This window comes from Eretmochelys imbricata, chromosome 3, assembly GCF_965152235.1.
Source record: "Eretmochelys imbricata isolate rEreImb1 chromosome 3, rEreImb1.hap1, whole genome shotgun sequence".
Lineage (NCBI taxonomy): Eukaryota > Metazoa > Chordata > Testudines > Cheloniidae > Eretmochelys > Eretmochelys imbricata.
In genome coordinates, this window is record NC_135574.1 from 157,313,877 (window position 1) to 157,458,055 (window position 144,179).

The 144,179-nt window shown below is 45.5% G+C and overlaps 1 protein-coding gene across 1 annotated transcript; it reads right to left on the bottom strand.

Moving 5' to 3' along the window:
* Nucleotides 1-10,261: 10,261 nt before the first annotated feature.
* On the bottom strand, nucleotides 10,262-100,481 carry STUM (stum, mechanosensory transduction mediator homolog). The gene is made up of 4 exons (XM_077811919.1): nucleotides 100,280-100,481; nucleotides 43,097-43,276; nucleotides 30,989-30,997; nucleotides 10,262-10,353 (listed from the first exon to the last, which is right to left on the bottom strand). The coding sequence occupies exons 1-4, from the start codon at nucleotides 100,479-100,481 to the stop codon at nucleotides 10,262-10,264; spliced, it is 483 nt and encodes a 160-aa protein (XP_077668045.1).
* Nucleotides 100,482-144,179: the final 43,698 nt, after the last annotated feature.

The window sequence follows — 144,179 nt, forward strand, 5'->3', positions numbered from 1 at the left end:
CCCTGCGAGCCTGAGTCAGTTGACCTGAGCTCTGAGACTCCTGGCTGTGGGTTTCTTTTGGTTGGATGGCTGTACCCTTAGAAGTTTAATGCTAATGCTGACTCAGCCTGACATTAAACTTCTCAGCTCACAGCATAAGGTGATAGGGCTGCATAGCTATAATAAAATAATAATAATTAATTAATAATAAAGGAAGAAAGAAGAAGCTTTACTAACCAATGAAAAGCAGCCAATGGGGTGAAATGAAGCTGCTTTTTAACAGTGCACAGTAACTCTACATACCATCTGAGTTTAGGAAGTGCAGAAAAATCCCATAAATAGATTGATACAATGGTCCAAATTCTGCTCTTGGGAACACCATCGAAGCCCCTCCATATATAATTCTTCAGGTGAACTTTAGGTCGGAAGAGTGTGGTTACCTCTTAGGAGCGTTCAGACAATGGGTTTTTCTTCTGTGGAAAATTTTGACTTTTTGTGACCAAACATCCGAATCTGAAATTTTTTGGCTGAAAAATCAAAAACTTTTGGCTGAAACTCAGAAACGTTTATTTGAAAGTGCTGCTGCGGTGCCTCATGGGAACCATAGTAAAGGTGCCCCAAGGCCTTGTTCTCTCCTATGGGCCGCAGTCCCCTCTCTTGCAGAGTTGCTGCTGTGTACCTGGTCATAGTGACTCATGGAAGCTGAAATCTGGTCGGGGAACTTGGCCATAGAGAAGACTGGGGGCATGAGGCTGTTGAACTGCAGCTCCTACGAGGTGCCATGGCAGCATTGCCAAACTGGAAGATTTGGGGTTTGGTTTTTCAATGAAATGAACATTTCTTTGGCAAAAACCTATTTTGCTTGTGAAATGCAGGTTTGATGGAACATTTTCAATTAGCCCTTATACCTATATTGGAATTTGTCCAAGATACTGAAACCAACACCCCTAGTCCTGCAAAAAATACCTTAAGAGTTTTAATGACCACAAGCGATCAAGGCCTGGAGTTTACATCTCAGTTTTTCAGGAAAACCAGGTAGAATATATACCATTAGGAATTTCTCTTCCTTCCAGGAGAAAGGTCTTTCCCAGGCAGAAAGGCAAGCCAAACCACATAGCAAACATTCTATACGGTACTTACAGGCCCATGAGAAAGCAACAATATTTCCCATCAAATAGAGAGCAGACATTTTTCCAAACATTTCCACGTTCCATGAAATGAAAAGTGCATTTAGTCACAGGAAAGGGCAGAAAGTGTAACTTATGTTTTCAGCTTTTAGTTTCAATGTTCTTAATCTGAAAGCTCTTTGGAGTCCAACACTGTTTTCCTATATGTTTGTGCAGTGTCTAGCACACTGGGTCCCCATCCTGTTTAGGACCTCGGGGAGCAATAATAATAAGGGGCTAGATTCTGTCACTCCTACTCACATTTAAAACCTAAATCTATAAGCAGCCCCATTAGTTTCAATGGGGCTTCCTGCACAGTAGATTACTATTCAGCATGTCGAGGTAGAACAGTCTGGCAGTAAGGAAGCAAAGGTATAACGTACAGACAATTGACTACTGTGAGTGGAACAGGGAAAATGGGCCAAGAGGAATTCCTAAACCTAAGGACTTTCCCCACATTACTACAGACGCAGTAGTTATTGAATCACATAGCAGATTTGAATGCCAAGGAGAGCTTTCTTATTAAAATGTAATATATCCATCCCTAATTAATCCAAATTGCAGCATTCAAAGCCCATGCCAGACAAGTGAGGCTGTCCCTGTAAAGGCAGAGGCCAGCAGCGACAGGATAAATATCCATCATTTCAATAGGAAGGTGGATCACTAGGCTTCTGGGGACGACTCATTCCAAGAGGGCGTCTCTCAGTTTTAATCATTCTTCTAGCCTCTTAATCCATTTTCACAAGGCATTCCACTGCGGAAGTGCTGACCTTCAGATGAACTCCAGATGTGCCGTTTTGAGCTAGAGAAAAGAAACACTTAGGAGACAAACGGATGCAGTTATTTAAGCTCTGGTGATGACAAAGGCCCTTAGGCCCTGCTCTAATACAAATAATAAACTATAATAACACAGATGGGCCTGGGCTGCAAAGTTTGAATCTGGACCAGCCATACCCAAGATCGGCAGGGTGTCTGGCACAGTGGCTCAAGTTTGATCTGAAAAATTGCAATCTGCGACTCAGGTGCAGTGGAAATGTCATGCTAAACGTTGCACGTACAGAGGGCACCTTTCATCCAAGAATATCAAAGTGCTTTAGAAACAATCATTCAACAAATCCTCAAAACACTTTTGCAAGTAGTTTTGCTCTCCATGTTACAGAGGCGTAAACAGGGCCAGAAGTGTTCACTAAGTCAGTGGCAGAACTGTGGAGTCCTGCAGTTTCTGCCCCCCCCCCCCCCCCCAGCTCTAATCACTGAACTAAGCAATCTCCCTATAACACAGGATCACCCTGAATTTTTCCTTTTGGGATCAGATTACCGTTGTTGTTGTTGTTGTTATTTATTATTGCAGGAACATTTAGGAGCCCTAGGCTTGGACCTGGGCCCCGCTGTGCTATATGCTATATAAACACAAAACAAAGAGAGCTCATGGTGAGTTACTGAGAGCTTCCGCAGGGGCTGAAAACGAATGCGCTAAAGAACTCATGTACATCATCCAGTGTAACCAGCTGCTAGCAGCAGAACCTAGGACAGGCTGTAATGTGTCTCCGTTGTTTTGTTTTTTTTTAAATACAGAAAGATGAAAAACAAAGTGACTACACTTTGAAAGATGCTTTATTTGCAGCCCGGACACTGACACCCTCTAGCCCTAGAATAGGTACATGCAGCAGCAGTGAAAGCATCTGCTGTAACCTTCTTCTGTAATTGTGGCTTACCTCTAGCAGAGAGGGATCCCCTCTAGAACTGAGACATAATTGGCTCCATAACCATAAATATAGCCTCTTCTGGAATGGAGATAGGCAGCCACACCAGGGGCAGGAGGGGAAATTTCTGGCCACCAGAGTAAAAGCCTACTCCTGCAAAAAGAGGTATCAAGGCTTGATCTGAGATGACAGGTCCTCTGGTTTCAGGGTATTGCTGGAAAGGCACCTCATTAGTAACAGCATGAGATGCTAATGATCTGCCTCAGAAGGTTACAAGGTCCTGTAGTCTCTGAGCCTGTGACTCCAAGACATCTAGCTTTCGGAAACCTGAATTCTTAACTCTGTAGGCATTCACATGCCACTGTGATAAATGTGCATGGCCAGCCATGCTATACTGGTAGTGGTTTATGCTTGCGGCTAGAAGATTTCAAGCTCCAGTCCATTGGTAAGTAGCTAGACAGACAGTGTAGATGGAGCATCCATTTTCTCCAACTCATACCAGTTAGGCGTGTTTATGTTCTGAGTATTATTGGAACTCACGTTGCAGCTATTTAAAAGCTAGCACAACAAAACAGAATTTAATGTCAGTTTAGTGGAACTGGAGCCAAGACACAATTACTTTATAAATGTGCAACCAGTTTTAAATGGCTAATGATCAAATGTCCTTTCACATAAAGCTCCCGTGAGATTTTTTTTTGAATAAACGTCTTGTACTGGATTTCAAAACGGAGAAGGAAAGAAAACCAGCGAGTTTGAAACTTTCACAGGGCCTGCCCATGTGAGACTTACTGAATATGAGACAGCTGGAAGCCAGGACAAACATACTCTAAAATTAGACAGAGGGGAGGTTCTTTGCAGACAGCAAACATTTTCCATTCGGGGGAAGGAATAGAAAAGGTCTTGGTATTGGCCAGGAATGCAGAACTTTTAATTCCAGTTTCTTCTATTTAGTTTGAGTTTCCTGGCACGGGGCCGTGCTTGGAATAAGCGCAATAAAAGGAACAGACCCCCATTGTAGTGTCATGACTGTGATTACAGATGGTTTAAGGCTAAAAGTGTGACACTCTTCGGGCCTCAGTCCCAAGGGATGAGAAGAAGATTGTATGGTGTCTTCCAGAGAACCCTAGGTTCTATTTCTGTCAAAGCCAGGGACAGGGGAGGGTCCAGACTATTCCAAACCTGCCTTTCCAAAGTTAGGGGCTTTCTTTGCTGAGGGCCAAGTCCTCTCTTAGTCCACCAGTGCTTGTGGCAGTTGTGTTTTGACTGCTAAGGAAACATGAGGAGAAAAATGAGCATTAGCTCCTCATACAGCACAAACAACATGCCAATGGACGGGTCCTGCAGCCTAGACTGGGGGCCTGTGAACTTACAGCCATTTTAGTCTTCAGAAAATGGAGCTGTAGCGGCTCTGCCCATAGGCTGCCAGCAGTGTTTGAGCTGCAGGGATAAAGGCTACAGCAATAGGTTGTTACAGTATCTTTTAGTAGACCAGCTCTGAGAGGAGGGAGATGACATCCAGTCTGCCACTGGGGTTACATAGCCATCTGTGGGAAGGAACATGGCAGTTATTTAACAATGAACTACAGCAGTTTAGGTGAGAGAATGAAGAAGAATGCCCCATCCTATGGAACATGTAGAGGGAATTCAGGTAGGCAGAATATTATCGCCCAAAAGGATACAACAACTAACTCTCCTACTGTTGCAAAAAATGCCCTGGGATCTTTAATGATCCCAAGTGGTTGGGATCAGTGTTCTGCAACTCGGGATAAAGATCCTGGTCTGGTGTTGGTCGCTGAGGAAGCAGAGATGCCTAGCTCAGAAGAAAGGAAAGTTAAAATAAGGAACTGGGTCACAGAGGGACTAAAAAATAAAATCAACGAAGGCCTAGAGGAAGCCTCTGCTGTACACAATGCCCTGTGGTGAGGCGAAAAGGACCATGCACATGTATGCAGTGGTGAGCTGGAGCCGGTTCGCGCGAACCAGTCGTTAAATTTTGAAGCAAGTTTAGAACCGGTTGCTAAAGGGGTGGGCAAACGCCGGCTTGCGGGCCACATGCTGCCCCCGGGACTGTCCTGTCCGTCCCGCCTGAGCTCTCGGCTGGGGAGGCTCCCCTGTGAATTTTCACCTGGTGGCACTCCAAGCCTTCGGTGGCACTTCGGCAGCGGGTCCTTCACTCGCTCCGGGCCTTCGGCAGCACTTCGGCAGCGGGTCCTTCAGTGCTGCCGAAAACCCGGAGCGACTGAAAGAACCGGTTCTTCAGCTTCTGGCAGCTCATCACTGCATGTATGCATAGTGAGTCTGTGGTTAGGGCAATAAACTGGGACTCAGGACCACTGGGTCCAATTCACAGCTCTGCCACATTTCCCTATGGGAGCTTGGACAAGTCTCTGCATCTCAGTTCCTGTAAAATGGGGCTGTAATACCCCTTCCCCTGTCGACCTTGTCTATTTAGATTCTTTGGCGAAAAGGCTGTCTCCTGCTCTGTGTTTGTACAGTGTCCAGCTTCCTGGGGCCCTGATCGCAGACAGAGACTCTAGGTGCTGTTGTAATACACATAAACAAGTACCCTAGAGCTCCTTGCTCTGAGACATGCCTTTTGTAGAAGACTGGTGCATACGTCCTCACCCAAAAGGTGGTTAAGAGCCCAACTCTTTGTCTTGGTGAAAAGTAAAATCATAAATTGAAAAAAAAAAAAAAGTTAAAACAATAAATAAAGACCGGCTGGCAGTGAAAGAGAGGCAGGCCCTGAAAGAGAGGCAGGCCCTGTATGTGACTGCAGCGGAGGGAAATTAATAACATAATAAAACCAGGCAGTGCTCAATAAATGTAATTTGAACTGACAACCGTTCCATTTCAGTAAACAATAACCACCTCACATACTAAATGGTTGGAGCTAAAATTCGCCGTTACGAGGCCAGGCTGTGCGCTGTGACTGTAATGCCAGCACTAGGTCTATAAACTCAGCTCATAACTTTTGCACAACACCTTATTTAGAATTTAAATACATCTCTGCCCTCACTCCCCCAGGTATTCTGGCAACTGCTGTGATTTAGGCACACCATAATTCATCCATACCATATGCAGGCCTCATCCTCCAAACACGCAGTGTGCCGAGCTCCTAGAGTCTTCCACAGGAGGTCTCTGCAAGGAGACCTTGCAGGGTTGGGCCCTCAGTTTTTAAACATCCCTGTTGATTTGGGGAAGGAAACATTAATAGCTGCCACCTTTAGGATCCTAAGAATGTGAGACAAAAAATTGCAAGGTCCCAATTTAGCAATGCAACATCACAACACAGTGCTAGTTTGACCAATTTTTTGGTCACCGTTTTGTTGCCCGTGGGGAAAGTCTATGGTCCTGTAGCACACTTACACAGCATGTATGATGTCCCTCCTCTAGCGGCTGGTTCACATAGGACATGTCTGCACTATAGCTGGAAGGTGTAAATTTCAGCTTCAGGAAACGTACCTGCACTAGGTCTCACAAGCGAACATGCTGAAAATAGAAGTATAGCTGTGGCAGCACAAGCATGATCCTCTGAAACCCTAAGCACAGATTTTGGCAGCTGCCCCTCATGCAGCTGCAGCTACGCTTCTATTTTTAGCAAGCTAGCTTGATCACAGCTACTGTGGATAAATCTACCTAACCAGGAAATTACAACTTCCAGCTCCACTGTAGCTATAGTCTACCTCTGCTCTCTGATAATGGAGTTACTCCTTTAACTCACATGGTAGAAGTCTCTGCTGAGGGTCTTGGGTTCAAATTCTGATGATGACCCACCCATCCTAGGGTTGTCCCTTGTGTTTTCCTTTTTGAACTAAGGTTGTGATTTTTTCTGTCCTTCAAGCTGGGGAGTGTGGAACATGAAAACCAAATTGCAAAGGGCAGCCATTTTAGAAAACCATTAAGACGTCTGGTGCTTATTTAATGGCTTCTGCATCAATTTTTCTCAGTTTGTGTCAAATGATTAGTTTTCTAATTTCCAGTTCTGCAAACATACAACCTGGGATTTGCAAATCAAGCTATGTATTTTCCTACTTCTGCATTATCACCACTAATAGAGCTCTGCAATCAGAACGTAGTTGAACCACTTTGCAGATCAGAATAGAATCCAGCTCATTCCTCTAGAGATACACTGGCTCGACAGGGCTAACAGGAGTAGACAATTGTTTTTGTCAGTAAACAGGGAGTTTAACTATGAAATCACACAGGAAGCAGATGCCAAGATGCAAAGCAGAACTTGGTACATTCAATCATTACAGCTAATTTTTTGTTAGAAAATTATCCACAAACAAATCGTGATTTGTATAAGTTTGTTCAATGTTCATAATTGGTTGATGGATTATTAACATGAATGAATTTTAACTGAACATTGTTTGAAGTAATGGTCACTCTGTTCATTGGCTGTTCATTATCTGAGCCAGATGATTGATTACTGTAGTCACACAGCAATAGTTCTGTTCCCTGACTGGATGACTTCAGTTGTAGAAATAGTTGGGAATCCCTTCTTCTGTTTACAAAATATCCATGAGCATGGATAACTGTCTGAATCCACTGTGCAAAACAGAGATATGAGTAGAACTGGTCAGGAATTTTTTGACTAAACATTTTTTTCCCTCAGAAATGCTGATTCAATGGAAGCAAAGCTTTCGGTGGTAACGTACCAATGTTGATGAAACTCTCATTGGGAAAGGGTTCTCAGGTCCGGGATGGAATTTCTGATCAAAGCCAGAGTATAAGGGAAAGAGAATAGCCAATAGTTCAGTGCTAGACCAATTAGCTACGAGGTGAGAGACCTAGGTTCAGTCCCTACTCTAACTGATTCATAGCAGAGACTTGAACCTGGATCTCCCACATTTCAGGAGCGTGCCTGAGCTACTGAGCTGTGGGCTATTCTAGGACAGGGTTCCTCTCTGTTTTTTCACAAGAAACTATGAAAGGTTTGAAAGGTTGTCCTGATGCAGAATGTTTGAAATCTCAAAAGCGTTTGCAGGATGGGAAAACCATTCTCTGTCCCCACCTCCCAGCGCTACGTGTGAGTGCTTCTAGCACATATACTCTCGCAAGCATTCATTCTTGCAAGTGTGCATGATGCTTTTGTTTTTCCTGCCTATTCTGGCAAATAAAATCTGCACACCCGAGTGTTGGTGAATACATAAAGAAAATGGTCTCAAATGCCAACAAGGTGAATCAGCAGGTTTTATTTGCAAAAATATCCAGGGATACTCTTAATGCCTCATTGGATGCCCTGGGGTGAGGCACTTTCTTTTTTGCAGGTGTTAACCTTTTAAAATTAAGATGAAGGGCGCTGTTACGCTGGAAGGTGATTATTTCTGCCATAAACTGGTTCTTTGGTCTATAGAGAATTACAGAAGCTGTTGGCTTCTGCTTACCCAGTGCCAGGGGGTCTATATGCCCCCTCTTATATCATTTCATTCCTCCCTGGTGTCACCGGGTAGACTGGACCCTTTAAGAGGCAGCTGGTCTAGCTCAACTGTGTCTCATTAATAGCCTTGTAAGGGGGACAGATACAGGGCAGCTGTTCTCTTTTTGGGGACTGGGAGAGGAAGTCGTAGCAGAGGCTCCAGAGAAAATGAGATTTTTGGCTTGGTATATGGGTTTAGACTCAGAGGCCTACTTGGACGCTATGAGCGGGAGCGGGAATCACCAGGTAAGAAAGGCCCAGGAGTTCCTGCAGAGATAAGGAGCAGGGAAAGATTCCAGATAGGAAGGCCTAAGAGTGGGTACTCAGAAGAAAGCAGGGAGTGTTCAAAGGAACTCAGGGTGGGCTGAGGGGAGAGGCTGACCAGAGCCTGGAGAGGGCTGAAAAATTGTGCCTAGCTTGAAGATGGAGAGACCCCAGGGAGGAGGGGCTGTGCCAAGTGCAAGACTGGGGGAGAAGAGACTTTATTTTAAGTTTATGTTAATAAACCAGACTGCAAGAAGGGGTGTTGTTGTTGGACACACTCCTTTGTGGAGTTATTAAGGAGCTTGAGGGAAGGGGAAACTGCACTGCCACCCTAGGCCATGAGGGGATGTTTGGGAGGTGACTGACCCTGTTACATGTCATGTAGTCTCAAGATAATGAGAACCCCCTCCCATCAAGGAGGGATGAGGGTGCATTACAGACAGAAAACTACCATCAAGTTGATGTTCATGTTCTCTATGCATATAAATCTCCCCACTGTATTTTCCACTGAATGCATCCGATGAAGTGAGCTGTAGCTCACGAACGCTTATGCTCAAATAAATTGGTTAGTCTCTAAGGTGCCACAAGTACTCCTTTTCTTTTGCGAATACAGACTAACACAGCTGCTACTCTGAAACCTGTCATCAAGTTGAGTACAGCCTTGCAAGCTCAGCCACTAATTTCTTGCTAAAGTGGATCTTTTTTTCTTCAAAGAATTTTGTATAAGATTTTTTTCAAAGGCACATGGATGAAACTGACAGGATGGAGATATGTATCAACTTAACCACCATCATTGGGTTTTAGTTCGGGCATGTCATCTGCATGTTATGACTTCAGGGGGAAATAATCAACTGGTACTGCATTAAAAAATCTCTTTCAAGATAACCATTCCTATTCTTTTCAATGAATTCTGTTGTGTTTCTCTAGGGGTGTTTTAAAAGTACAATAATATTAATATAGCAAATTTGATCCCAAAGCGCTTTAGATACTAAAGGGCAATTACTGAATCCCTGTGCAAGGCCTGGGCGAAAGCCCTTTGTGGAGGGAACAGTCTATAGGAATCAAAGAACAGAAAACTCTCCTAAAGCAGTAGAGAGCCAGAGGACTGTTCTGGTGAAAGTGCATTCACTTACACCAGATCTGAACTGGGCACTTTGGGCTTTGTCAGAGGTTAGCTTGTGTTCTGGGGCTTCTGTCTAATGTGGGATTTGCTTTCACTTATAGCACTGCAAGGTCACACCATACCTTTTCTACTAAACACTTTGATCCCAGATGGGCAATTTGGCTTTCTGACTTGCTTGCTGGAATTGGTTCTGCCTCATAGGAACTCTTGGAGTTGCCTAAAGTCTGCACCTCCCTCTCCTCTGTTACTCTTCTTCACTAACTATCAGACTTGCTGTCGAAGGAGCCTTTTCCTAAGCAGCCCACTCTATGTGGTCTTTGAGCCTCTGTTGGTCTTCACACTGGTGCCTTGTCTTGATGACCAGCAATGCACAGCATTCTTTGAAAAGTCTGCATTCCAGCGCTGCTTGCAAGGTCTGATTTAAATGGGGTCTGCACCATAAAAAAACTCCAGAGCCTGCCAGATAATGTCTTACTTCCAGCCCATCCCAGGTGGACTCTTAGAGCTCACAGCTGGAAGAGTGGGACAGTCTTTCTCCTGTTTGATCTTCCTCTCAGCTGAGTCCATGCAAGCAGGTGGCTGGTGGGCAGCAAGCAGATGCACATCACAGTGCTGGCTGCTGCTCTACCTCTGACTCACTGCTGAGACTAGGCCATCTTCGATCTTTCAGCCTCACTTGCAGGATTCCTGTAGGACCTTAAGGATGAATATAGATATCCTCACTAAATTACATGGAGGTATCTAGGGTGAGCAAACTTCCTACATACCACCCACCAATCCTTCTCACATTGGCCCACACTAGCACAGCTCTTCCTTCTGCGGAATGAGCCCACCCCAAGCTCCCATCCTCTCTAGCCCCTCCCCCGACTGTGTTTGAAGAGCATTTCCACCAGAAATTTGAGCCAGCCTCCCGCGTCCCAATTGCCTGCCTGCAGCACCCAACCTGCTCTTCAGAAGGGACCTGCTCTGGGTCTCATGGCAGGAAGTTCCTGAACCCCTAGCCTGTGCCACAACCACATACTGCCTCTTGCCAGCAGCTTCCTGCCCTTATGGCAAATAAATAAAATCAATGACAATTTGAGAAGAAACAACCCAGCAGCTGACGACCCAAGAGCTCAGCATGGAAACTGTTACAGACTAAAGTGGGGGAAACAGCCAGCCCTGCAGGCAAGGCTGAGTCACCCCTGGAATTACAAAAGCAGGGCTGCCAACTCGATGGGATCTCCAGAGCCTCCTCAAGGCATGGGGCGGTAGGGATGCCTTCTCCTCTCCCCTGTCTCCTGGGGAAAGGCTGCCAATCAGAGCTGCTGCCTGAGCTGAGAGATGTCTTGCTCCTTCAGCTCATGGAGCAGGCAGAGCTCTCTTTCCTGGGTAAAGGGCTGGGATGGGAGCACTCCGGGAGTACTTGGTCTTATTCTCTCCTCTCCAACGCTCAGTGCCTGATGTAAGAAAGTCTGCAATGACCTCAGGCCTGGGGTGGGAGTGAAGAGCTGGGAATGGATGACTGAGGATGGATCACTTGGTGATTACCTGTTCTGTTCACTCCCTTTGAATTACGTGGTACTGGCCACTGTCGGAAGACAGGATACTGGGCTAGGCGGACCCTTGGTCTGGCCCAATATTGCCGTTCTTATGTTCTTCTGAGCTGCCACCCTCCTTGACCTCAGACAGAACTAAGAGGGGAGTCAGGGAAAAGAGCAACTGGAGAGGAACCTGAAGTTCAGGGAGCTGAAGCAGATGCTGAAGGTGGGGTTTTTTGAAGGGGTTGGGGGCCCCCCACAACTGGTCCCCCAGTATTAATGGGGGAATTGAGCACGGGTATTTGAATGGGAGGGACCCCAAGATTAACAGAGTGGGAGATACCCATATTAACTGAGAGGAGAGGGATCAGTGTGTATGTGGGAGGGACACCAGTATTGATGGAGACAGAGGATGTGTGTTTCTGGGGGGCCAGTGGGAGGGACTCTGTATGGGGAGGCCGTATCAGTAATTGAGGAGAGGATCAGTATGGTCCTTTTCGGAGGGAGTGGTGTGTCATCAGGGTGTTTGGTGGTGGGGGAAGAATTTGACTCGGGAGCAAAGAAGGGGGAGGGAGGGAGAAAGGAAATCCTCTAAAATCCAGTTGCCTTCCCCCCGAAATCCACTCTTTCCTCCCTATCCAGATTTTCCCTTTATTGCTTTACCCAGGCCACTTTTTCCACCCTACCCCCTGTTTAATAACATGAAGCAGAAGTTTGGAAGGGGATGAATGGAGATAGGGAGGCTATCGCCCTAGAGGAGCGGGGCCAGGATCCCTTGCAATGACCCCATCTTATTCGCACAAATCAGAACTAGAGTACTCTCCCTCCACTCTCACTGTGCTGAGCGGCCAGTCCAATCAGCAACTACTCTAATTCCAAATGTATGCAAATTTCTATTCATCTGTATGGCTTTGCCTGAGAACATTGACAGGTAGGTGGAAGAGAAGCTGCAGGTGAGATCAAGCTGAGGCACTTTCAAAGGAATAGATTTTTTTTTTTTTAAATAACCCACATCAGACACCCCTAGAAGGCTCATAAAACTGCCACAAACTGCTGCCCTGGCCAAAATGTCACATTAATGCTTGCTACGTATAAATGCGGAGAAGGCAAAGAGAAAGATATTGAAACATTCATGTTAAAAAAATACTCACCAATTCAGACCCCTCAGAGAAATGCTATGCATGTTACACAGGTATGTGTGTGCACACATGTAGCTCTGTAACAAATGACACTTGAGCAATGCCTATTGTTAAAGTTGCTTCTGGGCTTCCATTATGAAGGCTCACTTTGTGGCTTATAACTTTCTCAAAGTTTCACCTTTTTGGCCTGAACTTTGACACACTTTCTGTCAGTCAGGGAGTGAGCTTTTTCAGAGAGTTTTACTGAAAATGGTTGAACCATTTTCAAGCATATAAGGAGTGAAAATAATTTCTGCTAAGAAAATTTTTGTGGCCGTGTTTTGTAGTAACAGCTCTAACACGTTGGGATAATATAAACAGAAAACTTGGCAGGCACTTGGGGCCAGCTTTTTAAAGGTAATTAGCTACTAGCTCGATTTTTCAAAAGCATTTAGCATCTTCAGGAGCTATCTGCATCCTTAGGGGCCTAAATACCTTTTTAAAATCTAACATTTAGTCCCTACGTCCTAGGACAATAGATGGACCACAGGTCTGAGTCACTCCTTACCTGTCTCTGTCCGTAGCCAGCAGGGCTGGCCTTAGGGGTGGGTGCCATGGTCAGGGGGATGCCAGGTGCAGCACAGAGATATACAAACATGAGTGCCGCACATGAGCAGAGTTTGGGTGGGGGGGGAGTGGTGACTCAGAGCACCCAGCATTGCTGCTTGCTCCCGCCCCCCCGAACATTCCTCTGCCCCCACATGGGCATAGGAGGGCTTAAGGGGGAAGGGGGCACAGGAGAGGAGTGCAGGGGTTAGGGGAGTATTGTTATTGTGTATTTTACAAATAATTTCAGACATACATCTCAGATTTGATGCCTGAAATCACATTCAATTTTATCAGTGACTACCATCTCTCAGGTTCTCTGCACTGGCACAAGATGGGTCCATCTTCCCCTCTGTCTGCCTGGGTTTTCTCCTTCCCTTATTTTATTCTTGGGAGCATGCAGAAACCTATCAGCAGGAGCCAAAAATTTGATCCTGAAACCTTTACTCTGCAAGGAGTCCTTACTCATATGCTTAATCCCATTAAACTCATGAAAGTTGCAGGATCTGTCCCCAAATCCTGTTGTAGCTTAGCAGATCAGAGTTTTGGAGCGGCACTATATTTGTGTTGATTTGTCTGCAAACATTTTAATGTTCTGTTGCTGTCATGAGGAATAAAGAATGATTCTATGTTCTACCATACAGTCTTTGTATCCTGAAGTAACAATCACATATGGCAGACTCCTGTTGGCTATATATAGCATGTGTTGGGAGAGAGAAAGCATGTTTTCTTGCCGATTCTGACGCAGACATTGAAGATGTGTAATGTTGTTAAAGCTAGAATGTATGTATTTGCACAGGAAGAATTTCCCAACAAATTAATTTCTAATAAAGATAATTTCTTCAGAATAAGCACTGGAATCGATTTTTGCCATATTGATTAGCCTAATCGAATTATTATTTTTGTAAAGATTGTTTAATAGCAGACAATGTATGTCCAAGTCCAAAATTTATATCACTTATGCTATGGTTTTTGTACTTGTTTATATATTTATTGCTTTTTAATTTTTAGCCAACAGAGAGATTGCTCTGTGGTTGCTAAATTATACAATTATAACAACAGAACCCTGGCGAAGCAAGTGCTGTGTGTTCTGTATTCTGTTTGACTGGCTATTGTGAATGTGTTTTTTTAAACCTTAATTTCTTGAGACTCCAATTTCACAGCCCTGGATAGTGGACATTCCTGTGGTAGATGAAGCAGTGTTGTGCAGTAAATGAGGCATGGGACCACACATTCACCAATGAGGACAAAAGGAGCTATCAACTAGCTGCCTTGTTCCCTGAACACCAGCTATCCTACAAACCAAACAAGGCAGGGTTTCTTTGGGAAAAATAATACAGGATAGTATGATTAAAGAGGTTATCATAATGCATACACACAAGGGGGCTGAGTTAAGGTTGCAGGGGCCGCTTTGAGTGCTTTACTTGCAACCTTAGCATTCTTTTAATGTAGTATTGTTGAATGGGATATTGTATATGACAGTGTATGTGTCAGTCGCACGCTCTTTCCCATCACACAGACAAGAATCATTTCTGTGATTAGAAACCTAAGCCCTTGGAGAAATGCAAAACTGCCAGAAGAGACCCATCGATTCACAAAAGCACTCCAAACAACTGGAAGTGATGCAGCAACACTGTCGAGAGAGACGTTTCCGTAAGTTTTGGCGTGGGGGTATAAATGGGATGATACACTGAACTATAGCAATTCCTGCTCCCATGCAGGAATTGCGGCTAGGAGGTGGGGATACTTCTTGCAAAGTCAGTGCCTTCTTTGTTATGCAAACAGCTTGTTTAAACCCATGGTCACATGGCACCTATATCCAAGGGCAAGAGACAGCCAAAGTTATGAGCAGGCTCAAGGCCATCCAAACAGCCACATGAGAACTGTCAGCCAAGAGACATCGTGTGTGGGTATTTAAGAGCCAAAACATTTGCGAGGTCTTAGATCACTGCCAATATATCTTCTAGGTTTTTACTCCCTTTCCTCTATGCATTGAATAAGGATAATTCGTTAGTATAAACAGGGAGATCACACCTGACTGTTTTTCTGTGTGAGTGCAAGGCATTAGTGGACCTCGGCCCTTTCCATCTTCCATGTTTATATTTAGCCATAGAGGCCCTGATTCTCCACTGCCTTGTAGCCTGTGTAGTCATTTATAACCGTGCAAAAGGAGTGCCAGGTGGTACCAAATCAGCATTTTACATCCACTTTGCCCTCATTTTGCACACACGTAAGTGACTATGCAAGACACAAGTGAGTTGAGAGCTAGGCCCAAAGACACTACTCTTTGTCCATGACCATGAAAATCAGTTTCACAGATCAAAAGGTGAATTATGTATGAAAGGTCAATGTCAAACTATTTAGGCTCCTCGGTGGATTTTTCTTTAATGGAAGGTGAATTCCTTGCTGCCTCTCTGGAGCATGCCTAATAAACACTGTATGTTAATATGGACATTACTGAGGACAGGAATCTTTTATAAGGAGTTGTCATGGACAACTCCGATAGCTGAACATTCCCTATATACAGATTCATTAAACTGTGATAATCCCCAATCTAACAGCCCCCTGCCCGTGTCTTGTGTTTGCTGAGCAATTGTACACTTAGGTTGGCTAGTAGGAAAATTGTCCTACAGATGAGATGGCTCAATAAGACTGTGGACTGATCTCCCAAGGGAAGGGAGCCCTATTGCTGGAGTTATTTCAAAGTTGGACGAAACAACAAGGAAACCACAATAAGGAACAATTCTGCCTTTATTAAGGGGATAGATCACGTGAGCTAATGGGTCTTGCTCAATCTTTGATTTCTAGGCTGTGGACTCAGGTAATGTTAGATGGGAGGGAAACAGCAAAAATATCCCTGTGTGGCAGTTTTGGCCACTCATCATTCAAGTCTGCATTTGCCCAATGGCCTCAATTCATTAATCCTTGAGAACACTGGGCCATGTCCCCAGTCTCCCTTCAGACATCATGGGTGTGTGCTTATGTTTACTCAGAGCTACCACATATGCAACTGGTGCGTAGGAAGAGAGCGCACATGTTAACTTCCACCCAATAAGAATACACTGTCTCAAGGCTGTAGAGAGAATCTCTTCCACTCCACTCAAACTGTACAGCAAGAGAATATATTTAACTAAAAAAAAATCCACAGTATCAAAACACAGCAAGTCACAGTAACATACTTTGTGATATAAATAGGCATACAATTTTTTTTCAAACAGTTTGGCACTCTACGCAATCAGTTTGGACTCTTTTATATATATATATATATAAAGAGTATATGAGTGTGTGTGTGTGTGTGTGTGTGTATGTATATATATATGAGTTAAAATCAAGACTAACCATTGCATTGCAAACCTCTTAGCTTCCTTAGGGTGATAGGGAAGGGAAACCAGACATACAAAGCCATTGCCTTTTGGGATGTAACACATGATACAGCAGATGAAAAGAATATTTCCTGATGTTCCTTGAGCAGCATCCAACTTTTGTTTGGTAGCAAAGAATTTTAGCCTATCCTATGTAGCACTTGTGTAAATATTTGCTGAAGAAGTTCACTTCAGGAGCTGTTGCTAACTTTTCAGGAGACCCAGTATAGGCCATGTTCTGCAGCTTGTTATATTAGTGTAATTCCAGAACAACTCCCGTGAAGTCGATGGACAAAATCCTTCTCTGAGTTGCAAGCATACTATTCCCGATTAACTCAACGAGAATAGCATCCTTGTAACTGAGAGAAGAATTTGGTTCAGTGAATTACTTTGGATTTACCAGTGTTAAATGAAAGCACAATCTGCACCTGTGTGGAGACCTTCCTAATAGTTATTTGCTTGTCTTCACTGTAGATTCCCCCCACATTTTACTCTTTCATCCTGGGAAGAAATTAGGAAACATAGTTTTCCTTTGGCTTGTTCACTGATACACAGGACTACCGATCAGTTAATCCTAGCTTAGCCCTAGCAATAAATACAGATGATCAAGAGGAAAAGGTATGGGTCCTAGGTGTACAGTGGAGGTCATTAGAAATCATTTAAAACTGACTTGTGGGTATAATCTGATTTCACATCAGATCAGTTGCACATAAGGGGAGATAACACATAATGTGGTCCTGATTGGGACAATGAATTGCAGCATTACCTGGACATGTATAGGTGTCTGCTTGAACATGGAGGAAAGCTGGATGTACAAGTTTACTGAAATATTGTCAATACTGGCTGGTGGGGGCATGAGTAAGAAAGCACTGCTTTCTCCAGGATGGAATGTCGCACCTATTTGAGTCTTAAGGTTATGTCTTCTCGTGGCTGGATCCTAAGTGTCTCTAAGCTCTTATTGCTGCTGTACATCCAACAGATGCGTTCTTTTGGCTAAAATGGGAAAAGACCTGTGTTTGTGGCACAGAAGGTTCTGACTTCTACCCTCACTGTCGCTTGCTATGATATTCTATGTCACTACAATGGAGTGGCACAGTGTATTTTGATATGCAGCTGCAATGCCCAAAATAAATATGGTGGAAATGGAGTGGGGGTAAAACCTAGCTTTTTTGACTGGTTTGTGGTTCTCCAGCTTAAATACATGTGATCTGTGCAGTGCATTAAAACAGAAGTTCTCCCAAAAGATCTTGCATGCTTCATGCAGCAGAGAGAGATGAGCACAGGGACAATTTACATCAGCACCTAGAGGGTTTTTTATTCAGTTGTGCATTCCCTTTCACAAACTTAAGGCGCATGCGTTTTTTTTTAAAGAAAGTACAGGATGTAGCACAGACAAAAGGATCCTATACTTATAACCATTGATCTAATTTTCCTGTGTGCTTGAACAGCACTCCTCAACCTTTTCAGGCAAATGGATTGATTTGCCAGATGTCCAGATCAACCAAGTTCTTGTATTAGTCAGTGTCTGCCACCTCCCATTCAAATGTGAGAGCACTCTGAGATGGCAGCCTGGAACACCCCACTATCCATGTCCGGTCCGAGCACTCATCACTGAATGGGAGGTGGGCAGCGGTGACACTCTGATCCCTAGTAGACAGGACCATTGGGATAGGAAGAAAGAAACTGGAGTTACAAGCACGAAGGAACCACCGCAATAAAGCCCCTTTGAAAGCCCTTGTTTTTATGTTGAGAAATATCACAGGTAACATTTCGGTGCAGTCTCATGCCTTCAAGCAAATGGTGATGCAGAAGAGACAAGTACTGTCCCCCTTGTAAAACTTTTATCTCAAACACATTCATATTTATAAAGGGGAAAATGACATCTATCTACCCTGGCGCTGTGCACATTAGAAATGTAGATCAGATAAACAGTAGATTATACAGAGATCAACAGCAGACAAAGTCACAGGCTTTAGGGGTTTTCTTTACTGAGACTATGAAATTAGGAAATATTTGACTGGCAGCGTTTTGGTGGAAGCACTAAAAATTTGATGGAGGTTCCTGTTTCCTAGGTTTTCTCACAAGGAACTGGGCATTTTGCAGGTAACCTGAGTAACATGGTGTGGCAGGAGTTAGTGAAATGAAGCATTTGTATTTCTCCCACTGACAACAGGCGAATGATCAAACCCACATTGCCTGCTGGCATGTTGGGGGAGGCAGCCTTCCTCTGCTGCAGTTTTTTCAGAAGGAGGCATAAAAGCAACGGGTGATGAATCCAACCCTCTTCCCCCCCTCCCCCCTAAAAAAAAAAAAAAACCCCCACAACCAGCAAACCCTCTCCACTCATACGGAGGGAAAAAATCACCCTCCAAATGAGCACTTATGAGTTTTCCCTGTATGATTCTTTTCCTTACAGGAATTGAATCCAGGACTAATATTTAGCTTTCATTTATGAGTTGACACTAGCTTCCCTTCTGTAAGTACTTGAAATTCTCTCTGTTTATGAGCAACTTTAGGACTTTGATGAGAGCCGAATACTTAGAAGTTGTGGGGTCCAGTGAGGCCTCCTGGCCTACGGGAGGGTTTTGAGTGCCATCCAAAAAGGGAGTGGTATTCAGCTCTTTCCAATGACCTACATACAGTAGGGTTGGTTCTGCTAGGCTCTGTTCCTTGCTCAGATTCTTAGGAAGCAGTGTTTCTCCTTGTTCCAATAGTCCTATGCTGGAAGGGAAGGTTGTCCCTCCTGGTCTCACATTGGGTAAATATCAGTCGCAAACCAAAGCAGCCCAGTTCAGAAGGGAGTTGAAGGGATAGTGCTGTGATTACAAAGACCCTTGTTTATATGGCAGAACAAGCAGCCTAGTCCCTACCTCAGCTCAAATGGGAAAGTCACAATGCTGCAATTAGCTGGACAGGACAGGGAGGCCATTGGGGATCCTTCAGATCCTGTCTCCTGCTTCCAGATTTAAGGGAGAATTGTGCTACTTTGTCAGGTTCATTCTTCTCGTGTTTTATTTGTGGGGGAGGGCAGGGTGGGAGATGGGAATGAACAGAACCCTCAACTCTAAACACTGGGACATCTTGATCCAGACCCAAACTTCATGGCTGGCCCTGCCCTATACAGTGGCCCAGACTAAAACCTCAGATCTCAACTTTGGGAAAGTTCAGATCTGGAGGGTTAATGGTGCAATGGGAATTGGAACTGTATAACTGAGAGCAGGATTTGGCCCTACCTAGTCAATCTTCACAAGTGCTCAATGAGGTATTACCCCCACTTTACAGCTGAGGGAGACAATGAGACAGAGAAGTGAAGCAATTTTCCCAAGGCCACATAATTAATCGGTGGCAGAATTCAGGGTGTCCTCACTCCCAGTCCTGGCTGTATTTCTTCAGGTTGTACTGCCTCCAAAACCAGACAGACTCACTTTTTAGTCAGAGCAATTAGATGGGAATGAGGCGATTATTTATTTGAACGGTGGTACTTTGAGGAAAATCCAATTCTGTGCTTGTTCTCCAGTCGCCGTTGAGAATCGCTAGCCAATAAAGTGCATCAACAATAAACGGCACCAGCTGGAATGATCTTGTTTGTCACTAATTAAAATTGATTAAGCAAATATAAGGTGCCAGGCAAAAAAATTGCCTTTTGTGTGTCACAAGCAGGGCTCAACATCGCTTCATCTTAAATATTTCAGAACTTCTTGAATGGCAAGTTGGCTGCTTTTCTGCCTCAGTCAATCTGATAAAACAGCTCAATGGCTATGGAATTTTTAACAAAACACCAGAACTTGCATGTAAATTATACATCCTATAGCCTGTTTATGCAATGCATGATGCTGTCTATGCCAACATCACTAACGCAATAAAAGCAGCCAAGACACAGGCATAATTAAAACACTGCAGTCTCAGACGATACAAGGCAGCCCCTCCGAGTTCAACATTTCCATAGCAACTATCCCCTGATTAATCCCATTTTCCTGTCCTTGCTAGAATGCACGATAGAAAACACTGAACATTAGACAAAAAAGAGACCGGCAAAACCTCAGCAATGCAGACAAGCTGCTAAATCCTTTATCACCTTTTGGTACCAAGAGACTTTCTGAGGCGTCCTGAATTCCAGCATGTCAGACCCAACAGAGGCATCTGTTGGCTGGATCTAGAGTCTCGTATCTGGTGTCACAGGAGACATGTCTGTGGGCAATTTAGTGTCCTGTGGCAGCACTGGTCTGTTTACAACACTGAGGTTTTCCAAACTGATTTCCAAAGAAAGCATATGCAAATGTTCAGACTCCAAAGGTAAGAGCAGCATCTAGAGGGTTTGTACTATTGCCTCATCTCTGAGCTACTGAAACTATTGAGAATCAGAGGGCTCTAAGTTACACCCTCACCTCGGATGAATCACTGAGCCCTTTGAATTGGGTCAACCACTAGTTGCAATGAAGTTAGGTACCCAGACCAAGAGCAATTCCCAGTAGCCAGAGCACGACAGTGGAGTTGTTCTTGGGTGCACCATAGATTCACTCTCTGACCGTGGTGAGGTCTATGCCTCAGTTTCCCCTGCTGTAAAAGGGGGATCATATTCTATAGGACGGTAGGTGAGGACTAAGGCCAGGTTGACACTATACACCTATATCAATATAACTACAGTGCTCAGGGGTGTGAAAAATCCACACTCCTGGGCGACACAGTTATACTTCTCTACCCTCCGTGTAGACAGCGCTATGTCAATGGGAGAGCTTCTTCGGCCAACATAGCTACCACCTCTCAGGGACGTGGATTAAATAGCTCAGCGTAGCACTGTCTTTGTTGAAATATCACAGCGGTGCAGCTGCATTGCTGCAGCACTGTATGTGAAGACAAGCCCTAAATCCACAATGTTACACCTATCTGTCAGGGGGTTTTGAAGCTTAATTCTTTAATATTTGTAGAGTTCTTTGAGACTGAAGAAGCTAAGAAGTGCACGGGACTATTATAGTATTGATCAGTGAATAATGAGCAGCCATGCAGTAATGTATTCTAGTTGGTATAAATTACCAGAAAGACTTAAATTCTGAGGAGAATTCCTGTGGGTAATTCCTGTAGTAATAGTAATCCTGATGATTTTATCACTTGGCATTAATACAGGTGATTCACATGATACTTTGGTAACATTTCCAGTGTAATTCGCCAATGATTAACTGGGCCTTGATTTTTAACATGCTGCTGTTGTGGAACTTTCTAAGGGGCAAAGCGAAGTAACCATCTCTCCGCCTGAGTGTTGCGTAATGACAACGATAGCAGTTTTCTTTGTTAATCACTCCTAGCAGCACGTTAAGGAGAAGCAAAAACTGGCACCTATCACTCAAACAAACCCACTTTGCTGCTGTCTGTATTGTGTGATTTTTAAAAAAAACCTCTCCAGAGTTGGTGTTTTGTTTTTTAAAGCTACCTTCCTCCAAAATTTTAAGGGCAAATCTTTCCTCTCTGCTCCACTCTGCAGATCTCTTCTCTGCAGTGCAGAGCTGAGAGGCGAATTCTAGCCATGCACAGCAGCCACATTTTAATAAAGGATATTTATTTATCTTTAATAAAGAGTATAAAATACTAGGTATTTAGCTTAGCAATGTGGTCCAATGCATAGGGCATCAGGCCAAGGCCATGGGCTTGTTGTATAATCTTGGTCAACTCTTTTGACTTCCCTGTGCCTCAGTTTCTCATTGGTAAATTGGAGGTAATGATTCCTACATTCATAAAGTGCTCTGAGATCTACAGGCAAAAAGTGTTATTGTTAGCATTCAGCCAGGCCACATGAAGGGCTAACTCAGGGAGCTCCGTTATAGCAAGCAAAGCTAATCTGTTGGTTGATCTTCTGCCAATCTAGTGCTGTTTGATCTTATCCTGAGGGAGCTGTCCCCAATACCACTCCTTTTTATGAATTTGTGCCAGTTGTGCTTGAAGAACCAGATGAAACAGGCTTTCCACCCTCCCAAACTAATCAAATGCTGCGTCCCCCTTCCCCATGTGATACAGACAGGGGGACGCATTTTCAGCCAAACGTCTACATTTTCACATGTAAACCCTGCATTTGTGTGAGCACGTTGGCTGGTTAGAGGTCTTCCTAGCTTGGTGTTTACACACCAGGTAGTGTCTGTGTATGCCTAAAATACAGACCCAGCAAAAATTGGGCCTAATAAATATATAACTACATAAAATCCATTGTTTATATTAAGGATTTGGCTCCTGATAGATAGTCTCTTTTGCAGTCTCCATGTGTGATATCAAGGCAGTTGAGATCAGCTAAAGTACTTGAGCTAACAGCCTCCAGGTTTAAATGGAAGAGACTTACAAAATTTCAGAGAAGGTTCCTGGACTCTTGAACTCACTCTCCTTCCTTTCCATGTCTGACAGATCCTCAACCTATTGCCCACTGGTGCAGTTTGTTGTCTGAAATGCTGATCTATTTTCCATGCCTGGTCTCTGAGTACGTCTACACTGTCTACACTCACTGCAGCAAGTCTCAGAGGCCAGATCTAGGCGAGGTATTGCTAGCAGAGATAGAAAAGTCTTCTTACCATTACACAGCGCACTGGTGAGGCCTCATCTGGAATACTGTGTGCAATTTTTGTCTCCTATGTTTAAGAAAGATGAATTCAAACTGGAACAGGCACAGAGAGAGGCTCCTAGGATGATCAGAGGGATGGAGAACCTGCCTTATGAGAGGAGACTTAAGGAGCTTGGCTTGTTTAGCCTAACAAAACAAAGGCTGAGGGGAGATATGATTGCTTTCTATAAATACAGCAGAGGAATAAATAGCAGGGAGAGAGAACAGTTATTTAAGTTAAGGGCCAATGCTGGTACAAGAACAAATGGGTATAAACTGGCTATCAATAAGTTTAGGCTTGAAATTAAGCAAAGGTTACTAACCATCAAAGGAGTGAAGTGCTGACACAGCCTTCCAAGGGGAGCACTGGGGGGCAACGAAACCTAACTTGTTTCAAGACTGGGCTTCACATGTTTAGAGAGGGGGCGGTACAATGAGGTTACCTACAATGGCATATGGCCTACCTGCGACTGCTAGCAGCAAATATCTCCAGTGGCTGGAAATGGGACATTAGATGGGGAGGGCTCTGAGTTACTAGAGACAATTCTTTCCCAGGTGTTTGGCTGGTGGGTCAAACTGATCGCTATATTTGGAGTTGTGAAGGACTCAGGGAGGGCGGTCACCTTCCTCTGCAGCACGGGTCACTTGCTGGTTTGAATGAGAGTAAATGGGGCATGCGCTGTAACTTCAAGTCTTTACATCAAGATTTGAGGACTTCAGTGACTCAGCCAGAAGTTAGGGACCTATTACAGGAGTGGATGGGTAGGGGTTCTGTGGACTGTGCTGTGCAGGAGGTCAGACTAGATGATCATAATGCTTCCTTCTGGCCTTAAAGTCTATGATTTGGGCTCGTGCTATGGCACTAAGAACAGCCGTGTAGACATTGCCACTCAGGCTGGGAGGGAGATGGGCTTCAGATCTTAAGCTCCAGGCTGAGCCTGAATGTCTACACAGCTGTTTTTAGCACTGTAGTGTAAACATGAGTCTGTGGACCTGGGCTCTGAGAATGGCTGCTGTGGGTTTTAGAAACCAGTGTAGACCTGCCGTGAGAGGGTGGACTGAAGGAGAGTTGGATCAGCTCGGTGGGATAGGAAGGTTTTTATGTAGATGATGGGTAAGCCTGAATTATTTTGACTGGTACTAAAAGAATAATAATCTGGCTCCAGCTTCTGTTGAAGTCAATGGGAGCAGGACCTTAAATTATGCCTGCCCCATGACCATGACCATGGGAGAAGTGCTTTTTTCTGAGTATAGAGAAGTACAGCGAGTACACGGGTGTCTCCCCTCCTGAAAGCTTTCTGATGCATGCACTGAGGAGCTGTCTTCGTTATTTCTGAAATCTAGAAAAAGATGAATGAAATGCACTGGTGAAACCCTGATAGAAGCAGGAGGATGTGAGGGTGATGGGCAGGGGAGGGAGGAAACCCTGGCTTCTGAGAAGAAGAATGGACACAGCCTTCAGTGAAGACAAGCTGCCCAGTTACAGTTGGGAGAAGAGCATTTGAGATTAGAGATGGTCTGAGCTACTTGCTTTGTAGTGACAATAGTGTTGAAATTAGTTACTGTCCCATCCATGCTACCTGTGGTAGTTATTTACATACAGGTCTACAAAATGCAGGACACATCTCAGTCTGGAGAGGGGGGCTGTGGCTGTGGTGTATCTAACTATGTAACTGTTATTTCTTGGTTTTCTGAGCCCTACCACTTTAAATCTGGAAGGACTTGACTCTCTGCAGAGCCAGGCAGCCATTTTTGTGTTCAGTCCAGTGCAGACTTTTATAGAGGGCACCCACATCTGCCACAGGTGCTCCATCATAGAGACTTTACTTTTGTTCTTTTTTCTCTTTAAACTAGAACAAAGGTCATTCTAACTGAACGGATCTGTTGGCTCTGAAAAACCACAGCATGATCTAAAAGCAAACAGGGAGAGGGAGATCTGGATAGAAAGCTATGTGGAGGTGGGATTTCATGCCCTAGCCCCTCTCCCACTGGTTCTCTTAACTATGAAACAAAGAGGGGTGTGTATGAGAGAGAGAGTTACTGAAGAGTCTTGTACTTGGACATGTCTCTCTTTTGATGTGTCTCGATTAAGGCTGTGGGGATTTTTAACTAGTTTGCTGAAAGAATAGTTCCCAGAGGGTGAGAATGGCAGTATGATTTTGTTTCTGAATGGCTCCTCTCATCATCTTCTCATAGAGGGAAAGTGACTGGCAAACACGGTTCTGTCCATTGTTCACAGTGCACTATGAGCCTGATATTCAGAAGTACTGAGCACCCACACACCTCTGAATGTCAGGCCATCAATCTTCCCATGAATTTCATTGCGGTGTGCTGGATGGAGGGGCCTGGAGAATGAAGTCCTTTCTTTATGCTGCATCTATTTGAAGGCTAATCAGTGGCAGTGTTTCACAATATCAGTATGGCTCAACCCCGACCTGGAGGGACCACCACTCTAGGCTTGAAAGGGTAGTTAATTTTCCATGCTCCAGTGAGTGGCCAAGACTGCTAACATGGTGTCCAGTTAGTGCCATCTGTTGCAGTGGTCTTTGAAATATGGGCACTTGTCCCCTTGGAAGAGGATCAAGACCACTGTATCATGCAACACAGGCAACAAAACACACACAATAATTATATTAACTCCCACAGTATGGTGCTATTTATCCACAAGTCTCTTTCACTGGCATTTTAGTCTCTGTAAAATACCAGTTTAAACCGGAAGCATTAGACAGCACAAACCTCACTCCACCCCCCCACCCCCCCGCACAAAGCACACGTCACACCATGGCGACCCAGTTCTTTGTAAGAACCAGTTTGTTACTGGCTCGTGGCAGGTCAAGTCTTTTCTCTTCTTTCAGCAGGTAGAAGCAGGCAGGGCATATTCACAGCCTGGGTCACCAGTAAAGTATGATTTAGAGCAGCCACAAGCAAAACGTCAGAGCATCTGCAACGACAGAGGTTCAGTGAGCATCATAAACACACACAGCAGAAGAGGCTGAGCTGAACCCCTGTTATCACGAAGCAGTCAAGAAAGGACTCTCAGGAAACAAGGTATCACTCAGCTTTGGCTTTTACATACTGGACATATATCTATAAATATCTCCTTCATCTTGATGTTCACCGCTGGGCTCCTTTAATGGTCAGCTACAAGGAGGGCAAATGTCTCCAGCTGCTTCACACCCTGCAGCTGGAGAAAGCAGCATCCCCACTCTTCTCACCGCCAGCCCAAGTGCCATCTTCCACAGCAGCGTCTCATTCTACCAGTGTTTTCCTCCCTCTTCGGGATTGGCCGCCTATCACGACGTGCTGGCTGTGCCAGTCCTAACCCACGTCATGTTTGCCTCATCGCCGGTTCTAAAAGGGATCAGTGAAGGTCTCCATCTGCTGCTCTGCACCTCCGCTCCGCTGAACAGACGCACGCATTGGTTTAAAAAACAAAAAAAAAAACAAAAGAAAAGAAAAATGAAAGTGGAAAGGTCCTTGTGCCCACAGCTGACAGACACACCACGTTCCGTGGAACACCCTTGTCCCAGCCATTACAGCTGCTGTGGGATCCCCTGTTCCTTGTAGCCTGTGGGGTGGGGTGGGAAGGGAACATGATTAAAATGTTGTTTCATGGCCCACAGCCTCGGTGAGCTGCAAACAAGCAATCAGCAATGGGTCAGGTTTAACAGGACCCATCCCACTGGTCAGCCAAGAAGGGGGAGAGAGAGAATTTTCTCTTTCATTTATTTCCCCTGTGCAAGGGCATGTGTAGTGGGGGACTTGTTTTTGGGGTAATCATTGCTGACTTAGCCCATTTTGGGGTAGCTTGGTCATTGCCCTTTCTGATGCGCAGTTCTGACAGGAAATGGGCTCTGGGTTATAGCTTTTGCAGCCACACGTACATTGGGGCTGGCTGGCAGGCCTGGTTTGCAGGACGCAGAGCCAGCCGATTCAGAGTGCCTCTTAGGACATTGTGCAAAGTATACTGGGGAGCAGTGGCTGCAGCTCCCTCCCCTCGGGCTGGCCTCAGAGTGTTTGGGGGGCAGACAGGGCGAGGGCAACTGGCAATGCCCCCATCCTGCGCAGCCAGACTCCCCTTTGGGATGTGTTTTTATTATCCTTCAAATCTCCCCTTAAAACTCACCTCTGATGTGATGCCTACAAACACTTGACAGCAACCTGGGCAAGTGGCGTGCTGGGACTGCAGCTTATTGTTCTGACTGTAACCATCTCACGGTTACCTCATGCTCCCCCGTCTGCTTCTTGCATCCACCTGTTGCCTCAGCATAAACGTAGAGTGTACGCTCTTGGGGGGAGGGGCTGTCTTTTGTTAGCTGTGTGTACGGCACCTAGCACAGTGGGGTCCTGACTGGGGCCTGTAGGAGCTAGCACAGCACAGTAATAACAGAGCGCCTTTGCTTCCCTGGCCTTGCCCACGTGCCATTGCACTCAGGGAGCACAAATGTTAACGTTCTGGCTGCCTTCTGCATGTCCCGCCCCCCACAACCTGCCCTTGTAACAGCAACCACACTGGCCCACAGGGTCCCCGTGTCCCTAACACAGATTTCCTCAGCCCTTCTGGTTCACAGGGGGCTCCCAAACATTTTCCCCAGATTCAGAGCATGTGGGTTTATGTCGCCATGAGCCTTGCTTTGAAATTGGGGAATCAAACCCATCCTACAGCCCCCAGCAAAGCTTAAGCAAAATGGCCCCATTTTGACTGGTTTCCATCCAAAGCCATAAATCAGCCCAGGTCTTGGTTGAAATTTGGCTCCAAGCAGCTTGCTGAATGGTCTGTGACTCTCTGGAAGGGAAGCAGAGGGCCTGCATCAAAAATGAAAAGAGGTGACTTTCCCCTGCTTTCACAATGAAGGATTTCCACAGCACTAGTTTTAATACAGCAATTTTTTCGGCAGGTTTCCCCTGCGGTGACAAGCATCATCCTAGGTATGGCTGTCCTGCTCCATCTGGAGGCATGTGCCCTGGGTGTCACAGGGCACACAACTTCCTGGAGGCAACATTTCTTCTGGCAGATGACTGGCTTTTTTGGTCTTCCCCACTGCTGGCTCTGTCTAACTGCACCTGCTGTGTTAGTAACTGTAGAGTCTGTAGTGGCAGGTCTGCCTTGAGAGATCCTGGAGAGACGCAGAAGTGCATATGGGGCAGGGGTAATAATGGATGAGCCTATGGGGACAAAATTCAGTGATCCACACACCCCTTCCTGTAAATGTGAACTTTTCTGCCTACATTATTGAATGCATGTATATTATTTTTCAGGAGGAAGACAGAGTTAAGGGAATGAAAACGTCAATATTACTCCCAAGGCGTTTCAGCAGCTGCAGTATTCAGACACTGCTGACTGGCTTAATAACTTTTGTGATACTTTCATCTGAGATGCTAAAGGAAAGTTTGCATGTTCTTTTATTTAAACTTGTATTAAGCTAGTGCTCACTAGAGCCTGCTAACAAGAACCATACAGGAGCTGTGTGCAATCTCCCTTAGACAGCTGCTCTTCCAGGCTTAGCTGAAATACCCCTGGCTTTTTCCAGGCATGGCCCTCTCTCGTAGAGCTCCCCAGCAGTGCCAGTTTGGAGGGTGGTCTGGTGATGGGGACAAACATCCACTCGAGGTTAGGATGAGACCTAGGTTATGGGCTAATAGGCCAGGATTGGAACACAAATCTCAGGCCCCCACCAGCGAGCTCATCCTTTCATGCTCCCTTCCTCGACATCCATGTTTCCGTGCTCTTGCTGAACTAGCACATCAGAATCTCATGCATTATAATCAGGGCACAGCTGTGCTGATGGATTTGTAAGCGTGCAAGGTGTTGGAGTGGAAAAATCAGTTGCACTGGGTGGCTTCTGGATTCTGATATAAGACAGAGGAGTAGGAAAGGCTTCTCTCATTACGTCCCAGGCCTTGCCCACCCTACTCAGATAAAGGTAACCAGTCACTGTTTGCTCATGTCATCATCAAGGAAGCAATGCACTAGTGGCTTTTCCCTATTGTGCTCGCAAATGGTCTATAGAAATGTAGGGGTCCAAGCAGGGGACTTCAGTGCCCAGCTTTAGACACTCCAAGAGCTGGGACCCAATCCCCTATTCTTCCGTGCTTCTCGTCTTCTCTTCCACCTTTTTCCTGGGAACACAAGAACTGCCCTCCCAGATGGTGTCGTGGGTTCCTGTGTCTCATTCCCCTGGGAACACAGAATTTGCACTCCTGGATGATGCCATTGACACGTGCTCATGAACTTGGACCTTTGTAGCTATTTTTCAACACCTGGTGGTTGAGTTGGGCGTCTATTTGGGGCACAATTGCAGGTAGAACTCCATTCCCCGTGACTACTCCCCAGATGGTTACGGTCAGGGGAGAGGGGCAGGAAAACCTCTCTCTACCTGTTTCTCATGATGGCACGTGACCATGGCGGCATTCGTTCTTTTAACTTTATCCAGGTGGTCACAAAGTCTTTACCAGAATTACCACCTGGCTTTTCCAATTGAGCCAATGGTTATTATAATGGCATCAGTGTGGAGCTCATCTATTTAAGAAAATAATTGTCCTTATCTGTGTCACCAGTAACAATGGAAATGTTTAAAATGAAACAATTAAAAATGCCGTTTCCTTTTCACCTCCCCCCCAGCTTGGGCAGTGAAACTAGACTGGTCAATATAACTTCTTGAATCTCAAGCAATTTTTAAATGTCCAACATTGCAGAGGAATATTTAAATCCTAAAACAGCTTTCCACTCTCATTTTCTTTACTCCACTGTTCGTAAAACCCTTTGAATACAAATGTGAATGAAAACTACTGGAAAGTGTCCCAATCTGTATCTTTGAGGAACTTTTATGACAAGTACTAGCCAGAGAGAGATATTTAAAAAACGAAACCCAATAGAAACATCCCTGCACATCAGAAAAATTCAGATCCAGGTGCAAATCATGGAGCCTGGGTCTATCTCAGGTAATAAAGGGATGCAAAGAAAAGAGATTGGCACTCTTTACTATTTCTGCGTCCATTTTCAGTTTTGTTCTACATGTTGTGTGGATAAATAGACACCAGAAATACATTCTGCTTTTCCAAACAGCACTTTCAAAGTACATAAGGAAGGTTTCCTCTGCATTTCTTAGCTAGAACATGGGAATTAGGTTTGAAGGCAAGATTAAAAGACAAAAAATCCTAAAAACTAAGGGCCTCTCTATGCACAGAAATTGCACTGATTTAACTTAAATCAGTTTAAAAACCAACTTAGTTAGACTAATACAAACTCCTTTGTGGATACTCTTGGTTATATCAGTTTAGCTTACACTTCTAAATTTACAGGTGCAAGGTAAACCAATATAAGGCCTGGTCTACCCTAGTATAATTATTTTGGTTAGGGGTGTGATTTTTTTTTTTTAAGGAAGTAGTTATACCAGTAAAAACCCTAGGTTGTGTCTACATTCTGGAGACTATACTGGTATAGCTATGCTGCCATAGCCCAGTAGTGTACACACAGCCAGAGGTTCTTCTGTCAGTTCAGGAACACCACCTCCCTGAATGCAGTGATCTAGGTTAACAAAAACCCTCTTCTTTTTTTCAAACCCCTGCCTGATATAGCTATGCCAATACAGAAGTTTTCAGCATGGACCTAGTGTGGAAGCAGTTATACCTATATAAAGTTGCCTTATATTGATATAGCTATTCCCCTTCCCATACAGAACTAGCAATCCTCTTATAAAGCACCTTTATACCAATATAACTGCATCCACACTAGGGGGATTGTACCCCTTCACCATACCGGTATAGTTAAAGTGGAATAAGTTTCTAGTGTCGAGAGCTTTTAGGATTAAATTGAGTCACACACAAAACTGCACCGATTTAACTAAATCAATTTAACACCACACCTTTAAGTAAACTGAGACAGCTTTGTGTATAGACTGGGCCTATGAAAAAATGCACAGGGACAAACTCTCCCTCAGCTGTGCTTGTAGAGATCTCCTACTTAGGGGACTGGGAGCACATATGCAAAGTCAGATTTTGACTGAAAATGAGTAAAACACGCTGAACTGAATCCTAAGGTCTTTAACTGGGGCAAACATTCATTGATTTCAGTGGAAATTTGCCGGAGTAGGTAAAGCAGGATTTTAGTCACTGGAAGTTAAGAGAAGACTTAGAAGAAAAACTTACCTTGTGAAACTTTGAAGATGAACAAACGGAGGCAAAGGAAGCATAAAAGAAAGAGAGAAGAGAAAAATATAACAATACAGGTAACATCCAAAACATATAAAGAACTAGAAAAGAATAAATAAATTGAGGCTACATAGTAAACAGAGAACAGCTCCACTACAATTAAACATTCACACACAGCTAACCAGGCTTTCTTTATTAATATCCATCAATTTCAAGAAGCTGATTTCATTTTGTGAAGGGGAAATCCCTACTTGCTCTTACATAACTGGACCTAGGCCAATAACAAACTTTGACACTTCATGATCAAAATTATTATCCCACAAAACCTACATTAGCAATGTAGCCATTTCATGTGTGTTGGTTAAGGGGAACTGTTGAAATTAGGGTATATAGGAAGCAGGACATTATCACACAGGAAGAGGTGTATCCTATTAGTTAGCGTAGGGGACCGGAAACAAAAGTCCTGGGTTCTTTTGCTACTGATTTGATCTGTGCCCATGGATAAGTCACAGCAGCCACTCTCTGTCTGTTTCCCTGTTTATGAAATGGGGATAATGCCTACCTTTTGGTCAAGTGTTGCAATGGTTAGTTATAATGTTTGTAAAATGCTTTGAGATTCTTATCCTATTACAAAGTAGATCCGTATTGGGTCTGAAAGTGCAGAAAAGACTATTTTTACATACTTTTCTCTGGCAGAGGTGAAGTGCAGCTTTAGGGGGTAAAAAAAATAAATAGAGGTAAGCAATCACTTTCTCCTCCAAATTTCTTTCATCCCAGGAAGGCTTTCTCAGTCAAAGAATTGGTTCTGGCTTTGCTTTTATTGTGTGTTTTAGCAACACTTGCTACCCTCCCACCCAGCCACTGAAGTCTGGCTTGGCAGCTGCAGCATGAGGAAAAGAATGCTGGATATGCCTTTCTAAAGGCCCCTACAATCTAAAAGTACAGTAGCCACATTATCATTCTGTGCCGCTAGTAGGTTCTGAGCACTGTAATTAGCAAACGAGTGACAAGTGGACAGCATGATTACAGGTAATTTCTTATTACCAGTTGGTAATGAAGCCTTGACAGCCAGCATCGTGACCTGTTAACCTTCTGAGATGTGACTGTGAGAGTCTGCTGTAGCCCATGAAAACCAAGTGTTCCTTGAACCCAGAGTACTTATGGCTGCAGTTATTTGTGGGCACAGACACACACATTGCAAGTAGAAAACAAGAGGCTAAGCTAGGGACTCTTTAAAAACCATACCCCTATATCAGATGGCTTATTTAAAGGGGAAAAGGTGTGAATTGACCCCTTTGCTCTGATATAATTTAAGTGGCTTTTATGGTCAGAGTCTCTGGTACGTCAGAGAGCAGGATTTTTTTTTTTTGTAATGTGAATTCAGTGTTGTTGAGAGGCGCTAAATTGACAACCCTGTGGGCCAAAGGCTCAGGCAGGTAAAGCACAGTCAACAGGAGGGCAACCTTCTCCAGAAAATGCCTCATGTGTGACCTGAACAGACATCTCTGGCAGTGTGTGGCGAGCTTACTATCCAGGATCTGTCATTTTCTGTTGAGACCACTTACGTGGAGGGCCTTTCTGCTGCGGATACTTGTCTGCGGCCCTAGGACTTGGTCTAAGACTTAATCCCAGCTCATTTCACAGACAATGATGGTGAGGTGGTAAACAGTCTCAGGTAGGGTTCAACCTAGAGGTGAAAGGCTCCCCCACGACCATTACCAACCCCTGAGCCAGGCGGTCCCTTACTTCTACTATCCTCACTACCTAGATATGGTATTGATTATTTTGTAGATTGCTTTCAACAATTAGCATAATTTTTTTTACGATGAGGCACTGCCGAAGCAAATGGGTGAGCTTCTAAGAAGGGCAATTTTGTTCAAACTATCTGACACTCATTTGGCTAACATTTGGGATGGTGGGAACATACCCCAAGGACTGATTTATGTGGGAGTGGAGGGAGAACTCGCACAAAAACATGTGTCATTGGCCATGTAACAAAAAATTAGCTCCATTTCACTGTAGCTCTTCACAGCCTCCACATAGATGCAATCAAAGATTCACAGGCCTGGTCTACACTGGGGGTGGGGATCGATCTAAGATACGCAACTTCAGCTACGAGAATAGGGTAGCTGAAGTCGACGTATCTTAGATCGACTTAGAATCACTTACTTTGCGTCCTCGCGGTGCGGGATCGACGGCCACTGCTCCCCCATCGACTCCGCTTCCGCCTCTTGCAGTGGTGGAGTTCCGGAGTCGATGGCAGAGCGATCGAGGATCGATTTATCGCGTCTACACTAGACGCGATAAATCAATCCCCAATAGATTGATCACTACCCGCCAATCCGGCGGGTAGTGTAGACGTGGCTAGAGAGACTTTAGTCTCTAAACACTGCTCAGCAGCTAGCAGCTGGGGAGGGGCTGGGTGGTGATCATAGAGTCAGGAAGCTTTAGAGCAGAAGAGGGCTGCTGAGGGAGAGTCAGCAGTCACTCTCTGGGATTAGACATTAGGGAGGCCAAAGGGGAGAGCAAGTCCTGGGATCCTTGCCTAAGTGCAAGAGGCTGGCAAATGGCCACAGGTGACACAGAAGAGGAATTGGAGAGGAGCTGGCTCTGGTGGGAAGCCCTGACAAAAGGGCAGGAACTGGACTTTCAGGGAGAGGGATGCATCTAGTTGAGAGGGATGTACAGTCAAGCCCAAGGAGGGAGGAAGTGGGTTTTTGTTTATACTTTTATGTTGGGACTTTGTTAGGGGATTCGGGGTGGGAGGCGCACCTGAGAGTCCTGCCCCCTGAAACAAGGTTGAATCTAGAGAAGTTGCGGGAGGGGTGAGAAGGCCTGAGAAAGGCTGGGTAGGAAGAAGCCCCGGGAAACAGCAACAAGGAGTAGGATGGAGCAGCCCTTGGATGCTGGTTATAGGGTCCCTGGGCTGATACCTGGTGCAGAATGGAAGGCCTAGGTTCCCCTGCCAGCCAGCAGAGAAGATGGTGTGAAACCCCTGAGAAGGGCATAACGACCAACAAAGAGCTCTGCGAGGGTGTGATGACAAAAAGGTCTGGAGTTGGGGCCAAAGACCTTTGGGTGAGGATGTTTGGATCCTTTATTTGCTGGACATTCTGTTACCCTGGAAGGATTGAACTAAATTGTGCCCTGGCCAGGGGGCTGAATTACAGGAACAGAGATCACTGCAGTGCCAGAGTGACTGGCGGCAGGGAGCACTAGATCGGGAGAGAGCTACTCTGCCACACCTGACCACAAGGAGGCACTCTGGTGACGAGTCCCCCACCTCTACTGCCAGTGAGCTCTTTTTGCTTTCAGGCCCCAAATGAAACAAGAAGCTGTTTCAAAAGCCATATATAGTTGGTTAGAGAAGATATCTGTTTGGCAGCTAATGAGGCCAGCTGGCAATTCATTTACATTAGGAAAGAGATGGGAAATGTCCCTTAAAATTGGACAGTCAAAAACTAATTACCTGTGATAATAAAACTGAGTTCAATTATTGTTTTTCCTAAGGTGGATCCCTGACAAAAGGGCAACGTGCGAAATACTAGAGCATCCTCCAAGCCCTCTTCATTGAACTGTCTCAACCCATACCCTTTATCCTAGTGAGCTGAAGAGATCTGGGCAACAGGCAAACTCAGTAAAGATTCCAGCAACAATTCCCATACAAAATGTTAGAGTCTACCAGGCTCTTACAGCGAGAGACTTTGCAAAGTGACCTTAACCTAAGCAGATGACAGAACGAGGAGTAATGGCCTCAAGTTGCAGTGGGGGAGGTTTAGATTGGATATTAGGAAAAACTTTTTCACTAAGAGGGTGGTGAAACACTGGAATGCGTTGCCTAGGGAGGTGGTGGAATCTCCTTCCTTGGAAGTTTTTAAGGTCAGGCTTGACAAAGCCCTGGCTGGGATGATTTAACTGGGAATTGGTCCTGCTTCGAGCAGGGGGTTGGACTAGATGACCTTCAGGGGTCCCTTCCAACCCTGATATTCTATGATTCTATGATTCTAAGCTTCTCTCTCTAGGAGTTTACACACAGGATTTATAGTTTCACCCACACTCTCGGGGTTCTTGAGGAATCTTTGCAGGTATATAGAGAAGAGACATCAGCATCTCATTTTAAGTACATAGCTCTCATGAGAAAGGTAGCTGCTCTTCTGGCTCCTTTCCAGGGTCAGCTGTAAGCATAAACTGCCTAATCCGTCCCTCAAATAAGACTGGGACTGATGTAGTCAATAACTCACCAGACCACTTTCTAGTAATTAAGTTTAGCAGAGCTGTAGTGGGGTTCAGAGCTGGAATCTCAGAGCTATTGATCAGGACTGAGGTACATTGGCTATAGGGTGGCTCAGAAGTAAGTCTGGGTGAATAACTGATTTTTCAGTTCATTGACCATTCAGAAACATTGTGGGGGGGGGGGGAGAATGTGGTTGGAGTCAAACCAAATCTAAAAATTCCAAAGAGTTTTGGTGAGCCCAAAAAGTCCATTTTGCGTTGAACACAACATGGTATTTGATGCAAAATGTTTTGTTTCTGGGCATCTTTAAAGGGGCAAATTCACAAAATGGCCAGAGGAGGAGGTAGGGCTGTCACTGCCATCCTTATAATGTTTTGAACAGTGGTGTGGTTAGGACACTCAAATGGGATGTGGGAGATCCAAGTTGGAATCCCCTCTCTGGTGCAGCTCTCCCTGGTCAGGTAAGTACCCTAATCAGCAGCCTGTAGGCTAGTCTGTGATGGCCCTTCCTCGCTCAAACCACCTGGCTACAAGCCGGGCACTACCTCTTCCTCCAGCCATTTCGTAAGAGTAGCCTGAAAAAAGATGTATTGCCAAAACTATTTGGCAAATTCATGTCGAACTTGTAAAACGGGGACGGGTCAGCCAAAGCTGCTTTTTTTTGACCAATGAACTATTTGTCTGAAAAAATGTGCCCAGTTCTACTCAGGCCCAGAGCGGCAGGGGGAGTCACTGTTTAGCATACAACCGCAACTACAAAGCTACCATTAGGTGGCCAAAGCATTTTTCAGCACACAGTGCCCCACACCTGCATCTAGCCAGTAAAACTGGCTCTTGACCCTCACACACAAAAACCAAAAGCAAAATGGTGGCCCAAACCAAGGACCTAGGACTCTCCCTTTTCCTGGCCCCTTTTTTCATTGCTGGCCCCATTACCCTTAGATATGATGCACTTTCTGATGCCTTTGCCCCTTCCCCCCAAAAACTCGCTATGATCCATATAATGGCACATCTATAGGTCCTTATGCCAGCTTGGGGGCTAACCCAAGCTCCAGCTGCCAGATTGTCACTAGTTGTTGTCACGCGTATTTCCTTGGAGAATAAAATGTCCTTTTGACATTTCTCGCCCTCCCTGTGCAGAACAAACAGAGCAGCGCTCGCTAAATCCTGTTGTTATGTTCTGGCACCTCTTGGCCTGAACTTAATCACCCCCCATCCTTCTCCTTGGCAGATGTGTGTTGCTCTTGGAAATGGGATCTGCCAGCTTTCAAATTCATCAGTGGTAACTACACTGACAACAGGAGGCACTTGTGACAGATACTTCCCAGCTGCACCTTCCTTTCTAGCAACCAGGCTGGAAAATTACTCAGAGCCTTTCTGCCTGCTGCCCAGATGATTGGCATTGCATTATCCACTCACCAATAGGACTCAGGGCTCATCTTCACTACGGGGTTATAGCTCTACAGCTGCAGTGACAGAACTATGCCACTGTAACCCCGCAGTGCAGACGCGTCCTACAGCAATGGAAGGGGGTTTTCCATCGCTATAGGAACTCCACCTCCCTGAACAGCAGTAGATAGGTTGACAGAGGCATTCTTCCATTGACCTAGCTGTGTCTACCCCAGGGATTAGGCTGGCATAGCTACAGTAAATTAGAGAGGCATAGTTGAGCCGTGGCCAGATCCTAGACTATGGGAAAAGGTGCTTTTTTGATGAAGTTAGTTCAACTGATCTAGTTTAACTTGATTGAAAACTCCACTTAGCACCAGTATTAGACATAGTTTAACACCTTTAGCTTGATTTTTAGCAGGTCAAGTTATAGCCTAGGTTGAAAATAAAGAGATAATACAAGGTTAGCTAACTGGACGTTCTAATTCGTTTTCTTTGGGCTATGTCTACACTACAAACTTTGGTCAATGCAAGTGACATCATCATGCAGCTGCCAAAGTTTGTATATCACTCAGGTGCATGCATAATTTGCTTCTTGCATCGACACTGTGCCAACTCACCAGGAGTGCTTGCGTCAAGGCAAAGTGCAGTGCATCACCAGTAGGTATCGCAGTGTGCCATGCACTACCATCTGGTGCAATACCTTTAGGGAAATTTTCACAGTGTGTTGTAGGGTGGAAATGACTCATCCATGGATCTCTGGGAGATAGAGGTCAAGTTCCCAGCATTCAACTTCCTTCATCCCATGATGCCATATATATCCCATCATTTTTGTGCCTTTTAAAAAAAATCCTGCAAACCCATCAAGCAGTTTTTGGAGTCCGTCATCTCGGATGGAGCCTGCAGAGCTCTGCACTATTCTCACGAACATTGCAAGTGCAGGAGGCATGAACCTCCTGTATTTGCAGCCCTACAGTAAGTACCACAGCAGCAGAGGACATGATTTCTTCGAGGACAGTTTGCTAAGGGACATAGCAAAAACCAATAGAAGGTTGTTGGTGGCATTAATGGAGCAGCTGCTGATGGTGGAGCACCACTTCTGGGCCTGAGAAATGAGTACGGACTGGGGGGAATGCATTGTAATGCAGGTTTGGGTCGACAAGCAGTGGTTGCAGAACTTTCAGACATGAAAGGCCATTTTCCTAGATCTGGGTCGAGCTTGCTCCAGCCCTCCACCGCAGGGACACCAGAATGAGAGCTGCACTGACAGTGGAGAAGCAAGTGGCCATTTAACTCCAGAATCTTGCAATGTCAGATTGCTGCCAGTCAGTGAGAAATCATTTTCATTTTGAAGCTGGAAAATTCACAGTGGCGGCCGTCATCATGATTAATTATGGTGTAGGGCCATTAATCATATCCAGCTATGCAGGACCAGGACTCTCAGCAATGAGCAGGACATAATGGATGGATTTGCTGGAATGGGGTTCCTGAACTGGTGTGGGGCAGTAGACGGCACACATACCCCTATTTTGGCACCAGCCCACCTAGCCATAGAGTTCATCAACAGAAAAGGCTACTTTTCTATGGTTGTGCAAGCATTGGTGGATCACCAGAGATGCTTCTCCACAAGCACTGTGGGCTGGTCAGGGAAGGTGCATGATGCTCGCATCTTTAAGAAAACTGGACTGTTCAGAAAGCTCCAACCATGGTCATTCTTTCCTGACTGGTGGATTACCACTGACAATATCGAAATGCCTATAGTGATTGTGGGGAACCCACCCTGCCCCTGGCTCATGAAGCCGTACACCAGCCACTTGACAAGGAGAGATTCAACTCCCTGCTCAGCAAGTGCACAATGACAGTTGAATGTGCTTTTACTAGCCTGCAGTGTTTACTCACTTAGACTGGAGCTCATTGAGAACAACAGCCCAATGGTTATAGCTGCTTGTTGTGTCTTGCGTAATATCTGTGAGGCAAAGAGGGACAAGCTGCCACCAGGGTGGAGGGTGAGCGGCTGCCTGCGGCCTTTGAGAAGCCAGAGGCCATTACAAGAACCCAGCGGGGAGATATACGGTTGAGGGAGGCTTTGAAAGAGCAATTTAACCGTCAGCCACAGTAGTGTTCTCTGCAGGCATGCTCTCTTTGGGTGCCGCTAAGAATTGCTCTGCATTTATAACGAGGACCCAGTGTTTTCCTGACGCTCTGAATTACGTGGTACTTGCTGTACATTTACAAGTACCATTCCCTTTGAGTGCCGCTGTGCATTCTGCAGTATGCATTGCCAATGAATAAAGATAATTTTATTCTCCAAAAATAATATGTTATTGAGTAGGAGAAACAGTGCAGAAAATCAGTGTGAGCTGCCCGTTCCCCAGGCAATACAATACAACCTTTTGACAAATTAATGGCGTGGAACTTTAAAACTGGAGAGGCAGCAAATATTTCTCTCCATTTCAGGGCACGAACCGATGTAGACCGTGGTTCTTGCAGGTCCGTGTACGTGCAGCTGTAGTTTTCCTTGTTTCCTCCAGCATGGAGTGGTAGGGTAAGGATACGGCCTGTGATGCCACATAATATGTTGAGGGGTGCACAAAGCAGAGACCATGGAGTTCTCCAAGGACTGAAAAGGGTGGGGAGGACAGGATTTTGGACCTGTAGGCCAACCAGAGTCTACAGCATTTGGGTTTGCTGCCTGAGAAGACCCATTATGTCCTGGTGTATTTTCATCTACTTTTCATGCTGGGACTCCTGGGCCTTTCTCCTGATCTCTTTCCTTCTCTGTGCCGTCTGCCATGTTGGCCCTGCAGGTCCTTTGTTCAGTGCCTGATGCAGCACCAGCTTGCAGGATCTTGCTGAGTATGTCCTCCTGTGTCCTCTTCTGTCTCCTCCTCATCAGATCAGGCATTTTGCAGGTGTAGAGGGGGCACCCTGAAGGCCACCATGCCAGAAGCTGCTATTAAAAGCAGAGAGATGTACCTCTGGATTTACAGTCACAGCAGAAAGGGAAAGATAAGTTTCAAAACTCCCTTCCCTTATTCCCATAGACACTTCTAATGAGACATGCTTATTGACTCTTCAGCTTTGGAGTGCCCAGCACCACTCTCCAGGCCCAGCCATGGGGAGTTTGGCCTGCCGGGGCGAGGAGAGGGTGAAGGATTTTTTGTTGCATGAAGCAATAATATTTCGGTCCCTGTTCCACGGGGATGCGTCTAGGGCAATGACACTGAATGCTGGTGCCATTTTCCACAGGCAGAGGGGATTTTAGCTGCTATCTCATTCCTGAGGGTAACAAAGACACAGAGAGCACAGCTATCCCTGGCGTCCCGAAGCTGCCCAGGCCTGTATGCTGCTAGCCTGCGTACTGCCGCGGTGCCTGCTGAATTCATAGCAGAATGGCGTGGGAAACTGTCCTACCAAGGACGAAGAAATAAGGCAGCCATCCCTAGAAACCGTCATGAGATGACTGCAGAGTGTCTCCGTGAAAGTTTCATTGAGATCTCTCAGGAGGATACAAGGGACATCCCTGTGTACATAAACAAACTGCTCCACGTGGCCCTCCCACCTAACCTACAGGGAATGAAAAGCAGAGGCCAACTCTACCTCTGTTAGTTGTACCTCTATCTCATCTTGTAGGAGTACAACTATGAAAAGTCAATACCTGTGTCTTGTTAACTTGGGATGGGCCGGGTGCCATCTTTACATTTAAAAACTCGAAGGAAAAATGCATGCACACACTTACCCGAGTTCCCTTCCCCTCCATCAGGCTCATCTATGCTCACCTGTTGGAGTTGGCTAGACTGTGGTGGTGTCTAGATCAGGTCCTGGCTTGTTGCATGGTTGGAGCTCCTTCCTGTGTCCCCCTCCCACACCTTCTCGTCCTCGCTGGTCACTGCAGGGGGTCTCTGTCTTGGGGTCCTCCAAGCAATGTTCCCTCAAATTTTTTACATCCACGTGCGGAATGAATTTTGCTATGTGCACCAATATGGAGGTGATGTGTGGAGGGGGTGGGGCCAAGGGGTTCGGAGTGTGGGAGGCAGCTCAGGGCTGGGGCAGAGGGTTGGAGTGCAGGGGGACTTGAGCTGGGAGTGAGGGCTCTGGGGTGCAGCTGGAGATGAGGGGTTTGGGGTGCAGGAGGGGGCTTAGGGATGGGGCAGAGGGTTGGGGACTAGCGGGGTGAGGGCTCTGACTGGGGATGCAGGCTCTGGGGTGGGGCTGGAGATGAGGGGATTAGGGTGGAGGCTTCTCTGGAGCTGTGGTGGGGAGAAGGACTCCCCCCAGCCCTCTCTCTGCCGCAGCAGCCTGGGTCTGGGAGAGAGGTGCCTCTCACCGGCCGGGGAAGCTCCAGGGCTTGGGCTGGGGGAGAGGCACCTCTCCCAGCCGCAGCAGCTCCAGGTCCGAGACTGGGGGAGAGGTGCCTCTCCCCTCTGCATGCCTGCGTGGCCCTTGATAGCCTGCTGCGCAGCCATGTGCCTGCACAGCTTAGAGGGAACTTAGCCTCCAAGGTATCCTCAATGGTCTGCTGGGTCTGACATGTCTGACATGCGGCTCGTTGTAAAAGCAATAGATCTATGGGGTACCACCAGATCTATTGTTGGCCTTCCTGGTCTTGTGCTATGCTTGGCCAGGTTCCTTTGCTTGCACATGGTGCTGCTGCAGATCCCTGTCATACCCCTTTTCCTGCATCCCCTGTTCATAGATATCTATGTTCCTACCTGGTCCGTAGCTACGCTTGCACAGCCTCTTCTTCCCACAGGCCCAGGAGATCCAATACCTCCTTTCTGCTCCTGGCAAGAGCAAATTTAGCTCATGGAGCCAGCACGGTCGGTTGGGGAGTTGCATGCATCAAGGGTGAACTACTTGGTGTGCTCACAAAGGTGAGCGATGTGGAAAAGGCATTTCAAAAACATGCAGAGGTCTTCAAAGGGGGATGCTTCCAGGCTCCGTGACCCCTGGGAAGTGGAGGTTACAATGGTGACCAGAGTGGTCAGTACTGCAGGGCATGGGGCATTATGGAACAGCTGCTGGAAGACTGTTGAGGTTGGCACAGGCCACACAGTGTCTGTATTTGCACCGCACTGACCTCAGTAGCTTGACCATGGTTCCATGCTGTTCAGGGAGGTGGTTTGACTGCGTCGCTGTAAAGGGACACTTATGTCGGCTGGAGACAAATTTCAGTGTAGACGCATGCGCTTACGTCGACCTAACTTTGTAGTGTAGACCAGGCCTTTTAGAGATGCATTTGTCTCTTTCTTCCCCTAAGACTGAGGTCTTTCTTGGAGTTTCAAGGTCCCAAAAGGGGACTTTTACATTGGAGAAAGCTTTAAGATGCATTGATAACCTCGTTTGCCTACAAATTGATCTTAAGAAACCTTTGGATAAATGGGGTTTATGAGAAAGTGGGGAGCCAGCCACTCACAGAATGAGGAGGATTCAGGGCATCTGTGGAGGTAGCTACCTGAGGTTTTGTCTACACTATGAGCACAGTTGAGCTGTTCAGAATGTAGATGTAGTCTAAGAGTACATACGTACCCAGATTGGTGGGTAGTGATCAATCTATCGGGGATCGATTTATCGTGTTTAGTGTAGACACGATAAATCGATCCCCGATTGCTCTGCCCTCAACTCCTGGAAGCGGAGTTGACAGGGGGAGTGGCAGCAGTTGACCCCGTGTCATGAGGATGCGAGGTAAGTCGACCTAAGATACATCAACTTCAGCTATGCTATTCTCGTAGCTGAAGTTGCGTATCTTAGGTCGATCCCCCTCTAGTGTAGACCAAGCCTTAAAGTACAACACCAGAGAGTCTAACTAAACTTGGGTTCACCTCAGTTAGCTGGAGTACGGTTAAATGGGAGGATGCTGTGGGACTGCTGAGGGCGAGAGTGCTTATTCGAACACCGATTGATGCAACATCAGGAAATGGGGCCCTGTAAAGCAGGGGTTGGGCTGAAGTGGAAGGGGGCAGTATTTTGTGCCAGCACTTCTCTGGTGGCCCCATTCATTTCTACAGCTTTCATTCTAAAATGGAATATCACATTCCTAGACTTAATGGTTGTGGGGGGGAAAAAAGCTTTCCCAAAGTGAATCAACACTGTCCTGTCCTCTTGAGTCTGCAGAGAGACTGTGGAACAATCGCTCGGGGAAGTGGGGGCTACTCTGTTGAGTGGAACACTGTTCACTCTGAAGCATAATGATGCCAAGTGAAAGGTGAACTTTGTTAGGCATCTTACAGAAACATTCAGCTACTGGGAGCAGAGCTTGATATCACGGGAAGAAATCAAGCAAATGTCATCACTAACCTCCCCATAGTGCTGGGGCAGATCCACTCTTTATGTCTCTTTTCCCTCTGTTTCAGTGTGAATGTCCCCATTTAATGAAAGCTGCCTGGTACTGTTTCCACTTTCCTCATTTCTCGGCTGGGTTCCAGGACGCTAGCTGAGCCCTAACAACGTGGGGGTGGAGACAATGATTGCACTGTACTTACTAGCAAGAATGACCATGTCCATCCCCCAAAATATACTCATGATCCAGCCAACCATCACGATAGCCGTCAGAATCTGAATCAGCGCCGCAGCGATGTTCAGCCAGAAGACGCAGCACATGTGCCTGTCGGGGAGGTCAGTCCGGGCTCCGCACAGCACAGTGAAGGCAGACACGAATGTCCCTGTGGAAATAGCAACAGTGAACACTCAGTGGAGAGCCTGACATAGAAACAGCAGGAGCTGGGATGTTAGTGCCTCCCCAGAAAACAGCGAAGCTCCATCCAGACTGCCCCCCCCAAACTCTTGTTTTAGATCTGGTGTTCACAGCATCCCTCTTTTTATTGTTGCCGCTATAGAAATGCCACAAGCATGAAACTGTTCACAAAATGCATTACAGTATTTGCCCAGACATCTCAAGAGGTGCTGACTCCTTCCGAGAAACAAAGGCCCAATCAAACTGAGACTGCACCTTGATTTTAGAGATCAGCCAGCTCTCTAGGGGACACAGTCCAGCTGCTGGGCATACCCTGGGCTTCCCGAGCTCGTAAAGCCCCCACTTCTCTTCTTGCTGCTGCTCTGAACTGATTTCATACTCCCACCTCATTTCCTTTACAGCAGCTTGAAGATGGGAGTGGAGAAGCAGTTTAGAGGCAACACAGAGAAATGGAGTAGGTGGGAACGGCTGAAGCAGTGGGAGGCAGCCCCGCATTGGAATATTACAGGGAGGGGAGATGGGAGTTCTTCCCCCATGTGAGAAATCCCCTCAGGGTTTTAGCCTCCTACTGCTCAGGCTCTGATATCCAGGGTTTTATATTTGGAGCTGCTGAAGCCTGAAGTGTCACCTGTGTAATTAACCCCTTTATTGCTGCCTCGCGTCCACCAAGACAAAATGTACTTTCAGTGCCAGGTACACAGGGTGGGAAAACTCCCGTTGTCAGCCCAGGGCAACCAAAGCCTCATCTCGGTTTCCTGATAAACAGCAACTGTGCCCTGTGCTGGTCTTTGGAAACAGCACTTCCTCTATCAGCCATGTGTTCTCTTCCTGGGGGGGCAGCGTGCCATGTACCTGGCAGAGAGGGATCTGAGGAGTCCAGAGTAGTGGGGATGGACAGGCAAATCTTCCAGGTCTTCCCAGCGTTTTAAAGGTGGGGGCGTGCAGTTGTGAACATATATTACCCATGGCTCAGCTTGTGCTGGGTGCTCCTGTCTAGAGGCTGCTCCACTGCTGCCACCAGCTTTTGGGGTCCCCGGTTGAGTCCTCATTGGCAACCCAGGATGGCATAAAAGAGATGTGTGCAAATGTACGTGCACTCACATGTCAGATGTACATGCACGTATCAGGTACATTGCACACAGATGCACATCAGCTATATTGCCTCTATGCTTATCAGCTACACTGTTTTTTTCCAGTTAGATCTGTATGTAACGTGCACATGGTTTGCACATTCAGATCAGATGTTTGCATGCATGTTGGTGCAGCCCATGCAATGGCCTGTGACTACCACTGGTTATCTGGACTTGCTTTATTCATCCTGAGGGCTTTTTTGCAGAGGCTGGCGGAGAGGCAAGGAGTGTAATTACAGTAGTATGCCAAGAAAGCTGAGTTAATGTGAGAGGCGTCTAAGGCAGAGGACGGGGAGATGAGAAGGTAGGAATCTAGCTATGATGTCTTTTAAAAATCCCCATGGTGGAAAGGCCTTTTAAAAAACCCTTTGAGATGCAGCTGAGGTGCTCCCACCCCCGAATGAACTGTCATTTTACAGTTGCAGTTTACAACTAGGAACCTGTGTAAGCTCGAAAGCCTGTCTCTCTCACCAACAGAAGTTGGTCCACTAAAAGATATTACTTCACCCACCTTGTCTCTCTAACTAGGAGAGGGTGGGGAGGGGGATCCTCCTTTGGGAGGCAAGGGCAAGTAACATTAACCAGCCTGGTGCCACCTGGCTATGTGTAATCTGTGACATGGGATAAAGCAGATTGTTTTCTGGGACAGATGCCTGAGCCAATGGCTGGTTGGGCTGGGCAGGAAACGGGAGATGGGGGTAATTATTTAAAACCCTCTGGGTATTGCAACAGCCTCACCCTTGCTTGTTATCAGAGGCAACCCGCTCTGACACAGTGGCTTTGCTATCATTCCAGAGGAAATAGCCTGATGTTTCCCTCCCTACTTTCCCTACTCCGTATGTTTGGAAAGGCAAGAAAAGGAGTTGGAATATCCCCCAGATCTTGTAAAAACTGGATTAGGAGAAGCTATGCACCCTGAGATCAAACTTGGATCAGGGATAGCTAAGAGGATGGACGGATGTTTCTATTACAGTGGACATCAGTATGCTTAGTCTATATTTAAAATAACCCTCCACCCTCTCTCCCCCACCTGATTCTTCAAGCTTATGAAATAGTTTGTAAATGAAAAATAATTCTCAATACTTGGGGCTCTGTTATACAGACCCTTCCAATGATGTTTTTATTCAACACTTCATACTGGCAGACTGCTGTACTGCATTAGCTAATTAACCTTCCCAAACAGCCCTGTACCGTACAGAAGCATGTTTGTTCCCATTCACAAGATGGGGCAGCACACAGAGAAGTGGGACATGCCCAAGCCTAGAGAGAGAATTTGTTTATAAACTAGGATATGTAGATTCATAGATTGTAAAGCCAGAAGGAGCCATTGTGATCTCTACTCTGACCTCCGGGATGACAGCTGGAACCACACCCCCTCCAGCTCCCCTTCCCGCTCCTCCCCTTTCCCCCAGCACCCCTCCCCTCTCCTACTCCTCCCCCTCCCCCAGCTTCCCCTCCTCTGGCAGTGTCCTCCTTTTGGGAACCTGAAATATGGTAACACTATGCCTCCCAGTGACACTCAGTCTGCAACTACAAGCCCCAGTGAGAAGTTGTAGTGGGGCACCAGCCCTACTCCCGCAGAACAGGGGTTAAAAGCAGCCCTGGAGAGGGCTGCAGCTGGGAAAAGGGGTGAGAACAGCTGCGGGAAGCTGACTGAGTAGCTGACCACAGGTGTGGCCAGCTCAGTTAGGGCACAGCTGGCCCTGCTCAGAGGGCTGGGGGCAGTGATAAGGGCTGGGGGCAGTGCCAAAATCTTAACAATCATAGAATCATAGAATATCAGGGTTGGAAGGGACCTCAGGAGGTCATCTAGTCCAACCCCCTGCTCAAAGCAGGACCAATCCCCAATTAAATCATCCCAGCCAGGGCTTTGTCAAGCCTGACCTTAAAAACTTCTAAGGAAGGAGATTCTACCACCTCCCTAGGTAACGCATTCCAGTGTTTCACCACCCTCCTAGTGAAAAAGTTTTTCCTAATATCCAACCTAAACCTCCCCCACTGCAACTTGAGACCATTACTCCTTGTCCTGTCCTCTTCTACCACTGAGAATAGTCTAGAACCATCCTCTCTGGAACCACCTCTCAGGTAGTTGAAAGCAGCTATCAAATCCCCCCTCATTCTTCTCTTCTGCAGACTAAACAATCCCAGTTCCCTCAGCCTCTCCTCATAACTCATGTGTTCCAGACCCCTAATCATTTTTGTTGCCCTTCACTGGACTCTCTCCAATTTATCCACATCCTTCTTGTAGTGTGGGGCCCAAAACTGGACACGGTACTCCAGATGAGGCCTCACCAATGTTGAATAGAGGGGGACGATCACGTCCCTCAATCTGCTCGCTATGCCCCTACTTATACATCCCAAAATGCCATTCGGTTCCCTATAAAAAGTTCTGATTTAAGGGATGTGCCCCAGTATGTATTTTTTGTACCAATTTAAAATTTAAAAATTCCTCCCAGGCGGCGATTTAAGAACCAAAAAGCCTGACCTGTCCGGGAAAATACGGATGTATGTTAATCCTGCTTAAAGTTCTTTCTTAAAAAGATGGGCCTGAACTAGAAATGAGGTCCGTTTCACATGTGTGGGTCCCCGCCACTCCCTGGGGGTGTGCTAGGGTGACCAGATGTTCCGATTTTATAGGGACAGTCCCGATTTTGGGGTCTTTTTCTTATATAGGCTCCTATTGACCCCCCACCCCCGTCCTGATTTTTCATACTTGCTGTCTGGTCATCCTAGGGTGTGCACATGTGTGGGTCTCAGCTGCTCCTTGCCCCCCTCATTGAAGCAGGTGTGCAGGGTTACTGCCCTGGGAACTGCAGGGCACCAGTGGACGTGGAGTCAGCTGCAGGCAGGGGCATGGGGCAGGGTTAGCTGGAGGCACGGGATGCAGGGCTGGCTGCGGGCAGGGCAGGGGGTGCTGGGGTGGCTGGAGACAGGGACTGGCTGCGGGCAGGGCAGGGGGTGCGACAGGGGCTGGCTGCGGGCAGGGCAGGGGGTGCGGCAGGGACTGGCTGCGGGCAGGGCAGGGGGTGCACCAGGGGCTGGCTGCAGGCAGGGCAGGGGTGCTGGGGTGGCTAGAGACAGGGTCTGGCTGCGGGTAGGGTAGGGGGTGTGTGCAGCAGGGGCCGGCTGCAGGCAGGAGGTGCAGGGGTGGCTGGAGACAGGGGCTGGCTGCAGACAGGGGCTGGCTGCAGGCAGGGGGTGCAGGGGTGGCTGGAAACAGGGGCTGGCTGCGGGCACGGTGTGTGGGGGTGGCTGGAGACAGGGGCTGGCTGCAGGCAGGGCAGGGGGTGTGTGCAGCCAGGGCTGGTTGTGGGCAGGGGGTGCAGGGGTGCCTGGAGACAGGGGCTGGCTGCAGGCAGGGCAGGGGGTGCGTGCGGCCGGGGCTGGTTGCGGGCAGGGGGTGCAGGGGTGGCTGGAGGCAGGGCAGTGGGTGGCTGGAGACGGGGGCCGCCTGGAGGCAGGGGACGGGGGGTGGCTGGCGGCAGGGCAGGGGTTGCTGCAGGGGCTGGCTGCAGGCAGGTGGTGCGGGGGTGGCTGGAGGCAGGGGCTGGCTGCGGGCAGGGTGGTGGGTACTCATGGGGAGAGCAGCAGGATGCAGCCCAGGCCCAGCAGAGCAGCCGGGGACCCACCAGGCAGCATCGGGAGCCCCAGGGCCAGGAGTCAGGGGAGCAGCAGCAGCACCAGGGCTCGTGCCCAGGGCCAGGCAGCAGCCCACATGGCTCCTGCAGCGCAGCACCCCCAGCGACCAGAGGAGGAATTACATCCCTTCCAGGCCGGAGCCCATCAAAGCCTCAGCGTCCCCTGCAGGGAAGCGGGTTAACAACCGGTTCTAAAACGGCTTCAAAATTTAACAACTAGTTCGCGCGAACCGGTGCGAACCGGCTCCAGCTCACCGCTGGCTGGGGGGCCAGAAGCTGGAGGAGTCTCACTCTAGCCCTGGAGTGGGAGGGGCTAGTTGCCTGGAAGCAAGGTGCCTGAAGTGGAGCAGTGCTGGGGAAGGGCAAAGGGAGCTGGGGAGCTCCAGCCTCGTAAATCCCCAGGCTGCAGGCCTTGTTTAAGGTCTACGAAAGGTACTGGGGCTGCAGAGGGGCAGCCTGAGGACAGGCAAAGGCAGCAGGTCCTAACCCCTTGCCAATGATGACTGGCCATTATAGACTGCAGTCTGCCCCAGAGAAAGGGGGCTAGATGATGACTGGCAGAAGACACTGAGGCAATGTGGGTGTAGAGGGTTGGGATTCCCCTGGGAGGGGAGACCCAGAATGTGGGGGTACTGTGGTGGGCAGAACCCCAGGGTAAGGGGCACCGGGGTCTGGGAGGGACACGGGGCCAGTGGCAGGCGAGACATCGACCAGGAGGAGGCACTCTGTATGCTGGAAAGCTAATTCCCAAGATGACCAGCAGGAGGTACTGTGCTGGTGAGTCCTCGCTTAGCTACAGAAGTCTAATAGAGCTGAGTGAATAGTTGGGTGGGAAAATCACCAGTGAATATTTATTTTAATTCTAAAGCAAATTAACTTGACCATGCCTGGGACCTCTGAGTGTTTGCATTTCCCTGAAGCATGTAAGCTTCCCTAGGGTGAATACTCACAAAGTGTGATTCACAAACTCGGATACTGGTTCAAATGAGAATTTCATGTTTATTTGATTGTTAAATTTGCAACTTGCACTGAGCTGGTTAGTTAAGTTGGTCATGTGATATTTTTTCTGTTCCCTGATTGGAGGACTGATGTAACTAACCAACACATAAGAACAGCCATACTGGGTCAGACCAAAGGTCCATCAAGCCCAGTATCCTGTCCTCTGACAGGGCCAATGGCAGGTGCCCCAAAGGGAATGAACAGACAGGTTATCATCAAGTGATCCATGCCCTGTCACCCAATCCCAGCTTCTGGCAAATAGAGGCTAGGGACACCATTCCTGCCCATCCTGGCTTATAGCCACTGATGGACCTATCTTCCATGAATCTATCTAGCTCCCTTTTGAACCCTGTTATAGTATTGGCCTTCACAACACCCTCTAGCAAGGGGTTCCACAGGTTGACAGTGCGTTGCGTGAAAAAATACTTTCTTGTGTTTGTTTTAAACCTGCTACCCATTAATTTCATTTGGTGGCCCCTTGTTCTTGTATTATGAGAAGGAGTAAATAACACATTCTTATTTACTTTCTCTATACCATTCATGATTTTATAGGCCTCTATCATATCCCCTCTTAGTCGCCTCTTTTCCAAGCTGAAAAGTCCCAGTCTTATTAATCTCTCCTCATACGGAAGCTGTTGTATACCCCTAATCATTTTTGTTGCTCTTTTCTGAACCTTTTCCAATTCCAATATATCCTTTTTGAGATGGGGCGACCACATCTGCACACAATATTCAAGGTGTGGGTGTACCATGGATTTATATAGAGGCAATATGATATTTTCTGTCTTATTATCTATCCCTTTCTTGATGATTCCCAACATTCTGTTCACTTTTTTTGACTGCTGCTGCACATTGAGTGGATGATTTCAGAGAACTATCCACAATGACTTCAAGATCTTTCTTGAGTGGTAACAGCTAATTTAGATAGGATGATGTTTTCCAATGTGCATTACTTTGCATTTATCAACATTAAATTTTATCTGCCATTTTGTTGCCCAGTCACCCAGTTTTGTGAGATCCTTTTGTAGCTCTTCACAGTCTGCCTGGGACTTAACTATCTTGAGTAGTTTTGTATCATCTGCAAATTTTGCCACCTCACTGTTTATCCCTTTTTCCAGATTGTTTATGAATGTTAAATAGGACTGGGCTCAGTACAGATGCCTGGGGGATACCACTATTTACCTCTCTCCATTCTGAAAACTGACCATTTATTCCTACCCTTTGTTTCCTATCCTTTAACCAGTTACCAATCCATGAGAGAACCTTCCCTCTTACCCCATGACTGCTTATTTTGCTGAAGAGCCTTTGGTGAGGAACCTTGTCAAAGGCTTTCTGAAAATCTAAATATACTATATCCACTGGATCTCCTTTGTCCGCATGCTTGTTGACCCCCTCAAAGAATTCTAGTAGATTGGTGTAAGCTGCTAAAATTACAATTGAATATACACTGATGGCCCTGAAAACCCTGCTATTTTAACCTAATGTAAACAGATGAACTTCTTTGAATATCTGCTGTATTTCCTTGTACTACCCTATAGTTAGTATAAGAAATACCTTCAAAACTGCAAACACTGAGGTTAATCTAAATACAGATGCATACATGGAGCATGATCCTGGTTCCTTTTCTTGCACTGAGTAGTATTTTTGCTGACATTTAGCTCCTGGCAAGCTGGGGCATGAATCTAACCCGCACTAGTCTGCCAGGCAGTAACTGCCCTAGACCCTGCTAACATGCACGAACAGTTCCTCTGGTGCACTTTGATCTGGTCCCTTTTCAAAGCACTATATATCAACACACCCTACAGAACTTTTAGTGCACATCAGCAGGGTCCACATGTACACTTAGTGTGCAGCAGGTGCAGGGATTTACACCCCAGCTTGCCACATACTAAGTATTCATGTAGACAAGCCTCTACTCCAAGAGTAGCTCCTGGAGGGCTGCCCAAAGGCGGGGGGACAAAAGGGCATTTTGCCCCACTCTGCCCCTTTGAGAGGGGCCCCCAAACCACATGGGATTGAGACTGCCATGCAGGGGTCAGAGTGCCACTATCTGAAATTTGGCCTCACAGCTCCTCTCTCATGATGGAGAGGCAGTTGGGCCAAACTTGAGGAGTTCTGCAACCCTACATACCAGGTTGCAATGCTCTGAGCAGGGAGCTGGGCCCAGTCCTGCAGGACATGAGCCGCCATGGGGGGATGAGTGTGGGGCAGGCTTGTTCTCCGACTTCCTTCCCCTGCTTCCCCTCAGTGGTAACTTTTTTTTTTTTTTTTTTTGGAAGGGTGAGGGGGCCTCCATTTTAGATATTGCCCTGGACCCCCACAAACCTCTGTGTGACCCTGGTCTCATGGTTCTTTTACTCCACAGGCAGTTCCATTGAAGTCAATGGGACTACTGAAGGATTAAAGTATCGCTCAATGTGTCTAAGGACAGGACTACACTACAAATTTACAAACGTACGCTGCTGGTGTGTGCAGTGAAGATTTTCTAAGCGGACGGGAGAGAGCGCTCCCGTTGGCTTAATAATTCCCCTCCATCAGAGGCAGTAGCCATGTCAGCAGGAGACGCTCTCCTGCCAACATCGTGCTGTCTACATGGGGGGGGGTTTAGGTTGGTATAACTACGTCACTCAGGGGTGTGGATTTTTCACACCCTGAGTGACTACTTATACTGAAGTATGTAGTGTAGATCAAGCCTAAGGGTAGCAGAACTGAGCCCTTAGTTGCCTAAGGGGATTGCCAAATCAAGGGCCCTACTGTACCAAGAAAAATTTGTGCTAGGCAATAAAACACAGACTGTGAATATTCCCAACAAGTTTCTCAGGAAAGAACTAAGCATCCAAGAATTATCTGCTTCAAATATTTTGTAATAATATGGAATAGTGAATACATGTTGTGATCCCTGTGTAGACAAATTGCCAAAAATAAAGACAGACTGTGTCAACTAATTTGTCAGCTCTGCCTAATGATTATGGCACTTGAGCTCATCAAGGCCTATCACAACCCCCTGAATGATCCTCACAGGTGCTGATTGGGCGTGTTTGTTTTACGCCCTCAGCTTGGGATCTGGTTGGAGCTCTCAGGGACTAAGCCCTGGGGTAGTGGGAAGAAACCGCAGGGTGGATTGGGGTAGAATTTTGCTTCTCTACAGCAGCTGTGAAAGTACCAGATGCAGCAGTGATGGGCAGAAGCAGGAAGCCTGTGACACTACCATGACTCTGTTTGCACCAGAGGCGTCAGTAGGATGTAGGCACCGCGACTGGTAATAGGCAAGCAAGGAAAGAGTCTGCAGGAGAAATGGGAAACAGCCTTTGAGAAGCTGCATTTGCTTTTGCTATCAACAGAATCTGACAATTTCTAATTATACAAACAAATTTGGAAAGGCTTCAATTTCAGCAGTTTGGCCCTTTGAACCTGGTAGGGGGTATATTCACCCTGAGGGGACTTTACGGGTACTGCTACACAGCCAGCAGCAGCCTGCAGCAGTGAGGCTCTGAGCCTGGATTGGCAAACTTGTGCTCATGGGGCTCGCGCAATGGCTCTAAAAACAGCTGTGTGCCCATTCCTGCCCAGGCTGGAGCTCAAGGTTTGAAGCTTCCCCCCCCATCCCTACCTAGGCTTCAGAGCCCGAGCTCCGGCCTGAGCCGGAACAGCCACACAGCTATTTTTAGTGAAGTAGCCTGAGCCCCGCAAGCCTGAGGGTGTCAACCTGGGCCCTGGGACAGGCTGCTGCCCACTGTGTAGACTGAGCTAGTCTGCCAACTCCTCCCCTTCCATGTTCCTGCTCCCTCTCTCCACTACCAAACAAGTCCTCGTGCTCTTCCCTGATGACCATCCTAGATACAGCCCTCCACTCCACCCCAAACATGCTGATGGCTTCAAACTGCTGGCTCATTCTCTCCATTGCCAGCTGGTCTTCCCACACTCTCAGCCTTCTCACCCAACACACCCTTCCAGTTCCTAGCCTGAGAGAGGAGTGGGGGACACTGGTCAAAGTAGGAGTGACAGCCAGGGGATAAGGATGATGGTGTGAGGCGTGGGATGCACGGTAACTGTGGCTGTATTGTGGAGATGTGTAGTGAACCCAAGCCCTGATCAGAGCATGTGACAGGAAAAAAGAGGGAGAAAATGTGTGTGAGGATTGAGTTTATTCCAGGTGTGTGTGTGTGTACATGTGTGCCTGTAACCCACTAGTCAGTGTGTGTTATGCATCCCCTCTGGGCATGATCCACAGAGGATGTGAGTCTGCTACAGGTCTTGGATCTTTAGGTGTAGCTGTAGAGACTTTTTTTTTTTTTTCTGGCTTTGGACATTTTCAGTTCAATCTCCAGAGTCAGTCAAGATGGTGATTGTCACACTCTTGAGGGGAGATAAAAATAACTACGGAAATGCTTAGCCAAACAAGAAGGATGTCTGTTAACTGTCTAAACAATTCCTTGCTCCTTCCTTGGATTTTCCACCTTTCGGGTAAACAGAGCGCTGTCCAAAGGGCACTGCTTACAAGTCCTGGACTGAAATTGCAAAATAATAAAATTCAGGCTGATGATCTGGGAACATCTCCTGAGCGTGAGATGCCTAATACTTTGGAATAGTTTCTCAAAGCAAGTTTCTCTTTGCTTGAGATGGCAGACACTAGTTAAAGCCCTCAAATATACTGTTAGGGACAGAGCTTCATTGGCCAGAAGAATAGAATGAATGTGTCCCTTCCATCTTCAGGTGCTATGATCTGGCTCTAATGAGGGCCTAATCTATACTAGAAAAGGTTTGCGGGTATAGTTATACCAGTAAACTCTCCTATGCAAAATAGTGCTTTTGCCAGTATAGCTTATACAGATTCTCCAGATGGAATAAGGTATACCCGCAAAAGCAGTTTTATGCTGGTACAACTGCATCTACAGTAGGGCTTCTGCCAGTAGAAAATTGTCTTTTTAAATCACACCCTTAGCCAATATTGCTGTGCCAGGTAAAGCTTCTAGTGCAGAACTGGCCTGTCTCAAATGAGCAGGTGATCATTTTCTAGCTCTACAGCTGTAATCAAATGAGAGAACAAATCAGTTAATGATCCAGTTATTTTCTTTGCTCTAGAAATAAGGCAACACATTACTTGGCAAGCTGTAGAATTACACCTAATAAGAAGATATATAGGTCAATGAAACGCAACATGCAGCACTTAATTACCCAGTTAACCTAAATGCTGGAATTATATTGAGACTCAATCTCCACAGTTAGCTGCCTCTCTTCTTGAAGAACTGGTCTCCTAAAGCGAATATCCTGACAAGTTTCCCTTTTCAGATCAAATTTTATTGGATAGCTGTGCAAGCTTCATCATCCATCTTGCTAATCTCACAAGGCCTACTCACTCTTCTCCCATAAAGGTGAAAACAGGCTAGGATGGATATGTGGCTTCAACAGATGAAGAGAAAGAGAGAAGGCTCAGTAAACAAAGGTTTATTCAGTCCCAAATAACATACTTTAGAGGGGGGAGTTTGAATTGCAGATCCATGGGTCAACATCGATCACCAAGCATGATGACCTTCAACGTGTCAGACAAAACAATGTGTTTGGGGTGGAATGGACTAAAAATCAGTGGGCGATACTGGTGGACACCTGCAGCAATGAGACCAATTATTAACTACCACAGATTTCAAAGCTCATCCCAGTAGGCGGGAATGCACACAGGATCCAGGTGACACAAATTGGAATAGTGGGGATAGGAAGAGGAGATGGAAAAGACTAGAGGAAAAAATGCTAAGCAAATGTGATGGAATCCAGCCATTGCCACTGAGTGAATCTCTTGTGATTTTTTTTGTCTGCCATGAAAACAGCTATGTTTAAAATAACATTAAAAGGTTACAGCAGAAGTGAAGCAAAGCAAGGAAATTCTATGTGAAGCCTGACTGTCCAATTCTTCTTGACTCACTGTGAACAAAAATACACAACAGCTTGATGAGTGAAAGCTGAAGAGTCAGATTTGCACTTTTGTCTCCCATCTCGGTTGGGTTTGTCACAACTTCAACGTCCCTTTAAGAAGCATTTTTTGATTGAATTATCTTGTTAGTTGCCCCATTAAATTAAAAATGTCTTTAAAAGATGTTTACAAAACACATAATTTACTGAGTCAAGATAGATTGGAACAGCTCCAAATATATCATTAGTGCTCAGATAAAGAGCTACAGTTGTTTACATTATAGTTTGGTTTGTTTCATGCATTCAGCATGACCTGCCTTATTATTATTTGCTCTGTGGTAGCACCCACAAAGTACTAAGTGCTGTCCCCACACACAGGAAGAAGATGCCGTTCCTGCCTCAAAAAGTTGAGGTTATTTTTGTTGCATGGAAAAAACTATTAATTTTGAAAAGTTCAAATTTTGCTGTAAATTTCAAAATGTTTGCTATGAAGGTCAAAATTTTGACTGTAAAATGAATTTCACTGACACTTTCAAATCTGTGAAAATACAGACAGCAAAAATTTCAGGTTGTACAGATTTTTGTGACAGTAATTTATTGAAACCTCAGTTACCCACAGATCCCGTAGCATTATTTTTATCCTGTAACTCTGCTATATTTTGTACATAAAAAAACCACAACCGGAAAACAAACACTCAACAACTATTGATATATAGTTAGACCACAGTATGGCATGTTCTCCTGCCAATGTTTCCTAATAATTTTCAGAGTTAGGGATCTAACCCTCCCTCCCCCCACCTCTCTGCCTAAGGGCCCAGTTCAGCAAACCCTTTAAGCACATGTTTAAATTCCACTGACTTCATGCTGAAAGTTAAGCAAATATCTGAATACTTTGTTGAATTGCAGCTTAAGGCCCCAGTCCTGCAATGAGATCTGCATGGGCACACAGTGAGTCAGTGGGAGATGCAGGGATAGAACCCAGGAGTCCCAGACCTTTATTTTAACCAGCAAAAAGCTAGACCTCCTGAGATGACCAGCAAGGGTGGCGATTGTGTTCTTGGTTTTTGCGGTATGGACACCTGCCAGTAGGAATTGGGCTGAGACAACTGAACTCTTTTAACAGACCACCGAACACAACCATCAGGTGGTAAGGACTTTCAGGAACTAAGGACCTGCCTTGACATGCCAGTTAAATTAGTGCTTTTCTATTTTTTTCCTCTGTACCCTATAACTGTCCCAGTGACCCCATCCCCTCCTGCTTCATGGCCTTCATTGCCCCTCATGCTCCAGCTGTTCTGTTCTAGTCTATTCTGGTTTTTATATCCATTCCCTTCCTCATTATCCTTTCATTCTCCTTAGACTCCTTCTCCTGACAATTATGTTTTTAAGGTGAAGATTGACTCCTTCATGCTATAGTTTGTGACATTGCACTACATATGCTTTATGGAAATATGCTTGGAATGTGAATATAATGTAACTGGAATATGCTTTATGCAAAAGGTCTCTTGTAAGGTATTATTACAAAGCTTATAATCTACTGAGTGTGGTCATCCTATTTGTATGAATGTATCATTCTTGTATCTGAAGCTAGAAATATGAAGTATTACTCTGAAGTCCTATTGTAACTATGCAAAGTGTGGGCCATTCATGGTGGCTTAGAATCTTGATGGCTCCCATCAACTAGGACAATTGGTTGTAAATGGCTCTGTTTACTTGTAAACCTTTCTGTATGGGTGGGTGCCAGCCCTTGAGTAATGAAGTCTCACAGGACATGTGAACATGTCACATGATACTGGAAACCATCTTAAACCTGGTGCTTTTCCATTTAGAAGGAAGGGTGGGAACCCAGAGAGAGACAAAGGATTCCCGCCTTGTGTCATAGATATATAAGGGGGTGGAAACAGAACAAAGGGCGCTGCAGTCATGAGAAATCCCCTAGTTACCACCTGAGCTGGAACTAACAAGAACTGTACGAGGGGAAAGAACTGGACCCAGATTAAGAAGGAGTCTAGACTGTGAAAGAAGTTTATTGGAACACCTCTGAGGGAGAGATTTACCTGTGTTCAGTTTCTTAATGTATTAGGCTTAGACTTGCGTGTTTTGTTTTATTTTACTTGGTGACTTTGTTCTGTCTTTGTTATTAGTTGGAACCACTTAAATCCTATTTTTTATTCTTAATAAAATCACTTTTGTTTATTAATGAACCCAGAGTAAGTGATTAATACTTGGGGGAGCAAACATATATGCATCTCACTCTGTCAGTGTTATAGAGGGTGGACAATTTATGAGTTTACCCTGTGTAAGCTTTATATAGAGTAAAAACTGATTTATTTGAAGTTTGGATCCCATTGGGAGCTGGGTGTCTGGGTGCTGGAGACAGGAATACCTGCTGAGTGGTTTTCAGTTAAAGCCTGCAGCTCTGGGGACGTGGCTCAGACCCTGGGTCTGTGTTACATCAGGCTTGCATGTCTGGCTCAACAAGACAGGGTTCTGGAGTCCCAAGCTGACAGGGAAAACGGGCTCAGAGGTAATTCCAGCATATCATGTGACAGTCCCGGGGGGGGTCTCTGTGACCAAACCCCATCACAGTTTACATTAAAATCCCATGGTGGAGCATTGCGTTCTGTCAACATGCAGAAGATGCAGATTCAGGAGTCCAAGCAGGTGAAAGTTGTGATGAAACTCACTACTTCTACGTCGTTTTTTGTTTTTTGTTTTTGTTTTTTATCCCACGTCTTCAGCCTCCATATGAATAAATAATCTGATAGCCAGGGTCAGCGATTGGTGCTGGAATAGAATGGGAAGGGCATAAGGGTCTGTATAGTCTCAGGGCTAGTTTTTGAAATAGCCAGCCATCTGTGCATTAAGTTTTGTGTTGCAATCTGTAAATTTCAAGACAATGCTGAGTCCAAATCTTGCAATCTTCAGATCAGAGGAAGACGGTTTCCTTTTGTCAGAGATTCCCTTAACAGCCACGTTACAGAGTAGGCCAATCAAAGTACCCTTGGAGTAAAACAGGCATGGCTAACTACTTGTAATTAGACAGGAGAATCGGCTTTCTTCTGAAGGCTTGTTTATACATGATTTAATCTGTGTGATGATACCTAGAAACCATGAGGATGGACTAGAAATATGAGCTATAGACAAAGTGCAATCCAAAAATACACTAAAATGCAATAATTAATCATTTGTAACAAATATTACGGTGACATACTAGCTGGTGCAGAGCACACATCACATTTTGTTTTATTCCTGGCTGGTACCGTCAGCCATACAAGCATTCCATTTGTTGGGAAATGACAGGACTTAAGGCTGATCTATGTCTACGCGAGCAGCACATTGCCAATATAAGTAGACAGGTACATGATACCAGCAGAGCACTCCTCATGTAGGTGCAGTTTTTATACCAGCAAAACTCAGCACTTTTGCTGGAATAGCTTATTTCAGGCCCTGCCCTTCCCAATGTGAGACAAGCTGTAATGGCAAAAGCCCAGCTTTGATGAAATAGCTGCATCTACCCTAAAGGCTTTTGCCTGCATAGCTGTCAGTCGGGGATCGCATCCCTGATTGACACAGCCATGCCAGCCAGCAAAAGACTGTAGTGTAGACCTGGCCTAGAAAAGGTATGCTATGCTGGTCAGGAGTGTGTGATATTTTTTTAACTAAGATAGCTCTACCAGTATAAGCCCTTGTGTGAATGCAGTTATACTGGTTTATCTGTGCCTTGTACTGACATAGTTTATCCCAGTCCCTGAACTAGCATAAGCTATACAGGTATAATATGCACTTTTACCTGAATCCACACTAGAAGGGTCTTGCTAGTTTAACGATACTGATATAGTTAAACCCTCAAAATGTGCTAGTGTAGGGTAGCCCTAAAAGTCAACGTTGTGCTTTGCAATACCCTGGCTACTCATTCAGGCCCTAAAACCAGTGTCTAGCCCTGAGAGTGAAAGGGGGATCATCCACCGGTGTCAAGCAGGCCTGGGGGTTCTTGCACCACTCCCTCTATCTGCTGCCAGCATGGTAGGGAAAAGAGGGTGTGGCCAGAGGAAAAGAGGCATGGTTAGAATGCCCGTGTTCCACACCAATGCCCACTATGGTTTAAGCTCCTTGGGACCGGTGTAAATTAGCAGCTGGTGTAAGTTACAGCAGCCCTCAGGCTGCTCTAATTCAACACAAGAAGATCAGACTGCATACTCAGCAGCAGCAGGAGCAAGGAAGTATAAAGTTGACCTTTAAGCCACCCACACCTATGCTCTGGGTGCAGTCCAACAATAGCCAAGGATTAAGGCCTATTGTTAGGATACAGATATGCAGGCCTGTCTGTAAAGGCCTATACTCTAATTTAGGCGTATTCTTATCACTTAGCTAGTTACAGAGGTATAAAAGAAAGAATCAAAATCACTGTCTGCTGGTGTAAGGGCCTTCTCTTACTGTGACAGTCTGAGGCCCTGTTCTCAGGCTAAGGCCTTTGGCTAAGCAGCAAAGACAGCCATAAGATGGGAAACATATGGTCACATCTTCACATTCCAAACTAGTCACATTGAAATAAGGTGCTATTGGGCTGTTAGGAATACAGTCCTGTCCTGATAATGCCTGTCACCTCCAGAGAAAGGGAAGTGCCTAGAAGGTGTAAAAGGAAACTTAGTTTGATAGCATCCTGTCTGGCAAGAACTCACTTATCAATAGCTGGGATGTGAAATCTTCATTTCTGTGTTGCTCTATCACTGTAGTCCCCATTTCCCTATTGTTTGTCTGTATAATCTCTGTCTGGTTCTGTGATTGTTTCTGTCGGCTGTACAATTAATTTTGCTGGGTGTAAACTAATTAGGGTGGTGGGATATAATTGGTTAAATCATGTTATAATATGTTAGGATTGGTTAGTTAAATTTCAGTAAAATGATTGGTTAAGGTATAGCTAATGTGACGGGGCAAGGCCAGATGACTATAGAAAAGTAGTGGGAGATAGATATATTAGCTCCAGGCTAAACAAATCCCTGGTACCAGGTTAAGCGAAATGGAAGCTGCTCCAGGTCAATTAAGACGCCTGGGGCCAATTAAGTACTTTCCAGAAGGCAGGGAGAATGCTAGGTTGATTGGGACACCTGAAGCCAATCAGGGGCTGGCTGAAACTAGTTAAAAGCCTCCCAGCCAGTCAGGTGGGTGTGCATGTCAGGAGCTGTGGAAGGAAGTTGTGCTGCTGGAGAGGCTGAGCAGTACACACCATATCAGGCACAAGGAAGGAGGCCCTGAGGTAAGGGTGAAGTGGAGCTTGAGGAAGTGAGGGCTGCTGTGGGGGAAGTAGCCCAGGGAATTGTACATGTCATGTTTCTAAAAGGTCAGCTGCCATAGCTGATACTATTAGGGTCCCTGGGCTGGAGCCCGGAGTAGAGGGTGGGCCTGGGCTCCCCCCTGACCTTTGTCCCCTGATTAATCACTGAGACTGGGAGACAACAGAGACTGTGCAAGGAAGGATAACTTCTCCTCACCTCCCTCGGTGGCTTATGATGAAAATGACTCAGTAGACTGTGACCCTTGTCTCTAGAGAAAGAAGGGTTACATGGAGGGTCACAGTGAGCCTCTGAGGCTAGCGAAATCCGCCAGGAAACGCGGGACCCACGGAGGCAAGGACAGAGCTTTGTCACACTAAGCAGAACTCAAGTTTTACTATATAGTCTGCAGTCAATCAGGAAGTGGGTGGGGGCAGGGAATTGGAATCATGTTTTGCTAAGGGGGGGAATGGGAACAGGGACACAGGTAAGGCTCTGTGGTGTCAGAGCTGGGAAGGGGGACACTAAGGAAGGAAACTGGAATCATGCTTGCTGGAAGTTCACCCCAATAAACATCAAATTGTTTGCACCTTTGGACTGCCAGTATTGTTGCTCTCTGTTCATGTGAGAAGGACCAGGGAAGTAAGCGGGTGAAGGAATAAGCCCCCTAACACCTATAACTACGACCCTGCCAGATCCTATATGCCTCTCACTCTGTCTCTTCAGCTATCATCTCCAATTGAGTTGTTAATCTAATCTGGCCCTTTTAACTACCTAATAACATTGTCTCATTTATGGAGAAACAGATCAAATACTTCCCAGATTCACTCCTCAGTGCATGGTGGTTTGAATCTGGGTTTATGGAGATGCCCTACGGTCCTTTTATCATGGAGACAAATTACATTAATTCAGGGCTACACAGAGACGCATGACAGAATCAACTGTATTAAAAAGTTAGATGTGGTCTGGGGACATAGAGCAACTAGACTGGATACAGACCAAAATAACCTGAGTGTAAGTGCCCCAGCCCCCAGCACTGCAGCTAAATAGGAATACAACACAAAGCTGAGGCACTTTTGGGTTCTGGAGCAATATTTGCAACCAGCTCCCAAGCATATTGGTAATCTACACTGATGGTAGGCAAAGAACAGTTTCTTATGAAGGCAGAAATAATTCTTTAAAAAATCTGTATGAAAGTTTATATGAAGCCAACATTTTTGAAACATGGAATTAAGAGGAGCCATAGTACAACATTTAAAGAATTACAGTGTGAGGCAAGGCAGGGTGGCCTTGCGATAAAGCCACTGGACTGTGATTTGGGAAATCTGGCTTCAGTTCCCAGCTCTGCTGCAGAGTCATTATGTGATCACTTTAATCTCTCTGTGCCTCAGTTTCCCGTCAATAGAACAAGGATAATAATACTTCCTTTGTTTGTTTTTTGTAAACACTTTGGGAAGGGGACTGTCTCTTATTATGTGTTTGTATAGTTCCTCAGTAGAGAATGGTCTCAGTGGTGCAACAGTAATACAAATAATGATCATCACTCTCTTTATACAGAAGAGAACTGTAGCTTCAGGTTCTTGTTTCTGTGGACAACCCCGTGCTGCTACCAAGCTATCAGCAAAGTCACTTATTTTGATGAGTGATTCTCAGCTTAGGATAAGGTGACTTACTTCATGAAACTTACTATCATGCTCTTTAGTGGCTTGGATGGATGAACGGGCACAAGAATTCAACATATGCCACTTAAAACATGTACAGAAAACAAGCCAATTGTCCTGTTCGGGGAAAAATAGGGAAAGGTTTCTGGGGCATAACCAGTCCTACCTTTAATCAGAGGCATCTAGATAACTGCCCAGGAGTCAGAGCAGACACTAACACCCTTTGAATGATACCTCTCAAAGCAGGATTGTTTCTAGAAAGGAATAGCAGGTAGTGAGGAAGACAAGAGTCCCCATGAATTCAGACTGCAATCAGGATGGGTCTGATTGGCTGGATCCTTTTTCAGCCTATTCATTTTAGAATTGTGATAGGTGAAATTCAGTGCAAGGCCCTCCACACAACGTATGCCCTGCAATTTAGCTTCTTAGTGAAGGACTGTGGGAGGATCACGAGTGCAGAGATATAACGACATCCCTCCCTACATGCTATGGAGAGGTGCTATATAGTAGCCCCAAACAGCCCAGCATATAGGGGAGGTATGATGACAGGCTGAAGGCGGGACCATGATGCCTGTGCCTTGATACCACACTGAATGGGCACTTTATAAATACCTAGAGACTCTAGACCAGGGCGGGTCCATGGCTGCACAGATTCTGCAACCTAGGACCTCTGTGTGCACAGGGGATGTAGAACGATAGGGGCTGTTATTATTTCACACACTGATCACCCTCTTACAAAGCCAGAGCTCCAGCTTTGAGGAGATGAGATGAATTTCACATCTATGTGCACAGCAGATACTGCATCAAACTAGACAAGAGTTCATTTTAAGAATAAGCCAAGCAATGTAAACTCAGCTACAGCTCACACACACAGTGTTCTGAACGGAAGGTTTCCTATTAGGGTTAACAAAATGCAGAGAATATGGAGGCTGATGCACTGTACCAGCACTACCAGGCAGTTAGTAAATATCCTGTGATATTTCAGGAATTCCAGCAAGTCTCTTCTGGGCTTTAGCTGATATAAATAGAGGTTGATTAATGGGAAACCTAATAGGGACTCCCAAACCTTGTGAAGCGTCTGTGTTTTACATACTGAAAAATAAACTGCTGATAAAGACCAGCCTGTGTAATCTCTATGGGGAGTTTGTCTTCCCTTCCCTTGTCCCTGTGTATAAAAACCAAAGTAAAATATGCTCTACCTGGCATGATCAGCATCAAAATTCAGCTTCTTTCTACTGTGCAACATTCTCATGCCACCATGTCATGGACCGCCCTTGAACACAAGACCCTCATGGATGTGGGGCCAAGCCATATTCAGCTGTCTGATACCTGAACATATGGGTCCGGTTACTCTCCTAGGAATTAATATCTGAATGGGAAATACTTTCACAAGGAACCACATGCCCAATAATGTGTGAAATGTAACTGTGTAAAGGCAGAGTCCCACAACATTCCTCACTACTACTGCCACACACACTGTTGTCCAAGCACTCTCCCCACTTTCTGGAGTTTGCCTTTAATAGCAAAGCCCTAAAAAGCAGGACTCTGCTTTCACATGTAAAAAGGTTTAGCTCAGCCAAAATTCTCTTCCCCAGAGAGCCACTTAGCCTTTTATATCTCCAAATGGGGGCTAAAGGAACCCACCTCATATAGCTGCCAAGATGAGTCAGAGAAATAGCTCTGCATTGCCCCGCATTCAGCATATGAGTGGTTTGAATCCTGTTAAGATTCTTTAGGCACCATCTCATCCCTTTTTACTCTTTCATACAGCTGTATCTGCACTGAGACCTGATCGGGTATGTGCACGTGAGATCTCATCTGTTGTACTTACTAGAGATGGGCCAAACCAGAAACGTTTATCTGAATATCCCACATCCACCACTGCCTCTGGGAATTCTTGGGTTTCCAATTTACAGGAAATTGTATTTCATCTACCCTTGTTTTGAGTGTCACATGTTTTGACCATCTATAGATGGATATGTTATACACTCACATGCATTTAAATACATATTTGTCTTTGTAGGTGTAAATGTATATGCATATGTGTGTGTATATATATATATATCTCAGAGAACTGTATTCCTAGCATCACGTACATTGTGTGTGTGTAGCAAGTAGAAGAATAACTCTATTATGCAAAGATTCAAGAAAGCCTTGCTTTAAAGATTAGAGCAGAGATACATGTGGGATTGTGAAGTACTAGGGAAAGTGCTATAAAAAGGTAAACCAGAAGTTATCAGGATTTCATACTATCTGTGGTTCTTTATTTTATCTGAGAATTATAAAAGGATAAATTGGGCTTTGGGGGTGGATTGAAATAGTTTAAATCTCTACTGGAAGAGTTCTGGAAATACTGGCCTTAATATTAAAGGGACAATGTCAACATAAATCTCACATTTTGTATAAATTTCCTCTCCTGGGTATAAGATCGCCTTAAATTATTAAAAGAAAACATTCTGAAAATCAGCATTGACACTGGGATGGCAGATACCACAGTGATAGGCAGAATGCGACCACCTAAGCAGAAAAGGATAGATTGTGTTTACTTTTCTGTAGTTGCCTTAGCTTGGGAAAGAGGACTGGTTTACAGTCTGTACCTGGCCAGTTTCTCTTTCTGGTTCTATAGTCTTGGAAAGTGCTGTTGTGTTTGGGTTTCCAACACTACAGAGCAGTGGTTCTCAACCTTTCCAAACTACTGTATCCCTTTGAGGAGTTTGATTTGTCTTGCGTACCCCAAGTTTCACCTCACTTAAAAACTACTTGCTTACAAAATCAGACATAAAAATATAAAAGTGCCACAGCACACTATTACTGAAACATTGCTTACTTTCTCACTTTTACCATATAATTATAAGATAAATCAGTTGGAATATAAATATTATACTTACATTTCAGTGTATAGTATATAGAGCAGTATAAACAAGTCATTTGTCTGTATGAAATTTTAGTTTGTACTGACTTCGCTGGTGCTTTTTATGTAGCCTGCTGTAAAACTAGGCAAATATCTAGATAGGTTGATGTACTCCCTGGAAGACCTCTGTGTACCCCCAGCAGTGCATGTACCCCTGGTTGAGAACCGCTGATACAAAGGAAAACAAACTAAAAAGCCAGCGTTTTGATTAGATTTAGTTCATTATTATTCTGTGATTGTTTTGCTGTAGCGCCTAGGAGCCAGAGTCATGGACCAGGACCCTATTGTGTTAGGCCCTGTACAAACACAGAACAAAACGACTGTCCCTACCCCAAAGAGCTTATATTAATATTGGGGTTTGTCATTTTTTTTCAACACCTACATTTTGGACCCACCGTCCCTGACAGCGTCCCGTTAAACTATTGTGGGGACAGATTCTCTGCTGTGCCTCAAAAGGACCACTTAGGGGCTGCTGCAGGCTATGGCACAGTCCAAAATCTCTGTGAAGACTCCCCGTATGCTGAGGGCTATGAAGGAGACAGTGTGAGGCTGGGGGAAGTCTCTCCTAGCCAAATGCACATCTTTATGGCCTGGTGTATAGGGACCACTCTAGCTGAAAGGGCACGTTTTCAGCTCAGGGGGTGTCCTTTATGTGCTTTTTCTATTGTTGTTCTACTTCTACCCCCAAAAAATTATACTGGACCCACATTCATCCCTCACATAAATCCACTGATTGCAGTGGAGTTACACCAAGGATGAATTTGGCGCACCAGTGCTTGGCAGCAATTCAGCAGTGCAAACGCCAGGAAGATGAGTCAAAGGAACTATGTTCGCAGACCACGACAAACAATGTCAGATTGGAGTTCTACTTCTCAGCGTGTGGCTGACAAATCAAATACAAACATAATCCTGAGCAGGGCAGACATGAGTATGTGTCTGTGAGGTTTAGTTAGGATTAGCTCGCTTTTAGAGAGGATTAATAACACCACATTCATAAGGGGCCCAACGTAACTTTGGTGTAATGTCATTGATTTCTGAGACATGACACCAGGGATGGATTCAGCTCAGTACACTGGCTGGTGTCATTGTCACGTTATAACAATCTGAACCACAGGCCCTTGGCGATTCTGCAGCCCTCCAGGCCCAATTTGTGCAGAAAGGCTGTGGCAGTTTGGATGACACGTACATTTGTGCTAACTTCTGTAGCCCTGCTGTAGTGCTAAGAAAATAATGGGCTCACGGGTACCAAATGTTGCAGCTGCACTGAAATCCAAGGGCCAAATTCTGACATGGCTTCAGAGAAGCTGCACCGCTTATAGTCCATTGGGGTTGCACAGGTGGAACTGAGGACGGAATTGGCACACACTCACAGCAAAAAAAATAAAAAAAAAAGGATCCCTGGTGTAAATCTACTGACTTCAACAGAGTCCTTTAACTTTACCTGCTTCTCCAGCCCACCTCCCAGTCTACCTCCTCCCCCTCATCTCTAAACTCATTGAGTGGGCTGATCACAGTCATTGCTTCAACTTCCTGTCCTCCATTCCATCATGGTTCTCTTCAAATCTGACTTCTGCTCTCTGTACTCTACTGAAACTGCTCTTGCTAATGTCTCTAAAGCCCTCTTCCTGGTCACATCTCAGGGCCTCTACTCCATCCTCTGCCTCCTGAACCTCTCAGCTGCTTTTGACACTGTCCGTCATTCTCTCCCTCTCTCTATGAGTGGGCTGTGGGGATACTGTCCTCTCCTGTTTCTCTTCCAGTCTCTTCAGTATCTCTTTCAGTGGGTCGTCAGCCTCTCCTCTCTCACTGTGGGTATATTGGAGGTGGGGGCTGGCAAGGAGACATGCTCGTGCTAACTCTGATCAAGCTGTGTCAGCGCAAGCAGCAGGAGAGGCTCGCCACCTTGAGTACATACCCAGTGTCTCAGAAGGGATTGTATCCAGGGCAACTGGCCCCTCCTGCCTCTCACGGCTACACTCTATTTTTAGTGCACTAGCTCAGTCACAGCTGGCATGGGTATGTCTCCTCAAGCTGGAAATTACACCTCCAGCTCGAATTGTAGATGTACCCTGGCGGGGGAGGGGGGTGGTACCCCAGGGATGTGTCTATGGCCCCATTCTCTTCTCACTTTACACCCTATCTCTGGCCAATCTTAGCCACTCACAAAGTTTCAACTGCCATCTCTGTGCTGCTGACTCACAAATCTACTTCTTTATCCCTGGCTTGTCTCCTTCTGCCCAGCCCCACATCTCACCCTGTCTCTCTGCCATCTCCTCTTGGATGTCCTCTTCTTGTGTAAAACTGAACGTGGCCCAAAATCAAACTTCTTATCTTCCCTCCCAAGCCACTTCCCCCGTTTTCCCTCACTGGTGACAACACCATCATTCTCCCCGTCATGCAGGCCTACAGCTGGGCCGATTAATTTTGTTAATTTGTCCTCTCCTTTAGCCCATGCTGTGACCCAGAAACCCATTGGTGCCAGTAGGCAAAGGGTTCATTACTCAGGGTCAGCAACTCCTAAAAGGCCTGACAAACTCACTACACCAACACACCACTTCCATACTATTTATCCATCAAGAATATAATGTAAAGTATCCAATAAAAGCGTATGTCATACTGATTCTGATCATCGCTGTGAGTGGGTGCGGCTTCATACAGATGATATTTGAGGAGGTGTGTCTATGTGCTGAAAACAGGGCCTCATAGTGTGTATGATGGTGTTACTCCCCAGCAGAGGTGAAAAACTGGTCTCCTGCCAGACCAGAGATGTTTAGCCATCTATCTGATGAAATGTCAGTTAGTGTCTCCTTCATAATCACTAATCTGAGCTAAATGCAGATGAGCTTTAACAGGAAGAGAAGAACAGCATGGGGGAGTGGGGGAGCTTTGTCTTGAGGGTGCACTTCAAAGGTTGGTGGGATTATAACTGGAGGACAGGGACAGCACCCTGTTAGCCTGCATCTGAAGAAACAATCTGTGATTACACCCATGAAAACGGGATCCCAACCTGTTCTGGCTGGCAATGCTGCAAGAAAGCTCTGGGTGAGATCAGACGGCTGGCAGACAGATGGTTAGCCTGCTGAAGTGAAGTTTAGTCTATAAGAAGCATGTTACACTTTTGTTTTACATGCAACCATTTCGTTTCCACATATTATCCTTATTCGCAATCTCGTCAACCTTTATCTTTGATACGCTTATGATTATTTCCACTATACCTAAATCTCAGTGCTGTGATCTTATAAAGAACCTGATCCTGAGTTGGACTACCAAGCTGCATGCCCGCTGTTTCCTGGGGGACAGCAATCCTGGTAATTTCTGTGAATGTCCAGGGAGAGGGGCTGGCTATTACAGGGGGGTGCTTCCAGAAAGGCTCAGGGGCTGGGTGCATCTGCTGTTAGCCTGCAGGGCAAAAAAGAGCTGGCAGAGCCCTGAAGAGATTGTTTGGGTAGCTAACAGACAGGTGGTGTCAGGCAACTTGCTGTCACGGAAATGTAAGACCAAGCAATGGATTAGAAATCTGTATGAATAAGAAATGCACCTGCAGTTCTAACAAGCTGAAATAAAATGACAAAGGCTCTACATTCTCATGCCTTAGGCATGAACTAAGGTCAGGAAGAAATGTCCCTCCACCGTTGTACTATTAACCAGTGACAGAAACTGTGGAGAATTTACACTTTCTTCTGAAGTAACAGGCAAAGTGTGCTCTCCAAGGCAGGCTACAGAGCTAGACAGACCATTGGTATGTTGCAGTATATCAGTATTATCTTCCTATGCAGATCCCTAACTCTACTATTTTAACTCATTTAGGTGTCTATGGCATAATTATGTAGTCATTATAGCCTACACATAAGCATTAAATAACCCCACATTTCTAGCTAACACAATTCCTTTTTCTTTCTCTTTGAAGATAGGAATGTGGCATTTTTCTCCCATTAGGTTTTTACAAAAAAGAATTTTCTAAGTTCAGTATCATTCAAAAACAGCTCTCTCTGCCACATTAGATGGAGCCATTTTGCCCTCTTTTATTGTGCATGCTCCAAAAAAATAAGCAAGTATTTTTAGCTGACTGTGCTACATGGAACAGTCTGATTGCAGAAGCTTGTCTTCAAAAGAACATTTGCTTAACCAGATGCAGTCATAAAAAAATTACCTTCATTTTTATGATCATAATGTTTTATAGATAAAGTTTGCTGGTAACAAGTGAAATCCAGAGATAGCAGAGTACCAGGCCCATGCCACATACTGCTGTCTTTCCTCTGAGACCAGTTAGAACAGGATCAACCAGACACTGAGACATGCATGGCCACATGGGAAAAATCATATACAAAACTTGCACTGATGTCACTCAGCTATCACAGGGATGAGCACAGCGTAAGAACCTCAACAGGAGAGAATGTCATAGCCACTGTATAACCCTGTACAGTACTGTACATGTACTATCCTGAAATGGACCTCTTTCTGCCGGGGTAGACCGCAGCAAATTGGCACATATCTCAGTAGTGAGGGATGGGAACTTTAGGGCCAAGAATGATGGAGAAAACACTTGCTCTTATGAAAAGCACCATGGGATCTTTAATGACCACGTGCAGCCAATCTCAGAATGTAAGGTCTCATCCAAACTACTCTTGCACAATAACTTATGCAGTATCTCTGCCTTGGACGAATGAAGAGCTGCACTGACGCTAGAAGGATTTGACTCATGGGCTAGGCTGTGGTTGCTTTTTGGAGCAGTGGTGGTGAAAAGCAGCCCTAAAGCTAGAGTAACTAGTTAATGAAAGATCACCCCAGAGCAGGCTGATCGTGAGGATGCACAGATGCCATAGCAGCTTTTATTCCACCACTCGTCCTGTAACTGGCAAAAGGAGGTGGCGGCTGGCAGAATTTAGGCACAGCTAGAACTTTTGGATCTACTTGAAGTCTTAAGGTGCTCCAGCCATCTCCAGAGTGGCCCTGGGATGATTTGGGGAATCAGTCTGTGCAATTTATGAATTCTATGTGAGATTCTGAACTCTCTGTATGTATCTTTACCAAGTGGCGAGTTCCATTTTCAATATGCAGAACTTTACCTTCCTCATTGTCCATTTGCCTCCACGTTAGACAGGAATTCCAAGGTTGGGTGGCAAAGGGCTAACAAGAGAGGGTAGTTGACTTAATGGCTCTCCCATTGAAATGTAATCACTCTTAACAAGAGACTGGCTGCCAACTAGGAGAACTAGTTTTAGCAGGGAAAGGTCACCAACAACGAAATCACCTGGTAGGACTCTGTGGTCCCCTGTTGAGGTTGACACCGGGAAGTCTCCTGATTGAGGGATGAGAAGATTATAAAGGGCAGAAGCTGCTCTTGTTGCTCTCTCTCTTTGGCAGTTTTTTACCAGCTTAAGACGAGGGAAGCTGCTGCAGGAGCTGGATGAGGTGGGCAGGGGAGAGGAGGAGGAATGCTGCCTACATCTCCCAAGGGAAGCGGGAGCTAGAGTGAGGGGAAATCTCGTGGGTTGCTGGCAGAGAGAGCCCAACTGGATCTGCGGCAGCACATACTAAATTCAGGTTCAGGAGAGCAGAAGCGTGACTTAAAGTCACCTATGTGTCCTCCTTTCTAAATTATACTATGCTTTCTTCAGCCACAGTGGAAGACCTAGGTCTGGATGTGTCGAGCTCAAGGTTTAGAGCATTCTACCAGCTGCTACAATTATCACAGCTGCTGTTGTTTGTATCTTGTTTGATAGATCAGTGGTTCTCGACCAGGGATTTGTGGACCCCTGAGGGTACTCAGAGGTCTTCCACGGGGTACTCAACTCATCTAGATCAGTGTTTCTCTACCTGGGGCTTGCAGCCCCAAGGGTGGTCATGGGACAGGTTTAGGGGGGTCGCAAATGCAGGGCTGGCATTAGGAGATGGCAAGCAGGGCAATTGCCTGGAGCCCCATGCCATATGGGCCCCACGCAAAGCTAAGTTACCTGCTTCAGCCCCAGGCAGCGGGGCTTGGTCTCCAGCCCCGGGCAGCAGGGCTTGGGCTTCAGACAAAGCTCACAAGTGAAAAACAGGCTCAGTATCACAGTGAAATGTAAGAACAATACTTATATTCCAATGGATTCATTTTATAATTATATGGTAAAAATGAGAAAGTGAGCAATTTTTCAGTAATAGTGTGCTGTGAGGCTTTTGTATTTATGTCTGATTTTGCTTGCAAGTAGTTTTATAGTGAGGTGATACTGGGGGTACTCAAGACAAATCATACTCCTGAAAGGGGTATAGTCATCTGGAAAAGTTGAGAACCACTGTGATAGATGATCAAAAATTGCTGTTTGTTTAAGGTCCCCTTGCCCAGCAGGCAGATATGAGGTGCTGTATATGATTCCATAGATGCCATTTGATCTTTTGGCTGCATTTTTGGAACATGGTTGATACAAAGACTGTAACAAGCCCTCAAGGCTTTATGGTCTACAGCAGAAGTTTCCCAACTGATTTGTTGACCACTTGCTGGGAGTCCATTCAGAGCTGACTAGTCACATGGAACAAGCTCTGTTCTGTGTATCTAGCTAAGAGTATAAGGCCCCATGGGTCTAGAACCCAGGCCTGTGGTGCTTCTAGGTAGCTGACGTCTCCAGCCTGCCACCCAGCAGCAGTTATAACCACCTTGTGCTCCACTTCCCTTGACCCACTCTGGACACAGACTGTGTGAAGTTCCGCCTCAAGTGGTTGACAGACAGTAGCCCCATGGCTCCTGACTGGCTCCCTGCCCTATATAAACCCAGGGGGCATTCCAGGAAGCATCCAAGCAATGGTGTGGAACTTTTGTAGCTGCCATGACTGTTCCTTGCTCTTGAATTCATGGCTTGACTTGGTCTTTGCCTCTTGACTTGGACTCTGACCCTAAGTATTGACCTTGGCCTGGACGTGATTAAGAACTGCTTGGCTATTCCTAGCCTCAGGTTTGCCCCTGCTCTGACCCTTGGCCCTGACTGCCTTTATTGGTCTCCTGACAGAGAGAAGGATGTGGATGGGAAGAAGAAATGGAGAGAAACAGCAGGCAGCATGAGCAACACTTTTCACAATGGTCAGAACATGTATTGCACTAAGACAGATCAATGAAGATAGAAATAATTTCTTAAGGTTACTTTCCACGTAAGCAATTCCTCCAGGGACGGCTGATGACACTCTGCTCTCCAAAGACTATCAGCGGGTGGGTTGGAGCATTGCAAGGGCACTACTAGCATGTTTAAAGTTGGCATTTTTATGTATGCTTTCTCTTGTGCCTTGTAGGCATGATTCCTGCATAATGCAGACATAATACCCCCAGCCATCACTACCTGAACTTTCCTTGCTGCCCTAACATGTCCCAGTACTGCTTACACCCTCTGTACCCCCTAATACATCTCTGGCTGTACAAATATGTAGGAGAGTTAAGAGAGAAGTGACAGCGTCCATAATGTCTGTACAGTGCTATTTAGGTGCTAAGTATCAGCATTGTTAGCCTCAGGGCAATCGGTGTTCGATGGGCACAACTCCATATCACAATCGTGATCCAAATATAACCACAAAATTAATCCCCCCAATACAAAACTCCTTTTTCCAAAGTGTCTTTTATTTTCCAGTTATTGCAGAATATTAGCAGCCAAACCAAATGCCTTCCCGAGGCGACCCTACCAACATAGCTCTCATATTTCTCAAATGTCTGGCTCAGAACTATTTATAATGCATGGATATTTTTTTTAAACATATGCAAATAACTCTGCTCATATCCTGTTTTGTTCTGATTTGAACACACTGCTGCTTCTCTTCTAACTCAGTTAAGTGGCCTGACTGAAAGTAGCACTTTTCATCTTTGGTATTTCGTACACACTTCACAGGTAGGTCTGCATTATCCCTTGTTTTACCTCAGGGGAAACTGAGGCAGAGTGATTAAGTGACTTGCCAAAGGCCCCAGTGGGAGTCAGTATAAGAGCTAGACTGAAATTCAGAAGTTCCTGGTTTAAACTACCCTCCTCCTCAAGGCCTTCTGCTGTGATGAAAATGGAGCATATGTGCTGGGGCCAGTAATCTCCTCTCTATTAAAGATCTACAAATTGTAGAACTCTGAAGGCCACATTTGCCCAGCAGATCACTGTGAGCTAAACTGTTACAATTAGTATTAGATCTTCTTTAAACCAGCAATTATGCTAGGCCCTTTACTGTCAAGGCAAGCAAGCAAACAAGATCCTTGTCCCAAAGAGTCTGCAATCTAAATAGACATTGTACAGATGACAGATGCGATGCAACTCAAATAGTGAGAGAGAGGTGAAGTTTACCATCAGTCTTGTTACTTCAAGTGTGGTAGCCATGTTGGTCCCAGGATATTAGAGAGACAAGATGGCTGGTCCAGTAAAATATATTATCTCATTGCCTTGTCAGTTCCAGAAATTCTTTAACTCTTCATAGCAATCAGGATGAGGGTTTGTAAGTACAGCTGAGCAAGTAATTGATGTATTTTGGAGCGGGGGTTGGTTCAGGGGCTGCATTGCACCAGAAGCACTGGGGTCCCCATGTCTGGGGTAGTCTGCCTGGAGGATCTGCCCTGGAGCCTTAGAGCAGGGACCCTACCAGTCCTGAAAGACCTGGCTCTAGCCAGGGCTTCAGGGAATGACATATTCCCTGCCACAGAGCTTTGTCAAAGTTTTGTCAAATCTGCAATAGATTCAGCTAAACTTTTTGGGCCAATGAATCTGCATTTCCCGATGAAACTACGTTTCTGACCAGCTATATTTATAGGACTAAATTAATTGTAACTTGTTGTTCTGGCCTTAACACTACAGGAGAAACTCCTTAAGCTTTACAAACTGCTTTGTGGTGTTACTTACGTGATCTGCCAAGTATGCCAAGATCAGTTACCAAATCAGAAACCTGTCCTCAGCAGGTAACTATTGATGGCTGCCATTCTCCACCATGTGAGCTCTATGGCATGTTTGCGATGAACTGTCACTCACACAAGGTGTAAGCCATTCCTGGGCAAGCCCCTGTTAGTTGTAGAAGGCTCCTCTTATTCTACTGAATTAAGCAGAAAGATGTAATTGTTTCTAATACTTCATAGCAATGATGCTTTGCACTTTCATCCAAGGATCTCTAAGCACCTTATAACTGTTAAACAGTTGAGCCTCATAATCCCATCTGAGGTAGCATAGGATTGTTATCCTCATACAGATGGGTAAACTCACAGAAGTCTTACGGCAGTGAAGTGACTTATCCAAGGTTCCACAACAAGTCAAAAGCAGAGGTGAGACTAGAACATACAAGTTCTGCCTCCCAATCCCCCCGTTTTTCTGCTAGACTACACTCCCTCAACATCTAGTAAAGGTCACCTCAATCCTGAACTCAAAAGAGAACAGCCATGGTGTTACGAGGTAGGTGATGCTACCTTGAGGCTTGATGTCAGAGGAAGAAAAATGAAAGGAGCCCACACAGTCTTAGCACTTCATTTGAAGGATTAGCCACCTTTCATTCCCGACAACCCTTCCTGAGAAGGGACCCGTTTCCAAGAACAGACTAACATAAATGCCTACAAATACAAAGCCCTCTCCTGTCAGCGGCACCCTCCTTTTAATGCAAGTTCCCCCCATTGTACCTTGGAGATGTGCAGCTGTTCTAATACAGCCAGACACAGGCAGTCTTTAGATGCTTATCCCCAATCTACCATGCACAATGCAGAATTTGTGTTATTGAAAGGCTGCCATATACTTTGCTCCAGCTGAAGCAACGTATGGAACTGCTGCTTGTATAATCCAGCCACGCACAACTGTCATGAAAACGCATCAGCTGGGGAAAAAGTCTGCAAGTGCTTCTTGACCCTCCCCACTCCCATATCGCTCCTACTCCTGGTGGCACATGCCTCTTCTCATTCCCTGGTGACTCCCCTTCTCTGCCAGCTGGGTCCCTGGTGGCTCTTTCTCCCTTGTTTTTGTTTCCTCTTGGCTAACAAGTGCTTTGGAGGGGAAGCAGGCTCCTTTCTGCCATATAAGGCTAACAAGATCTAGACAGCATTAGAAATAGGGAAGAGATTATAATGTGTTATAGAAATCAGTGGCATGCCCTCCTCTTGAATACTGTTTGGTATGGTCACCCCATTTCCAAAAGGATGTAGCAGAAACACAAAAGGTCCAGAGAAGGACAATGATGATCATTATAGGCACGGAAAGGTCGTTATGTGAGGCATGATTACAAAGGTTAGGATGGTTTAGTTTAGAGAAGAGATAAATAGTATGGGATGTTAGAGAAGGTCAGTCCAATTTATTCTTTCTCATAATGACAAGAACAAGAGGGCAACCAATAAGATGAACAGGCAATGCATTTAATGTTGATCAAAGGTAATATTCCTATTACACAGTACTTAATGTGTATGAATAACAAGAACATTCACCATTAAACTAATTGATAAGCTATATGAACTCATGTTTCAGTGCATAAGTGAACCAATAATTACTTATGTTAGAAATTTCCACCGTGGGCAGGTTATTGTACAACTGTTCATCATTTTACCTTCCTCTGAAGCATCTAGGACTGGATAGGACGCTGGACTAGATGGACCATGGGTTTGATCCAGGGTAGTGACTCTTATAGCCCTGATGTAAAATATGAACTTATTGTGGGTGTGGAGGGGAGGGGAGGATCTGAACTGAAAAACCTATTACCTTTTTTTTTTAATACTTTCATCATTCTTCCCTTTAAAGCAAGTCAGGTGAAAGCAAGTTCTTTCCCACGTCTATTTGCTGTGATCAGAGTCTTCACCAAAATGCCCTTGACCACTGCCTGAAGGCTTTGTAATGCTGACGAAATGCTCCTACATGTTCAGGAAGACATTCCCAAATGTGGCTGTTTCTAATCCTTTTATACTGCATTTTTCTAGCGGGCATCTTTTCACAACATGACAGAGTTTGCATGGCTTAGATGAGCACTGTTGCTAAGAAACAAGTCCCAACTGTGCCTTTAAAACTCTGCGTTTAAACAGAAAACTCAGGAAAATATTTGTCTTTTCACGTAATTGCATTGTGTGTGTTTTTATTATAGATTTCTTTTTACTAGGCTTGATCTAGCTAGATCAAAGGTAGCTCAGCTATGTCTACACTCCTCCTGCCTCCAGTGTACACACCCTAAAGGTATGATGTCCAGCTCGGATACACATACATGTGCTAACTCTGTTCAAGCTAGCATGCTAAATGTAGTTGTGTGGCCTGGCTGGAAGCTCATGCTAGCCCCCTAAGTATGATCCTGTTGAGATCCTAGGTACATACTTGGGCAACTAGCCCAAACCACCCCACCACCCATGCTACTGTGGCCATACTGCTATATTGAGCTCATGAACTCAAGCAAAGCTGGCACGTGTACATCTTCCCAGGCAAGGAATCACAACTCCCAGCTGCAGTGTAGACATACCTTGAGCTGGGAATCTCATCCCCAGCTCAAAGGGGTGACATCCCATGCTAGCTCTCATCCAGCTAGTGTGCTAAATATAGAGTATAGCCACAGCCAAACGAGCCATTGGATGGGCTAGCCACACCAAGTAGGTGCCTAGCATCTGATGGGCACACACGAAGGCTTTGTGTAAAGTATCTAGATTCCAGAATCTGGGGAAATGCAGGACAAAATTAGAGTTAGGAGAATGAATGCCTGGCTCAAATGGAGAGAGAGAGAGAGAGAGAGAGAGAGAAGTGATGTAGTGTGTGACAGGAAAATACACATAAGATTAAAAGGGAAAGTCTATAAAGTGGTGGTCCATCCAGTTTTAAGGTATGGCTCTGAGTGTTGAGCAACAAAGAGGAAACATGAGCAAATGACTGTTCCACAGAAAAGCAATGATTGAGATGGATGAGTGGCATAAGCAAGACATGTGAGGAATCTGTATGTTAGGGACATGCTCAAAAATGAAAGAATGAGGGAGTGCAGGCTCAGATGTAAAGCCTGTAAAAAGGTCATGTAAAGCACAGTCTTGACAACTAAGTGGGTAAGAGTCCAAAAGATCGAGACTGAAAGAAAAAGAGAGAGGCCAACCCAAGAAGAAGTGTTCGGATGTCATGAAAGATGATATGTCAGCATGAGGTGTGATGGAGGAAATGGCATTGAACAGAGCACTTTGGAGAGAGAGTACTCAGAATACAGAACATAAGAACAACCTTACTGGGTCAGAGCAAAGGTCCATCTAGCCCAGTATCCTGTCTTCTGACAGTGGCCAATGCCAGGTGCCCCAGAGGAAATGAACAGAACAGGCAATCACCAAGTGACCCATTTGATGGGATTAATGCAAGGAAGATGACTTTTGTCTGGCTTATTGTAGGGAGGCAGTGTGGTTCCCCGGTGCCCCAGAGAGGGACGAGTTCTGCCAGACACCAGAGTGGGTGGAGTCAGAGCACTCTAAGCCCCCCCTCCCCCTCTGAGGGTGAGAGGCCGGACAGGAAGTACAAGAGCTCAACCCCAGAGCTCACTCGAGAGGCAGCTGCTGGAGAGGCCAGACACCCCAGGCACAGCTCCCGCCGGGGAGACTCCCAACCAGCAGTGGACCTGGAGACTGGCCTGACCGGCTGATATTCAATACGGACCAGTGTATGGGAGAGTTGCTGAGCCTACCCCTCACTAGCTACCCCGAGGATCCAATGGTGATCGACCCCCCCTGAGGACACCACCTTGACCCAAGTAGCTCCAGAGGGGGAACTGGGAAGTAGCCCGGGGGCAGCTGACCTGAATCTGGCTGCAACGCAGCCAGAACCCATGTCAGTGTGTTGCGGCCAGGATCCCCACTGACACAGCAGTGGGCCTTGGGCCGCTGCTAGAGCCCCAGGCTGGGACACAGTGGAGTGGGAGGGCCTGCGTCCCGTCCCCCAACCCATGGGTGGCAGTCTCCCCCTCTCCCAGGCCGCTCGAAGCCTGAAGCCTGGGTGTGCTATTTATCTGTGTTTGCTCAGCCTCTGCCTGAGGGCCTGAGCTGCGAGTCTTTATTGTCCCGCCCTGACCCAGGGCCTGGGCTAATTATCTGTTAATTGTTACCTGTGTGTGTTCAACCCCTGCCGGACGGCTTGAGCCAGGACTCCTGCGGCCCAACTGATTCCCGAAGGGGCCGTGCAAGGACTAAGGGAGGCGGTGTGGTTCCCTGCCGGCCCAGAGAGGGACGACCCGACAAACCCTCTCTACACTTATCTATTTAGATTGTCAGCAGTTTGGATGCAGGATTGCCTTTTAGTATGTGTTTGTACAGCACCTGACACAATGGGGCCCTGATCTTGGTTGAGGCCTTTAAGTGCTACTGGAATAAAAATAATACAGCCAAACCTTGCTAATCTGCCTACTCTATACTTCAAACACAGTAATTGCCAGTCTATGCTCAGTTCTTAGCAAAGATTTAATAGAAGTCACTGGAGTGACGCCTCCTTTTATTAAGACTTCATTACTTTTACAAAATATACTACCAAACATTGACTACATTGTGAAGCCCCATAAATAATTGAGAAACGCAGTTTAGTTTTAAAGTACAGTACACTTTGTGAGGCATTACTCTGGGATTTTTAATCTTGGTTGTTTGCTCATTTGGAAAACAGAATAATTCTCAATGGATTTCCTAGTCATTAGTGCAAATAACCAGGGTCTACTCTATTGTTTGGTGTGCAACTTAAGGGCTGCATTCTGCAATCTTTTCTCACTGTGAGTAGTATTTACTTACATGAGCAAACCCATTTATTTCAATAGGGCTGCTCACGTAAGTACAACTCTGTGGGCCTGATTTTCTCTCTCTGTTTTTACACTGGTGTAACTTCATTGATACCGGTGAAGCTATCCCTGATTTCCACCAGTGTGAGAAAAGAATCAGACCCAAGGTGAGCAGAAGTTGCAGAATCCGGTCCTATGTGTTTGATTCAATATTACCCTGCACCTTATGCAGCCACAGCCTTGCTCTGTGGGTGCAGAACGCTGTCAGTTCTGAAAGGTACCATCTTACATCCACTTTACTCTGGTGTAAATTACTGCACAAGTGCAGGGGATGCTGGATTAAGCCCTTAGTGCAATTAGAAGTAAAGGATTCTATGGGCCTGGTCACCTGCCTGATTACCTGGACGCCAACGTATTAAAGGAGCAGTGAAAATGTCTTCCGTGGATTTAAAGTATTGTGAGTGAGTAGGCCTTATGGGCAGATCATCCGCTGTTGTAAATCAACAGACCTCCATTTAATGTACATGCTGTAAGGTGGCAAATTCTCTTCTCAATCACCCTTTGCAGGGTCCAAGAGCCCAGACTCCAGCCCAGCCCAAATGACTACACTGCAATTTCATAGCCCCACAACTTGAGCCCAAGCCAGCTGGCGCAGGCCAGCCACGGGTGTTTTGTTAGAGTGTAGACACACTCACAGAATCCGTTCCTTCTCATCACATGAAGGGCTTGTTTCAGCATTGCCCTGCACCTTGAACAGCTACTTACAGCAGTGCAAAGGGGATGTAAAATGCCACCGTTCGATGGAGCTCTGCTCATTTGCACTAACTGAGGAGCTAGCCCTTGAGATGTATGAGCGAGGCCGCCTCAGGGTACTTGAGGTTTGTGTAAAAATCAGTTCCACCGCAGCTGAATGTCCACTTCACAAAGGCCTGGTCTACACCCAAAACTTAGGTCCACCTATCTACATAGCTTGGGCGGTTAAAAATGGCACACCCTGTGCGACATAGTTAGGCCGACCTAGCCCCCCACTGTAGGTGCAGCTAGGTTGACAACAATTCTTCTGTCGACCTAGCTACCACCTCTCAGAAAGTGGTGTGAAAAACGGGGTCCAAACTTACCAAGGGGAGAACAGCAGGTTTAACCTCCCCCCAGAATAAGCAGCTAAACCAACTGATTGCAGGAATTCCTTGACTTTAGCAAAGTTTTGGTATGGTCTCTCACAGTATTCTTGCCAGCAAGTTAAAGAAGTATGGGCTGGATGAATGGACTACAAGGTGGATAGAAAGCTGGCTAGATCATCTCGGCTTAACAGGTAGTGATCAATGGCTCCATGTCTAGTTGGCAGCCGGTATCAAGCGGAGTGCCCCAAGGGTCGGTCCTGGGGCTGGTTTTGTTCAATATCTCCATTAATGATCTGGAAGATGATGTGGATTGCACCCTCAGCAAGTTTGCAGATTACACTAAACTGGGAGGAGTGGTAGATAACGCTGGAGGGTAGGGATAGGATACACAGGGACCTAGACAAATTAGAGGATTGGGCCAAAAGAAATCGGATGAGGTTCCACAAGGCAAGTGCAGATTGCACTGCTACAGACTAGGGACCCAGTGGCTAGGCAGCAGTTCTGCAGAAAAGGACCTGGGGGTTACAGTGGATGAGAAGCTGGAAATGAGTCAACAGTGGGCCCTCCTTGCCAAGAATGCTAACAGCATTTTGGGCTGTATAAGTAGGAGCATTGCCAGCAGATCCAGGGACATGATCGTTCCCCTCTATTCGGCATTGGTGAGGCCTCATCTGGAGTACTGTGTCCGGTTTTGGGCCCCACACTACAAGAAGGATGTGGAAAAATTGGAAAGAGTCCAGTGGAGGGCAACAAAAATAATTAGGGGACTTGAGCACATGACTTATGAGGAGAGGCTGAGGGAACTGGGATTGTTTAGTCTGCGGAAGAGAAGAATGAGGGGGGATTTGATAGCTGCTTTCAACTATCTGAAAGGGAGTTCCAAAGAGGATGGATCTAGACTGTTCTCAGTGGTAGCAGATGACAGAACAAGGAGTAATGGTCTCAAGTTGCAGTGGGGGAGGTTTAGGTTGGATATTGGGGGAAAAATTTTTCACTAGGAGGGTGGTGACCTGGAATGGGTTACCTAGGGAGGTGGTGGAATCTCCATCCTTAGAGGGTTTTAAGGTCAGGCTTGACAAAGCCCTGGCTGGGATGATTTAGTTGGGGATTGGTCCTGCTTTGAGCAGGGGGTTGGACTAGATGACCCCCTGAGGTCCCTTCCAATCCTGTGATTCTATGATTCTAAGTATTATTGTAATATAAAAGTATCATGAGTAATGTCTTTTATGAAGGCTTGTAATGTTCTGAACTTGATGGTCATTATGAGACGTAGACAGATTGTGGTCATGACTTTATGTATTTGTGTATATATAAAACTGTGCTCATAATTTGTGCTTCAACATTCAGCTACACCTCACAGCTGGGCAGTGACCAGCTAGGCCTCTCACCAGATGTTTACACAAAACCGCCCCCAAGCAATTATCCACTGTCCAGCCCAGGAAAGGATAATGGTGGACCACTGAAGTTAATGGAAAGACATTGAGACTACTGGGAATTTCTCCAATCTGAATAGCCATGAGTCACTGTAGCCTGAAAATGGTGGGGGAGGGAAAAATCCTTTAAAAGGAGGCTTGAACCTGAGGTCTTCATCTAGAAACTGAGGCCTGGTCTATGCTATAAAGTTAGGTCAACATAAAGCAGCTTACACTTATGTCAACCTAACTCTGTAAGCGTCTCCACTAAAATGTTGCTCCCAGCGATGTAACTCGCACACTACACTGACTTAATAACTCCACTGCCGCGAGAGGCGTAGTGCTTTGGTTGATGTAGTTAGGTCAACACAGAGTCACTATAGACACTGTGTTGCTTACATCGACTGTTGCTGCCTTTCAGAAGCCATCCCACAATGCCCCACACTGACAGTTTAATCGGTGCAAGCACTTGTGCGGGGGGAAGGATGCACAACACTGTCACAAGGAGTGTAGTCTGGATATGCAAAAGTGACTCAATTACTGCGGTAGCTGTAAGATGTAACTTAGGTCGACTTAATTGTGTAGCGTAGACTTGCCCTTCGGCACAGTCACTGGGTGGGTGCTGTCTGTGAAATTTTAGGTCCCCTCTATGGGAGGGGGCATGCTGGGAAACTGGTCGAAGGCAATAGGTACCTTCCCTTTTCGAATACAAGTTATCTAATTTGAAAGTCCAAAGCCTCAGACTGTATCTTTTTGTTGATTTTTCAGTGTAACTTGTATATGTTTGCTTTGCCTCATTATTTCATTTTTGAATCTGTGGTTTTTCTATTTAAATACCTGTTTTTGTTTATTTTTTACCCCAAACAGGTCTCTGTTGTGCAAACTGGAGTGCGTGTGCCAAAGGAAGTGCTGTCTGGGTGACTGGTGTTACTTCTTTGGGGGTGATGAACCAGAGGAGAAAAGTCCGAGCGTCTGGTAGTTAAGAGCTCGGGGCAGATGGATTTGGGGAGACTTGGGACGGGAAGGGCTGTTGGGGTCACCCTGCAAGGAGTAACTGGGTTGGTGGAAGCCAGGGTGAGACGTTGTGCTTGTGGGCAGGCTACTGGTGTCAGGGCTCTGAACCACAGCTGCACAGCATGAAGGCACCCAGGGTCAGAGGGCAGGTGGTGACAGAACCCCTTACTGGTCTGGGTGATCCCAAAACGTCACAGGTGGACTTACTTCAGCGACAGAAAAACCCCTTCTGTCTAGTGAGTGTCTAACTACAGCTGTGCCGCTCTAGCGCCTAAGAGTCAGGGGGACCCAATCTGCTCGGCTACATCTGTGCCATCCTCTTGGCTTCAGTGGGACATCTGGGTGTAATTGACAGCCAAATTAGGTAAGCACATGACCACTATCACCTAATGTTTTAAAATAAAAAGAAGGAAAAGGTTTTGTGCTCACACCAGTCAGTATCTATGGACCCCGCTATCTGTTTGCTCTTTTGTATGATACAAGTGTCTTCAAGCAGCTCCTTGTCCTTTTCAGTCACACAAGCAATGTCCTCTGTAACCATAAAGAACTGTCAGCAGGAGAAAAAAGCTGATGTCTTTCCCAATACTGAGACCAAAATATTATTTACTTTGAATTTCTCTCTCTCAATCCCCTTTTACCTCCTCAGACATTAATCATAGTTTGTTTGTCAAACTCAGAGCTCAGAAACGCCTTCACTCCTTTTATTCCAAATACACATGATAAAAACATATACAATCATTGCCATTAATATGGGCGGAGCTGGCAGCATTTTCAGATTTATTTGGAATGTGAGAGCTAATGTAAGGCCCCATCCTGAAAATTCTTACTTCACTGAGTAGTCTTCCTACAGCAAAGCCAATGAGCCATCATTCACACTGAATAACTGGAGAAGAAATCTGGTGTAAATGAGATCAGAATCAGGGCTTGCACTACACAGGGCTTCAGAGGGAGTTGTAACCTACACAGGCATGGCATGGGGAAACTTGGAATACTATAGGCTTCCCTCACAGACACATGAATATGTGACCAGTGGAGTCTCATAATCATTACACCACTGGCTCCACCATGCAGGGAACTGTACTAAATGACCTCTCGAGGTCTCTTCCAGTCCTATCATTCTAAGTCCTATCCCAAAGCCATGACAGAAGCCACAGAGAGGATTATAAGGCAATGGGAGCTGAGGGTACTCAGTAGTTCACAGGTGCAGTTCTTGTGACTGCTTTGTATGTATGCAACCATTTGGGGTCCATTTGTGCTTTCAGCCTTTGCTTGAGATTCAGAAAAAAGCTAGTCAGTTACATGGATAATGCAAATTTCCACCGCTATGTTACATACGGAGATCTAAACCCTCATGATTCTAGCACCCAAACTAACCACTAACTACCTGGATATAGGAAAGAACTTCCCTTATTGGGCAAGCTATATAATTGCCCATTACGGGGTTATTTGCAACTTACTATGAAGCATCTGGTATTGGCAACTGTCAGTGACCGGATACTAGACTAGATGGGCCACTGGTGTGATTTGGAATGGTAAATTCCTATGTTCCCATGCCAAGTTGCCACCTACTTTTCCCAATACTGCATACCAACTAAAATGTTGAATATGCACTCACACACAAAATTATGTTTATGGAAATGAAATTGTCATGGCAACAGCAAAGGTCTCACCAGTATTTTAAAAATAGCAAATTAACAAAACCCATTTATGAAATCCAAAATCCATTCTTTTATGAATACATTTAAAAACAGATTTTAAAAAATGGTTTCCTATCTACACAATAAAGAAATCATATAAACTGGAGATTTTGCCTTCTGATATTGGTGGATTTTTTTTTTTAATTTAGAAAAGCAGAGCTCAGTTTCAGGGTGATCATTATTCAGAACACTTTAGGGCTTATTAGTTTCTCACCAGGTAAAATATTGTCACACAAATAATATTATGATTCATACTCAGTAAGATTATTCTGTTTTTTAACCTAATACATTTATAACAGTGTTTAATCCTGGTGTGTCTATGATTTTGTGAATCTCCATATAAAAACCCAGTTTCTCAGGGGTTTGTAACACTGCTCTGAAAATGTACTTGGCTACAGGGTTGTTTTCTTTTATAAATTTTCAGTAAAATCAGTGTGGCCATTTAGGCTTTGCCTTTGCTAGACTTTTGGTCATGGTGTAACTCAAGCTTATTGCTTGCCAATGAACCTCTGTTAATTACCCTATGAACTTCAGCATAGACATGCATAATGTTTGTGGTTTGCTGAAAGCTCATCCTAGAGTAAATAACAAATATTTGTGTCTTTGGACAAACCTTTTTTAAAAGTATATTAGGAACAGAAAGAATCCTAGCAATGGTATTGGTCCATTACATGATGGAAATGGTAGAATAATCAATAATAATGCAGAAAAGGAAGACGAGTTAAATAAATATTTCTGTTCTGTATTTGGAGGGAAAAGATGATATTCAATGATGATAACAGTCTTTCCATTCCATTAGTATCTCAGGAGTATGTAAACAGAAGCTACTAAAATCAGACATTTTAAATCAGCAGGTCCACATACTGTACCCAAGAGTTTTAAAAGAGCTGTCTGAGGAGCTTGCTGCACTGTTAATGTTGACTTTCAATAAATCTTAGAACACTGGGGAAGTTCCATAAGAGTGGAAGAAATTGAATATTGTGCCAATGTTTAAAAAGGGTAAATGGGATCACCCAGGTAATTATAGACCTGCCAATTTGACATTAATCCTAGGCAAGATAATGGAGTGGCTGATATGAGATTTGATTAATAAAGAATTAAAGTAGGGGAATAAAATTAATGCCAATCAACTTGGGTTTATAGAAAATAAATCCTGTCAAATTAATTTGATGTCTTTTTTTATAAGATTACAAGTTTTGTTGATAAAGGTAATAGTGTTGATGTAATACACTTAGACTTCTGTATGGCATTTGACTTGGTACTGCACATTTTAATTAAAAAACTAGAACATATACAATTAACGTGGTACACATTAAATGGATTAAAAGCTGGCTGACTGATAGCTCTCAAAATGGAACTGTAAATGGGAAATCATCATTGAGCAAGTGTGTTTCTAGCGGGGTCCAGTAGGAATCGGTTCTTTGCTCTATGCTATTTAACATTTTTAATCAATGACCTGGAAGAAAACATTAAATCATCACTGATAAAGTTTTCAAATGACACAAAGACTGTGGGGAGTGGTAATGAAGAGAACAGGTCACTGATACAGCACAATTTGGTTTGCTTGGTAAGCTGAGCGCAAGCAAACAATATGCATTTTAATACAGCTAAATATAAATGTACACATCTAGAAATAAAGAACATAGGCTATACTTAAATGGATGGGGGACTCTATCCTGGAAGCAGTGACTCTGAACATGATTTGAGGGTTGTGGTGGATAATCAGCTGAATATGAACTCCCAGTGTGACACTTTGGCCAAAAGGGCTAATGCAATCCTTGGATGCATAAACAGGAGCATCTTGAGTAGCAGTAGAGAGGTTATTTTACCTCTGTAATGGGCACTGGTGTAACTGCTACTGGAATATTGTGTCCCGGTCTGATTTCCATAATTCAAGAGGGATGTTGATAAATTGGAGAAGGTTCAGAGAAAAGTCATGAGAATGATTAGAAAATATATCTTATAGTGATAGACTCAAGGAGCTCAATCTATTTAGCTTAACAAAGAGAAAGGAATGACTTGATTACAGTCTGTAAGTACCTATATGGAAAACAAATATTTGACAATGGACTCTTCAATCTAGCAGAGAAAGGTATAACATGATTCAACAGCTGGAAGATGAAGCTAGACAAATTCAGACTGGAAATAAGGTGCATATTTTTAACAGTAAGAGTAATAATCATTGGAACAACTTACGAAGGGTCATGGTGGATTCTCCATCACTGGCAATTTTTAAAGCAAGATGCGATGTTTTTCTAAAAGCTCTACTCTAGGAATTCTTTTGGGTAAGTTCTATGGCCCGTGATGTACAGGAGGTCAGACGAGATGATCACAAGAGTCCCTTCTGGCCTTGGACTCTGTGAATCTTTATGATATGTCTAAATTAGCATTTCCACAGGTGTTTGGCCTGGCCTGGCCTACACACAGATTTTGTACCAGTATCACTATTTTAGTGAGGGGTGTGATTTCTTTTTACTGAAATAGTTGTACTGCTATAACCCCTAGTGTGGATGCCGTTATATCAGTGTAAAGGTTCCTTATACTGCTATAGCTTATTCCCTTCCCGTACAAGAATAGCTAAAGCAGTAAAAAAGCACCCTTATATCGAGTCCACATTAGGGGGTTTGTACCACTTTAACTATACAAATCTCAGGCTTTGCCTATACAACAGGGCCTTTGCCGAGATATACCAGTACAGCTATACCACAGAAGCCCCTAATGTAGACACAGCTTATGCCAAAAGAAAAACTCTGTGTTGGCTTAGTAACACCACCTTCCCAAATGACATTAGCTATTCAAAGCACTCTTCTGTTGGTATAGCTGCGTCTGCATGAGGTATTTTGCCAGCATAGCTTTGTCAGCGAGGGGATTTACACCCTGACTGACATAACTATACCAACAAAACTGTGTGGTTTAAACCTGGCCTCAGTAAAGCAGTACAACCTTTTGTGTGTAGATAAGCTAACTTGGGTCAATTGTCAAACAACTGGCTCGGGTTACAACAGGGGCAAAAACCCAGCGGCTATGCCTAGACTCGAGTATGTCTGCACTAGAATTTTTAGCTCGAGTTAACGGATTGCCAATTAAGTTTAGTTAACTAATGCTTTAGTCCACGCTAGTCTGGATACTTGAAAAAGAGTTTGTTCCAGGACACAAACGTTTGTGGGTTTGTGCAAAATAGCTTGTACAAACATGTTAGTACGTTAACTGGCAATCAGTTAACTTGAGTTTAAAAACTCTAGCGCAGTTTTGCCAATCCCAAGTCCCCAAAATCAGCATTTTTTCCTGAAAGATTCCGCAGACTGCAAAACCTAGTAAGTGTATAACGTTAGATATACCAACAAGAGGAAACCAATTAAATGAGAGGGGAAGTGATTCTTATTCAGACTTCAAATCACTTTGGTTTTTTAACACTTATTTAACTCAAACTCTCAAAAAACATATGGGGAAAATCTCTTTGTTAAAAATTTGGCACCCTTGCCTTGATAAATTAATGAAAAAGCATCCAGTCTGCATCAGGAACCTTCAGCAAAACCAGGGAAATCCAGACTTCGCACTCCTGCTATCTCTAATGCCTGGTCTGCACACATTTTTTGTTCTGGTAAAATGATGTCAGTTAGGGGTGAGATCTTTTACCAATATAGTTACACCAATATTACCCCTAGTGTTGGAGGCATGTTTAGTGGTGTAAATGTACTTATACTGGTATAGCTTAGGCCAGGTCTTTTGCCAGCACAGATATGTTGGTCAGGGATATTTATCTAGGTATCAGGAATCATAGAATATTAGGTGTGGAAGAGACCTCAGGAGGTCATCTAGTCCAACCCCCTACTCAAAGCAGGACCAACACCAACTAAATCATTCCAGCCAGAGCTTTGTCAAGCTGGGCCTTAAAAACCTCTAAGGATGGAGATTCCACCACCTCCCTAGGTAACCCATTCCAGTGCTTCACCATCCTCCTAGTGAAATAGTGATTCCTAATATCCAGCCTAGACCTACCCCACTGCAAATTGAGACCATTGCTTCTTGTTCTGTCATCTGCCACCACTGAGAACAGCCGAGCTCCATCCTTTTTGGAACCCCCCTTCAGGTAGTTGAAGGCTACTCTCAAATCCCCCCTCACTCTTCTCTTCTGCAACTAAACTAGCCCAATTCCCTCAGCTTCTCCTCGTAAGCCATGTACCCTGATCATTTTCATTGCCCCCTGATCATTTTCATTGCCCTCCGCTGGACTCTCTCCAATTTGTCCACATCCTTTCTGCAATGGGGGGTCCAAAATTGGATGTGGCATCACCAGTGCCGAATAGAGGGGAATAATCACTTCCCTCGATCTGCTGGCAATGCTCCTACTAATGCAGCCCAATATGCCGTTCGCCTTCTTGACAACAAGGGCACAGTGCTGACTCGTATCCAGCTTCTCATCCACTGAACTTGGGTTCTATTCCCAGCTTACCCACTGACTCTCTCAAGCAAGTCCACAACCCCTCTGTGTCTCCATTTTCACCGTCTGTAAACATGGAGATGATCATACTAACCGGCTTCACGCATGGGTCCTTTGTCAATGTCTGTCAGGCTCTCTGAGATCTGTGGATGGAGGATATAGGAGTATTGCCTCCTCCTGTCTGACTTCCCGTCTAGCCAAAATGCTCCAGCTAAAAGTACCTTCCTTGTCCAAGTCAGTTCCCTCCTCAGATGCTTTCACTGGCTTCCCCATTCCTTCTGCACAGAGCTCAAGCTCGTTATTCTGCCCTTCAAGGCTCTGCACATCTCTGGCCCCAGCAAACAGATCAACACTCATTTCCTTGTATAAAGCCCCCTCAGGCCCAGTCCTCTCCCCTGCATGTTCCTTTTTCCTCCCACACTTGACTTTGTGCTTTCCTTCATATCACACCTTGTGACTGGAATAGCCTCCTTCAAATTCACTTTATTCGTGTAGCCATGTATCACCAATCTCCTCTTCCTGCTGTCTGCTCCCACCTTCACCTTTAATCTTCCTAAAGTATCTGTCTAAATTACATTAGGGAATGAATTGGATTGCGAGAGATGTTCAGCAAACTCTGTCTTCTTGGTTGTTTGTTAAGTGCAATGTACACCTATGCTATTGTATAGACAACAGCAGTGAACAGACGTACTTTTAATCGCTCCTTTTTTTCTTTTCCCATTTTGATGAAAATGGGAGGAGGGGTTGTTTGGATTTAACCAGACCCTTCAGTGGCTGCAGGGCCAGATTACCCATTAGGCACAGTAGGTACATGCCTCGGGGTGCTGGCATTCTAGGGGTGCCTAAACATTCAAATTTTGCCACTCCTGGGTCCAGCAGGGGCAGGGGCAGGGCCGGCTGAGGGGGAGACAGCCCCATGCAGCCCTGCTGGAGTGCTCCTCACTCAGCCTGGTGGACAGTCACCACCTCCCAGTGGGGCTCATGAGTGTGGCTGGGGGGCAGGGCTTGCGAGAGTGGGTCTCTGGAGGGCTTTGGGGGGGGCCTTTGGGCAGTAAGGCGGTGGGGGGCGCTTGGCAGTGGGGGGGGTTGTGGGTGGCTCTGGGCAGTGGGAGTTCTGTGGGGGGGCACTGGGAAGTTGTAGTGGGGCTATGCGGGGGGTGCTCCAAGCCATCATGGGCAGCATGGGGCACCTCACAGCTCCCGGCCGCCACGGCGAGTGTGGAAGGGTGGGGCTGTGAGCTGCTGAAGGTGGCAGGGGGTGCTCCAAGCCGCTGTGGATGGCCAGGGGGTGCTCCAAGCCCATGCACCTGGGGTACCGCAGGTGTAAATCCAGCCCTGAGTGGCTGCACTCCAAATACTGTGGTACTGGGCTAGTGCTTGATAGCCTGAAAATGAAACTGACTAGAGAGTCACTATAATCAAGAGTAAAACTGACCAGACTACTTTCACTGGTCAGTGAAAAAAATAAACAACATAAATAAAAATATCATTATTTGTATTGTGATAATGCTCTGTGGTGGGGCAGCTGCCCTAGACAGGTAGATGGAGGGTTAAAGCAGCCCTCAAGGAGGCTGCACAAAACCCAACCAATGGGAGGAAGGCTTGTAGAGAGCCAATCAGGAAAAGGCTTGTTGGAGCAGCCAATCAGGGCCAGGGAGGGCCACATAAAAAGGGCTGCTCAACAGAGCAAGGGGAGTTTCCCCCAGGAATGCAAAGAAGATGGACTGGCTGCCTTAGAGGAGTACTTTAGCTAGAGCAGTATCAGGGGAGCAATAGGGAGCTCCAGCTTGAGGACTGCCAGACTGAGGCTCCTGGTACAAGGGGCTGGGAAGATGCTAGAACTATGGGGAAGTGGCCCAGGGAAATAGGCGGCAGGAGTTGGAGGAACAGCAGCACATGGCTGCCGGCTATCGGGTCCCTGGGTCAGGGCCTGGAGTAGGGAGCTAGGCCCACTTGCCACAGAGGGGGGTGTCCAGTATTCGGACTTCAGTTTACCCCTTGAGGTGAGGGGCTAGACTGAAGGCTGCAGTAGGCCACAGCAGCAGGTGGATGGACTAGAGACAGCTGGTCCCCCTGGAAGGGGGAAAAAGGGAGCGGGGCACAACTGGTGGGCTGTGCCCAGAAGAGGATGCTGTGGTCTGGGGAGTGATGTGCATCTTAGAGGTGGAGCAGAAGCGATGGCGGTGAGACACCATTAGGGAAAGGCGCACCGGCAACCCAAGAGCTAATTCCCAGCACAGCCAGCAGGAGGCATTGCGGGTGGTGAGTCTTGCCCCATTACATGCCCCCATTCAGGACCTCCTTCAGCTAGGCACCATACATAGACAGCCATGTCCCTGTCCCAGGGACCTGAGAACTGTATATGCCTGTCCTTGTTCAAGTGCTTGGAGTATTGTGCCCTATAATACACAATAAATTTATAATCTCTTAAAGCCAAACAGATAAACCCAACTGAAGGAGTCCAATACATAAAAAGTGGGAAAGAGGAAGGTAATAAGTATTGGGGCAGCAGTGGCCATAATGAAATACATCAATGGGGTGGAAAACAGCTTTGAGATGTTTCTTAGACATGGGGAGAGATGGATGGAGGTGGCTATCAATGGGAAGTGAATTCCATCTAGCGCACAGCACATCTAAAACCTCAGCCCTTTCTGACCTGAGATATGGCTGGAGCCAGGAGGACTCTGTAACAAATCATTTATTGGATGAATGTTGCCCTTTCTTCTGTACACAAATTATCTGAACAGACATTGATTTTATGAGTTTGCTTGTTATTCCACATCGTCCAAACTCTTCATTGCTACAAACATATTCCAGACCCATTTGACCAGATCTTCGATCAGTCATTATTTGCAATCAGCAGCCTAAGGCCTCGTCTACACAACAGGGAACAGTCGATCTAAGCTACGCAATTTGAGTTACGTGAATAGCGTAACTCAAGTTGACATAGCTTAGATCTATTAACCGGGGGGTCTGACTACATGATGTCGACAGGAGACGCTCTCTCGTCAACTCCTCTTACTCTTCTTGATCCAGTGGAGTACAGGAGTCGCCAGGAGAGCAACCTATGGTCGATTTAGCGGGTCTTCACTAGACCTGCTAAATTGACTGTCGATGCATCGATTGCTGCTGGTCAATTCCATCAGTAAATGTAGACAAGCCCTTAGACACATGGTATTCTTTCTGATCTGACTGAAACTTTTGTAAACAGGAGGAGAGAAATCCAAGGCCTACTCTACACTGGAAAAAATGGGACCTGCAATGGTGGAAGTTGTAGTGTATACGAGACTCAGATGTTCTTACTACTGTCACTGTGTTAAACTAACCGTGCGATCCAGCTATACTACACCTTCCACCATTGATGGCACCAATGATGAATTACAGGTCTTCTTTTTTGACAGTGCAAATTCAGCCAGAGTTCTGTACTGAGAGTTCCACTATGAACCTTCACATGAACCCAAACGTGCACAGGTGTTTGCTTTCCACAAACTTGCTTGCAAACAGACTAAACAAAATCACTCATTTCCACATTTGTGGACAAAAAGGGAAAAAATACCACAATGAGTTCCTGGGTTTAGTGCACAGAGGTTTGAAAGTCCTTTTTTCTTCTTGTATTATTTGCCAGATACTAGATGTGACGATGAGAATGTTTTAAAATTCTTCGATTTAATAAACTGAAGTGGTGTTGGTAATGGGGTGACCAGACATCTCAATATTAGGGGCTTTGTCTTGTATAGGAACCTAGTAACCCTACCCAACTCCCGGTCCTAATTTTTCATACTTGCTATCTGGTCACCCTAGTATTGGTAACAAAGGGAGGAGACTTTGCCTTGAGACGTCCATTTAATTAATATGACAGCAGAAATAAATAGGATATTGATATCATCATGCAGATTTCATTCTTCTGACTGTTGCAGGTGATGATTTGTGCCCTTATTCAGTTTATGCATAGAGAACTCAATGGGGCTCTCTGCTACAGAGTTGTAATTAGAGCCCTCAGGCAGATCATCCATTTGAATAAATGGATGTAGCTCCATTAAAGTCAATGGTACTACACAAATTTATACCAGCTAAGTATCCGGCCCTTAAACTTCAACAAGGATACTGTAAACTGAATAAACAGTTGGAGAAGAAGAGAAGAGTTGTGATCAAGAGTGGAAACATTCAGGATAAACAAGAATTGCACAGCACTAATGAAAAACATTCAGTGGGATGAGAATCATTCCCTGCCTCTCTGCATATCTGTGGGAGGCCATGGACTGCACATCCTTCAACTGGGACCTTCAGTGGTTACCTGATGGTGGCTCCCCCATCTTGTCCTCACATTATTTCAAGCCATTTCTTTCAGTTAATGCACAAAGATGCTCTCTTTAAAACCACCAAGTCTGAACAATACAGGATGTGGTCCAAACCTCCGCCTCCAATCTGAAAGGGGGTTTTCATACCAGAGAATATCTTACACTTTCAGATCATTCCACTCACTTTTCATATTTCCTCCAACGCCCCTCACAGCACCATGTGTTTTAGTGGAGGAGATATGTGTAGGGAGGGGGCCATGACTTCAGTGTATTGGCTCAGGGGGAATGCTAGGGAGCCATATCCACTCCCACGCTGGCTGGCACATGGCAGCTCCAAGGGAACACAGTCTGCCAGCAAAAGGGCCTGGCCAACCCCTCATCTCAGCTGCCATCTGCAGCACATACTAGCTGGAGGCTTGCACTGTGAAATCCAGCAGGATCTGTCAGGTACTGGAACAACTTGTATAGTGGGGGTGCTGAGAGCCATTGAACCAAACTGTAAACCCTATATATAATGGAAACCACTTCAAGCCAGAGCGTGCAGCAACACTCCCCGCATCCCTAGTTCCAGCACCTACAGGATCTGTGGAGCAGAAGATGCACCTGAGGAGTGTCTCTGGCTCCTCTGGCTGCCACTTTCAGGGCTCACCAGAGCAGGGTTTGGTACTGAGGCTTAAAAACAGCCTCTCTTCCTGAGGTTCTTACTGCAGGATACAGCTAACTCCCATTGACTTCAGTTCAAAGTGCCTGTGACACAACTAGAAATAACAACTAGTTCTTAGATAATGTTTTTCAGCAGTAGATCTCAAAGCACTATACATAGCACAGCAGTATCATTACCCCCACTTACAGATGGGGAAACTGAGGCACAGGGCTAGGAAGTGACTTGCCCATGGTCACCCAGCAGGCCACAAGCAGAGCCAGAAACAAAAGCCAGATCTTCTGATGCTCAGTCCTGTGCCTGGACTCTGGCTCTCCCTTTTCTCTCTCTCTCTCTCAGCCTAAATCTTCCCCTGTTCTGACCTTGAACTTGTGACACCTCCATTATTTCTATGATTGTGCCTTCCATGTTCAGAAAGGCAGAGCTAGGAGAGATGCAGCTAAGGCAGATTGAAAATTCTGACCCAGCACCTCCACAAGCTTTTATGTCTAAATATCGCAGATGAATCCAAGCAGTGTAGGAAGGTAAGTACCTCGTGTTCTGCCATGCCAGAATACAATGTGATGATCCTAAAGGTCGTATGTGGCCCGAAGTTATGGCAAAGCAAGGGGAAGTGACGAACCTATTTTCATTGCCCCAAATGGAGCAATTAGCATTAACAGTGGGAAAAGTAAATTAGATGTTTAAAAATTCTCAGATTTCACAATCTAAGGTGATCAAGTTTGGTTTAGTACATGTTGTGGTGGGCCACAGCCCTACCCCAGTCAGGAAATGGTTAAAGAGCTCCCCTGCACTTAATCAGCCTCAGCTCGGTGCACCTGGCAGACTTGTCAAGCCTGGAAATGGGCAGGTCCTTAAAGGAGAGGATCTCAGCATAGTGTGACACTGAGAGGAGCAGGACTGTAACTCAGAGCTCTACAGCTCCTTGAAGCAGGGGATGCTGACCTGCAAAACAGCTCGTGAGCCTGGGCGGCCCTGGCCCTCTCAGAAAGGCGAAGAGCTGATACCTTTTTTGTCATTGGCTTCCCACGGGCCTAGGACTCTGCTTTTTGTGGCCTGAGGAATCACACTGACTTTTGGTGTGGACAACTTTAACTCCCCGCTTCTTCCCCTTTGCTCCCCCATCCCCCGCAAAAGGGTCAGTACTTTTCGGCAGCACAGCCAGAGGGCTCTGCCCTGACTCTGACAGGAGCAGTGCCCACCCTCTCCACAAGGGGGCAGTAGAGAGGTATAGCCTGCTACAAATGGCAGTGAATGCAGGTGAGTGCTTCCCAACCCAGACACACGAGTAAATCAGTGGGAGCTAGGAAACCCATGCACAGGAGAGACAGAAAATCCAAGCAGCACTGATCCAGAGCAGGGATGCAAATGGCTGACAGAGAGCCTGTGACAACAGACAGCCCAGCCACAGCAGTTTCCGCAGCAACTGTTACAACAGTGGGCCACTCAACAACAGCTACAAACAGCCCAACAGCAGCAGCTGCTAGGTGAGATGGCAACCAGCAGAAGGACCTGCAACCAAACTTGCTACCACTATGACTGACAGAGCTAGAGCCTGCCGGGGCAGCCGGAGTCTGGCAGCCAGAGTGGGAGCCTGGGGCCTGTGCTCCCACCAGTACCAATGAAGCTGACTAAGATGGAGCCTGGCGACTCCCTGAGGCTTTCTGGACCATTTTTGAGTGAGTGGCAGTGGCCTCCCAATGGCCTTCAGAACCCTGAGCCCTTGTGCTGGCCGCCTACCTGACTGGTGCAGCCTAGGCAGCCGACTGAGTGTTTGACCCTGTGGGATTATGCAGGTTAAGGGTGCCACCCTGAACTTTCTCAATATCTGAAAAGAGATGCACTGCTGCCGCTTCTGGATGGAAATGGGAGCCCCGCTTGGCGGGGGGTGGCCCAAAACCAGAAGGAATGTTGCTGCTGATGGTTACGGCCAGCCGAGCAGACTGCAGCCCAAGTGGCTGAGTTAGTACTGGTTGAACAGTTCATACAAATACTCCCCACTGGTGGATACTGAGACGTCACCCAGGGTCTCTATCAAAGGCCGTGCAGCTGATGAGAAAACTTTATGGCCTCTGGGGAACCCCCTGAACTAGGGGGAAGGGACAACCTGGGGCTAAGAAGCTAACCCAGCCTGATGTGAAGCCAGCCAGATGAGACAACAGGCTCAAAGCACTACAGGGTTTCTCATGTGGGCTACTGAGACACATCTGAAGAGACTGTCCCCTGGTGGACAAAAGGACCCACCAAAACAACAGTCCCCATGTGGATCAATGGGACCAAAATGCAAGGTCTGTTGGATAACACGGGAAGATATTAAGATTGCATAGTCAATGAGCTAGCATCCCAAATGGTAGCACACCATGAGGCATGAGAGCTGAAGCAAGCACACATGACTGGAAATGTACCATGCACACAAGAAATAGGGCCAGCCATGCCCTTAATTCCTCAAGCCATAAGTCTGAGTGCCTAGGCAAGAGATAAAAGGGCAACACTAGTAGTGAGGAAACACTTGAAAAGGAAGCAGGAACAAATACCCAACAGTAAGTAGAGATGGCTTAAGATGTTATAGTGGGATGAGATGGTGGGATCTCTTGTACTGGATGCCCCTTGCAACACATTTAGGCACCTACTGCTTCACATCATGTGTAGCCTGAGACATATTGCCAGGATTTGGCCAGGACAGTCAAAAGTCACATTCTTAGTGACCTTATGCCCCCTGGGTAAATTCCCATTGAAATGTGTAGGATTTTACCAGCTTCATCACAAGACAGACTTTATGTAAATGAGTCAAATTCAGAGCCAAAATCTGCCTCAGATACAAATGTACTATTCTGACCAAAGTCAACAGGAACCTGTGATGGGTTATACAAACCCCACATGGCACAATGTGGGCTTAATGAGCTAAAGAGGGCTCAGGTGGTTCCAATCTGTTGCATCTGTGAGAAATGACAGGACCGGAGGGAGACACTTAAGAGGAAAAGCCCCAGCTCAGCTGATGGCAGACCAAGGAGGAGAGCAAATCTTCAGCGCTCAGCTACTGAAGAGAGGGCTGACTGAAGGCAGGCACTCCCCAGCTGACAGTTGACCGGTGTCCCCTCCTCAGAAAAGGGAGGGCCAAATGCTAATGGACTTTGAGAGGGAATCAATCCCTTTTACTTGTGAACTCAATTCCCCTTAAAAAGAAAAGGAGTACTTGTGGCACCTTAGAGACGAACAACCCCTTCACAGAACCCCATGCGCAGACATAGAAGGCTGGTATTTTTTCTTTGCTGTTGCTTTTACAGCTGAAAATCCAAGTGGAAAGTGGTCCAGCCATAAAGTACCATTGAAATGAGCAGATGAATGTGAAGAGGGGTCTGAATAATCTAAGGCTTTTAAGAAAAAAGGACTTTGGGTTGGCCTAGCAATCTCATGGTATTATAATAGGCACAGATGCAGAGATCCAAGTCCAAGCCTAAAGCTCCCAGCCTGGCAAAGACTGGAAGTATTGTGCAGGTAGAAGCCTCGGACCTTAGAAGGGAGGGAGTGCCTTCTGCAAAGAATGGCACTGATGAACTACAGAGGGCTTTCTGCAGGGTTTGGTCAGGGGGAAAACCCTGTACAAAAAATGAAAGATCCATAAAGACAGCTCCCCTATGCCCTCCCATGGTGGCCCAGGGAAAATGATGAGGCAATTTTTAGGGTTCTGAGTAGCTTGTAGTCCCCAAATAATGTAGTCTAATAAATAGCGGAAAGGGTACTGACAGCCTCTCCCTTGCCAGATTTTCTTATAATTCTACAGAGAGGGGGAGGGGGTATTTTCTCCTGTGATAGAAAGATATCTTCAGAAAGATAGAAGGAAAACTTTGGTTTTCAAAATATTTGGGGGGGGAGAGGTGGAGAAAATGTTACATGATAAAGGGTCATGTGATAAAGATACAGAGGCACTCAACTGGAGTACTTCTACGTGGTCCATTAATCTATGTTCTTGAAGTGGCTGAGTACAAGGAACACTAACGTAACATACCTGAAGGGTGTGATTTGGAAGCATATACCCCAGTGTCATAGTTATATAACAAAACTTTAAAAAATTGAATGTTTTCCCTTGAAATAGATCCCTGGGTTTTTTAAAACTTTGTACATGTTGTAAAGACATTAGTTTGTATATGGTGTTGCACTTAAGGTAACTACTTTCATCTGAGGAACTCAGTCATTATGCATGCATTAAACCATACAAACACACCTGCAAAATACGTGTGGCAGGGTGCTATCCCTTTAAGAGCAGGGCAAGGTGGGAAAACTTTCTAGGATATAAAATAATCTCCAGAGGGGAGGCTTTGATGAAGGAAAGATCAGCAGGAACAGCAGTAAGGAGTTTACAGCCCAGAATGGGAATTCTGAGGTATGGGTTCCTGGTTTTTGTTTTTGTTAAACTGTGATCTGGCCTTGCATTCCTTGAATCCTTGTACTGCTAAGGCTTAGGGATCCATATGGCTCTGCATTGCAGTAGGCAAGTATCCCCATTTTACAAATGAGGGTTTAAAGCTAACATTTTCAAGAGCGGCCTGAGTTGGGGACTGTCCTACTACTAGAGTAACCAGACATCTGATATTCAAAGACATTAGCGTCCACAGCTTCCATGGACATTGTTGATTGAAGTGGAATAAGCACCAATGTGCCTCAAAGGGAGTACCTAAAAATGGAGGCCAACAAAATTAATGGAAGTTTCCAGAAATGTTGACCTCAGTGGCTTGACCATGGTCACTTAGTGTAGTCACTATCAAAGTGAGGATATTAGAACCCAGGAGTTCTAAGTGCCAGTCCTCTGCTCTAAGCACTAGACTGCACAGCTTCCAAACAGTCTGTGGAAAATCCCTGCCTAAAGGGCACATTAACTGGCCCAAAGGGGTAGAAATTCCTGAGAGCTTTCTGTTAAGAATAATTACTACATTGCTGGGTCTCTGTGCAGCCACCACTTCAGCTGTGAACCCCACAGAGTGAGCACAGAGTAGGGGAGCCAGAAGGATGTCATCTCAGTCTTGGCATCATTTCCTGGCTGCTGTAAAAATTCATATTTTGGCATTTCCATCTTTACTTTTAAAAAATAAATGAAATATAAATGTAGTAGAGTGGATGCTATTAATTCCTGTTTTAACAGATGAAGAAAAAAATATGCTTTCATTCTAGCAGGTGGAAAATTCTGCTGTGACTAAAATGACATTCTCCTGCTTCCTGTGTCTAGGCCTTGTCTGTGCTCAGAGCTGCAGGAAGTGAGACCCAGTTGAATGTCACTTGTTCGAACACACTGATTTTTCAGAAGGCAGTTCTTTTGAGTATTAAAAAAAGCAACAGTTCATTTTTGTGCCACTTCTTAAAGCGGATGGGGGAAGCCACAGGCTCCTGTGTGTCATCATGTAGAACAATGCCAAGCAGACAAGAATACAGAGAAAGGAGAAAGGGATAAATACATTCCCTAACTAGGAACAGGCAACAGAAAGTGAAATCCTGACCCCCTTGAAAACAAGGGGAGTCTTGCCACTCACTTCAGTGGAGCCAAGATTTCAGCCAGAGCTGGGGCTGGAGAGGGTTCTCTGATGCTGTCCTCACCCCCAATCTACAATAAAATATTGATCTTTAGTTCTACCCCTTTAAGAAGAACTTTCTGCCAGGAAAAGTAGTGACCTCAGGAGACCGATCTATAAGCACTTTCTCTACCAAAGCCCAGCAGGTTGGCAAAAGCTCCAGGGTGCCTGATCCAAAGCCCTTGGAAGCCAGGGGAAGGGATTTAGGCCCTCAGGGCTCAGCGGCACAGGGGTTCCTCAGGACTCCTGCCCCCCACCCCCCGATTCGCCATCTCTGCAAAGGCATTTTGCAGGGGGTGACGTGCAATAGGGAAGGACCTTCTAAAAGCGCGAACACCCCCCACCTTGTGCCATCCCCGCGGCACAGACGCTGGTGCATGGGTGGAATCGAGGGCTGGCGCCTCTGGAGCCAGCTGGTCCTTTCCTGCGCTCAGCAGGGCCCTGTCTGCCACATCCCGGGGTGGGGGCGTCCGCGGAGTATTGCGTGGCCAAGAGGCCGGGCGGGGGTTCAGCCCCAGACCTGCCTCTCTCCCGAGCGGGTTGCAGCGCTGCACAATCCGAAGCTAGCACTGAGCAGAAAAACACACCAGGGCCAGCCAAGGTGCAGATCTTCGCGGGGTCCGAGAGAGAGGGAGAGGCAGGCAGCCCCCTAAGAGCCAGGGGGTCTAGACAGCTCCTTCCCCCGGCTTCCCCTCTTGCAAAACTAAAGCAGAAGTGACACACACTAGACTAAGTGCCCGGAGCAGCTCCGCCCCCAGCCCAGCCTGGGGCGATCTCCCGCACTGCTTCGGGCGAGAAGGTGGCCAGCTGGAGAGGGGAAGCCGTGTGAAGTGCCAAAAGAGGGGCGGCCTCGCCCCTCACCTGGCATCAGCCGCCCTGATCCGAGCTCAGCGAAATCCGCCTGGGGTTAGGGAGCGAGGGCAGCGGCTGCCCCAGGAGGAGGAGGGAGGGCAGGGCACTATTCCCGATTTCCCTGTTCGATCGGGTCAGGAAAAGTTGGGAGGGGGGTGTCCTAGGAAAGTAGCGGTAGCAGCAGCCAGGCTGAGGAGCGGGGTGCAGTCCAGTCCTCCAACCCGCTCCCGGCTCCCCCGGCCGCGATCGCCTCATTACCACGCCGCGGCCACTCTCAGCACCCACCGTGCACTTAACCGCTTGCAAAATCTGCAAGCAGCAGGGAGCGAGCCGGAGCCGGAGCTTGCGGGGAATCGGGAACGGGGCCTGGCTCTTGTCCGCTTAGAAGGGAAGGTGGCTCGCCCCAGTAGCAATAACAATGACCGCAAATCCCCTGGCTTCACCCCGGAGCCCTTGTAGCCGCGAGCCCCTCCATGCAGCCCCCCCAACCCAGCTGCACAGTAACCCCAGCTGCACAGTAACCCCCGTTACAGCCCGTAACCCTTCCGTGCTAGGTACAGACGCGCTCCCGTACCGGACAGATCTATCCGGCGCCACCTGTGCACACAGCAGCCCTTAGCTCTCTCCCCGCCCCCCAGCACGAGTGACCCTCCGCCCCGGTCTGCGAGCACAGAAGCGCCCTTGCAGTGACCCCCCCGCCGGCCGGGCACCAAGGGCAGCTCGGGGGGCTCCTTACCTAGCCCTGGCACGAAGGTGTTGAGGAACAAGCAGATGACAGCCACGGGGAACGGCATGTAGGGGATGGCAGCGCGCAGGGGTCCCTTCTTCTCCCGGACTTGCACCACCACCCCGCTGGAGGAGGCAGTGCCCCTGCTGGGCTCCCCGGCCGCCGCCGCCGCCGCCGGGGCAGGCTCCCCTTCCTTGGGAAGCGGATCCATGGCTGGCGCGGCGCGGCGCGGCGCTGGCGGAGCTCGCCCGCTGCTAGAGGCGGCCGCGCCCGGGGCTGGGGGCACGGGGAGCCTGTCTGTGCTGGGAGCCGCGGCGGCTGCTGTACTGAACTAGCGCTCCGGCTCCTGAGTGCTCGGTTTAAAGAGACAGTGCGCTGCCACACGCACTCAGGCACACACGGTCTCCCCCCCCCCGCCCCCCCCCCCCACACACTCCCCAACGCACACTCTCTCTCCCACACACGCCCTTTCTCTCACACGCACACACAGTCTCCCCCAACACACAGTCCCTTTCCCACACACGCCCTTTCTCTCTCTCTTTCTCACACACACAGTTGCTCACACACACTCTCCCCCAACACACACAACCTTTCTCTCTCTCACACACAGTCGCTCACACACACTCTCCTCCAACACACACCTTTTCTCTCATACACAGTCTCTCAGATACACTCTCCAACACACAATCTCTCCACACACTTCCTCCAACACACACTCACACACACACACACAGTCTCCCTCATGCTCTCACCAACACACACCCTCTTTCTCTCTCCCATACGCTCCCCCCACATAGCCTCTCTCTCTCACACACACACAAAGTCTTCTTCACACACTCCTTCCAACACACACTCTCTTTCTCTCTCTCACAAACTCCCCCTCACACCTACATCTAATCTCACTCCTCAATTTCTCTCTCTGGACTAAGATAGATGGTCATGTTTAAAATTTATTAACTAAGCTGGAAAAGGGCACTCTGATTCTGAAATACAGGTCTGCATAGGGATTTAGGGTTTGTCTACACTGGCAGAGTTAACCTCGCCAGCAGTTACATCGCCACTCAGAGAGCACTGACGGGAAACCGCTGTTGTGTGTTCACACTGTGAGCTGCCTGCGCAATAGCATGTTCACACTTGTGGCTCTTACAGCGGTATTCAGAGCGGTGCACTCTGGGCAGCTATCCCACAGAGCATTTCTTCCTCTTCTGCTGCTAAGAGTTGTGAGAAGGTGGAGGGGGTCATGGGGCATCCTGGGTCCTGTCCTAATGTCCTGTGATGCATTGCTTCGCATCTCAGCAATCCCTGTGCTTCTGTCCACATTTGGCGCCATCTTTCAATGGTTTATGTACTGCACACTCTGCCCCTTCGGTCGGCAGGAATGGATCCTGTACTGTTGACCAATAAGCTGCTCGCTCTCACTAACACATCATGAATGGCAGTGGAGTTATTCCTTAAACTACAAAGGCAAGAGGAGTTTGACATTGATCTCACCACGTGTAGTAGCTATGACACGAGATTGCTTGTGGCATTCATGGAGGTGCTGACCACAGTGGAACACCAGTTTTGGGCTCAGGAAACAAGCACTGTGTGGTGGGATCACATCTTGATGCACGTCTGGGATGATGAGCAGTGGCTGCAGAACTTTCAGATGTGGAAAGCCACATTCATGGGACTGTGTGATGAGCTCGCCCCAGCCCTGCAGCGCAAGGACACAAGAATGAGAGTTGCCCTGTTGTTGGAGAAGCGCATGGTGATTGCACTGTGCAAGCTGGCTACTCCAGACTGCTACTGATTGATCGCTAACCAGTTCGTAGTGGGAAAGTCGACCGCTGGACTTGTGTTGACGGAAGTGTGCAGGGTCATTAATCACATCCTGCTCTGAAAGACCGTGACTCTGGGCAATGTGCGTTACATTGTGGATGGCTTTGCACAAATGGGCTTCCCTAACTGCGGAGGGGCGATAGATGGCACGAATGTTCCAATTCTGACACCAGACCACCGAGCCACTGAGTACATTAATCAGAAGGGGTATTTCTCTATGGTTCTCCAGGCACTTGTGGATCACCCTGGGCGTTTCACAGACATTAACACAGGCTGGTCCGGAAAGGTGCTTGACGCATGCATCTTTCATAACACTGGCCTGTTCAGGAAGCTGCAAGCAGGGACTTTCTTCCCAGACCAGAAGATCACCGTAGGGGAATTGAAATGCCCATTGTGATCCTGGGAGACCCTGCCTACCCCTTAATGCCGTGGCTTATGAAGCCATACATGGGGCACCTTGACAGCAGCAAGGAGCAGTTCAACAACAGGCTGAGCAAGTGCAGAATGACTGCTGAGTGTGCTTTTGGCCATTTAAAGGCCCACTGGCGCTGCCTGTATGGGAGGCTGGACCTGGCCAATGACAATATTCCTATGCTTATAGCCACATGCCTCATGCTTCAAAATATTTGTGAAGGGAAGGGTGAAAGCTTCACTCAGGGGTGGACTGTGAGGCTCAGTGCCTGGAGGCTGAATTTGAACAGCCAGAGACTAGGGCTATTAGAGGGGCTCAGCGTGGGGCCATAAGGATCAGGGATGCCTTGAGGCAGCAATTTGAAGCTGAAAGCCACTGATATTTGTTGCTATGCTCAGGAGTGCAGTGCTTGTAATGCTAGGAGGTGATTGTGCTTGGTGCAGACGATGCACTGTGAAGGTTAAAGAAAATTGCTTGTTGCTTTGCAGGGCTCTGTTTGCTTTCAATGAATGGAATAAAGATTGCTTTCAACCCAAAACAATTCTTTTATTAAAAAAAAAAACCCAAAAAACCAAATCAGCACTGTGGGGGATGGGGGAGGGAATGGTCCCAGGAGGAGGTGGGGTCCTGGGATGGTTAAAGATTTGTGTATGTCCAGGTATCGTATGCAACCTTGTCCTTTGGAGTGCAGTGCAGCAGGTAGTGTACTTCAGCAGGGCTAAACTGCAGAGGGATGGGTGTTCAGTGCAGTGGGTACTGGGCGTCTGCAGGGCTCGACTGTGATGGGGCAGGAGTGGAATGCAGCAGGTACAGTCTGGAACCAGGAGGTTGATAAGAGTGTGTTGGCCATGAATGGGGGGCACATGGGAAAGAGTTTTACGACAGCGGCTGCAGGGAGAGCAGGCGCGGAGCTGCTCAGTTTGCAGTGCTAGTAGCACCTGGAGCGTGTCTGCTTGGCGCTCCGTAACGTTTAAGAGCCGCTCGGTGGCTTCATTCTGGCGTGCCGCGTTCTCCTTTTGGTCCCTCTTCTTGCTGTCCCGCCACTCCTTTGATTCTTGTTTTTCGGCCGCAGAGTGCATCATGACGTCATGCAGAAAGTCCTCTTTAGTTTTTCGTGGCCGCTTTCTAATTCTGCGCAGCCATTCAGCCTGCGATAACAAAGAGGGAGGCTGGGCTCCCAAGGTCATCTCTGTGAAGCCAAAACGCAACATTTTACAGAAGCAGTGTTGTTTGCAACACACAGACCACTGATTCAGTGATTTAAAAGACAGTCACTATTCACATACCTGTCACTAACTGGCTGACCCCGGGCAAGCACATATGAACCACAAGACCCCCAAAATAATGAGTAACCACAGGGGCAGGGGAGATCAGTGTTCCAGGACTGTACTGTACACTGAGCACGTGGCTCTTGGGGAGAGCCAGCACTGTAGGTGGGGTCTTATAATCATTCCTGTCCCCACATCTTCCACAGGTTGTGTTCATTTTGGAAGATATCTCGCTGCTGAGGGTGAACAGGGAATCAAGGGAGGGTCTTCTCCAAGACTGCAGCTTCCGCCCTGGACCTTTTGCGGCTCGCCTGTGTGCAGCAGTGGTCCCTTCCCCCTGCCCCATGACGACAGAGTGATACAGGAAAGTTACCGTTAATCGGGCAAGAAACAAAGCAGCTCTGCCAAAGAATCTGCAGCAGCGGATTGCCCAGTATCTCCATGAGAGTTTCTGTTCTGCCGCTAGACTAGGCATGTGGTGGTAGGTGCATCATCCAGACACAAGCCTGCTTTCTTGCAACTCTCCTGCCCCCAACAACTCGCTTTAGCTATTCGCAAAATCAAAGCCACTTACCAGGGGCCTCCTCTCCTGTTTGCGCTTTGGCAAGCTCCAATAGCTGTGACTGGCTACCCTCCTCCGGGATAGAGAATAGCTCCTGGCTGCATGCATCTCTGACCTCTGAGTCATCCTCTGGCTCTGGGTCCCCCTCTACATCCTTGTCCAAGATTTCCTCCTCCTGGCTCAGTCCACTCTCAGCCGTCACGTGAGCCACCGAAGTATCCACAGTGGCCTTCTCAGTGGAGGTGGGGTCGCCACCGAGTATCATGTGCAGCTCTTTGTAGAACCGGCAGCTTGTTGGTGCAGCACTAGAGCGGTGGTTTGCCTCCCGTGCCCTGTGGTTGGCATTCTGTAGCTCCTTCACTTTGACCCTGTACTGCAATGTGTTTCAGTCATGGCCCCTTTCTGTCATGCATTGTGAAATCTGTCTGTAGGTATCATAATTCCTATGTCTGGAGCGCAGCTGGGACTGGACAGCCTCCTCCCCCCAAATGGTGATGAGGTCCAGCGGGGGATTGCCTGGTGCGTGGAGCAGGCATGGTCACCCGGAAAGATGTGCTGAGACCACTGCATGCGTCACCAAGCAAACAGGAAGAGGACTTTCAAAATTCCCAAGGAATTTAAGGGGTGGGACTCACGGTTGGTCACCTGAGGGCAGGGCAGTAGAGTTCAAACTGATGACCAGAGAGGTGAGAACAGGCATTGTGGGACACTTCTTAGAGGCCAATTGTAGCGGTGTAATCGACCAGGGTGTCTACACTGGCACCACGGCGCTGTAGCCCCAGCGCAGAGAGCTGGTACGCCTCTCGTCGGGGTGTTGTTGTTTTTTTTTTTACAGCACTGCAGCTGTGCAGTTTCTGCACACTACGCGGCTTGGCAGTGTGTACACCTCGGGAATTACACCACAAAAAGCTGCTTTACTGTGCAGAAACTTGCCGGTGTAGACAAGGCCTTAGAGTGGTAAAACCAAAGTGATATAGTTATATGGTCTTGCCTGTGTAGACAAGCCTAGGCTGACCCCCCAAGGTTGAGCAGGGCCAGCTCATATTTTCAGACATGACTTGCCATTTGTAGACTGGGTGCAAAGTCCTGTTTAAAATCATATTAGTTAAAACAGGTTAATTGATCCTGGTCAACACTGAAGGGAGTCAGATGGGCATGTTAACTAATGTTTTAAAACATGCCCCTTTTTCCTAATCTCCACATGCTCACAATCTCACGCACACATTCTCTGAAACCCACCCACATAGCCTCCTGCATGTCCATCTACACTCACAGACATCTGCATACCGACATACACCTCGTCATGTACGCACATTACCTACCTGTGGCTCTCTTTGGCCTGGTCTACACTTAAAAATTAGATTCACTTATCTACGTTGCTCAGGGCTGTGAAAACCTAACCTACACCACCACCACCGATGTGGCTAGGTCCATAGAAGCCTAGCTACCATGAACCTAGCTACCACCTCTCAGAGAGGTGGATTAGGTATATTGGTGGAAACCCCCCTTTCATCAGTGCAGGAAGCATCTATGCTATCGTGCTACAGCAGCACAGCTGCACCACCCTAGCTGTGCTGCTGTAGTGTAGACATACCCTTACACTTCTACAACGCACTCTGTCTCTCATACACAGAGAGAGAGAGAGAAAGCGCTTCTACCAGCATAAACCAAGAGTAATTCCAGTGAAATCAATAGAGCCCCACTGGTGTGAAATGGCTCGTGGTGAGAAAAGCAGGCCCACTGTCACACATGCTCTCCCCCAATCTCAAATATATGCTGCACATACAGAAACGCTTAGAGACTGTCTCTCAGACGCTGCACAGCTGGCAAATGGAGATAAGAGAAAGGCAGGGCAGAAAGGTATTTGATTTAATCATTCTGAGGGGGAAATCCATTGCAAAAAAGCACAAAACCACAAAAATAACAAAAACTGATAGCTTTTCATATTAGAAAAAAGTTGTTCTTGGGGGTGCAGGTAGAGCTGAAAGTTAAACCCACTCATACACTCATTTATTGTCTGCAAAATGTTGCTTTAGGGGGAAAAAAGTGATTCTGAAAATGTAAAAAAAACCCCAAATATATGCCCCTTAGAAGTTAATCTGGGTTTCGAACGGAGTGAAAATATATCTTAGTTTATATCATTAGCATAAGGCCTTTTGTATGGCTGGTGATTACCATTCAGTATGCAGTTTGATGGATGAACTGGTAATAGAACTTGAAGGTATCTGTTGTTGGAAGTGATGACAATGCTGATCATTGCAGACAGTCTTGAGTGAAGACACCAGGGGAAATATCAGCGGCAATAATCACAGTACAAAGTGTAAGCGTGACATGCATGTTATATTTCTATGGCAATGATCAATAGAGAATAACCTTTGTGCCACTATACAGTTCAAAGCTGCATTTGCCTTAAGGGTTCTTAAGAATTTTAACCATGACAGCAAAGCTTAAGTGGTTTGTATGTGTAATCGGAACCCCATCTAATGTAAACATACAGTTTAACGATATGATGAGGATCACAGAAATGAGTGTGGAGAAGACTGTTAATCTAAGTAATCCCATTGCCAGAGCAGGATTGTTCCCTACACTGTATTTTCTAGTAACTGTGTAAATTTCAAGTTTGGGTGTTATTTTTCAACTACATGGGCAACAATCCCCCCAAAATGTAGACATCCAATGTAAACTCTCACATTATAACCACGTTTGTTAGATCTTGCTTCGGGAAGTGTATTTGATCTGCAAATTTCTCTCATTTCTTTTGATTAAGTAGCTAATCTGGACATTTTTCTGGACTACAGTAATTGACATTCTTTAGGCATCTAGAATACTTATGGTGACATCATTTATTCGTATCACAGTAGAGCTTGACATCCCACAGGACTTTAAATGCTGTAGATTAGAAGGCTATCTCAGGTATGCACCTGTTTTTAGAAGGATCTACTGGAAATGATTTTTGGATCTATCAATCTCTCCAGTGTCTGGGCAATAAGATTACATTTACACTGTAAGATCCTCAGGCCAAGAAGATTGTCTAGCTAGGTTGTACACTAGGCTAAGTGCATTCTTGGAACTCAGTCAATAATAATAATAATTAATAATAGTAGTATCGTTCTCTTCATTCTCAACCAAGTGATAAACTGCTAACATTTCTGGTATTTGTGGGAGGGTGAGTTTACATTATGTAGACTAAAAATAGGCAAATAGTAAACCATTGTGTTTCATGAAAGAGACTAGATAAAATACAACAACAGGAGCAGAAATCAATTTAAAAAATATTTTATTAATAATATGTTTGTGCTTCTATGGAAGATTTCCTTGGAGAGTCTTGAAGTGCTTTACAAACAGAAATTAATTAAATTTCATAATATTCCTTTGAGGTGGGTAAGGAATCTGTAGGGATTACTTTATACACCATTGAAATGCAGCCACTTCTGGAGTGGAACGAATCATTAATTTAGTAACACCCAGCAACACTACACAACAGATTATTTATTCATGTAGCACCAGTGTGTAGGTGCTTTATGGATGTTTAGGAAAAAAGCTCCCTGCCCTGAAGGGTTTAAAATGAGGAAGGACACAGTATTAAATTGAAAACCTACAGCAGGAATCTAAGAAGAGTGTAATTATTAGAGCTGGAATTTGGCCAGGATAATGGGTGAACATTCTTACTCAGACAAAAGGTGGGATTTTTAATCGCCAAAAATTTTACTCAGATTAATAATAAATAGAAGTCTCATTTCATCCTCTTAGCATGGAAACAGCCCTCAGATTTGGTTTAGTTACACACAAAACCATTGCACTATAATCACAAAGAGACTGGAGGTGGAAACAGGCCCCTGTTTCAAAGGGGCCCCCAGCTGACAGCATTACTTCCATTGTGTATTGCAGCACAAACATCCCTGTATCAGTGTAGATCTCTTAGGGACTACATCTTCCCTAAACCCTCCCCTTCCCCAGACTTTACGGCAGCAGTGCTGTAGAAGGCAAACAATCAAAAATGAAGGTCAGGATTATAGCTTTACTAGAGGGCATGACTTAGCAGTCTAAGCATCAGTCTTAAGATACCTGTTCTCTGTGTTCTTCTTGACTTCTGTTTGTGTGGGCAGACAGTTGTTAAAGGCACTAGGCCGGGTTGGTAGTGGTGCTGTGCCTAAGATGAGACCAATAGGAGCCAGAGACAAGGCTTCTGTAGTGGTAGGGCCTACTGCAAAGTGGGCGGGTGGAGACATGCACTACAGTGGGTCACAAGCTTGTACTTCTACACTCAGACAAGCCAGCAAGCACATGATCTGAGGACATACAGGCACATGTCCGAGGGCTTTATGTGTGGATGGGGTATATGTTGGCAGCGGGGCAGGGGAGGGAGATGTCGGGCTTAAGCATGTGGAGACCTGCAGGTGTAGCCATACCTTTGCTTCTGTGTCCTTGATGAGCACAGCAGTCTCAAAGGGCTGTGAATGGAGAGACCATCCCTAAGGGTAGCTTGGTCTGAGTCCATTAAGCGTCTTAAGGATTAAGATTTGAATTGGACTTGCTGGTAGACAGGGAGGCAGCACAGGGCACAGAGCATTGCAATGATCTTTTTGTGGTTAGTCCCATTTGTTCCAGTGGCAAGCTGGAGCTTGTGGTTGACCTTGATCAACAACCTAAGGAATGTGCATTAATCATGTCTTGAGGTGTCTGACATGTGGATCATTATTGCAGTCTGTAGTCTCCTACGTAAGTGAAGGCAGGAGAAGGCATTAATTGTTACAGTCATTACTTGGCTCTCAAGGAGCAATGATGAGTCTAGAATTTCTACAGGGCTTTGCACTACTCTGACGACTGGTTTTTTTTTCCCCCCTCTTTCCCATCCTTTTGAGACTCGGAAAGGAAGATAAACTGAACCCCATACATTGTACTGCATGGACCTTTTCAGTGAGACCTCAACTTAAAAAATGGTCCTTTGAGCCCGGGATGGACTTTAAAGATCTAATAGCTGAAGTGCAGGTGTTTGCCCTATCGTTTTTGGCCAAATGTTTTCCATTCCACCCTTGTGCTACCTTCCACCACAGTGATTGCTCTAGTTCAGATGTACCTATGCAGCCAGTCCTTGAAGAATTCTGGGATCCTTGAGAATGAAAGGCACTGTATGTTATACTATTATTAATAGTGAAAGTAGTGCAGTTTGTCTTCTCCTTCTAAGTCAAGGCAAGTGTCAAATCCTAATACCCACTGCTTAGCAAATCTGAAGTGAACAGGGCACTGTTCCTTTAAAATACACCCCCCACACACCACAGAGCTTGAATTCTTTCCACGTCAGTCTTACATACTATAGAAACATTTTAAGGGAGAGATACAAAAATAGGCCCAAAGACAAATCAAAAGAAGAATGTTATTAACAGGGACACAAAGGGACCCAGCAGAATTCCTGCACACTAACAAACCCCTGGGGGCAGGAAAACATCCACAACCCCATTCCGCCCTCAGTTACACTGCCAAAAATCCAGAGTTACTCCATGGATTTGAATAGTTTCTCTGGATTTACACCAGTGTGGCTGAGGGCAGAATTTGGCACCAGGAGTCCAGTTTGCTCCTAATATAAAAAGTCAATTAATTACTACAATGGAGGGGATTATATTCATAGTACACAAACATTACAGTATTGTCAGATAATCAGGCTGGTCAACAGAGAAACTAAGCATAGGGCCCCCAATTTGCCCTGACTTACACAGGTGTTATTCTCCTTGTGCCAAAACCTGCCTCACTCCTGTGCAGAGAACCAGCCTCCGGCCTAAGCACCACTTCAGCTCTATGTTAACTTGACTTAAATGGGGCCTAGATATGAGCTGTCTGCACAGGGGTGAATCTCACCCAGTCACCCCAGTGTAAGACTAGAGCCTTTCCACTGACGCCCATGGGCTCACATTGGTGCAACTGAAAACAGGAGTTGGCCCACTGACTTCAATACAGGGGCAAATCCTGGTCATTGTGGAGTCCATGTAATAAACAGCAATGGGAGTCGTACATAAAAAACTTCTGGCAGAACTTGGCCCTTTGGACCAAATCTTGGTCTCCCCAAAGTTATCAGCAAGACCTCCATTGACTTCAAGTGGGGCCAGGATTTGGCCCTATATTTTTAACCTACTCTTGTGTCACATGGTTTGTTTCCATCATTAGGACAGAAAACACTGGTTTCCGCCTCAGTTCCAGCTGGCCTACGTGATTTAATGGTGGCATTTGTGGATGTGTTCATCTCTGTTCTAAGAGTGAATGGTGCGAATGCCACTAAGCTTCAGATTTCTGCTGTCTGTTCTCAGCCAGTTAAATCCTCAGGTCTACGATTTTGAATTATCACTTCACCTTCAATTCCTGTACATATCCAAGCAGTTAAAGGAAGCTGTAGGCTGTTGTCACAAGGCAGGCCCTAGGTTTAATGGGGTCTTCCTGAATTCATGCATCTAGCTGTCCTCCGTACCTGTGACAGGGTCCTGCTATCTCTGGGTATCCACTGCTCCCTCTTACCCACAACAGCTTCTGGCTGTGGCAAATCCTCTCTTCATCTGTTTGTCAGGCTCTGTGGCCTGTTATGTCCCCCTATGTGGACCAGAAAGCCCAGAGAGAAAGGGAGACAAAGCAAAACTGTCCAAGCAGGGAATGGGAGAGGACAGCTAGGAAATTCAATTTCTACTGACCTTGGCACTATGGAGGGAGAATCAGAGATGCTATTCTAGCTGGCAGGTCTGGTGTCACAGTGGAGAACTATGCAGATAATAGTTCACGTGTAGGCACACTGCTCAGCAATTTCTCCTAGCACAAACCTCTGTGGCTATGCCCTCCCCTAGTTATTGGGGGTGATCCACACTTGCCTTGAAAGATGAACCCACAGTGACAAGCACCCCAGTAACCACCACTCTGATTCCCCACCTAACTGCCCAAATGACATTGCATCCTACAAACATGTGAGGTCAGCCAGTGATGGTTTCCCGGGCCCATCCTGCCTTTCTTCACTTTGCACAGATTCTAGTACCAGCCCTAGGCAGTTCATCTCATATAAGAATTTTACACATGTCAAGCATTCTTTGGGATGAAGAACACCTTCATATTAGTGATAGCTGAAGGTCAAGAGGTTCAGAGTTTGAGGTGAGAGCTAAGCACAAGCCAGAGCATTTGGATCAGGTTCTAGATTTTAAACTCTCCGGACCGGAGCTGTTCAGACCTAGGGTTTTGGTTTAGTCAAAGGATAAGAGTCCCTTTGTGAAACACAGGTGCAGATCAGGGTTCAGATTCTGGTTCCCTCACCCACAGTCCAGACGTGCTTAAATCCCAGGCTGTCTCTAGTTCAAACGCTTTTCTGACTTACCCACAAATCACAAGTTCAGGCTATTGAGATACACAGAGACTTGTTGACAGCCTGTGCTACTCGAAATGACCGATTTAGTGCATTTAGCCTGATCTCCAAATGCTCAAACAGATCCACTCTATAATTTACCTGTCACTGTTACAGACTAACAAAGAGGTTAGCTAATGAAACCTACATAAGTGTCAGGGAGAAGAATCACTCAGAATAGAGAGAATAACCTGCACTGGATATCTATCTTTACCGATGTTGTCTACTCATTGCTCTTGCTTGCCAAACAGCCACCTCTAAGGTCCACGCTGCAGCTGGGAGATGTGATTGCAGCACGTGTATATAGATCCAGAACAGCTTTGATCTAGCTAAATCAAAGCTAGCTTGAGAGGAACAATGGCAGTAAAGCTGTGGTAACACAGGCAGCAGCATGGGTTAGCCACGCAAGTGGTACCGAGAGTCCCGGGTGGCTGGGTCGAGCCTGTGCAGCTGCGGCTTCACTGCTGTTTGTTTGTGACAACGCAGTCAGTGTGAGCCATCCGACACCAGCACAGCCTCTGTCCACAGGATTAAGATCCTGGTTCTCTACTCCTTTTGTTCTCCCTTTTCAGGCAGCTTTTTATTAGAGATGAGCCTGAGTCAAAAAATTCAGTGCTGCTCTTGATCCAGTTCTAAACTGCTCCAAGCTCAGGTTCAGCAACCCGGCAGTTTGGGTCCATTTCTACTCCAGCTGCAAAAGTCTGCAATTTCACCCTACCCAGATCTCTTCTCCGTTCCCGTGTAACTATCACTATATCACACACAATGTCTGACTTCTTTCAAGAGCACATGGGGAATATCACTGGGATTAAAGATTTTTGTATGTGACACATGCAGCTGCCACTGCCTTGCACAAAGATTCTTGTCTGCACAGCTGATCACTGGGTTCTGTTGAGGTATGGGTCATTCTCATTGCCACTTGCTTATTTTCCAGTAGCCTTGGACATCTTCATCCCTTATTAGGACTCTTGCCATCTGATGCTTGCATGACAATGGAGTGTAGAGGGAGTGATTTAGATATTCTTGTTGACAGTGTTGAAAAGGCCCTTTAACCCTTTTCGCTGCACCTAACCACCTCCTCTCCCCTCTAATTGCCTGCACTATTCAGGGAAGTGTACCTATTACAGCACTTCACAAACCATTTTGTCCCTCAGCTGACATTCCTATATTCTCTTTTCATGCCACTTGCTTTAAGCAATCTTTTCCTTTCTGCCAAGCCTAGTATGAATCCTTCTGAGATTACAGACCGTATTATATGGTCCTCCCAAGTATTCATTTGCTTGGAAGTATGGAAAATACCAGGGTACTAGGGGCTAGATGCTTTAATTATTTGTTTCCTGAATCATTTAGTTTTCTTTACACCACAGTTTGGTTGGGGTTTTTCTTCAGGAAAAGCAGCTGCTGTATTTGGAAGTGTCCTGAGACTCTCTTTCTCTAAACAGTTTGTTTCTTACAGGAGCTTCCCATCAAATCTGTCTTGCTGCTTTCCCAACCTCTTTCCCACCACCCCTTGGTTCCTACTCTCCCTTTCCAGCCAGTCCCAGTCTCCCGTAACCCCACCCCCAGTCAATTTTCCTCTCTCCTTCCTATCAGCCTCCAGTTCAGTCTCCAGCCCACCTCCCTGGCTCCTTGTCCCAGTCTCTTTTCCCCTCCCATGCCTGGCTCTTGTCCCCTCTGAATTGATTCAGGCAGCTTCCTCCTCCACACAGCCTGGCCCCAGCAGGATGAGCTTTAAGAGCACACGAGACACAGTCTCCCTTCTCGCATTTCAGGTGCCTAGACCTGGCACAGCTCATAGCAGCCCAGAGCTGCAAGAACAAAAAAAGTCCTGCTCAGACCCGGGCTGGAGCATGCCCATTGCTGATGGAATCTACAGGGGATTAAGCTGCGAAGCTCTAGCTAGTCTCTACTCAGCATGTGTGTACTGCAATTTTTCAAAGGTTTATACCTTGGCCAAATTTGGGCAGATTTTCAGAAGGATGGCAAAAGGCATGACACTGACACAAAGGCCACCCTCACTCCCACAAAATTGCAAGTTCCCACCCCAAAACATGAGGACACTAGAGCTTCTCAAAGAATAGGTCACATAACATCATTTTCCCTAGCCTTGTCCTTGGAAACGGCTGATCTGTTATGGCTGAAATTTTCCAAAAACCTCAGTGTGAAGAAGACACCTGACATGTAAAATTTCAGCCAGAACAGATAGAGTTTGGCAAAGTAATAAGCACCCGCAAACAGGGTCTTATAATGGGATGTGTCAGATAACACCACCTATTATTAAGGTTATCAGCTTTGCCTATAAATAATAGTCTATAGGCATATTGGTCTTGTGGGTAGGATGCTGGCCTGCTGGGACTCCATCTCAGCCATTGTTTGACTGTGACACCATGGGCAAGTCACTTCATTTCTCTGTCCTGCTGCTCTCCCCTCATCTTTTGTCTGCCTTGCATAGATTGCAAATTCTTTAGATAAGCCAGAGATTATCCCTTACTATGCATTTGTATTGTGTTTAGCATGGTGGGGCCCAATCTCAGTTGGAGCCCTCTACCATTATTGCACTACATTCTTAGCCTCTTTGCCAGTGAGAGAACCAACTATTGACAGTTGTGACATGAGCACCTGTCCACTACAAACTAAACTGAGATCCCAAACTCATTTCACATCAGGCACCAAAAAGGCATCACAGGTTCACAACTATTAATTGCTCTCTCCTTAGGCTGAAATCAAGCAGGTGTCTTTTAGATAAATGGCTGTATGTCCCATTACCAATTCCCTCAGCCATCCACTCCTTCACAAGAGCTAGTTCTTAACTGTTTTGTTAATAATGGTTTGTAGATTTAGGATGATCCACTGAAGAATGTTGTTGTGCTAGGAGCTGCTGGCTATCTGGTTGCAGGTGTGACTATGAGGTGAAATGGAAACCTTTCAAAATTACACTATGAGCCATTTCTCTCAGGATCACATCTGAATTAGTCAAGCTACAGGCTGGGGCTTGCACGGCCAGCCCTAGACCAAATGGTGCCCCTGGCAAGGAGCATCTTCAGTGCCCTGCTGCCCATTTGTTAAACTTTTGAATACCTTATTTTTTATTGCATTTGTAGACCATTTTACAACTTTGATGCACGATTTGCACGCATGATTTATCCCTGTCATATCAGGCAATAAATTTGCACACTGGGATCTGTAAATCTTTATTGATTCATGCCATATATAATCAAATAAGCTTCCAGAAACTTCTTAAATTTAAGAATAACTGAAATGTACTAACATCAAGAAATTGAACCGTGCACCAACATTGGGTGGTGCAGTATTAAATAGTGTTACGGTAGGTGACAGCCTTAGAATGTTAACACTAGTTCTTTAATTCAAAAGGTTGCTTTTCTCGCCTTTGCCCTTGCGAGCTGAAGCACAGCGTCAAAGAAAGGTCTATAAAGGTCCAGAACATTCTAGGCGGTTGTGCAAAATGAACCCATATACAGAATACCTGAAACATTTTACTTCAAACATTCTATTTTTCCTTTTGCCGCTAACAACAAAAACAGCACCCCAAGCTCGGTGCCCTCCAAGCCTGGCACCCCTGGTGGTCGCCTGAGTCACCTGCCCTAAATCCAGCCCTGGTGGCTTGATAGCAACAGAACCGAGGTCTAGCTGTGAGGTACGTTATTAGAGAGCCTTATACCCTACATTAAATGAAACTGTTTCAGTCCAAATTGATTGCCACTTACAAATAACGTGCTCAATATACCGTGTTCCAGACAAGACAAAATGTTCTATTTTATATGGCAGCTCTCTCAGAAAGTTGGGAAACTGAAAAAAGAATGTGTTGTTCTCTTTACCTTGAACCACAGTTCAGTCATTGTCTGTAGATGTGAATGTGTAATGCTGGTGGAAGCTGCCAGTCTGAATGCCTGGTAGGGGGACTGAAGTCCTCTGTTTATCACCACAGGAACTGCCGCAGCGCCCATTTCCCTTATGCTGCTTCACCCCTAATCTGGAGGGACTGGTCTAAGGAATGAGGGAGATGTTTAATAACCAGGAAGCAATCCGCGTTTCTCTGCTGAGACTGCCTACAGGTTTGTAGGGCCTGTTGGACTGCGACCACCAGCTAATTTTATATAAGGTGCTGAACAGGCCTCAACTGGTGGCATTTGGTCACAAACAACCTGGGCTGGATTTCACCCGGCTACCTAGAAATAAAAGTACCTGTAGTGCATTAGCAATCTTCTGAGCCATCTCGTCCCCGTCAGTAAGGAGCTTGGGTAACCTGCTTGTATGTCTTTCTAATCTTAAAAAAAAAAAATGGGCAAACACTCTCAGACATATTTCACCCACAGGCAGAAGAGCTAAAACCTCTCCGTTCAGTCCCTGCTGCTGTAATCCACAATGATAGAATATGCTCTACTGTGTTCAAACCAGTAGGGTAGATCCTGCAGAATTATGTACTACCAGCAAGGATACCCTTAAATCTAAATATTAAACACTGCAAGGGGGGCTGGATGTCTCAGGGGATTCAGACTGGGATATGGAGCCTTTTCACTGTATTGTAACTGGCTGGGATCTAGCCCAACGGCTGTTTAATGATGTCAGTGACATAGGTTGCTGGATCTCTGTTCCTAGGGACAGGGACTCCACATGACAAATAGAATCATCTCGACTGGTACCTCTATGGGCATGTTTAGTAGAGATACTAAGGAAGGATGAAGGCTCTTGCCTGAAAGGTGGCTTCTACAGGTCGCTGACAGCACAGTGTGTGGAATGATTTCACAGCCACCTATGCTGTGGCCCAATGGACTTGATGGTTTTCAGTCTGAATAAAACTCAGGAACCTTTTGCCCCGTGAACTAAAGGAGCATGTCAGTTGGGTGTGGTAGTAAGACTTGTATGCTCAGCCTCCAGTTAGTAGAGGGCAACATGGTCACATCTGCCAGAGGAAGTCTAACACTCCATTAGAATATTTGCTTGGTATTTCAGCCCCTGTTGCCCCTGTATCCATTTTTAATTTAAGTTTCCTACCATTTAGATCCATGCTTCTGGTCTACTGAGGATATAGTCCCTAGAAATATGCACTCATCGTCATCTGATGATTACACTCCCTCTTGGAGTGTTTCCACTGCTCTTGGTGACCAGCATGCTATTGCAAAATGTCATATTTTCTGCCATCTCCTACATTCTGCCTCTTTTGCTGGTCTTGGTGTCTTAGTGTCTTGACACATCTTCCACAGCTTTTCCAACCTTCTTTCCAACTCAGGTTCTTTGGTCTCCCACTCTCTAGTTGTGCAGTGTTATGGTGTAAATTTGGTCTGACTGATCCTTTCACATTTGTGTTTTTTGTCTTTTCTACTGTGTCAGTATTGTTTGAGGAGGTCTCCCCTGTGCTGCAAGCATGCAAGTCACACAGTTACATTCTTTCTTTTGCTAGTGTTAGATCTGATCTAGCTGAAGCTATACAGATAAATTCTCTTATACCCAACTAATCTGTCTCTTATTAGTTCTTCTTTTAACATTCCATATTTGCAATGTTCAGCAAGACTATGAACTGCAGTAATAAAAGTCTCGGCTGTTTCCTCTTGTTCCTGGAATCTCTTCTTAAATTTGGCCCTTTTATGTATAATATTCTGTCTGCCTGTGAAATGGGCATTAGCAGTCTCTTTCACTTTGGAGTATTCTTTCTTTTCCGCATCAGTGAGGGGTAGGGCACATACAATATCATCAGCAGCATCACCAGTGACAAATATCAGGGCATTTATCTGCTATTCTTGTGCATTCTCTGCTAAATCAAAAGCCATCCGGAACTGCTCAAATCTATGGATCCAGCAAGGTCAGCTGCCTGAGCTGCCAAAACCAAACTTCTCTAACAGAGCCGTTTGCACTGTGGGCTCCATTGCCTTGCTAAGACAGGGCTGGGCACCTCCTTCCTGTTGTTGCTTTCACAGGTCTCCTCCCTGATTTTCCACTTTGTCCACTCACTCACCAGTCTTGCAGTCTGGGGGTCTCTTTCCTTTCCTTTCCTCCTTCTTTAGGGAGAGGGAGTCACTCACGTCACTTCTGACCCTGTGTAGCGGGAGGACATGAACACAAAGGGCCATGCTTTCAGCAGCAACTAAAGAACTCCCTAACCAGGAAATTCCCCCATTTATTAAGCTCCCAGCTTGCCACAGAACCTGGCCCTCTCTGGTAATTGTGTGGGCACAGGAACTCTATAACCACTGCACACTGGCCCTTTTAAAACAAATACCCATGCGCAAAGAGGCTTTTCCTGTGCTAAAAAGCACCTCCCATGGGCTGTGGAACTGGATTCCTCACAGGGGATCTGTGCTGGACTTGGTACCACAGAAGCGGTCACTCCAGCATACACTTCCACGCTGCCTCACTGGCATCCAGCCTAAGCCAGCTGGAATTCTTCCTGCGACTGCCACCAATGACCTGCTCGTAAAGGCCGTGCTGCCCTGCTGAAGCTGACCGCCAGGGACAGACAGCCTCAATCTCACCCAAAGCATTAGTGGTTTATCTCCAGAAGTTGCTTACAGTTCTCACAATCCCTCTTCTCCTGTATCCAAACCCATTCGCTAGCCCATTGAGCAACACTCAGACCCCTGCCAGGCTTATCTTATGGCATAACCTTTTTATATTAGACTCTGTGCATTTGAAAAAGCTTCCCTAAAGTCCAATTAAATTGGAAAATCCATTATCATCAGATTTGTTAGGTATAATTCTCCATCTATTCATTATCCTTAACGAAGTCATAATTTCCTGAGTGATACTTATTTACCTCTTCTATGCATCTACCCCCTCATTGTGGAAGTCAAGCTGTGGCTTTCTGGTTCTTTTTTAGATCCCTTCATAAATCTAGGCATAACACTAACTTCTCTCCGGCCCGTTAACTTCTCTTCTCCCCTGTTTCCTTTGGGAGTTTTTAAACTGCTCTTGCCACTGAGATATCAGAAACCCTCTTATGAGGCTTCAAGAGGTAATAGGCAATATTGTGGACAGCGGACACCAGTGTTCCCATGGAGTATACATGAGATTAGATTGGGGTGGGCCTGAGGGCCACATTGGCATTGCGAAACTGTATGGAGGGCCGGGTAGGGAAGGCTGTGCATCCCCAAACAGCCTGGCTCCTGTCCCCTATCCGCCCCCTCCCATTTCCCATCCCCTGACTACCCCCCTCAGAACCCCCGACCCATCCCAACCCCCCTGCTCCTTGTCCCCTGATGACCCCCTCCCAGGACCCCGCCCCTAATCACCTCCCCGCAGGACCCCACCCCCTATCCAATCCCCCTGCTCCCTGTCCCCTGACTGCCCCGACCCCTATCCACTCCCATGCCTAGCCAACCGCCCCCTGTTCCCCGTCCCCTGACTGCCCCCCAGGACTCCCTGCCCCTTATCCAACCCCAGCCCTGCCCCTTTACCATGCCGCTCAGAGCAGCAGGAGCTCGCAGCCCAGCCGCCCGGCCAGAGCCAGCCACGCTGCCCACGCTGCCCGGCAGGAGCGGTGGGCCAGAGCGCTGGGGGCACAGTGCGCTGAGGCTGCGGGGAAGGGTGGACAGTGGGGGAGGGGCCAGGAGCTCAGAGGCTGGGCAGGACGGTCCCGTGGGCCAGATGTGGGCTGTAATTTGTTCACTTCTGGATTAGATCCTTTCTTCTTCTTCTTCTTCTTTTTTCTTTCTTTTCTTTTTTTTTTTTTTATGGTGACTACCTCACATGCACAGGTTTCAGCTAACTGCCAGACTTAGTCAAAATTTTTTCCTGAGATATATTACCAGGAACTTTGGGAGTTTTACCTGCCTCTGAAACATTGATCAGAGTCATTACTCTGATCAGGTAGCGTGTGCAATCATCAGGGTTAGGAATGGGTGAACTTTGGTCTTTCTGGTCTCCTGAGTTCCTTTGCTTAACCATCTGCTGTAATTTTTTAGTTAATTGCTTGATTTTTCTGAGATAGATCCCACCTGGTCCTGATGTTGTGTCAGCTTTGTGACATTCTGAATTTCTTGATCATTACTTCTGGCATGAGCTCAACTACTGACAGTATTTCTACTGTCTCCCTTAGAAAAAGTATGGCTGTTTTTGGCATGGCCTCCATCCCTCCTCGTAAACACAAGGCAAATGATTTTTTACTAAGTAGTCTGCTTCTTCTTTGTCTGTTATAATTGACCCATTTATCTCCTGCCTGTCTCCTTAAATGAACTCTTGTTCTCTGTGTAACTGGAACCTTTCTCCTCCATTTAGATTGTTTGCACATTCTTTTGGTTAGTTTCCACCCTTGCTTCTCTCATCATCCTTTCAATCACTTTCAGTTTCTTTTTCTTGCAGTCTTCTCCTGCCTTTCATGTTTTCTGCAGTACCTCATATGACAGATATGGCCATTTCCTGCGATATCTTTGGGAGTTCTTACTGTGTTAAGTTTATGTATCATTGTGGGCCTGGGGTAGTGTGTAATTACATGGGGGTATGGCGACCACAGACCTCCAGGAACCAAGAACAGTGGGAAGTGATTAGACAAATTCACTCAGGTTGTAACACTTCTAGAGAACTACCCACATCTGGAGAGGCTCACATATACTAGTTCAGGCTGGATTCACTAGAGACCAACTGACAAAAAAAGGACATTTGAATAAGTAGCTGGAGTTTAAATAGACTCAAGACCTTCCTTCTGATCCAGCCAACAGACAGAACCTTCTGTCCACAAGGAGGCCCTAATCTTTAGGGAAGGGTTGAAAAGACCAACACCTACCAGAGCCTGAGGCTGGAGTTGAGATGACCTCTGGTAAGCTTTTTAGCATGTGTGTAGATTTTTATTGTTTTTAATATGTTTTCTCTGTAATGCTTTCACCTTAAGACTACACGTGCTTGCTTAGAAAGAGCTGTGTGGTAACTTAACTGTAGAATTAAGCTGTTTATAGACTCTGAGGAGAAAGCAAAGCATAGGTGCTGGCTGTCTAGGCAGTCTGGCATAATGGGGAACTCACAATGTACTGGGCAGCCTGGAGAAACCCTCTCTCAGCCAAGAGAGGTTATGGTTTGGATCCAGAAGTCTAATGGTTTGGAGCCAGAAGCCTAAAAGTGGGTGTCCCACAGAGGGAGAATACAGATGCAGTTGTCTTGAACTGTGACACTTCCCATAGGCCCAGATTACCTGCTGCCACATGAAAAGTGGAGAGGTGGGCTAGTGGTTTCTAGTTTTGCAATAACTAGTCTTCCTGTGATACCAACTCCAGCATGGTGGATTTACTCCTTAATGCATCTAGGGGCTAGCCTACATGGGCAACGCTAAAGCACTGCTGCGGTAACGCTTTAATGTGGCTTGTGTGGTCACAGCAGAGCGCTGGGAGAGAGTTCTTCCAGCGCTTTTAAAAAAAAAAAAAACAAAAAAAACCACCTCCATGAGGGGCGTAGCTGCTGGTGCACTGTCTATCCTGGCGCTTTACAGTGCTGAAACTTGCTGCGCTCAGGGGTGTGTTTTTTCACACCCCTGAGCAAGAAAGTTGCAGTGCTGTAAAGTGCCAGTGTAGATGAGACCTAGGTTAGAAAGATTCTCAGGCAATTTCATGTTGTCCACTGACCTGAGGTTCTGTGGGGACATTAAACTACCTCCTGTAAGAGTACTGCTGTGTCCATGACCAAAAATGCTCCTTCCTCCATTCCCCCTCACCCCACCAACACCCCCCTTGTTGTGCCATATGACATATGCTGTTCGGATTCTGCCCTTCAAACCACAGATGTGGCATCTCTGAAGTGAAGCCATATGTATCCGTGAAGAGCTCTGGGATAAGAGGCCCTATGTGGGCCAATCCTATGAGGTACTGAGCTCCCTCAGCTCTTAGGATCAGGCCCTGTGAAGGTAAGATAGGGCTGTTCACTCAGACTGGTATTTATTTTATAGCATTTGTTGCCTGCGCATTCATTACATTATCTCCCCACTTCTTCTGGCTGCTTATCCTCTCAGCCAGTTCATGGCAGGGCTAGTTGTTTTGCTGACACGGCCTGCATTTTTAAAGCACAGCCATGATTCACTTTGGATTTCAGTTCTAGTGTATCATTGTCATCTGTGGAGAAATTCATTTTGGTCTGTTCCCCTTATTCACCCCCTGGAAAGGCAAAATCAACATAGGTGCTCTATTTTACTCACAAAGTTTTAGGCCACAGTGCATAGGATTGCCGATTTTGATTGGAAGTATTCCTGGAGGTTTCAGCATGTGACATAAACCCTAATTAAAGATTAATCTTTAATTCCTGGAGATTCCAGGACAATCCTAGAGGGTTGGCAACCCTAATTGCAGCAGCTGTGCCGCTGAACCTTTTAAAGTGTAGACACTCACCATAGCAACAGGAGGGGTTCCTTCTGTCACTGTGGTTAATCCATCATCCTAGCACTGTCTACACCGTGTGCTGGATTAGCACAACTATGTTTATCAGGGATGAGGATTTTTCACACTCCTGAGAGACGTAGCCATGCTGATGTAAGTTTTCAGTGTAGACCAGCCCTAACTTTCAGGCATATCTCTGACCCTTAAAACCTGCCAGTGCATGATTCCAGCAGTGTATGACAAATGACCAAAGTGTGGTATTTTGTGCATAATGAACTACAGACAGATGAGAGTGTTTTTTTAATTATTAAACCTGTTTTAAAGGGTGTTTTCTTGTTGTGTGAATTAAATAAATCCCCTTTTTCTTTAAAAACAAAGCAGTGAAAACAAATAAGATCACATGCAACTATGGTTTGAATTGCAAATACACCCAGAGTCTTTTTTATGCAGAAACAATAATATTCTTCCTTCGCAATATGATTCTCATAACATCCACTGACACATTCCTCCACTTTTCTTTCTTGAGGATTAAGATGAGCTACTATTAGAATCAGCATTCCAATCTATGTAACTTCTGCTTACTTGCAGTACATCAGTATCTGCTTTCATGCAGCTTCTATTACTTCACAGAATGCTCTGGGCACATTTAGGCTCATTTGATCTTACTCTACAAGCTATTTGCCTCACTTATTCTCTAGGATTTATACTCAGGCCTGGAGATTTTCTTTTCTCAGTGTTGTTCTCTTTTGTAATCCTTGGCCCTTCCTGAGATCATGCCAAAGTCCTCTCTGCCCCTTCACATTTATTGTCCACCTGGCTTCAATCAGCTGGTTATATCCTACCAGCCTGGTGAAGATTTCAGCAAGGTCTTGGTGGGACTAAACTCCTATGTGTGTAATGGGATTGGTGAGGGAAGTGGAAAGGAATGGATATGAGGCCTCAAGGGCGGATCCACTCAAAGGGATGGGGCTGAAATAAAATCATAATTATTTGACAGGGCCTCTACAGTACAGTAATAGATCACTTATTCCATCCCCCTACAAGTCGGGACTTGTAACAAACAGATGCTAGGCCCTGCTTTCCAGGTATACTTGTATGAATGTTACAGTTGGCCCATGCCAGGCCTGCTAGTTTTGTGCCAAGATCCTCTGTCTGTTCTGACTCTACTGATTTCTCACAGAAGGGAGAATTATTCAGAAGTGGGTCACCAATATTCCCCTAGTGACATACCCACTATTGTAGTGCTCGCCACATGCCAAGGCTTATCACTAGAGCTGACCAGGAAGGGATTCTCACACACACACACACACACAAAATTTGGGTTTTCATAAGGGAGGGGGAAAAGTTGGAGGTTTTCAACAAAAACCTGAATATTTTAATTGAAGATTGATTCTTCACAGAAAATCATTTTGCTGAAATCCTATTTTTCAACAACAGCAAATCTTTCATCAAAAATATTCTGAACAGTTATTTCTTACAAGGAAAGCCTTCTTCAGTGTCTGAAATGATCTAGGACCAGTATAGCCCTTACCCAGTCCCTATGGGATAATTTGTTAGTATTTGTTCATAGGCATCCATTTTTATGGGGGAGGAGAGGTAAGGTTTTTTTTAAATGGCTTTTACAGCTGCATGCCCAGCATCTCATCCCATTTCCAAGCAATTGTGTCTCAGCATCACAGACTCACTGAAGTTAAAGATGGAAAAGCCCTTATAAGTCGCTATCATGTACTTGTACACGGTAGGTTGCAGGGCTGCTACTAGCAGGTCAAGCTTCTGCATCAGATATGGACTGACTACAGAGCACACTTCTCAGAGACACACCAGATGTGTTCACTTTAACAAGGGTTCTCAAAGTGGGGGTTGCAAGGTTATTACATTGGGGGTCATGAACTTTCAGCCTCCACCCCAAACCGCACTTTGCTTCCAGCATTTATAATGGTGTTAAATATATTAAAAAGTGTCTTAATTTATAAGGGGGAGGTCACACTCAGAGACTTGATATGTGAAAGGGATTACCAGTACAAAAGTTTGAGAACCACTGCACTATAAGATCCTTTAATACTCTGCCTGGAATGGCTGTAAGCTTATTAGATACAGTATTTATACCTAGTGCCACCTAGCGGCTGAACAGTATATACAGCCCCGCAACCTGAAGCAAATACTCACCAACAACCACATACCACACAACAGAACCACTAACCCAGGAACTTATCCTTGCAACAAAGCCCGTTGCCAATTGTGCCCACATATCTATTCAGGGGACACCATCACAGGGCCTAATAACATCAGCCACACTATCAGAGGCTCGTTCACCTGCACATCCACCAATGTGATATATGCCATCATGTGCCAGCAATGCCCCTCTGCCATGTACATTGGTCAAACTGGACAGTCTCTACGTAAAAGAATAAATGGACACAAATCAGATGTCAAGAATTATAACATTCATAAACCAGTCGGAGAACACTTCAATCTCTCTGGTCACGCAATCACAGACATGAAGGTCGCTATCTTAAAACAAAAAAACTTCAAATCCAGACTCCAGCGAGAAACTGCTGAATTGGAATTCATTTGCAAATTGGATACTATTAATTTAGGCTTAAATAGAGACTGGGAGTGGCTAAGTCATTATGCAAGGTAGCCTATTTCCTCTTGTTTTTCCTACCCCCCCCCCCGATGTTCTGGTTTAACTTGGATTTAAACTTGGAGAGTGGTCAGTTTGGATGAGCTATTACCAGCAGGAGAGTGAGTTTGTGTGTGTATGGGGGTGGGTTTTTGGAGGGGGGTGAGGGAGTGAGAGAACCTGGATTTGTGCAGGAAATGGCCCAACTTGATTATCATGCACATTGTGTAAAGAGTTGTCACTTTGGATGGGCTATCACCAGCAGGAGAGTGAATTTGTGGGGGGGGGTGGAGGGTGAGAAAACCTGGATTTGTGCTGGAAATGGCCTAACCTGATGATCACTTTAGATAAGCTATTACCAGCAGGACAGTGGGGTGGGAGGAGGTATTGTTTCATATTCTCTGTGTATATATAAAGTCTGCTGCAGTTTCCACAGTATGCATCCGATAAAGTGAGCTGTAGCTCACGAAAGCTCATGCTCAAATAAATTGGTTAGTCTCTAAGGTGCCACAAGTACTCCTTTTCTTTTTGCGAATACAGACTAACACGGCTGTTACTCTGAAACATTCCATTACAGTCACATCTATCCATCCTTTTGCCAAGACAGGATGAAGTGAGCTGTAGCTCACGAAAGCTTATGGTCAAATAAATTGGTTAGTCTCTATGGTGCCACAAGTCCTCCTTTCCCTACAGTATATTATTCAGAAATTTTTCCAGTTCACTTTTAAATGATCCTAAACATGCGGCTTCAGCCCCTGGTGTGATGGGGAACATATTTAAGATTTGTCTACAGAGCAATCAGAGGTGCAGTTGCAGCTCAGGGAGACATACCAGAACTAGTTTTTAATCAAGCTAGCATTCCTAAAAATCGCAACCAAGATGTGGGGGCACAGACCTGAGGGTGGGTTAGGTTCATGAACACATACTCAGAGTTCTAGGTGGGCTTGTACAGCCCGCGCTGAAGCCAGTGCCACTGCGTCTTCACTGCAATCTGTAGCCATGCTAGCTAGATTAAATCTAATGCAGGTAAATCTAAACAAGCTGCAGTCACACCTTTGATTGCAGTGTAGACACACCCTTAGACTGAAAAAACCCAACATTTACAGTTTTTTTTTCCCTGGCTCTTCCTGGGTTTTATTATTATTATTTATTAACTTGTTAGTGCCACAGTACCAGGCACTCTAGTGACAAGAATAAAAACAAGATCCCTGCCCGGCAAAGTTTACAATCTAAACTGTGTACAAGCATAAGAAGGGGGAATGGGAGGCCATGAACAAACAGTGTGACTGAATAATGAAGAAGGCAGCACTTACATCCAGAGCTGAATTAGATTTTGAATAAAGTTTATGGTTGATTCAGAGCTAAAATTTGGATTTGATGGTGCCAGAACTGCATGATCTGCTCAACCAAGTGAGATCTGGAAGTACCAATGTCAGAAATTTGTTAGGGGAGAGGTAGGGTGGGGGAGAGAAGGAACCATGATGGACAGGGTCTTTCTGTCTTAGGAGCAATTGTGACAGATGGGTATAAAACTACTGAATGTGTACAACTCCTTATTATGAGACAAGGAAGAGTGAAAGAGATTAAGGGGAAGGGAAAAGTTAACAAACCCATGAACCTTTAACTCAGGAACAGAGTCCCAGGGGAAAAGTCCAAAGGCAGTTACAAAAGATGTTTTTCTTAATCCTCAATGACAAATTATTTTATTAGCTGTGGGATGCATTTTAGAAAAGGAATCATGGGCTTTCTTGAGGAAATACATGTGTGCAATATACAGGTTGCCTCTCTATGGGAAAGATTCCCAACCTTTCCTATTGCTTCCAACTAAAGCTTTTGCCATAGGTAGAGATCATTAATTAATATCAAAGCCACTATTTAACTGGCCCCAGAAACACAGTGCTTGGCCCAGCTGAGATCATGCACCCTGTACTCTGATTAGTGTGCTTTGGGTTTGTTTAACTTTTTTTAGTGAATTTAGTGCTGGTGAAAGTTGCCAGATTAACAGCCCTAGTGATACAAGTCTCCCGTTTAACCACAGAACAGGTACAGGATGGGCAATGGCAGTGCAAGCTTCCCACATCTACTGCCCTGCCAATGTGCCATAATCCTGACATAGAGCATGTTCTAATGAACTGAGCCCAGCTTTTTTACTGGTTGCTTGTGGGACCCAGAGCAGGTAATTTCATCTCTGTGTGCCTCAGTTTCTGTAGCAGCCATCACCCTGAGTGCGAAGTGTTCGGACTACAGTTGTGACTTTTGTGATGCCATCACGGCTGCTAGAAAATGTACTGAGGCTCACGTTTGCAGAGCACCATCAGCCACTTCCAACCTCTATCTATTTTCTAAGAAATTGTAACATAGTTAAACATTCTGTCTAACAAGTAGATTGTTTTTCCCCTTCACTTGTTTACAAAGTCCAGAAATCTCAAAGGTAAATTGAGCTGAAAAAAACAGATGAGAGATGTGAGTTAAAAGGTTCTGCTTAAACTCTTTCCTCTAACTGGAATAAATTGGCATGTTCTTGCCTCTGAATATGTGCCATGTGAATCTTTATAACTGGTAAGGCATTGTGTTAAGCCATTATGAAACATTACAAATGATGATGGCACAAAAGCAGCACCGTGCGGCTGAGGAGCGTCTATTTCACAACAGCCAGGCTGACAATAAATTAAAGCATCTTTGTAATGGAAGGTCTTATTCCCCACCATGTTTTCAAAGCTCGCTCTTCTACTGCTACATTAACACGTAGAATAGGGGGGGAAAAGTATTCTTGATGTCTTCTAATACATCACTAGACTCAGCAACTGGCTCTCCCATTAGGAGTAATGGTATGTAAAGTGTTAGGTGAGCCAAAACCAGAACCTTGAAGCTGATTCCTTTTTGAATTTCAAAGAGCTGGATTCAATTCTTGCTCATATAATTTGGCACTGTCAAACCCAAACCTTAGCTTTGATTCAGACTTGAGCCTTGAACTCTCTCCTAGATCTAATCCAGTTCTAGATCTGAGCTCTCCCTCTCTTGCCATCAGATTTCTTATTCAACATGCTGATGCTTATCTTAGGACCAAAGTTAGTATATGACCATCCCCTGTCCTCACCACTCCACCCCTCCTTCCCCCCCAAAAAAATTCCCTAAAACATTTTTTCAGTGACTGGATATAAGACTATAGGGAATAATTCTGCTCTCGCTGGTCAGTGGAGACGATGAGTAATGATACGATTTCGTCACAGATTCCATGACTTTAATGAACCTCCGTGACTTCTTCAGCGGGAGCTGTCAGCCCCTGGGCGGCAGGGCTGGAGCTGTCAGTCCTTCCCCGCCAGTCCCTGTGGCAGGGCTCAAGTTTCAGCCTCCCTGCTGCAGTCAGTTCCCCTCCTGCCCACAGATAGGTTGCGGGCTCTTGTGAATTTTTGTTTATTGCCCTGTCTGTGATTTTTATTTGAAAATAACCATGACAAAATTTTACCCTTAACAATGAGCTAGATGACTTGGTACATGAAGGCTGTGTACACACTATAGCTTAAGATGGTATAACTTATGTCACCTCTGGGGGGTGAATAAGCCAGCCCCTGAGCGACATAAGTTATGCTGACCTACATGCCGGTGTGGATGGCACTGTGTTGGCAGGAGCGCATCTCCCGCCGACACAGCTACCACCGCTCGCAGGGACTGGCATAATTAAGTCGACAGGAGAGCTCTGTCCCATTGACTTGAAGCTTCTGTACTAGCCGTGCTACAGTGGGGCAGCTGTATTGGGGCAGCTGCACCCCGCTGTCAGCTCTGTCATGTAGCCATAGCCTAAGCCTTTCCCAAATCAGTGTCTATGGGATACATTCTCCATTGCCCACCATCTGTGTCTGCAGCCACCACTGACATTAGTGGGAATTGTTTCAGTGTAACTGAGGGTAGAATCTGGCCGACTGAAACGAGATGGGAAAAGACCTATTGTATTAGGTCCTCTAATCCAGGCTCTCCCTGAGCAATGGTGGATCAGTCCTTGCAGTAAAATCCCAAATGCCTTGGCCAGTTCACAATCCAGTGATGAAGCTTTCGGTGCTCCCCTGGGTAGCTTGTGCCCGCCGAATAGAGCTCACTACCAGGTTTCAGATTTAAATTTTCCTTTGGTCTGTTGATCCTGTGTCTTAATGGCACTGTCAGAGAATAGCGGGGCCAGTGGAACTTTGGGTAATAGTAGGAGTGATGATAAGTCAGGCTAAGATTCTCTCACCGATATCTTTAGTAAAAGAAAAATTCAGATGCTTGTGATGTGTCCCTAATTTTTACTAAATATATCCATGACAAAATGGGGAGCTGCAGAGTCCCCACACAAACCATGGTGGCTGGGCAGCTATGGGGGCCTGGCTGAGAGCTCCAGGGCCCCCACTATCCAAGGTGGCTTGGAGCTCTAGGGTCCCCCCGCTGCCCAGAGCTCCAGGTTCCCACCGCAGCTTGGAGCTCTAGGGGCCCTCACTGCTCGCAGCAGCTGGGAGCTGTGAGGAGGCTCTGCAGTGGGCAAGAGCTGTGGGGTACCCCTGCCATCCACAGCAGCTCGGAGTCCCCCACAGTCGTGGGGGGACCCTGCAGCTCCCAGCCACTGCGGGCTGAAGTCACAGAGTTCTCCTGGAAGTCACAGATTCCATGACTTCCACGACCTCCGTGACAAAATCGTAGCCTTAATGATAAGCATACTACAAAGAAGCAAAAGGATTTCTTTGCATCAGTCTTCACAAGAAAGGATGTTTGGGAGATAGGTATTCTTTTCAGGCAACAAACGTGAGCCACGGTCAGAGGCTGGGGTGTCAAAAGAAGGCACAGAAACAAAATGATAAATTTAAAGAGCAACAAGTCACCAGGACAAAGGAGTATTCATGCAAGAGGCTGAGCTGCTAACTAGATGTGCAGCCTGTCATTAAAATCAGCTACTGTGCTGAAAAACAGCAAATGTAGTACCTGTCCTTTTAAAGGCTCTCGGGGTGATCCTGGGAATTACACACCCATAAGGCTTACTTCACTAACAGACAAAGTGGTTGGGATACTAATTAAATACTGAATGACAAAACACTGAGCTGAACAAGATATGAGAGTGGGAAAACAGCAAGGAGGAAAGAATCCTGCTTCTAACTCATTGTAAATTGGTGCAGCTCCACATTGCATCAGCAGAGAATTTGGCTCTGACAGAAGCCTGAAGCTCTGACAGTTTAACAAAATGTTGTAAATTGAGAACCTGATCTGAAAACCGCTGTGGGGGAAGGAATATGGAGCCTCACAATGTCTGTTTTGCAGACACTATTCAGAGCATAACTGCACTTTAATGCTTCCTCTGCAACCTGAAGTCAATGGGGCTGTGTCAGTTTATACAACAGAGAATTTGGCCCACAGCCTCAACTCACTTTCTGAGAATCCAGCTGCGTTCTGCCTCTTACACCACCGCTTGTAAGAGAGAATCTGCAACTAGAGCTTAAGCGACAATTGTACTGATGATTCATGAGAGAGAATAGAATCTACCTCTCTCTCCTGCAGCTTATCTTTCGTTGGTAGCAGAGATAGTAGAGATGATTAAAAGAAACACATGGAGCATGTATTTTGCATTAAATTGTTTTTATATTCTCAGATTTCTGACTTGCACTTTACGGGAACTCTAGTGAGCTCTCAGTAGTTACAGTAGCTTTTAGTAGTTAAGAGTATTGTGCAGGAAACAGTCAGAGAAAAAAGAAAAGGAGTACTTGTGGCACCTTAGAGACTAACCAATTTATTTGAGCATAAGCTTTCGTGAGCTACAGCTCACTTCATCGGATGCATATTGTGGAAACTGCAGAAGACCTTATATACACAGAGACCATGAAACAATACCTCCTCCCACCACACTCTCCTGCTGGTAATAGCTTATCTAAAGTGATCATCAAGTTAGGCCATTTCCAGCACAAATCCAGGTTTTCTCACCCTCCGCCCCCACCCCCCCCCCCAAACTCACTCTCCTGCTGGTAATAGCCTATCCAAAGTGACCACTCTCTTTAAAATGTGTATGATAATCAAGGTGGGCCATTTCCAGCACAAATCCAGGTTTTCTCACACCCCCCCCCACCCCCATACACACACAAACTCACTCTCCTGCTGGCGATAGCTCATCCAAACTGACCACTCTCCTTACAATGTGCATGATAATCAGGGTTGGCCATTTCCAGCATAAATCCAAGTTTAACCTGAACGTTGGGGGGGGGGGGGGTAGAAAAAAACAAGGGGAAATAGGCTACCTTGCATAATGACTTAGCCACTCCCAGTCTCTATTTAAGCCTAAATTAATAGTATCCAATTTGCAAATGAATTCCAATTCAGCAGTTTCTCACTGGTGTCTGGATTTGAAGTTTTTTTTGTTGTAAGATAGCGACCTTCATGTCTGTGATTGCGTGACCAGAGAGACTGAAGTGTTCTCCGACTGGTTTATGAATGTTATAATTCTTGACATCTGATTTGTGTCCATTTATTCTTTTACATAGAGATTGTCCAGTTTGACCAATGTACATGGCAGAGGGGCATTGCTGGCACATGATGGCATATATCACATTGGTGGATGTGCAGGTGAACGAGCCTCTGATAGTGTGGCTGATGTTATTAGGCCCTTTGATGGTGTCGCCTGAATAGATATGTGGGCACAGTTGGCAATGGGCTTTGTTGCAAGGACAGGTTCCTAGGTTAGTGGTTCTGTTGTGTGGTATGTGGTTGTTGGTGAGTATTTGCTTCAGGTTGGGGGGCTGTCTGTAGGCAAGGACTGGCCTGTCTCCCAAGATTTCTTTTTGCGAATACAGACTAACACGGCTGTTACTCTGAAACCAGTGAGAGAAAAGGTTCTCTATATTGTTTCCATGAGCAAAGGGGAATTTCTCTGATGTAATCCAATCTATTCATAAGAGAATGTGAGATCTAACTAATACCTAATGAATATAAAGTAAATTAATACCAAGAGGGAAAATGACCTTTTATTTAAATTCAACACCCACTGGGTCTAACCCTGGAGTCCACACTCGGGCAGAAGTCTTACTGAAGTCTGAGTAAGGACTGCTGCAAGGAACACAAAGGACCTCTCTTCACAGTGATGTAACTTTCCATAGACCAGCTTCAGACCCTAAGCCGAGTTTCCTTATCACAGCTAGAGTTGCAATTTTCACATTGTGATGCACTGAAATGATCTGAGATGGTCCCCTTTAAATTGGGCATGGGTCTGAACCAGAACTCTGAATCTTTCTGCACACCCCAGAAATTTGAAGAGATGTAAAATCCAAACCTGGATTCAGCTCTGCACGTTGCATCTGGCATTCCTCCATAGTACACCTTCATTAGCTTCTAAGGTCACAAAGTGGGTGCAACTACATAATGTACAGCTGTGTTTCTCATCTTCTTTCAAGCCTTGGCCATAGATTCAGCCTCGCAACATCTCCAAAACTGTCTGTTGCCATGTAATACATTGCTAAGAAATGCAAGCAGTCCTTTGTATTGTCTCCTCTTACACATAGTGCTCTGTCGTCTGCATTATTATTGTCAATCTGGAAGCCTTGAGTTGCGCCTAATTTTGTTCTCCTTTAAAAAAAGGTAATTTTAACATAGCATTTCCTCCTTTTAAATGAGGAACACAACAATTTGACTTAGTCTCTTTTTAAATACAACAAAAACACTTTTTACCCTTTAAAATACCGACACTGCAGCAGTGTTTAATCTAGATAGCAGCAGTATGTTAACACCCACAGTGCTGGTAGGCATTTGCTCAAACACTACACATACAAGGTACATTAAAAGGACCATGCTGAGACCAATCTGCTTTTTAAACACTCTTTGGCTCACTCCCCAAAACCCAGAAGATTAAAGGACAGCAGTGGCTTATGATTCTCTACTATGAGGTTTCACAAGACTAGTTTTTTTTCTTTTTAACTCAACAGCAGTATCTTGCATGGTCTCAGACCTGTCCTGAAATGAACATTTCATCAAGTGAATGCAATTTGTCTGGGAAGTATTTTAAAATAAAATTGATAATGGTGGGGAAAATATGACTGCAGGCTCTGAAGACTCCATGGATTTCACATGGAAGGGAGCCTGCACCTGAGGAAGGGGAGAATTCTGCCACTTTGGCACGAGCCTTTTTTTGCCCCAACCTGCTCCCATTCATGGGGACTCCATATCTGTTCTATGGAGCTGGAGGAGGTTGCTGCTGGAAGAGGTTGCTCCAGAACCACTCCCCCAGAGCCAAGGAGGGGAAGGAGCACAAGTTAACACAAGTGGCATTCGGTGGCCCAAGTGCCCTTTATGCAGATCTCCAGGCATCTAGGTTAGTGGAGAGGACTTTGTGCTGCTTCTGAAGGGGAGACAAATTATCCTAATGGCAAAAGGAGTAGGAAGTTCTAAGAGATGATACAACATTTCCTCTCCCCAATACAGATAGTTTCTTCTCTGTATCCTTCTGGAGGAAAGCGGCAGGGATGTAAAAGTGTTACATTTGGTATTTTTTGCAACAAAGTTGGAAAGATCTCATTTCATCAGGACATATCTCTGCATGCATGAGGAGATGACAAGCAATACTGGGAATGTTTAAAGAAAAGGAGTACTTGTGGCACCTTAGAGACCCTAAGGTGCCACAAGTACTCCTTTTCTTTTTGCGAATACAGCCTAACACGGCTGTTACTCTGAAACCTGGGTATGTTTAGAGGCTGTGCACAAGACAAACGTTAGTGTTCATGTGCTGTTGTAACAAATTGTCATTGTTTCGCCTGTAGTGAGCACACACCCTGTGAGTAGGGTCTGATCCGATAGGGAACAAGTTACATGGGTTGTGCTGACTTACTGAGGCAGGTAACTCATTACCTCACCTGGATAGAAAGGGGAGCAGGAACTGGGCTATGAGCAGAGCAATACAGCTGGTTGAAATTTTTCCATCCGAACACTTTTTTTGATTGAAAAAATGGCTTTTTTGACCAAACTGAAAACTTTTTTTTTGACATTTTCATTTTGATTTTCTTTAAATCTATTTTATTTTGAAAATGGAAGCTGAAATTTTTCAGTAAATTTTTTTTGGATTTTGGTAAAAATGTTGTTTATTGGCTATTGAAAAACTAAAACTTTTACCAAAAATACTTTTTAAAAACCAAAACATGTTCCATGTACAGTTTGGGGATTTGGCTTTTCATGAAAAATTTAGGGAGGAATTAAAAAAAAAATCATTGGTATGTTTCAATGGAATCTAGTGAGCAGTCCCAAGGGCCACACCATAGGAATGTGTGTGCCTAGCTGAGAAGTCTTGAGCTGAAATTAACACCATTTATTGTTAATTTTCTTGTTAATGAAATCAAGTCTCATTGTGACAAACCTGTCTAGCACAGAATTATGTTCTCTACTTATGCATATATGTTGAAATCCTGACCCTATTGAAGTCAATGGGAGTTTTGCCTTGACTTCAATGGGCTCAGGGTCTTACCCATAATCTTTATTATAGGTGACACAGGTAGCATGCAGGCAATAGAGCTTCTCACTGAAAGGGCTGTAAAAAAAATATTACATGGACAAAACAATGTATCTTTCTCTAATCTCATTCTTGGAAATGTCTGAACCATATTAGCTGAAACTTTTCAAAAAAATTCAGCTGCAGGCAGACACCTGGCATAGAAAACTCCAGCCCAAACACTTAAAAGTTTGACAAAGTTATAAGCAACTGAAAACAGGGTCTTACAATGGAAAGTGTCAGGCAACCCCAACTATACTATTCCTGTACCCACATGAATGTTCCTCAGCATTGTCATTCCCTGAATCACACACAGAGATGAGGTGAATTTATTGACGTTTCAGCAACTCTTTCATCAGTGAAACAGGCTGTGGTTTTCCCAGTTAGTTGATTCTGATCTGAGGAACTGGCAGCTACTGGATCATTGCCTGAAACATGATTTTAAATACGCATGGTTGGAATGACAGAAGAAGTAGCATGCAATGTTGTTGTAGTCATGTTGGTCCCAGGATATTGGAGAGAGCATGTGGGCCCAAACGCCAGGATCCTGACACCTGGTCACCACACTCCCTTTCTTCTAAATACCCAAGTTAAACAAAGCATAATTTGTCCTTGCACCCTGAGCCAATGACTAGGCTACTGGTGAAAGTGAAGTAGCCTGTACAACAATAAAAAGAACAAGGAGTACTTGTGGCACCTTAGACTAACAAATTTATTTGAGCATAAGCCTTCATGGGCTAAACCCCACTTCACCAGATGCATGCAGTGGAAAATACAGTGGGAAGATATATATATACACACAGAGAACATGAAAAAATGCGGGTTGCCATACCCACTATAATGAGAGTGATCAGTTAAGGTGAGCTATTATCAACAGGAGAGAAAAAACAACAAGAAAATACCTTTTGTAGTGATAATCAGGATGGCCCATTTCCAACAGTTGACAACAAGGTGTGAGTAACAGTTGGGGGGGGGGGGGGAAATAAGCACGGGGAAATAGTTTTACTTTGTGTAATGACCCATGCACTCCCAGTCTTTATTCAAGCCTAATTTAATGGTGTCCAGTTTGCAAATTAATTCCAATTCAGCAGTTTCTCGTTGGAGTCTGTTTTTGAAGTTTTTTTGTTCTAGTATTGTGACTTTTAGGTCTGTAATTGAGTGACCAGGGAGATTGACATGTTCTCCAACTGGTTTTTGAATGTTGTAATTCTTGATGTCTGATCTGTGACCATTTATTCTTTTACGTAGAGACTGTCCGGTTTGGCCAATGTACACGGCAGAGGGGCATTGCTGGCACATGATGGCATATATCACATTGGTAGATGTGCAGGTGAACGAGCCTCTGAAAGTGTGGCTGATGTGATTAGGTCCTATGATGGTGTCCCCTGGATAGATATGTGGACACAGTTGGCAACAGGCTTTGTTGCAAGGATAGGTTCCTGGGTTAGTGTTTTTGTTCTGTGGTTGCTGGTAAGTATTTGCTTCAGGTTGGGGGGCTGTCTTTAAGCAAGGACTGGCCTCTCTCCCAAGATCTGTGAGAGTGATGGGTCGTCCTTCAGGATAGGTTGTAGATCCCTGATGATGCACTGGAGAGGTTTTAGTTGGGGGCTGAAGGTGACGGCTAGTGGCGTTCTGTTACTTTCTTTGTTGGGCCTGTCCTGTAGTAGGTACTCTTCTGGCTCTGTCAATCTGTTTCTTTACTTCAGCAGGTGGGTATTGTAGTTGTAAGAATGCTTGATAGAGATCTTGTAGGTGCTTGTCTCTGTCTGAGGGGTTGGAGCAAATGCGGTTGTATCGTAGAGCTTGGCTGTAGATGATGGATCATGAAGTGTGGTCTGGGTGAAAGCTGAAGGCATGTAAGTAAGTATAGCAGTCAGTAGGTTTCCGGTATAGGGTGGTGTTTATGTGACCATCGCTTATTAGCACCGTAGTGTCCAGGAAGTGGATCTCTTGTGTGGACTGGTCCAGGCTGAGGTTGATGGTGGGATGGAAATTGTTGAAATCATGGTGGAATTCCTCAAGAGCTTCTTTTCAATGGATCCAGATGATGAAGATGTCATCAATGTAGCACAAGTAGAGTAGGGGGGTTAGGGGACGAGAGCCAAGGAAGCGTTGTTCTAAGTCAGCCATAAAAATGTTGGCATACTGTGGGGCCATGCGGGTACCCATAGCAGTGCCGCTGATTTGAAGGTATACATTGTCCCCAAATGTGAAATAGTTATGGGTGAGGACAAAGTCACAAAGTTTAGTCACCAGGTTTGCCGTGACATTATCGGGGATACTGTTCCTGACGGCTTGTAGTCCATCTTTGTGTGGAATGTTGGTGTAGAGGGCTTCTACATCCACAGTGGCTAGGATGATGTTTTCTGGAAGATCACCGATGGATTATAGTTTCCCTCAGGAAGTCAGTGGTGTCTTGAAGATAGCTAGGAATGCTGGCAGCGTAGGACCTGAGGAGGGAGTCTACATAGCCAGACAATCCTGCTGTCAGGGTGCCAATGCCTGAGGTGGTGGGGCATCCAGGATTTCCAGGTTTATGGATCTTGGGTAGCAGATAGAATACCCCAGGTTGGGGCTCCAGGGGTGTTTCTGTGCGGATTTGTTCTTGAGCAAATGCTGTAGTTTCTTTTGGTAACCCTCAGTGGAATCAGAAGGTAATGGCTTGTAGAAAGTGGTGTTGGAGAGCTGCCTAGCAGCCTCTTGTTCGTATTCTGACCTATTCATGATGATGACGGCACCTCCTTTGTCAGCCTTTTTGATTATGATGTCAGAGTTGTTTCTGAGGCTGTGGATGGCATTGTGTTCTGCACGGCTGAGGTTATGGGGCAAGTGATGCTGCTTTTCCACAATTTCAGCCTGTGCACGTCGGCGGAAGTACTCTATGTAGAAGTCCAGTCTGTTTCGACCTTCAGGAGGAGTCCACCCAGAATCTTTCTTTTTGAAGTGTTGGAAGGAAGGTCTCTGTGGGTTAGTATGCTATTCAGAGGTGTGTCGGAAATATTCCGACTCATGCTTATGCTCAGATAAATTTGTTAGTCTCTAAGGTGCCACAAGTACTCCTTTTCTTTTTGCTGATACAGACTAACACGGCTACCACTCTGAAACCTGTACAACCATCATCTTTGTGTTGGTTCGTATTCCTGAGCACATGGAATGCCAATACTTGCCTACAATTAGACTTGCCACACTTTCTCATATGAAAGTCTATAAACCATAGAGGGAAGATGGTTAACTCCAGTTTTGTCGTGTTTAACTTGCTCCATTAGATGGAAAACCTATTTTGTAACTCTCCATTCTTCTGTACTATTAAACATCACCTTTTTAGACACTGACCTTTTCTTTGTCTGACTTGGCTGTTTGCCCATGTCAAATTATTTTGATTAGGCATCGTTTTCTTTTGAAGGTGTAATGCCAAAAGAAAAGCAACTTTTTCTAAACATAAAAACATGGCTCCATCAGCATTTGGACCTTCAGTCTTCACTCGGCAGCTTTTGACTATACAGGATTCTGTTACTGTAAGGATTTCAGCCAAACACCAACCAGAAAAGTCGAATTCTATTTCCCTACCAATAATAACACCCTATTAACATTCATTGGTGTGCTAAATCCAGTACTTCATTGGAGTCACACCTCTGGCTTATTGTGTCCAGTCGCCTTATTGCTCTGCATAGGCCCCTCCTTCACACAATTAATTCTACCCGCACGCTCAAATTATAACTTGCCTTTTGCTGTCACAGGCTAGTTATTATAATCATGAATACCACTCCATTTGTACTGCTATAAGGCCTTTCATCTGAGGCTCAGATGACTCTCTAGGAACTTTAATTAATTAAACTTGAAAGTACCTATGTGAGGTGAGTAAGTGGATATAGGGAATATTTATCTTGGGTAGAATTCAACAGCTGTTTAATAGCTTTCAGCAATGCTATGCAGGTATGCTACAATGCTATGTAGAATGGGAAGTGAAAAAAATCCTATGTTCACTTGGAACGTCTGGGTGGATTCTTATGCAGAATATCCCATTTATTATAGGTACATCATTAAGGACTGGATCCTACCAACCCATATTCTCATGAATAGTCCCCATTCACAGGAATAGTCCCACTGACTGCTTTCTCAACTATTCATCTATCCAGGTGTTTATATGGCCACTATAGAATCTGAACCTTCACAAGTATTTTAAAAAAGAACTAGTCAATAGTTCAATTATTCAGTACTCCTTCAGGGACCATTAACGTCACTAAGGGGTTTGCAAAGTCAAGAATCAAAGACTTGGGGCTTTAATCGGGGAAGGAATTTAGCTTTAGATTTAAGAGTCATCCGTAGACGATCAAACATAAATAATGCACAGCTGAATATTTTGCTTTTCATTGGTTTTGCATAAAAATATATGCACATATTTGATAGGAATTCCAAGAGGGTCAATGAACTGGAAATGGATTCATAATTTTTTTTTTTTTTAACTGTAGTGGGCTGAGATGGTCTGCAATTCTTTGCCACTGCCAGTTTGCCTGACTTGGTTCCCTGTGCTTTTGCAAAATGGTTGCAGTGCATTTGACATGCTTTATCTAAGCTGCTTAGAATCCTAATTTTTTGTCCCAAGGAAAGAAGGGCATACGTAGCGCAGGGGACCTTGCAGAACGTGAGGACATGTCTACTGGCTATTGTACATGGAGTGCCCAAAGGAGGACAAGCTGTTCTGATTTGTCAAGTACAGACACAAAAACGTGCTTTCCTTAACAAGTTAGTGTAATAAACCAAAGGCAGCACTAGCTTCAGACTACATAAGTGCTGCTACTTAAGTGTACATCTTCCTAATCAAATATTCTTTGACCCTTTGTATAGAAAGCATCATATAGCTGGGTGAGATCTGTGGTGCTGGTCTCCTCTCACTCTCTCCTCCTTCCTACTCCCTTCCCCTCCCCAATTTCTACCTCCTCCCCTTCCTCCACAAAGATTGTCCTCTGAACAGGCACAGATGAACCATTTTTTTCCTTTACTGAAAATTCTTCTGCACTAGCACAATGGGAAGTGGAAGAACCCAAATCCCAAGAGAGAGGCTGTGATAAATGAAGGAGAGGAGGGAGGATCGTTCCCTTTTATGGACAGCCAGTTAGCTATAAAATCCCTGTTAGTAGCTGTTCTCTACTTGCTTTACCTGTAAAGGGTTAACAAGCCTACAGGTAAAAGGAAGGGAGTGGGCACCTGACCAAAAGAGCCAATGAGAGGGCTAGACCTTTTTAAAATTGGGGTTGGAGGGACGTTCCCTTTGTCTGTCTGTGGTTGTTCTCCGGAGAGAGGAGACACATAGCAGCAATGTTATAAGAAGCTTTAAGCCAGGTATGGAAAATCATCAGATCATATCTAGAACTACTTATTTGAAACCCCAGATATGTAAGTAAATCAGGGAATGTCTAGAAAGACGCAATTAGGGTTATTTCTTTTATTTCTTATTAGCTTGTGGACTCCTTGTGCTAACCCCTGAATGCTTTTGTTTTGCTTGTAACCATTAAGCTGGACCTCAAGAAAACCATTCTTGATGCTTATTTTTATATTTGCTCTTTTTATATCTAGCAATAGCCTAAGTTCCAAATGTATTTTCTTTCTTTTTGTTTTTAATAAAATTTACCTTTTTTAAGAACAGGACTGGGTTTTTGTATCCTAAGCGGTTTGTACACGTGTTGTTTAATTAGCTGGTGGCAACAGCTGATTTCCTTTGTTTTCTTTCTCAGCTCTTCCCGGGGGGGCAGTGAAAGGCTTGAGGGTACCCCACAGGGAGGAACTCCCAATGCGCCTTCCTGTGTCTAAAGGGTTTTTTTTGCACTTGGGCAGTGGTAACATCTACCCATCCAAGGTCAGAGAGAAGCTTTGACCTTGGGAGTTTAATACCAGCCTGGAGTGGCCAGTATTCATTTTTAGAATCTTTGCGGGCCCCCACCTTCTGCACTCGAAGTGCCAGAGTGGGGAATCTGCCCTGACAGAGGCTATCTTTGCTCTATTTCCAGCATGATCAGAAGCAGGAAGCATCAGAATTCACAGGAGAGCCTGTTCCCAGAAGCTGTCGAGCTCAATTTTGAAGGCTCAGTTCAGAGGTTCAGGACTGAGGTTCTGAAACGTAAGAACCTGTGAAACTGAGCTGGAGAGTTTGGATGCTTAGTCAGGGGCAGATCTCAGAAGTTCCAGTTGTTTAATATCTGTGTGGGGCTTCTGAGCTTTTCTGACCTAATTCACTAAGAAGACCAATCCAGCAAGTTGCAAGGGCAGAGGCAGTTAATATTGTTCCAGCTCTAAAGACAAAACCACATTGGAAAAGTATAGGGGGAGTGAGCAGGTAAAACACCCAATCAGTATATAAAATTATATGTTTGGAAGGCATAACCTTTGGTGTGTTTTAAATTTAACAGCCACTTTGCTGTTTCCATAGAAACACTGAGGCGATTTAATAACAATTTGCTGTACAGTCGATAAATCAAGGAAGCCCTGAATACAGGCCCCCTGACAGAGTTAGATTTGAAGGTAGAAGGTGGTTTGACTTATTTTAATTTGGGTTTAATTTGTGTCCATGAGTGGAAGTTTGTACAGTTCTCACATGGAGCAAAGGAGCATTTAATTGGAGCAGGAAAATGCATTTAGCAGAGTGACTCTCAGTTTTTGTGTTAATAGGCCCTTCAGGATGGAATCATTTGCTACAGAGCTTGTCTTCCAATGTCTCCGCATGGCTCAATTAAGACAGGCAAAAAGCGTGTCCATTTGGAGCCCCGGATAATTTCCTTACCATTGCAGGCAGGTCATACTTAATCTAGAATATTTAGACCCTCCAAATCATTATTATTATTTATATAGTGTCGGGGGGGGGGAAAGGGCTTTGACAGGTTTAATAATAAGATTGTTGCCCGAAAAAGCTTGCGGCCTACACAGATGATAATTCACAAATTCAGAAGAGGGGTGAGAAGCAACAAACACAATAAAGTTCTGTATGCATTTAGTCTGTGTCAAATCAGTCCTCGCCATCTCTGCTGTGACTGCTGACAAGAGTGTCTATGTGTGATGGTGTTTTTTTGTGATGTGGACATATGTCCACTAGGAACTGGACTGAGATCCCCAAGCTATTTCATATTGACCATTGAACAGATGGGTCTGACATTATTATGATTTATGATGGTAGTGCATAGGGACCGACTAAGGTCAGGGCCCCATGGTGCTAGGCACTGAGAATGGTAGATAGTCCTGGCCGCTAAGAGCTTGCAATCTAAATAGTTACTGACCTGGGCTTGATTTAAACCAGTGATGAAGAAACAAAAGGTTCTCCATCTCTTTATGGCATTGACAACCCTTTGAGTCCTCCAGTCCCCCACTTTCCACCCTACCTTCCCTCTCACAGTATATTTAAGGGACAGCAGTCATGTCAGATGAGTAGAGAAGACAGTAAATATCCTTGGTGAGCAATTTAAAATGCTCATGCGAAGCTGAGGAACCCAATACCACAAATATTATTCCTGTCAGACAGCAAGATGGAGTCAACAAACAGTTAATATATAAATAAGAAATAATATTTGCCTAGTCTCACAAGGCTTTGATGATGCAGTGCTGCTGCTTTTTCTGGCTTTTCATTCTCTGGCTTTGAGGGTTTGTAGGAAAAAAGTGATAAATAGTCACTTTTTCAGCTGTGTGTTTGATCACCACTGTTTTCCAGGAAATGCTTGTGCTATATCTCAGCACTGATAAACTATTCTACTAGCAATCAGCCAAACAGCTGTATAAATCCATGTCACAAGCCTATGTCCCCAATGGGTAAGAAACAAACAAAACCCATGAGAAGAGTGGCCAGGGTTGACTTTCATGGCTACAGTAATAGCCAAGTAATGAAGCTGTTAGATATTTTCTCTCAGCCGTTGTTTTATCCTAATCCCACTGAAATATTACATTACAGGAGCTGCAAGAGCAGGCTCCCCAGACAAAACTGAGTCATACGTACAAATTAAAGAATAAATTATAAATGCACCATACAGGAACAATGTAATACTTCCCATTAAAGCATTGAATGAACAGAGGACAGAATAGCTTCTATGGCTTACATGGATACTTAAAAAGTGAAGGTTAACATTTGTCTGGCTGAAGCAGTAACAAGGGAATATTTCTAGCTGAATTAAGCTTTACTGTTTGACAAGAAGGAACAGCAACCTTGCCTCTTTACACTAGTAATGTGGAAAAATAGAAACAACCCTTATTTAAAATCCTGAATCCAAAAGCACCTGAACTTCAGATGGAAGCTTTTAGATCCAGCTGTGGACCCACCTATTTCAGCTCAATGGGAATCCTACAGGTCCAGATTTACAAAGGGGCTCACCTTGGTCTCCAAAGGTGGGCGTTTAGAAATGTACGGCTGTGCTTTTGTACACCCACTCTTGGCACCTCTTATGTTCACACTGGAGCTTGGCTGTGGGTATGGGACTTGTCTGGCTGTGTGTTAGACACCAAAGCCTACATTTAGGTGCCAAAAAGTGAACGCACAAACATAAGCGGACCACTATACGTGTGCAAATTGGAAGGCCACTTCTGAGAATTAGTCCCACACCACAGGCCTGCTTCCAATCCTGCTGATCTCACTGAACGTATTAGGAGCAGAAGGTTCTGTGAATGTTGTAAGAGGCACTCAGCAACTTCCAACACTAGCTCACCTGTGAGCCAAATCAAAAGATGTGTTGGGCCTCTGTATCTCCCATTGTATACTATGGAAGTGGCAGGAGCTCATCAGGTGTTGAGAATTTGGCCCTATGTTAATAAGGCCCTATGTTAATAATCATCCTTCCAGAATAGCTGGGAGAAGTGAAACCTTTAACAGTACACAACAGTTCGGGGCAGGCAGTGGACAAGAATATGGTAGGCCAGTTAAACCACCCTCAGAATGTAATTAGCTCAAAATGGAGCTAATTACATGGGCAAGAGACCAGAGTTAATGCTCCTGCTCGTGTGGGGGGGGAAAAACAAACCCACCAGCTCTTTAATGACCACCGACAGTAAGAGCTGCAGCTTAACATCTTTTAAAACGTTAACCATTAGCAACATGATCCTGAACGCCCAGCTAGGCCACTGCTTCAGAAAGGATTTGGGAGAAGAGTGGGGATTCAGTAGGCAAAAGATTATGTCACACAGCATGTAGATATTCTTCTTAAGGCCTCCATCCAGGGATTGCCCTTGCCTAGCTTCTAAGATCTGGCAGCCCTAGGCTATAAAAATAAATAAATAAAAAGTATGGCATTTATTTACATTTGCCAGACCTCCCACTCCATATGAAATACACTGGCAATATTCAAATTTCTTACTAACCCTTTGGCTTTTTAAACAATATAATGTAAGTAGGAGAGGTAGGGAATAAATCCAGATTGTATGTTAAAAGAATGCTTGAATACATCCCCGAAAAATATAATCGCAGGGCAATTTTAGCAAAACCTGAGTTATCATAATAATTAATAATTCATACGTCCATATATAGCATCCCTCTCTGAGAATATCAATGCACTTCACAAATTTTAGTTAAGCCTCCCAACCAACACTCCTCTGAAGCAGGTAAAATATATTACCCCCTGTTTTAGGGATGGATAAACCAAACCACCAAGAGACAGAAGTGATTTGCCCAAGGTCACACAGTTAGGAAGCAGCAGGGGCAGGAACAGAACCCGGGAGTCCTGACAGTCTTTGTGTAGCTGGTCATTTATGGAGAGATTTTTCTATGGTGTCTATTACCACTAATTAATTTAGCCTCACAATACCTTTGTGAGGTAGGGTTATATTATTATTCCCATGTTACTGTTGGGGAAACTGAGGTACACCAATTAAGCGACTTGTCCAGGATCACACAGCAAATCTGTGGCAGAGGCAGGAATAGAAACTAGTCCACCTGAATGCTGGTCCAGTGGCTTAATGTAATCACAAGACTGTCCTTTCTCTCTGCAATCCAGATAAAGGTAGACATCACTGTCTAAATACTATAGACGGACTGATTCAGCTCTACTTTTTTCCCCTACCAGTGAAGATTTCTTTCCATAGTTGCAGTAAGAAATCTCCA

Bases quoted from the DNA above. Each gene is read 5' to 3' on its own strand.
- STUM (XM_077811919.1), bottom strand. From the start codon at position 100,481: ATGGATCCGCTTCCCAAGGAAGGGGAGCCTGCCCCGGCGGCGGCGGCG. The intron at 43,277-100,279 runs GTAAGGAGCCCC...CTATTTCCACAG, and splicing joins CACCTTCGTGCCAGGGCTAG to GGACATTCGTGTCTGCCTTC.